This window comes from Microchirus variegatus (assembly GCF_963457635.1).
Source record: "Microchirus variegatus genome assembly, chromosome: 1".
Taxonomy (NCBI): domain Eukaryota; kingdom Metazoa; phylum Chordata; class Actinopteri; order Pleuronectiformes; family Soleidae; genus Microchirus; species Microchirus variegatus.
The window spans coordinates 15,798,027-15,942,205 of record NC_139802.1 but is presented as its reverse complement, the minus strand read 5'-3'; the positions used below and the strand labels follow the sequence as shown (position 1 = coordinate 15,942,205).

The 144,179-nt window shown below is 40.5% G+C and overlaps 4 protein-coding genes across 4 annotated transcripts; 2 read left to right on the top strand and 2 right to left on the bottom strand.

The window, feature by feature from the left end:
• Positions 1–85,942: 85,942 nt before the first annotated feature.
• On the bottom strand, positions 85,943–87,382 carry kcns2 (potassium voltage-gated channel modifier subfamily S member 2; the record flags this gene model as incomplete). Its single annotated transcript, XM_083897470.1, has 1 exon — positions 85,943–87,382. One exon carries the CDS (start codon positions 87,380–87,382, stop codon positions 85,943–85,945), a length of 1,440 nt encoding a protein of 479 aa, XP_083753596.1.
• Positions 87,383–97,452: 10,070 nt separating this feature from the next.
• nipal2 (NIPA like domain containing 2) lies at positions 97,453–129,446 on the top strand. Its single transcript, XM_083900541.1, has 11 exons — positions 97,453–97,636; positions 110,209–110,277; positions 111,241–111,409; positions 121,514–121,573; positions 122,815–122,936; positions 126,776–126,872; positions 127,136–127,271; positions 127,477–127,565; positions 128,109–128,172; positions 128,275–128,372; positions 129,061–129,446. The coding sequence occupies exons 1-11, from the start codon at positions 97,568–97,570 to the stop codon at positions 129,165–129,167; spliced, it is 1,080 nt and encodes a 359-aa protein (XP_083756667.1). The 5' UTR covers positions 97,453–97,567; the 3' UTR covers positions 129,168–129,446.
• Positions 129,447–130,458: 1,012 nt separating this feature from the next.
• On the bottom strand, positions 130,459–139,953 carry pop1 (POP1 homolog, ribonuclease P/MRP subunit; the record flags this gene model as incomplete). The annotated part of the gene is given in 16 exon segments (XM_083910681.1): positions 130,459–131,246; positions 132,358–132,594; positions 134,267–134,421; positions 134,957–135,187; positions 135,190–135,195; positions 135,255–135,376; positions 136,129–136,248; positions 136,354–136,462; positions 136,540–136,633; positions 136,919–137,196; positions 137,306–137,484; positions 137,659–137,746; positions 137,839–138,096; positions 138,216–138,391; positions 138,620–138,760; positions 139,839–139,953. Coding segments are annotated over 16 exon segments (3,009 nt in total). The 3' UTR covers positions 130,459–130,546.
• Positions 139,954–140,537: 584 nt separating this feature from the next.
• LOC310931708 (2-iminobutanoate/2-iminopropanoate deaminase-like) lies at positions 140,538–143,905 on the top strand. Its single transcript, XM_083894939.1, has 6 exons — positions 140,538–140,673; positions 141,578–141,683; positions 141,882–141,936; positions 142,030–142,098; positions 143,409–143,464; positions 143,545–143,905. The coding sequence occupies exons 1-6, from the start codon at positions 140,609–140,611 to the stop codon at positions 143,602–143,604; spliced, it is 411 nt and encodes a 136-aa protein (XP_083751065.1). The 5' UTR covers positions 140,538–140,608; the 3' UTR covers positions 143,605–143,905.
• The last annotated feature ends 274 nt before the right edge of the window (positions 143,906–144,179 follow it).

Here is a 144,179-nt window from a genome sequence, read left to right as displayed (position 1 = left end):
CTGACGGGACTCTCTCTGCTCTCTGTGGCTGCGGCTCACACAGAAAGCAAGTCTGCAGCGCCGCCTATTGGAGCTTCAGGGCATAACTACAGCAGTTGTCCTCGAGGCGGGCGTTTGCGTCCCTGACAGAACATGAAGATTACAGCATGTTCTCTGCAGAGCTTTGGGGATTTAATGCTATACAATATAAAAATAATAATAACTAAGACTAATAAAATGTAACAGTTTAAATGTAATGTATTGACTATTACAATTAATGTACGTGTGTTTTCATATATCTCAGCTCACGATGTGAGAGATTATACCCAAAGCTGCTTGTCACTGAAGTTTATTCTCACTGGGAGCCCGTGGAGCCTAATTTTAAATTTTCTCGCTGCTGCAGTCTTTTTTTTTTCTTCTTCTTCTCTTTTCTCTCTGCACACAACATGCTTGTGGTTTTCGTCGGGTTTCATATCACCCAGTCCTCCGTTTTCACTGTCAAAACACTCAACAATTGCAGGCAGATTAGAAGACTTAAAAAAAAAAAAAAAAGAGTCGGAGATGATGGGCCTTTCTCACCATAATATGCCCTTCACTCTGAATATTTCTAACAGTGTAAACTGCGTTTATTTCTGGTCCCATGCAGTAATTTAAGCAACCCGCAATTTTTGTTTTATTTTAAATGTTCTGTAAAGTTAATCCGATCATCAATGTTTCAATTTAGGCTGAAACGTCAGTGCTAAATTTAGTCATACTGTCCAAATCCATTATAATCTGAACACAGAATAATTTCTGCTTTTCACTGGGAATTATATTATATATACATATTGGTCATTTTGCATGGCTCTGGTTTTTACTTGATTTTGCGCATTACAGAATTCTTCATAGAGTCACGTCAGGGCCGTGCAGTTCTAGTGCCTTGCCCTTTGGCCCCCGCTGTGAGTCCCCCCTGAAGCCGCCATCATTCTCTATGATAATCTAACTCCCACGGAGTATCAGTGTTGCAGCTCAGTGCAGCTGCCAAGCCTGTAATGGCCGACACTCCTCTTCCAATAACACCAGAGTGACATAGAAGACTCTTGTGTGCGAGAATCACATTATTAATAAAGAACTCAACAGCTCGTATGGGTTTGTGCTAAAGACTCTGACGCCCTCATGTATTCTATTTAATCATTATAATTTGACTTTTTTTTTTTTTGTGTGTTCAACATGCAAATAAATATCCCAGATTATTACCACTCACTCATTTACATCTACAGTCCCAGTGCAGGTTGATGGAAAACAACAAAATACTTAAGTACAAAAACACTGAAAGGTAAAAAAAAAATGTTTGTTATAAAAACTAAAAATATATATGTGTGACACATTCATAACCTCTTAAAGGAGAATTTTAAATAAATAAACCTACACTTACACTGACAGCAGCAGTGTCAAACAGGTCCTCTGCAGCTGATTTATAGGGATATTGCACATTAATGAACACCAACATGTAAATATGCCAGATTATAACCACAGGCTAATTTACATCTACAGTCCTAGTACAGCAAGACAGCAATAACATGATCGATAAATGAAGAGACGCAGCACAAAAGGCGTATAAAAGAGTATAAAATCTGTGACATAAGGCAAACCAGATAATAGGAAACATAAGATTCAAGGATTTGAACGGTCAAAATGAAAAGTGACTGGTGCTAATGTGCTTACTACATTACACATATAGTATATAGTGTTCCGGCAGCTTTTAAACTGATCTTGCCGCTCTGATATTATAATACAATAATATTACTTTAAAAAGAAATACATAAATCTTACTTGTTACACCTGCTGTACTCACATGAGGGGGTCCTTGTGTGGAGCAGTCAGTTCAGTTTGTTCTGTTGTGTTTTTGTGCCGTGTCTCTGTGCATGATGTCAGACAGGATGTCAGGTCCATACTGTAAGAGAAGAGACGGGGGTTTGGGGGTGTTTGAATAAACTTGTGTGACATGTGCGTACCTATACCTGCTGTGGTTTTAAAGCCCCCACATACCCACCCACAATCTCTCTCATCCTGTCCCCGGCAGCATGCAGCAACTCTCAGGATGGGTTTACTTTATTCAAAGACCCTCTAGTCATATTTTCCTCAACATCACACTCTTTTTTACCCGAAACTGTGCACTTTCAGTAAAAGTAGGGTGTGTGTGTGTGTGTGTGTCACTGACTTCAAAGGCTGTTTGTGTCTGGGAGTGAAACAGAATTCTGCAAAGTGTCATTGTACTTTTTTTTTTTTTTACCTTCAATTAGATGTATATTATGCTAAAAAACAACAACAGCATAGTATAGATGATCAAATACTTATCTTAGGCCTGTTCTATTACAACACCAATATTTTTATTGATTAATTCTTTGTGTTCATGGATTCATCTGGGGGCCTTTTATATCTATATTTTCAAACATTTATGAAACAGTTTTATACAGGAAAACAATACTTTTGAAATGAAAGCACTGTTACTGAGAGTTACTGGTGGAGACATGAGGCCCATTTTTTGTCTAAATCCAGTTAAAGTAGACTATTGTAACGCATGAGTTAAAAAAAAAAAAAAAAACAAGGAAGGAAATATTAAAATAAGTGACTCATAAAATGAAAATCTCCCTCATTGTCTTTGCCTGCTGTGATGAACTAGATGTCGTTTTTTGCAGAACCGTCCTCTCCAGGACAGTCAGTGCAGCACACACTGCTGCAGCTTCACTGTACAACACTGCCCCCTGTTGTTCTAAAATCAAACTGATACTGCTGCTGCAACGTACTGTGTGACGCATGATCATGAGCTGCTTTTATGAAGTGATGAATGTATTATTGATGAGTTCAAACACAAGATGAGAGGTCAGTTAACTGTTATTGATGAAAACATCAGTTTCCATGAATACTGTGAGCGTATATGGTCTGATATTTATGAGCTCTATATGAGATAAAATTTAATTCTCGTTTACTCGTTAATGAGAGGGCACAGTTTTATGAATATGAATAAATCTCACTCCTAACATTGAACATGATTGTATCTAATGTGAGTGTGTGATGATGCATATACAGTGTATATAGAGTATCCAGTGCATCTCTCTGCTCTCCTGCATGATCTCTTCTCCATCTGCTGCCACTTTCTTCACTGGTCTCCTGCCATGTGTTTAACAGTGCTCAGCACCTTTGCGTGACCACATGCCTCCACTCCCTGCGACGTCATCCACGTTGCCAGAGAGACACAAACGAGAAGCAAAACCCTCCACGACCATCTCGTGCTCCTTCAACCAATAAAACCCACCAGTTAATGCTGCTCAAGCCCGGCACCAAATCCCATTTGTCAGCAAATAACTTCCTCTCAGTTGTCTGTGCTGGCCAGGCACTTCTCTAGAGCTCCCTGCCATTAGCATGACATCTTCAGTTATTTGTTGTCTGGCGTGATGGCGAGCAGGAGAGCCGGGGAGAAGAGACGGAGCGAAAACAGGGATCTGTGTATGATCATAAGTGTGGCTCAAAAAATGCCTGATCAGACATCTGATCCTCATTAAATCAGCAGCTTGTTTAACTGACAGTCAGCCTCAGGATCAACACCACGTCACTGTTTATGTACATATGCACATCTGTGTAGTTAATATAGCTTTTAATTACCTTGCTTCACATGAGGTTTCTTGAGGTTGTAATTCTATTCGATTACATGATAGGGTTATATGTAGGTAGAAGAAAGAAGCCAAATTGTTTTCTATGCCTGTGAGGTACATGAAATGAAATGGAGAGTAGTCGGGTGAAACAATGGAAGGGCAAGAGGAGTATGGTAGAACAGGTGTTTCTGAAATCGCTAACAATAACCGACGCATTTATATGCATAATTTGTCACTTTACCATCACTGCCACTGGTCAAGGTAGGATGGGTGATCATTTTCTGGAGCAATTTTTTTACTGCATTGCTTAAAATCCTCTTCACAACCCGACCAATGAATTAATGCATTGTCAGAGAAATAAAAACATGTCTGTAAAAACACCATCCAATCACATTGAACGTACATACACTTACATATAGCCTGTACAAGGATATTCAAAATCTTTTTTTAATATATTTCTTCATATTCTTGTATGTTTACAGTCTTAAGAGTGACTAACTAACTCTAACCCTGATACTTAAATCTTGTCAACATATTGTGCAAGGTTTCTGACTATTTCCACTGGCATTTCTGTAATTCCCTAATATGATTTTGAATTGATAATCCAAGCTATTCCTAAGACATCTGTGTGTGATAAAAATGAATCACAACATTCATTTTTGCATGTACGAGGAACAAAATAAATAAAAAAGAGAATCCAGGGGCCTGATAGCTGCGTGTCCTCCTGACCCAGTTTGCTGTAAAAGATCTACAGTATATTATTAATATTTTAGACGAAACATGGACAAACGGAGATAAGGACGGTGAGAAACATACAGCACAAAGACACAGACGAGAGCATTTGTGGCCCACCATTTGTGCTAAATGTAACATTTTCCAACCATGTCCACTAACAGCTGTGTCTGAATCATTACATTCCCAGATTCTACTTTTTTTTTATACGTTGTCTCAGTGCATTGGAGCTCACTTTGTTGGAGCTCAAGGTACGACTGAGCTGCTCACTTCCTGTGGCAGACCGGGCTCCCGCCGGCGAGTTGACGGACAGCACAACTCTCCAACACCTGTTTCCTGGCCACGCTTGAGTGTTGTTAATAGGCTGATGAGAGACATTAAAAAAGTTACTACAGCACACTGGAAGGATAAAGCAACGGAGCGTAGAGAGTCTCATCCCGTTTGTCAGAAGTGATGTTTTTAAAAGGTCCTGGTGACTGCTGCATCTGTCCTGGAGCTGGGGGCGAGAATGGAAGGATGGAAAGAAGGAGTGGAGAGAGTGAACAGTGCTTGGACGGATGGATTGAAAGATAAATAAAAGGACAACTTTTAAATTGGAGGCTCTCAACAGGGCAAGGAGTTAAAAAACCCTTTAAAATGTCATCGCTATTGAATCATATCAGTGGTAAAAACATGCCAATGTGTAAAAAATGAAGGTTTTCATGAGGGAGGACAGAATGACTGTCCTTGTTTTATACCTAGTGGTCATGTGATCAGAATGGCAGTCACATGGTCACTGCAGACAGTCCACTTATAATGATGATCATGTCGGCTGGAATAAAAAAAAATATATAAAAACACAACTATACAAATTCCTAAGTCAATATCTATAGACGTCAGAGCATCTATATATGAAATTTAAAAAAATAAAAAACAATCTTTTTTTTTTAACCCTCCTCAAATTTACTACCCTCAGGACACCTTTGTGGCAATGTACACGTATAAAAACTGCTATTAAATCATCATACATCAATATTTGTTATGGCTTTTCTTTTTATAAATCACATTAACTTCAGTCCTGATCAAAATGATCAAAAAATTGATCAATATCAGAATTTTAAGTTTAATTATTTGAATTATTCATCATTTATTACAAAAAAAAAATATATATTTACATTAAAACATTTTTGGTACTAAATGATGAATAATTCAAATTAGAATTTGAACATTATTGAATGTTTGGTAGTTTTTGAAGCAGTTTAAGTGATTTATGAACAAAAAAAGCCAAATAAAATATTGATATATGATGATTTTAGTAGCAGATTTTTGTGTACACTTTTGCCACAAGGGTGTCCAGAGGGGGAAAACTGCATAATTAGAGTGTAAAAGACATGCAAGAGTAAAGGACATTGGATTTCAAAAGTTTTACTGAAAAGAAAAGTTCTTGCCAACAGCTGTGACACAGCCAAAACGATCAACAAGTAAAAAAAAAAGGAGATAAATGCCAGAGGAGAACATTAAGGGTTCAAAGAACCTTCAGATACTTACAGAAAAGGAGAGAAATCAAAGTTCCCCAAGACCGTTCTCCACCAATAAAAGGAGAAGTGGTACACTGGAATGAGTGGCAAACGTCAAATAAAGAAACGTTGGAAAGACGGCGAGATAGGTGGTGAAAAAGGTTGAACTGTGAGATGAGAGAGATGCTCAAATGGCTATAGGAAGTTGTTGATTCAGACAGCGAGTCATGATCGAGTGCAGCCCAGGCCTCCTTGAAAACATTTCTGTCAAATGAGGAATGAATAATGCAGTCGACCCAGTCATTTTCCCACATCAACAGCAACAACAATAATGTTCATCCTGTGTGATTTCATATAATTTCTTTATTCCCCTGCCTTTCTCTCCCTTTGTGATGTGCCAGACATATGCACATTACAAAGAGTCAGGAAATGGCTTTCTACTTCGAAAAAAAGCGAGCGCAGATCTTGATGCTATTACAAGAAGGACCTTTGGCTGTGAAGGGCCTTTGGGACAGCTACTCTGTAGACAGGCACTTGTCTTGGATTCTCATAAGAGCATTTATAGGACGCTGTAATTAAATGTGCCCACAAAGAGAAATATTTCTTCAGTGTGTTATCATTATTCTGCCAATGAGATATTACAAGCATAAGGGGCTGAGAAGGCAATTGTTTTTCACAGTGCTAAAAATATTGCTGCTGGCCGGAGTCCACCCTTGTTGCTCCTCTCGCTCTCATTTTCCTCCCACTCTTTGAACCAAAATAACATCTTTTTTTAATGGACTCTTGTGTCATTGATGGATTTGTCCTCAAATGTGGTCTGAATTAATGCTCCGGTTGCCTGCGTGGTTGCATTTAATGTGTCGAGCGATGCATGCATGCATACACACAAACACGCAAAAAGAAACAAAAAAAAAAGAGGGGGCTTTCAGACGTTATTACATGGAGCACAGACGCACTCGGGCTAACTCACGCACAGTAAGTCAACGTTAATGTGCACAGGTGCGGTCTTTAGGGGGTTGGCGTTTGCTCTCTCATCAGTCACTTGTAATCACTTTGCCTCCAGCCCAGTAAATCACAGTGTTTTACTAATGCCTTTAAAGGATGCATGTTCACAGCTTGTAGCCTGGGAAAGGTTTGACCACCACTAGGAATACATTAGAGCTTCTGCTTCCATACAGACAGGAAATATACTTTAATAAACGTCTACTTAGTCTCTGAAATTATTTGCGCTCTCAATAAGGTTTAAGCTGTTTACGAAGTATGAGTGAGAGTGGACTTATTGGTCAAAGGGGGGCAGGGGGTTCTCGGGGGCCAATGTGGATGTTGGCAGGTTGTACAGCACCACCACCAAAACTGGTCCTCGGGAGGTCCCAGTGACCTGTTTTATACCAACACTGGTGCTTTGTCATAAAACCAAAGGGAAGTCGAGTCACAACTGCACTATTCGTTTGAAGTGAATGGAAAAAAATAATAAATCCTCCCGAATAAAACCATGTGAGTTTTTGTGTGCTGCTGTGTCGGATCAGAGTGGAAATGCAAAGGGAAAACAGGCTCTCTGTCTGTACATAGATTTTAAATTGGTGCCCAGGTTCTGGTAAAATACTCCTAATGCCACTGAGGAGAGAAAACCACATTCCTCCTTCTAACTCTTTTGGATGGAAACACTCTTGTCACTGGGGTTTGAACGCTGTAATTGGACGTTAAGGGGCTCGCAGAGAGAGGTGTAATGTAGTGTTGAAACTGCTCACAAATCACATTTTTCTCACCTCTGCCGAGGTTCAAACACTGGCTCTGGCATTCCCCGCTCCGTACCAGTCCAACGGCTGGTGCAGGGAAAAAAAATCCACAGCGCTGTGCTGAACACAGGTGAAGAAAACCGTCTGTGTGGAACGTCGTTACGGTAGATTTAATATTTACTAAAGACCTTGAATTTTACATGTCACTGTAATGAAAAACGTGCCTCTGCATGTGCAGTGTGCGTCACAGTGATGTATGCTGGAAGTGTGTTCCAGGATTATGTTTTATGAAAGTTAAAGGGCCCTGGGGTCGGTCTGCGAAGCACATAATCTCAGTCAAAGTGCTGGGAGTGAATAGACCAAGACTTTATTATTAAACACCTAAGAGAGGGTCTAGAGCTGGTGGATGACCTTGCATATCCACATTAACACTCGCTGGTGGCTCTCATCACACAGCTTTGCCAATTGAGCATGAAATTAAATGCTTCTATTTATTTCTAATCATGCAGTAGGGACTGCAGGATTATGCATTGACACTATTTAAAAAGAGGAACCAATGTCTTCATTTAAATGAGCGGTTATTGACCACTTGTTGTTTGGTCCTGTTGCACATATATGTTAGTTATGGAGGTCTACTTACATACATTAACTTGTTTTTATGGTCAAAAACTTCCTAGTTGCTGTAAACGAGCCGATAGAAATCTGTCTTTTCTGACGCTCTCCTGAGCCGCGATATTTCAGACTGATCTCTCACCCCCAGAAGACAGAGTGTGTTGTAATTGGCCAGCCAGCGTAGAGCTTTCCCAACTGTCTTGTGATTGGCCAATACCCGGAAGTGACATATTCAGCACACCCGCTCTCAGAAGCGCAGCTCCCCCCCCCCCGGAACGGTGGAAGCACTGCTCCTCATTATCAAAACATTGTAATGAGATTACAATAAAACACAGCGTTCTCAGCAGTGGCTAAACTGTTTGTTTTGAACCTTCAGGGCTTCTTAAACAAGGTATTGATGCAGATACACACTAAAAAAAAGCGTTAATTGGAACTTCCGGTCTAGGTCCGCTTTAAAAGGTAGGGCTACAGATCCTGGTTTGAGCAGGCTACATTTTAAATTTCAAGACAAAGTTCCACCTCCAGAGCACAGGAATGCACAACGAACACAGACTCACGAGCACCGCGCAGCATCTGTAAGTTTCGGTACTTTTCGGTGGCGCTAACCTTTTGGACACTTGCTCATTTGACAATGCGTGATGCCGAAAAACAACAAATACTCTCAAAAGATCACAAAGACATAGTCAATCTATCCCTGTACAGTAGAAACGGAGCCACCATGGCATCTATTTGCAGCCCTTTCTGTCGCCACTGTTCAAACGCAGCACCGATGTTCACTCTCTAGTCTTGGATCGCTCTGCTCTCTAGACCAGCTTTTTTCTTGCAGAAACTTTCCCAAATACTTTCTTTCGTTTGCGACCAACACCTGTTGTTGGCACCTTTCTTCCATAAAGTTGCTGCAACTGACTACGAGGTGTACGCACATAGGGGAGGGGGGCACATAGCAGTTTGATTGATGCATGGCAATCTGATTAATTCATTTGGACTGTTCATTATGATCGGATGTTGTTTTTACAGGCGTGACCGCTCCACAGCTGACTGAATTAAGCAATACAGTTAAAAAAAAAAGCTCAAGAAAATAATCTCCCACCCTACCTTTAAAGAAGACCGTTAATAATTTTTGGTAAAAGGTTCCAGATTTTGATGGTGCGAGTGAGAACTGGCTACAAAGATGTGGTATTGATTTCACACGTGCAGTAGGACTACAAGGGCTCACGCAGGAGAGGAGGAAGGGGAATGTAGTTCTTAGGATGTTCATGGAGAGCTTGCTGGAGGCTCGAAGGGTCCGGGAGCTGGTTGTAAAGCTCTGGGAGCTGTTAAAAATGCTATAAAAAGTTCTTTAGCCACAATTATTCAGACTTTTTCGATTTGTAAATCTCTGCTAATGCTCAAGGTGGATATATTATCGGTTTAAACATAGAAATTCATTGCTGCTCACTTGGTAACAGTGCACTTGGTAATTATAAATAAGCCCATAAAGGCAACATATTTTTTATTAGATCCTGGCACACGGGATTGGGTAGAACACTGCAGTGACATGTAAAGGTCAGTTTGTAAAAGATTGTGAGATGGCTAGTGCTCAGTTTTATTGAACCGTAATACTCGTGCAGTGGAGATATTAAAATCATTCTCAAGGCTTTTAAGTTCATGTCTGATGTGTGTGCCATTTCTTGTTCACTAGTTTACTACCGAGTGGTGACTTTAAAGCTGGGGTCTGTGAAACATTTTTTATTTTATTTTTTTTTTTTTTAAATAGTATTTGTTCAAAACGCCTAGTTTTCCTTCAGTAAATAGAGTTGTCTGGTGGGGGAAAAAGCAGTGTCTGTATCCCTCACAATACTGTAATACACATGACCGATCATTTAATGCAAACCACAGGAATGATTAGTGAACATACCTGTTCGTCCCAAACTGATGTGCCTACCTGCGTGTACCCTGGAGCCTTCACAACAAGCCAACGAGACACAATAGTGATGATAGAAATGAACAAGTGAGTCACTGTAAGCGCAGCCAAAATTCCCAGTTCACAACACCCAGACAATGACTTCCAGTGTTTTGGGGCAGAGCTTTGACAAGAGGGCTGATGGAATTTGTTGCAATTTGTCAAAGCTGCTATTGCTTGTCTTCCAGATTTACAGGCCCATGCTTGTAAGAGGCTGCAGTCAATGTGAAAGCTGTAGCTCACAGTGATAAATTCAGAAATACAATACAAATTCAGTAGAGTAGAGAGTAGAGAGAGTAGTGTCTCTCAGCTCGTCCCCACTGTTGTCATTCTTTTCTTTCTACGTGATTCTATCTCATTTTCTCTAGTTTTCAGCTGCAGCAGACAGGTTCACCAGAAATCACCAGAAATGTGATTCCAATGAAATGTTTATGCACAACCTGCTTCTGCTGCCCTCGGGTTGCAAAAACCCCCCAAAACAAACAAAGCAAAACATGAATCATCTAGCGCAGGTTTGAAAAACCACACAGAGAACTTGTACGAATGGAAATAACTTGGAAAGAAACCATCTTTGTGTTGCTCATCCATGATAGACTATATGCTACAATTCCCTTTTCAGACGAACACAGCTCGTAAAATGGGCTTTTGCTGTGGAGTCAGAGTACAGCACATGTAACTTTAGCTAGCTGCAGCTGGTTTGGAACGGAGAGCTGGAAATGTTTACCGTGGTCCACATGGCTAATTTGTGTGCTTTTATTTAGCTGTTGTGTATCTGGGCCTTTTGGTTGATGGGGGTCGATGTGGTATGGACTGAGGGGATGCAGCAACAGTCAACAGATGCTGTAAAAGTGACCGCAGGGAGGAAGCAGAGACAAATGCTCTTCATTATAGCGCTGACTGCAGCTCAGTGGCCCAGTAACTAGCAGAAACCAGCTCCATGTCAATGACTCAACAGCTGGGGATCAGCTGATCTTCACTGGCTTCACTTACAGTCAAGTCCTATTCACTTCTTCTTTGCTCCAGATGAAAACGAACACACCGTAGCAGCCATGTCACACCAGCAAAAGAGAGAGTGGAATTAAATCCAACCTATCTGTTGACTAATACTTTCTTCTTCCCCTGAACACTTTGAAACATTCTGTTACTGTCCAGTCATGCCAGAGTCTTCTGACTGACAGTCCGGGTCTCTTTTAATTTAGCAGTGAACGCACAAACAGTGAAAAAAACAACAACGCCACATCTGAAGCGGTCAAATTTCATTGTCAGTCGAATCCCACATTGTCTGGACACAGTCCAGTCACACTGTTCATCTGAAAAACATAAAGAGATGGAGGAAAATGAACTAAATACAACCACATGAGGTGCATAACAGACAAGTTCAGGCCAAGTGTGGGTAACCAGAAATCCCCTCAACAGATCTTTATGATCAGATATCAAAAAATCCCATTTAAATGACATAGTAGTGGTTCTGTAACTGCAAGTTCAGACTCAACTGGCCTAGACAGTCTATATGTCAAAGAAATGACTTGTCTTCTTAGCATAGTGATATGATCAGTGTATAACTTGGAGCCTGATACGTCTGAATGCATTATATACTAACACAAATAACACGTTTTTAAACATATCCAGTCCATTAAAGGAGAAAAACTGTTTGTTTTCTCTTACTTCAGGTTTCCAGCTGCTTCCTGTTTTCATTATATTAAATTGGCTGATTATATTCTTCATTATTTCAATTATAGTTTCACTCACCCTGTAAGTGCTAGTTCATTCATATACTTTGAAAGTTAGAAAAAAAACACCTCCCTACTGACTGAATAATAGTCCGAGCAAGTGTGTCCACTGAGGTGATTTCATTCGGCCGTGAAAGCAATGTGAGCAGTGTTCCTGACCCAAGTCAGGAGTCAGACAGCAGCGTGGGGGTCACCGGGGGCCACACTGGGCCCCATCAGATGGACAGGCAGGGAACTGTAAAGCTGAAACACTGGGAGCCTGAGCTTCATGTGTTTACCTCGCTGCTTTTACAAGTGATGTCACCACGTTGTAAAAAAGACGGCCCCGTCCTTTTGTTACTATTTCAGAGGATAAACATGGACTAAGTGCATGCAGAGAGATGCAAGCAGAGGACTCTGTGGCTGGAGTGTGTGTGGGAGAAGCAGGCTCCAGTGGTGCATGGTAAGTCCAAGCATTTGAAGATGACTGTTGGGATGTTGGCCAAGCCCTTCTCACTGCTATAAATACTCAGTGATGGTGCCTTTTTTTGCACAAGGTTTTCTAACCTGAGATGGAGTGAATCACACCTTCATCACTGATCCTCTCTTCAAAAGCACTTTTGAAGCCACTAGAATTGCTATCTGGCCAGCGCTATGTTGGGATTTTGCAACTGGCAGTTCTCAGACGTGCAACCAGGCAACCTATTGGACAATAGCAGCTGTCAATGACACAGGTGTCCACTCATATCTGCTGTACTGTATTATTTATGTGCGTCTACAGTAAATGGGATTATAATTGACAGAATTGGCATCGTGTTTTATTGAGGAAGACCCGAAACTAGCAATGGAAACTCCTCAGGAGAATGTTTACTGATGTTATAAATCAATTGGGTAGAGGGCTCATTTTCCTATCGACATCCATTCAAACAAAGTTCTTTTTGCAGTTTCAGCTCTTCTTCAATATCCTGAACCTTCACAAAAATATTTAATTTTGCAGCCAGACGACGATGCCCATTTTCATGTCTATGTTTCTTCCGCTTGTTGACTTTTGTCTGTAACTGAAAGTTTTTAGTGATACTGCAGCAGCAATTCTCATAAATAAATGTTTGATAAGTTCTCTCAAAGCAGCTCTGGGTGGTGAAAGTGTAGCTCTCTGTGTAAAGGCAATGAAACAGCTTGTGTTTTATGTGAGCTCTCCTGGCTCAGAAAGCTGGGTGGTTGCTGGAGCCGTGTTAACCTACAGTACCGGGGGTCCAGCTGTAAAGTGGTGTAAGGCGAGCTCAGAAATTTCAGTCCAGTTCAAGAAAACAATGAACAAAATCTGATAATGTAGACTCTCAGGACTCTTTTCTGCAGAACTTGCCTTATTCTGCTGAGAATCACAACTTTAAAACTGTGCGTATGTTACATTTCCCGTTGCCCTCAAACCCCAACTTTCTGTTAAATCCAACAACTGATGTCACGTACACGGACAAAACAGACCACTGGAATATTAAGGCAAGCATTTATGCCTCTCTGGTCATTTTTCTGATGAGACCTCTGCTGTCCTGCTGCACTACTCCGTCTCCTGGTTCAAGTTGTATGGTTCCTTGGCTTGGACTTTTATTAGCCTTTCCCGTGCCTCAAAGAACTTGGCCCAGGCTGGTTCTCCCCGGCACTTTCCCACTAATGAAGTGCACATTCTGCTGGAGCGCTTGGCTGAGTTCAGCTTCTTGGCCACCCCTTAATGGGAATTTCCCCTTCTTCCATGCATCCCTACTTGCCTTGCTCTCTGCCATTGCCACTCTGGTGTGTGTGACTCATGTCCTGAACATCGAACCATCAGCCAGGGGACGTTTGATTCATAAACGTCCTTGCACTTGTTTGCCACTGTTGAACTGGTTGGCTGACTGTCTGTGCAACTGGCTGTCTGACTTATTGTAGGAGTAGGTGGCTTAAAATTGGTTAAAGGCTCCGTGGCTGAGACGTTGACTGACATTGAGCAGTGGACTATGAGGGGAAAAAGGACCAAATCTGTGTATATGTGGTCAACATACAACAAGTCGGTTTAAGTTAAGAAAATAGCCATCATTTGCACTGACACGTTCAAGAAGGGACTTTCAGGTACTGACACTGGGGCTGCAGACAGTCTGCCATTTCATTTTCCAAACTCAATCTCTGAATTCTGAAAATAAAACGGGCTGTGATGGATGAAATGATTTTTAAACATGACTGCTTGCTTCCACATGTTTTACAACTTCTCAAATTAAGACAGATCACCAGTGACAGCACCTGCTGCTCTATAACTGCAAACCAAATTTCACTGAACCAATTGCTTTTTTATTCCATGAGGAGCCTCTCAGAATCTGATATTTTGGAGTATCTTATTCACTGAAAAAATAAACCTTGTATGTTTTCGTTACACAGCGCCATGAGGATGAGATAGTCTAGATCCTCAAATCAACCTTGAAGAGTCTGTGCTATCTGAATTTTATGAGGAAAATCCACCGGGAGATGAAAGCTGGGAATGTAGTCTGTGAAGAGGGAGGTCATGCGAAACTGCCTGATTCTGGCCTGACTGGACATTCAACGGTGAGTTTTGATTCCACTGGGTCTTCCACTCTCTAAAAGTCAGCATAATAAAAACAGGTCTCACATGGCGAATATGGCATATGATCATCATTTCTGTGTGATGTGGTTTCACTGCTATTATATTAATCTTTGTGATACTCAAAGACGTAGAATTGGGAAAATTGCTTACATCTAAAACACTGTTAGAGCTCCTCAAGAGCTTTTATCTCGATAGAATATCTTCAGAGATGGTTAACTGCACATCCGACATCGGCAAGATATTTTCAGACTATTTTAAAACTGCCGCTCCGTGGATATTTGTTTTTCTTCAGACCATTCACTGTAAATCCTGGAGATGTTTGCTGATCCATGCTACATTAAAAGTCACTTCCATCACCTTCCTTTCTCATTCTGATGCTCAGTCAGAAGTTCAGCAGGTCATGCGCCGAGTTGAATTGGCCGACTGGATATTTGTGCTAACAAGCAGTTGAACAAGTGTATCTAATAAAGTGGCCAGTAAGTGTATTCCAGGGAAAGATGACAAGTTAGTCAGTATTTGGGCTGTGCAATTAATTCCCATCGTGGTTTAAATGTTTCCAACAACAATTTGTGGTTTGGATACTGGTGCTTCCTGAGCACATTTTACATGAACCACACTGCCATATCTTCACTGCACTTCTCGTATTCTTCTTATACCTACACAGCGACTGGCTATGGTTCTTCTGAGGAGGGTCAAAGAGCAACTCTCAACTCCCTCAGTGGAGAACTCCTTGTAGGTGATGCACTGTGCTGTACTCAATGCAGACACACGTGTGCAACATGTAGCAGCTCTATATGTGTCCACTGAGTGGCCAAGATGTTAGCGATCCTTCCAGCCCCCCATTGGCTACCCTCCAGCCTGCTGCAGTGTTCTTGAGCAAGACATTGAAACACTATCATTCCCTGGAGTGCTGCTCTGGGGTTGATGTTGACCTGTTGGCCTCCCTGTGGAGAAGGCCGCAGGTGACGAGGGACTTTTCCCCTGAAGGGCCCATAAAAAAGGCCAATTTTATTTTTAGAGGCAAAATGATAAGGAAGCACAAACAACTGATCTTCATCTGCTCTCATTTCATTTAAAGGGCACTGTATTCTCTGAAGACCTTCCAAGTGGAGCTGAAGACCAGAACTTGGAGGTCTGTCCCCTTGTTTGGAATTGAACAGCTGCAAATGAGATGGGTCTCCTGCTGCTGTTGCTGGCTGGGTGGTCTGTGGTCTAAAGAGCATAAATGGTCCATTACTTACCTGACTGCATTGTTTTACCTTTAGTCATTTTTGCTAAGCACTTGATGATTTAAAGAGACCTATAAAAACTGTAGGACCGTGACCCTGAAGAACCTGTATTGGCAGGGACTGAGATGGATTGACACTTATGAAAAGGTGGAACCAAAGGCTGGAACATGTACATTTTTAACCACAAGTTTAACATGCGTTACAGAAGTAATTCGAAAGAAACAAGAGCAGGGAGTGAGCGAAAGCTGGACTTTTCTGTATGTTTGATTTACAGCCAACGAGTCTGCAAAGTTCATCATGCTTTATGCTATCAAGGCTCTTCCAAGGGAGGAGAGTGGGACTGGATAATGGCGTGTAATGGTGATGCCTTTTACAGGGTCATCCTTGTTCGTGTCCAAACACCTCTGACCTATTTGGAGGCCTTGGTCTCACACCATCTGCAATGCAACAGATGCTGTTCTTTCTGCCGTCTTCCCTGTCCTTTGTGAGATGTTATGTCTCAGCTGCCTTTACCTGACATCCAGAAGCTGGAGCAGTGGTAGTTATTGCCTTGTGCTGTTTTTTTTTTGATACAGCTGTAGAGAAATGAACGGAGCATTGCCATTAATGCCTCCCAAGAAGTGTTTTTTACCGTCTTCTCTTTCTCTTGAATGAGAATGCAACTGAAACTTCTCATTTTTCAACCAGCACATGCGGTATTTTCAGAATGTTAGTCAAAAAAATAGCATAGAATGTTTAAATCTGAACAACAACCAAGTTTGTGCCAGTGATTTGCCTTCAGTAAATGAAGTTGTCTATGTGCAAATCTTATTTAATTGCCAGTGACAGTGTGACCCACAGCTTTTATAAGCCTGCTTATCCTTGAAGAATGCAACAAAGAGCATGAGCAATCACATCGCCATCCGGCGAGACAGCATGAGAAAAGCTGTTTCACAAAGATACAATGAATAAGCTGAAGTGATAAACAACATGACGGTGATGGAGTTTAAATGTAGTCCTTCTTCATGTGGTCTGGGTAGTTGTACTTTGAGCTTACTGTTCCCTCATATCCATATGCAATCACCAAAACACTCTCAGCATGAGTTTTTTTTTTTTTTTATTAGATCACATAAAGTAAACAGTCACAGTGAGTGTTTTTGATAAATGCAATTTGCTGCTCTGCTCCTTTCCAGGCTGCATCTTGTGTTCAGCCTGTTGTAAGTTAATTTGCCAGATCAACTGAAAAAACAGAGAAATCTAATGGAAAACACTGCCCTGGCATCAACACTGCATACCGGTGGTTGTCTTAAGAATTGGAGTCCTTTAATGTGGTGATTGCATGGCTTCAGATTGAAACTAAAAAGAATGCACTTTTCCGATGTGTGTTTTTTCCTTATTTTTATACCTATTTCCTTTCATTTGTTACTTACATGATCAGCTTTGTGTTGTTAGACAAAACCAGCACTTTTGTGATATGAACTCTTCTTCAACTGCCCTTTCCCCCCCTGTTGTTTTGTTTTTACCACACTTTGATTGTTTCTTCTCAAACCTTAGACAAGGGCGAGAGTGGTAACTCTAGTGGCTGCAGCTGGTTTCATTGCATAGTCAGACGTAATTTTTTTTTTTTTCCAGGGTATCCGTCTGTACATGTGCATGCAACTGTGTGTATGCCTTGATTGGGGAAGTGCTGCTAAGGTACCAGACCTTCCATAAATTGAGCAAACTTCCATGAAAAGAGGGAGGGGAGCTTTGGGAATCTGGGCAAAAGTAAGCTGGAAAAATCAAAGGCATGTGGCACCTGAGGGAGGTGTATTCCCAGCCATAGTTTTCATTTATGGTTTGCTACGGCTGGTTAGGAAACCGAGTTTGACTCTATTGAAGCAGTGGCGTGCTTCCTCTGTGTTCTTCCCCACTGTGCTGTGGGCACTTCAAAACATCGGCTCATTCCTACAATAAGATTTTAGGTTTTCTTCCAAAAAACTCTCCTTTATGCTCTGAACTACGTCTCACCTTTTTTGAGGAAGTTTCAATTGTTTCGTTTCAGAACACACCAGAGGGCTGTGATGGCTGCAGTTTTGGCTTCTGGTTTCCTGAAAGGCCTCCATTTCTGGCAGTGCCTTCTTCTCCAATATGGCCGTCATCTGCTGGAGAAGAAAAAAAAAAAACGCATTCAGCAGTCATTCAGCCAAACAAGAAGGAAGGCTTTCAAAGACCTCAGACTGAACTATTTTAATATCAGAAAGAAGAAGAAGGAAGTCGTGCAGACCAATTGTTCTGCTGATATTTTCTTTTCAAAAAAAAAGGAAAGAAAATACTTTCTCCGTCTAATTCAGACGGTGTTAAACCACGTCAGCCACTGTCTTTCATAATACAACCATCAAGCAGCCCTAATCGCCATAATCCCAAAGTGACAAGTTGTTACTCAAAGCTACTATGATGGAGCTGATGAAAATCCAGTGTGTCCCGTGTGATGTTAAAATGATAATATTTTCTATTCATAGTATTCATTTACACAGGCAGACATTCAGAGAGAAATACACGTGTCAGCAAACAAACAAGTGCTACACTTCATCATGTTAACCAGCACGCTTCAATCAGCATGGACACAGAGAATAGCCTCCCTTATTTTTGCTGGAGCAAGTTGAATACTTGTGGTGTGGCTCCAAATGTGGGTTATTGTTAGTCAAGAGTATGTGAGGGAATATTGGGTGTATTGATTGCTTTTTGCTGCAGGCTGTCTTGGCCCGGCCACAGAAAACTTTCACTGCACGCTGCCAGTAGGCCCATTTCTGCTACACTTATTTTTAATACAAGTATTACATGACTCCACTCTCTCAAGGTTTCACAGGGGAGGAAATAGCAGATTGAATGTAAACAAGATTAGCTTCCCTCTTGCCGGTGCGGCCAGCTGCTGCTTCCACGCTCGGCTGTAAATCTGCAGAGCGGCCCGCGCTGTGTACAGGAAAGAGAGAGATGTCAACCCTCATGCTGTCACTGTTTGGCTGGAGCTTAGGATGAGCCACAACTCTTCTTAACAACATGTACGACAGATCTGAGACCTGCCGCCAAAGATTTCCTGTTAAAACTTCAATTTTTTAAAAACACTTTTATAAACTAAAACTATTTACCAAAACATAACGTCTTTGAAGTTTGCAAACATTTGCAAAGCGCATCTATTATTTGTTGCTTCTACTGTAAATAAACCACAAATACACAATTTTGGTTTCGTCTGGTTTACACTTGATTTCTATTTGTTTATTAATAGTTTCCATCCATCCATTTTCTTCCGCTTTATCCTCCACAGGAGGGTCGCGGGGGGTGCTGCGCCAATGTCAGCTGACACAGGGCGATAGGTGGGGTACACCCTGGACAGTTTGCCAGACCATCGCAGGGCAACATATAGAGACAAACAACCATTCACTCTTACGCCTACTGTCAATTTGGAGTGTCCGATTTACCCCATATTGCATGTTTTTGGACTGTGGGAGGAAGCTGGAGAACCTGGGGGAAAACCCACGCACACATGGGGAGAACATGCAAAATCCATGCAGAAAGGCCCTTGTTACAACAAAGGCTCAAACCTGGGTCTTCTTGCTGCAAAGGCAAGAGTGCTAACCACTACAACAACCGTGTGGCCCCTGATTAATCGCTTAATTTAATTTATTTCATATCATATAATTATCATAATTATTGTAATTTTAATTATTATAATACTACTTTATTTTATTTTTCCTGGGGGAATTATACAATAAAATAAAAGTAATAATAGGGTCTCTGCTGCATTTCTCTTTGTTTGAAGAAGGGCTTGGGCCTCAAATGTCACCAAGTCAGTAATAAAGAGTTTTTTCTGAGAGCAACAACTATCATTTTTTCATTTTGCCAAACATCCAGTGTTTATTGAAATGAATGTGTGTGCCCCACTTGCTATAAAAATTCAATTTGTATTTCTTTTTTTTCAAAGATCATGTGAGCCGTTATCTGCTAGTACTTTCCCTCTTTTGGTTCTGGAGTTTACCGACACAGACCTTGGTTCCTTCTGCTCCCTCCACCATCAAAAAAAAAAAACCTAAATATAGCTGATTTGTTGCTCTTTCAGAATATATTCCACCTGCCAAAATACACAGGCCCTGCTTTCTTAACCTTGTGCAATGATCTGTGTATTTGGAGTGGCAGTGAAAGGAGAAGCCATGGCGCTCTCAACATGGCTGTGTTAAAGGCAAGGTAATGACACTGTCTGCCTGTGTTTTTGGAAGCTGTGAAACCACAGCAGGGAGCTCCCCATAACTGCTCCACTGTAACTCCATACAATTACTCACATCACAGAGATACTGATATTGATTGTTGGCTGGAATGCTCGCCCTCCGTCCAATAAGTAGTCCTTGTCCAGGGTCAGTTGCTCATGCTGCAGTCTCTCATCTCTGATGGAAGTCTCTGGTTTCGCTCAACTGAAGGAGAATTACAGCATAAATATTTTCTTTCAGAAAGTTCACATCAATAACATGGAAGTGGTATAGTCCATTGAGCTCATACCCATTTACCATCATTTTTCTTTACAACACCCCTGCATATAATCCATTTATTGTAATATGAATTATGAGGTCATCTCTACATCAAGAGGGGGTAATGGTGTATTTAAAAGGGAACCCATTACGCTTTTTCCTATTTTCTATCATATATGTAATGTTTCATTGTCAGATGTCTATATTAAATATGGCCAATGTTTAAAATAATGAGGTAAATTTATGTAAACATATTATACATAAAAGCTTAGGCATCTCACTGGTCTGCAGATTTAGTTTCACCTCCCCCTTAACTTTTTTTATTTTACTTTCACGATGAGCTGATGCCAACATTTCTTTATTCAATCATCTTCTCAAAGCACAGCAAGTTCTCGCTAAGCAGTTTACCTGAGTCGTATTACAGGCCTTTTTCAAACTCTACAATACAAATAGTTGATGTTGCAGGTTTACAATGCAGTCATTTGTCAACACTAGAATAACGTTTTACTGATAAGGTGAGTTTGTGTATATCCTGACATAATTTCCCACACATATATACATATTAATATGTAGGTAACAGGTGTAATATTTGGTGCTGCAGATATTTTTCTGGTTGGATTTGGGCTCAAATGGAAAAGTTGCAATTTCCAACAAATGATGATACCTCACATGGTTTTGTTTTCAGGAACCTGTGCACAGCTGTGTGTGAGAGAAACGGTGGTGTTGCACAGATCATCTGTAGATGCTGGCCAATCAAAAAGGAGTGGGCTTTAAAGCTCTGGTTGGTCATTTCTAGCTGAGACACTTTTAACCTGTATGGTGAAATCTTAACTCCAAAATATAAGAGTTGCCTTGTGGGGAAAAAAGAAGGTGGAGTCTACACCCCTAGCAATGATGTAATGGACATGACCGATCATTTCCATGGCACACGTCTGTCGCTAACCCTCTCACTTGCCTACAGGACGTGTGTGCACCCTTTCTATGATCTCGAAACGGTCAAAAAGGATGCAGGTCACAGAAAAAAAGGCAGAGAAACTTCAGCCTTACAGTGTCACTATAGACAACAACTTCTTGTGTTTGGGGAACTATGGCGGGATATAGAACTGGATATAAAAAGTGATATTTGCCAGTTTTGAAAAATGAAGCGCAGAAAGAAGAACGGAATTAGCATTTAGCCACCAGGGGGTGACTCCGCTGGTTGAATGGAAGTCTCTGGGAAAGATGGTGTACTTCTCATGTGATCTTCAATAGAACTTAATGTCAATTTTGTGTATTGTGTTCATATTTAGAAGCAAAAAGACACGAAAGGACATCACATGGGAGTACATCATCCAGCGAGCTGCATGGTGGTGAGGATTCTGGGAAAGACTGGTTCGGTCAGTTAAGACATGTTTGAGAAAGCTCGCTGAGCGTTAAAGAATTAAACTCTCCACTAGCAGAGGCAGAAGCGACAATAATATATACTCCTGGTACACTTCCTGGTAGGAAAATCACTTTCCTCTTCTCCACCTCAACCCTTTAACGCTGCCAACCAAACATTCAGCTCCAGCCGAGAAGACATGACCTGAAGACGGAAATATCGCAAGCGCCTTCTGAATGACTTTTTGGCACGATGAAAATGAGAATTCTTGCGGGAAGTCAAGTCCACCCATACAAGCAAGTCCACAAACAAGCAACCCGCCTCACTAAAGTAAAGTGACCATCGGGGAACGGTTCACTGGAGGAGATGGACGTGTGAGATCCTGTGCCATTTGCACATCAGACAGGACAATATGAAGAAGAGCAGCTCACCTGTCCAGTGTGTACCCCACCGTTCACCCAGTGTCAGTTGGGATTCGATCCAGTGCCACCCAGGACCCTCACGTGGAAGATAAAGTGGTAGAAGATGCAAGGATAAATGGATAGATAATATGCTATTGTCAGATTCTCCAGACCTAAGGACCAAAGCTTTAACAGAGCTGAGGTTAGAACCACCTGGAGTTAATTTAACCTATTCAGACAGATACTCACATCAGGGCCACCCCTCAGTGTGAATGCTGCAAATGTAGGATGACATAACAATAAAGAGCTGGAAATTACTTCGGTATTGTTTTCATTGTTTTCATTTCAAGGTGAGAACTTACAGTAACATATCATTATGGTTAAACAAATAAACATTAGTAAAACGTTATTAGATAAATGTTCTGGTGCCATTTTGAATACACCCAAACTCAAATGTACACTGAACACTTGTAGGCATGTTTTTGATGAGTGTCCTGTAGCAGTGAGTGGTAATCAGCCACATTTTACTGAAGAATGAAAACATTTTTCTTTTTTTCTTCTTCATTAAAAGATACTCCAGCAGCACTAGAGTAACATAGTACATGGCTATGAGCAAAAATCAGAAAACATCTCTAGCTCGGAGAACAATCAAAGCAAAATGTCTGAAAGAATCTGCTTGACATTTTAAAGAAATGACTGCATTACTTCTTTCCAGATGCAACAACTTGTTCTGAGAACTGTAATCAGCTATCGCAGTGTTTGTGCTTACAGCATGCAAGCAGACTCTGGTGGGATTCATCAATGTAAGAATGTGACTGACTTCACAAGGCTTTCAGAAACGAACACTTTAATCTTACACATACAAATAATACCATCATGGCATCTGTTGTTGATTCCTTGCCTGTCCGTCTTATTTTGTTCACATTTGGACATCTGTGTTAAGTAAACTTCATGTAGGAGTGCAAATACATTTCTTCATATTGAATTTTGCTGAATCATTGTATTGTAATATTTGATTCAGACGAATTATCACATTATAGCATAAGGAGTCCCAGCATCCTCAGTGTATCCCACTTCTGTGTGCTTGTTTCTTTCTCTCGGACTGTTGTGTTTGGTTTTGTGTCGTCTGCACCTAAGCCACTGTTTCCCAATCAGTACATTTACATGCACAGTTTAAGCAAGCTAAGGCCGTAGTCTGACTAAGAAGGGCAATCGGACAACTTGCTTAGTCTGAGTATATATGGGGAGGAGAAAACAGATTTATTGGCCGTGTACATCAGACTCAGCCTAAACTAATGTGTATTGAATCAGTTTCCTGTTGACCTTTACGTCACAGAAAAACAAACAGTGAACGGTGAGATCATGCTGTGGTTCTGTATATTTCATACCTGTTGTACATGTCAATTAGATCGAGCATGGCTCTTGTGGTTGCAGTTTATACGTCGTCTCAGTCTACTTCCAGATCAAAGACCGGGGAATACATTTTGGTGCATGCACAGAATGCCAAGTCTGTCTCCAGTCTGATTAAGCGTATACCTGCAGGAGTAATCAGAGTATGAATCACATTATCCTGGTATGTTAGTCCGACTAACACTAGCTTGATTTTAGTTAGACTAATGTGAGTACATGACATTAAGAAAACTGAATTATTGTAAATACACTGACTGATGTCTGTCAGAGGTTGAAGGGGCTTTGGCCATGCAAGCTGCATGACTTCAAAGAGGGCAGAAATGGTCCATTAGATTCACCATTTTAATCCTGTTTGGAATCTCTTTTATATATTTCAAAATGAATTCAAATCATTTGTCACAGGGCATCTTTGTGTTTTTATCTATAGTACCAGCAGCTAGAAGAAAGTTTCAACTTACGTATTCTAAAATAATGAATTTGCATTAACTGGGGGTGACCTTTGTGAGTGACGGCCGACACTGATCTGCAAGCAGTCCACCACACACCACAGCTTAAAGATCATGACTACACATACTCTGGCTCCACCACTGCAGATGGCAGTGCCCATATCCCTACTATTTTGCATCACGATGCATCACTTAACTCTGTATAAAGTAGGGATGAGCCCATACGATACTCCGTATCAGTATCAGTCCTATAATGGTCAAAATCACTGGATCAGATATCGGCCAATCCAAACATACATTGCATGCATCACTATACACAGTGAAAACGTAAATAAGATAAAATCAGAAACAACATTTTAGCTGACTCATGTTGTAGTCTGCTATTTCATCATTATGGTGAACAGTGTTACACAGTTGGATAAATGTCTTTGAAATTAATAAATTAATCACATGAAATGCCACAAGTGTCAAAATTATGGAATCAAACTGATATCGTTATCGGCAGATACTTTAGTTTGTGATATCGGTATCGGACATAAAAAAGTGGTATCCTGCTATCCCTAGTATACAGTTTGTAAATGTTGACCAAATGCACATGAACGCCCCTCGAATCATGGTTTCCAGTGGCAAATTGGGATATCATTTTGATACACAAGTTCCCTAGGGGACACAACAATTCCATTAGAAAAATAATGTACAAAATATTATACCGCTGATTTAGTCTATAAAATACTTGAGATAACAATTTTAAAAAAATGTTCACCCAGATAGCTGGTTTCAAAAATAGGAAGTAACATCTTTCTGATTTACTTTTTCATTACACCTGCCCTATTTTAGCTGGTATTGTCATATGGTCATTGTTAAGACCATTAAGAGACCTGCAAGCATGACTGTAGACTTTTCTGCTTTACCCTCGTATCACCATCATGATAATCAGGTCACATGGATTTATTTTGATTTTATGGCTGTAGAATGTAAAATGTTCAATGAGTGAATGCTTCTGCCCTCTTATCCAAGATAACTTTCACGTTCGATTTCTGGCAGTTATTCAACTGTTTAGGAATACAGTACTGAGAAGCTGATGGAATGTTGTCTATGATTGGACAGTCGTTCCACAGAAGTCCGTAATCACAAGTGTATGGGCCCAAAATTCAATTTCTCTGCTTTATCTATCCATCCATCTTCTATCGCTTTATCCTCTACATGAGGGTCACAATCTCGGCTGATGAAAGGTCGGGGTCACACCCTGGACAGATCGACACGCCATAGTTTTTTAATTTTCTAGTTCACAGTGTAGGATTTACGGCATGAGAAGTACGCATGCGAAATCCTGTCTGCGACGACAGGATGGTAACAAAATGGTTTATTCAATTTTATGTCTGCATATGTCTATAAAACAGTTATTCCAGTATTCCTAATCTGAGTAATAATTTAAATCTTTTATTTGAGTCCACAAACAGTTTTTAACCTCTGCATGCACTCGCATGGCATACATGCAGTACATACCAGTCATGACAACATGGAGAACATTTGTAAAGCCAGCGTCCCTCTCTTTATTACAGTGATATGCCATCATGTGTCACTGTAGACAGCGAGCGTGCTGGTTTTCATTCTGACCAGCTGAATTCAATGATGGGTTTCTCTTCTTCCCTCCTCTCTAATCAGTGCAGTCAGCTGATAAAGCTTTTGGTTGAAATGAAATTCCACATGACATCCCCCCATGTTTGCCTTTCCTGCGATGTAGTTACATAAACAAATGCCGTGCTGAAGAAAAATGCTCTCTCTGGGGAGAATATTGATTGCAGTTGTTATTCATTATTGGGGCATTTTCACATTTATCTACCAGTTAACTGGACTGTGGTACACTGGAGAGCACTGGACGAACAGGTGGATGCAATTGTTTTTTAATGCAGGGGTGGGGAGACTTTTTCTTCGCAGGCCGTGTCAGTTTTTATAACTTTTCATTTTTATAACTATATTTGATGGTAGTGATGACGATGATGCTACTACTTGCAGTGTTGTGTTCCAGGTTTTGGGTGTGTCCCTTTTGACCCCGGACTTTTAAAACAGAACTGCTCACAGCTGTAGGAGATGCAAACTTCAGCGAGTTCGATATTCGTCCAGTTTTTAAAACTCGAGCAGACGGAATTTGTGATACACAGATTTGAGCTCATTTTGCTCTGCAGCTCTGTGATTTCATGTTGATGCAGGGTTGTTTTTCCACATTAAGCACACACACAGTAAACGGTTGAAAACATGTCAAACGTTTTCATTTATTTTATTTTTCATATAAAAAATTCATCTTTGTGTTATTTTCATAGTATTATATTATTTGTGTTTTACGATTATTCCCCTTAAAATTGCTTTGATGCTTTTGCAAATACGTCAGTCGGGAAGGTTCTCAGTCATCTTAGTTAGTAGGTGTAGGTGACTGGACTTGCTTGAGTTAAGTTGAAGATGTTTCTCCTCTCAGTCTCAAAGGGCTTCATCAGTTCTGACTGACTGTTGGGGAAAAAGCAGGTATTTCACCTCTTGAGGCTGAAGCCTGTCGAGAGAGACATTAAGTTAAACAATGCAGATCTTTCACGCCTTTGACCCAGTTTCATGTTGTTGGTTTCACCTGAGTCACTGTGTCAAAGAGGGTCATTGGGGTCACCTGAGAGACAGAGTGTGTTATTGTGTGGAAGTTGGACTATAATGTCACTATATGACATATTATGTTTTTTTTGTCAAACTAATTGCTGGCTTGTGGTTTTTCTCTGTATTGAATGTATAAATTGTCTCGCTGACGCTGGATGCTCCCCACCCCTGCGTTAATATGTTCCTACTTTACTGAGGTTTTACATTCAAATTAAAATGTGATACATGAGCAACCTATATACAGTAACTTAAAATGAACAACACAATTAAAACCTGAGAGAAATTCTGTAAAAAATTAACTGTGAAAATGAAGACACAAGGAAAGTGTCAGTACCAAGCAGCTTCCCTCCCCTCCCTATAACTCCCTCCCTCCACAGTGTCTGACTGGGACTCATCCTCTTTGATTCCCAGGCTCAGAATGTGGGTGTCCCACTGGGAATTCAAGTAGCACATTGGGTCGGCCACTCAATACCCCCTGTTTAAATGGATACATTGCAGACTAATTGGGATAACATGGCTGGAAATGTTGACCTTGGTATTTCTAAACAAGGTTTCAATTAACTTGTAATAAGGCCAAGCAGCCAAGCCCGAGACGGATCCTACACCAGCAGGAGGAAATGCGAAACATGCCCCAGTTGATGGTTGGCTTTTCTTAACTTTGATTAATCACTCGGAGAGTAAGCAAGTGGGACTGGTAAAATAATTAGAGGGGAAAACACCCTGTTCTTTCCGCAGTAGCATTTAGAACAACTGGAGGATATTTCTCAATGAGTTCCGCTCCCCCCCAATCCAAATAAAGCACATTTTTGTGCTTGCATAAAAAATTAAAACAAATTTAATGAAAATCAATACCTCCATTCTTCCCAAACATGGAGATTTGTTGGACAGCCCAATGAACAAGTCTTACGTTTCTCATTTCTCGTATTTGCATAATGAAATTATGTTCATTTGAAGTGGGTGGTTCAAGAATTTGTCTTAACTATGTTTCTCCCACTGAGGATAACCTTACTCAAACCACAATTACATTTCTCTGACTATCAGAATATAGTGTTTCACCATTTCTGCGTAATACAATCAGAGGAAATACAGCTGGTGCCCTCTGTTGTCCAAGGTGCAACTGTAATCGAATGCAGCCCAAACAGAACTGCCAATAGGTTTGATCTGTTCTTAATAATGAAGTGTCCCTAACAATCTGCCATTAATTTCTTGAACAAAAGCCTCCTTAAACCACATGCTAAGCTGGCTCCGACTTACAGCACTGATACTTTGAGGAAGTTTATTATTTCACATTATATTGTGTACAGGCTCTTAGATCTCAGTGCCAGTAGGTCCAGCAGGTCTACAAACAGACTGCCAGAGTTTTAGATTTGGTACAGGAACTGTACTGAGCCACCTGATGAGAGACAGAGCGCAGTTCTGGCTAAAGATGGCTCTTTTACCCACTGCTGAATCAGCACGTCTTCGCTGTGCAACAGGTCATTTGCAGCCACAGGACATTTGCTGACCTGGGCTGAATTATCGTTAATTCAAAAGGCACCAGCGGTGCAGATATCTGTGGGCTGCTCGGGTGACAGGAAGAGAAAAGGGCGACAGAATGAGGAGATGAACTCTGCAGATTAAATTGAAATTCAATGAAAGTAAACCACAAATACTCCTTCCCTTTTAAGTTGCATTGTCGGGTTGACAGTTTTGTGTGTTTGGCTTCCTCTTCTTCTCCTTCTCTGCCTTCCTCCTCCTCAACTTCCTCCCTAATTCTTCTTTCCCGCTATTTCGAATGATCATGATTCCAAAGAATGTCTTTCTGCAAGTGTTTAACACACTGGCCTTTGAAGCACGGTCCAAGTGGCTGTTTGTCGGTGCTTTATTGTTCTAAATGCTAGCTGTATTAAATCACCTCCCCGTCCCTGGCCTGTGTGCTTCATCCTCTCCAAAACTCAACCTACATTCTCCAGGAGGAAGTCCTGTTCTGCACTGCTGAGGCTGTCAAGGGACTTGGCATATTTACATAGCTTTTTAATGCAATTTTAATCGCACCGTGACACTTTAAATACTGATTTTTGTTGCTTTTGGAGCAGTTTTTCCTCACCATATATCATCACACAGGAGACAGGAGCTGACTGAAGGAGAGTGGGTTGCTTCTTTGTCACTTCCAATAACTGGTAACACACTTTCTTGTTCTTTTCTCCTGTTGAATCTAAGCCTGAACACATGTTGCCAAGTGGGAGATGATGGGAAAGAGCTGCAGACATGGATGTTAACTATACTTACTTACAGAGACAACATCTAACTTTACAGAAGAGTTGTATTTTTTGAGTTGCAAGAGTTAATTAGGAGTAATGATTCAGGTCCAACTCACAAAGCAAAACCACGTTAAAGGGGAAAAAACACTACGGGTCAAATTTCTCCCTCATGAATCACACATGTGTCTCTATTTAACAGTGCAATTAATTCACATTAATTGCACATTACACGAGCACAGTGGCTTGTGTTTACCTTTTATCCCCAAACATTTGCATTTGATCCTTTTTACAGACAGTCTTATTAAAGGCTGTGAAACGATGGGCCGACTGCAGAGGACATGCAGTAAACTGTGCAGAGGAAACACACCTTTCTTTTACAGCCAGGACATAAACAGTAGTTTATGACTGGAGTTTTACTGTCATATTGCATAAGCCTTCTTTCAGAAAGGAGGTTAAGCTTTGGCTGAGGTAAATGCTTTTATGAAATGTTTGGATCCTTTACTCCTACATATAAATAAATTAGATGGAGGGTAAAGTTGCTGGGAGGCACTGATTAACAAGGATTAGTCCATTCCAACTCCCTCATTTGATTTTTCCCCCCTAATTTTTCAGCAGATAAAGTGCACTCCCACTTAACAGGACTCTAGACCTTTATTCTGTACAAACTGTCACTGGTTATGAGAGGGGAGAGAAGAATTTAAGAGCTGATTTTAAATGTTATCGCGCAACATTTTTGTCCGTTATGGTTGGAAAACAAGAGAGCTACCATGTACTATCTTAAAGACTAAGCTTTTTCCTCCAACTGCCAGCGCTCCAGGGAAAGATGAGCTGCTCTTATCAGCTCCCTCTGTGTGCAGCCTTCACCTCTGCCTCATTCAGACTGTATCTGCCTTTTGTCAAATAGCTACCCTAATTTTATGGCTTTACCACCCTTTGTGTGTGTCTCCTCACCTGTGATAGCGTTCAAAGGTGCATCCACCCAATGATAACAGTTTACAGTAGTTAATTGGTGATTAAACGAGTAGATGTCCTTGTAAAACGTCGCTACCTGTGTTGTGGCGTTTTAAAAAAAAACTTTTTAAAGGTGTGAAGAATTTCATGGGGTTTTAAAGTGAACATTTGTTTGTTTTAAAGGCATTTATAGGCTTGTTGGCAGTGATAGAAAAACCTGTAAAAAGAGTTGCCTTGCTATACGTCGCGCGAATTCAGAGTGCACAGCATCGACAAATGTGGAGAAATGTCTTAATTTAAAAGCTCACATGAACATTTTCATTTTTTTATTCAACTTTGATGAAAAGCTTGAAATCACTCCACTTGTCCATCAAGGGGAGTGGATTGTTAGCTTAGCATATGGAGTAAAAACGGATGAAACAACTACTTTGACTCCGTCGACCAGTAAAAAAGAAAGCTCTAAAACTCACTTGTTAGGATGTTATAGCTCATTTGTCGTTTTATGGGCAAATACATGCTGAGATTACAGAAAGTTACTGCTCCAAACCAAGTTTGGCATCGGATTCCCAGTAAACAGCAACCTAATTAGTGTTTTTATTTAACACTTTGGCAATTAAATTAGTTAATTATGAAGTGTTTGCTGTGTTGGGAGAGGTGGTGTTCCTGTAGGGTTGAGACATGCTTGTTGTTTTCAATGTGTCCCTGTCTGTGGTTCCTGTCAGCGAATCAGCCAAAATGTCAAACTATCCCTTTAAAACTCTCCGTTGTGAATTGTAACTTTTTGGACTCAGCTTTGGGGGAATCTTTCAATCTTTACCATGTTCTTCCATGTGGTCAAGTATGACATATTCGTTTCCTCATCCACACCAGGTGGGTGTCCCTCATGTTGTCACTTTCAGAGTCAGATTTTACACTGGGAGCGTGTCTGCCAGTGTGAGATTTGCTGCCACCCCAGCCTCAGCCAGAGCTCTCAAGTCTAAACCCATGTAATTACATTTTAAGCAGCATTGGCTGGTTGAAATACCTCGAGTAATTAGCTTTGTTTTTTCCACTCTTCTTATAATCTTCTCCTTTTGTGTGAGGGTTTGGACCATGGGCTGGAGAGGGAAAAAGAACAAGTCAGTGGGTAATATGGAATGAATTAAAAACAATCTGACGTAGCTGTATGTAAGAATAGAGTGACCCCCAAACCCTGCAGACAGACACACACGCACACACACACACACACACCAACCACCTGAATGTGTTTTGTTGGTTGTTTCCTTTGATTAAGAGTGTTATGGGAGTGCTGTTTAAATATAAAAGCTGTCCAGACAGTTTTATTGTGTTTATTTGTGGTACCACCTGTGTTTCCATACAGAAGAATGAGCTTGTAGACGTGATGGGGAACATGAGGTGTAAAGGAAGTACAGTCCGTGCTGTGCTGCTAGTTTGACTGGCGAGCCAACAGCGTACAAAGTGCATCTTAATATGTTCTGCTTCAAAGACACTGGTCAATCCTCACTTAGACATAACTTTTCGTTTGTCAGGAATCCCCTAAGGTGCAGTTGTCGCCACACTCGGAGAGAGACAACCCTGCCACCACCCCACCCCTGCCTTTACAGCTTCTTGCCTCTTCTTCAGTCCTCATCTCTCCCTTCTCTGTCAAATATTTATAACTGATGGAAGATAAGATTATTTCAGTGTCGGACCTCTCAGTGCCAGCTGCTGCAGACCTTTGCTCATAATAAAGCCTAAGAAGCTTTCCAGGCAGGGGGAAGATTGTTTTATTTGGAGCTCATCCTAGACCTGATAGGAGGGTTAGGTGCAGAAAAGCAGGACACCACTTACTTTCTTGGCTCGGCGCATCTCCACACACTCTTATCTTGAAATGTTGAAATGTTTCATACTCAAGGTTTTTGTTTTGAGCACAGACAGGGGCAGTGGCAGTGGGCTTTGACCCTGAGTTGATGATGTTTTCAGGGTGAAAGACACAAAGTTTTCTTTTCTTTACGTCATGAGGAAGCGCTGTCAGCACTCGCCCCGGTTGGCAGCTCAGGGATCTTGCACATTGCAAGCCACAAACGTGTTTTACTTTTTTTCCCTCACTGCTAGATATTTAGAAAAAAAACGTTCAGTACACGTGATGATTGGTAGAGACTACAGGCTGAACACAGTATATTAAAGAGCATTCAGAGAGAGGCATGACTCATAACTCAACTCAAATGCCTTACATTTCTCTCTGTTTGTGGTAGGTTATTTACTGTGACTGTAAACATCGTTAAACAGGCCAACATTTGTCTATTTCGAAGCTCCACGGAACAGGAAATGTTATTATGGGTTTGGACAGATATCTGTGTTTTATAAATGTACATTTGTCGGAATGAATCCGTGTCAGAGTCTCTTTATGTGAGGCATAAATCAGCATGATGAAATGCCAGGGCTAATCCAGCTGAACACACTACAACCTGTCATAGCTGGACTGAGAGTGGACTCCTAGCCAGTCAGCTCATGAGTGGAAAATTAATCTTGTTAATAAAATAGAACGCCATCTGGGCTTTACAGTCAAAATTGTTACAATATGTGAAAAAGTCAACCCCCCCGAAAAAAGTTTTATTAACCTCCTGCAACTTCAGAATTTCTGTGGCTGCACGAACAGTTTGGAAGCACATACTGAGGCAGATGCACAGACAAGTAAACGACAGAGGTATTTTATCATGATGATTTTCAGCTGTGAGCAAATGCAATAAAACTCAGAAAACTTGTGCGTCTTCACTGCGCACAACATGAAGTTTCTTCTAATCACGTCCTTTAATTTAATCACACATCCTCTTTAGATGTCCTCATCCAGAGTTCATTCAGATAATAACTGTGTGCATCTGTACGGTCTGTCTCACTGATCATCATCAACGCAAAACTTTTTAAAGACTGAGCTCATTTTTGTTTTAAGCAACAACAGAAGAAGTCTTCTGAAAGACTTGGTCCCATGTTCTCAGTATTACCTGCTTCATGTTGCTCAGCCTCTCACGTCCACATGTTTGTGGTGCCCTCTAATGGTGAATACTCTGAAAACAAATAAACAGAGTTGTTGGGTGTTATCTGGGCTACTGCCCTTTTTATTTATTGGAGTGACTTTGAACCACCTTTTCACTTTGGCTTCCTGATTAAATGCCTCTTGTGCTGCCTATATCTTCAAAATGAAATCTTTATCTGTTTCCCCTTCAGTCTATTGCTTTATCAGTGTCATTTGATTAGCCTCAATGAATGGAGGACTGTAACAGTCTGTGAAGGTCCCAAAAACTTCACTGCTGCTCAAAGAGACTTCAACTTTGTCCCTGATTTAGTAGATAGTGCAATTAAAGTATATAACTTAACTGAACGGATATTTCCTATATTTAGTTAGACATTTGTTGGAGTAAATCTTGTAGTTTTGAAGGAAACTGATGAGCAATTTGAAATCAAATCTACAAAATATATGAGGATAAGGAGACTATAGCAGAGAAAATGTGTTTTTTTTGTTTGCTTATTTTAATCGTAAAAGGGCCAGAAAATGTCCTGCGAGTAAGTGCTTTTGCCAATTTTTCCAAAAACAAAACACTGTAGTTTGAAAATTTGAACAGTTTACAACAAACAATGTTTAATTTTTGTCTCAATGTCCGAACAAAAAAAAAAAGGAAAAAGGGGGAAACTATGTACAGGCTTCTTTTCCCCACAAACATTGCTTATTTGTCAGCTTCCTGCAAGTGAAATTACCACATAAGAACTTTGACTTTCAACTTCTCAGCTTTCAGATTTTTTCCGATAGCACAAACCATCGCGTAATTACAGCAATACAAAGTGCACTTGCGTGAATGTGCTGCCTGTGATACGCTCGGCTTTAAAGGGTTAAGAACTTTGATTTTATATCAGTGTGCCTTTTCAAAAGGTATTGCATTACATATAAATCCACAGAACGCGCCATTTACACAGAAAACAATCTTTCAGTTATTGTACTATGTCAATAAGGATGTAACGTATGTTCTTCCTTCCCACTAGAGAATTGCCCAGTGTGTGTACTTTTATGTTGATGGAGTTTATAACATCCAAACAGCTTCTCTTTCAGACTGGAGCCAGCCGTTTACGTCCACTGTCTGCGGTCTGTTGACACTACCTAAACTTCTCCACTCTCACCAGGCGTTTGAGTCTGAGAGAAGAAGAGAGTGTTTATGTGCTTGTGTGTTTGTATGGCTTACACCTGCTTGCCCATATGCATGTGTACACAAGATATGCATTTCTGTTTTCCCACTACGTCTATGTGCTACAGCGATGGACATTATGTGCATTTTTTACTCAGACTACTGAACGACGACCCCATCAGCTTATGGTGTGATGGCTGTCATTATGACCTCTCAAAGAGCAACGGCAGAGCAGGGCAGCAGATCCTCCGTGCAAGCAGATGCCTGCGATAAGATAATGATAAGGCCGGTATCTGGCCTCCACATCAACGTGTTGACCATGGCACATTATAGTCACCATCTAGTATGTGTCCTCTGTGACCAATGGTCCAATGCTGATGACAGAACAGCTAACAGATCAATTAGAGCAATGAGGCCTGCAGACAAAGTGAGTGAGGGACAAAGAGGGTTCAAATATAAAGTGCACCTGTTAAACTATGCTGTGATGTAGCTGGAGCTGTATAGTATTGATTGTGATATGATAAGGACAGGTTGTTGTGTCAATAAACATTCACTCCTTAATCCTTTGCATGATAATGACGGTTGCACACAAAGAGGGCATTTCCTTTTTTTTTTTTGCTGATCATGTCCACACCCAGGATTCACCTACTATTCCAATCAAAGTCAATCTTTTATATAAACTCTGGTTCCAAATTGACTTGTATGCCACTTGGTTTATCTTTTGGCTCTATGTAAATATGCACTGCTTCTTTGTCTCATGTGCTCTTCTTATCCTGCTCTGATTTCTGCCTGTGTCATCAGTGACACTCACTGTGACTGCCCAGTACAAAGGTGAAGTTTATTGGTGCCATTCTCCATCATCTGGAAGCCACAGACTGCTGCATAATGAAGGTATAACATCTGATTTTTAATCAATCCATGGCCGTGATACATGGCTACCAAGCTTGTTTGGAAATCCCTTATCTGTTATCTTTTACGATAAGGGGGAAACGTCCTGTGGGGCTCAAAGGGTATAGAGCACAGATTCAAAAATGCAACTGTAATAAAAGGCAGATTACTTTTTATATAACTTTAATTAATTTGTCATATACGACACCTTTGTTTCTGTTATGATCTATTTTTGGTATTTGTTCAACGTCAATTGAGTCAAGACTATACAACGTCATGTGGAACATTCTGTCCCTAGTCTATAAACACAGTGGGGTAATTTAAAGCTAGGGTAGGTAACACCTTTTTTTTGGGTGTTAATGAACAACAATTCCTTGATAATCTTTCAGCATCAGAAATTAATGATCTGAAAAAGAACTAGACTTCTGCTCTTTCTCTAGACTCTGTTTCCAGCATTCGGGGGGAAACCGGCCTGCGACCAAAAACATTTCAGAGAACAAGGGCGCTGCCAGTTTCTAATTAGCACTAAACACACACTGAGACTCAAAGTGAAACAACTAAGGTAGATACAGTAGATGTAAATGAAAGAAAATTGTTCAGTGTGTTTATTTAAAAGGTATCACGATCTTGACTGCAAATGGAATTTTGATCGAAATTATCTCACAATCAAGGATTTAACCACACCCCCAGTGAGACATCCTGCATACGCGTCAGAGGGGGAAAACACAGTGTTGTGGTTGAAGCCATTGTAGCACGACTACATGTTACCTTCTCCTGCTAACCCAAAGCTGCTGCCATTAAAAGTAACCATGGAAACTGCTGAATATTTCCCCGTAAGAAAACCATGTGCATGTAATGTGCATGTAGCATAGCACAGGACATCTCCTGATGATTGAGAATCAATCTAAAATCCAATCAAATCAAGGATTTGGAGAATCATGACGTTACCCTACTCACAAATAAAAACATAATTGTAATGTAATTGTTAAATAAAATGGATGAGCAAACTCAATAAGCATCATCTTGATCATCACAAGTGCCTGAAACATAGTTTTTCTGAATTTTTCTAATTCTGAATAGCTTTAACAAACACAATTTAACTGTCATGAACAATAAAGGCTCTTTACACATGTGCAAATATATTGTGGTCATGACTGAATAGCCATTTATGTTGGAAATTACATCTTTTCTGATGTTATCCTGACCGGCAGCCAACAACAGCATTCATTCAGACACACATTTGGAATAATACAGTGATTCTTCATTTAGGGTGGCTCTCAGGAGGAATTCATATTGATATTTTCATGTTGCCATGACCTTTAAAAGCATTAACTTCACTTGTAATAGCATGGAGCAAGTTTTTAAATCATTCAGCACCATACTGTATTATTAATAGTCACCATTTAGGTTTTTTACAGGGTGAAGGTGGAGCCCATCGTGTGCCCACTCATCTAACGGCCTTAGTTGCTGCAGAGTGTCAGTTCGCCCTGAGCCTTCGTTGAGCCTCTGTTTGTGTTCTGGCTAGACATCGTCTATAATGAGCGCTGATTAGTTAACTTGTTTAAATGCCTCGGCTATTTCAGTCTCCACTGCTCAGCCATCCATCCATCCAGACCGAGCCCCAGTGCCCCACACCCACATGGGTGACATTCTTCAGAGGTGTCTGAGCCAGAGTTACTACTGGGCCAAATGAAGGAGCCACCGAGTTCAAGTTCAACTTGTAACATACATTCACTCTAACGCCAAAATGTTAGATTTGTGCAGGAGTTACATTTTACATTTTTTTTATTTGATCGGTCTTTTGATGGACATTTGATATTACCAATTTCACCCTACATGCAATCTTCTCCGTCTCTGCCTTGTCTTCTTTTACGTTTCTCCTTGTCCTCCCACTTGCTCCCAATTCCCCCTCCATTCTAACAGTCTACAGATGTGAGGAGGTGATGCTGGGGCTTCAACAGTCCCCATGCTGTTTAACCCTCCTGAGCCACCTACACCAACTGGACCTCACCCTCAGCCTGTTTTTCTTTCCACTGAAGAGGAGAATAAATGTTAGAAGGGCAGGGAGGAGGGCCTGTCCTGGCCTCTTCAGTCCAGGCCTGTTACGCTGAGTGGTGTTTATTTGTCATTGTTCACCCCGTCTTTTCTTTCTACACATCGGAACCAAAAATGTTAGTGACAGAGTGGGTAGAGATTGGTCTCAAGTCCTGGTGATGAAAATCTATTTTTGAAATGAGTGAACTGCTGTTCACCCTTAACTTGTGAAATGGGTCATGTGCAGGCCGTCTGGGCAGAAACTGAGGTTATGACCCTCCAGCAGACTTTTTTTTAAACGGAGCTTCAGTCTACACATGCTTCCCTAAACCTTAAGGTGTCCAGTATCCACTGACAATAGCTCTCCATCTGACAAATCTAACGTGCAACAATCTGAGGTCGAGCTTGCAACGATACAAGTAGCAGAGAACCTTATCTTCTAGGTTTCACCCAGGCCTAGCTGCACTGTTTTTCTTGTCTTTTGAGCAGGGCAAGTTACTGTGTGTGTGTGTGTGCACTTTTCCTTAAGTGCTTGCCTCCGAGTGTGTTCTCAGATATACAGTGCACTGCTATAAGCGCTGTAGCCGTGGTGTTTGTGTGCAGAATAAATAGGGTTTTATCTGATTGATGGAGGTACGTGTTGGCTTGTGCAGCGAGGTGGAGGGGGCGAAGGGGTGGCGCCTCCAGTGAGGCTTTAAGCAGGCCAAAGATAAAGACTCAGAAGTGATGGGCTCTCTGTGATGCCCTTTTGTGGGAGGAAATTTAATGGAAGTGGCTACATTGGTAGCAGATGGAGCAGTTTCCTGGATCTCAGTCACGGTAGAAATACTAGACTGCCCCACACGCACACAATGACTTAAACATACATGCACCCCACCCCTTTAAATTTGTTCACTAGATCTACAGTACGATAGAGACAGGAGGATCGAAAGGTGAAAGTGTTTATTTGCTTGGGACCTCAGGAACCAAGGGTTCATATTTTTCTGCACTTTTTTCTGTCTTCTCCTTGTCTCCCTCTGTTTGCTTTACCCATGTGTGTGCGCGCATGTCATGCCTTTCTTTTTCTTGTTGGCAGTCCCTTTCCATGATTCTCACAGTTCGTTGGTGTATCCTCTGAAGACTAAAGGTGTAGGCCAACACATTTGGTCTTGTTGAAGAAAGGTTGTGTTGTAGAATAGATTTTTCTCCCTCTCTCTTTCTCTCTCTCTGTGTACTTGTGAATATATATATACATATATATATATTTGAGGACCAAAAAGGTGGTAGAAATGATAGGAAGTGAAGGCATTTTGGCTCCTCGTGATTTTAAAGGGCTTTTTCAGGACTTGGTTTTAGAGTTAAAGTTATAATCAGGTTAAGATTCTTATCAGGTTAAGGCATTTAGTTGTGATGGTTAAGGTAAGGGTAAGGGGTTAAGGATCGTATAATATCTATGAATGTCCTCGCCAAGATAGCTGTGCAAAAATTGTAGTGTGAATCTGTACAGAGGTGTGTGAGTAGGAGAGAGTTGTAATTTGTCTTCTTGAAAGTGTGCATGTGTGGGAGGATGTGTATGGTAGGTGTATGCATGGGGGTTGGCTGTGTGTGGTTCTGGTGAAGGCTGAGAGGTTGAATGTTGGCATCATCAATCACATAATATTGATGATGTATTTGGCTGACAAACCTCTGAGTCGCTGCAGTTCCTCTGCAAAAACCTGACACATCCTTCACAACAAACGGCAAACTGAGCCATGAACATCTGTCAACTTGTGACGTATTTGGCCACAAAAGAACAACTGATACCACATTGGGGTATCTATTACTCCCCCTGGGCTTCTTTCGCTCAATCTGAATTAACTCTGAGGTCTCAAGTTGAGGTCCAACACACATCTTTGAGCTCAAACTGCTGAATGCCAAGGAACAGAAAATAAAGTCAGTGTTGCTGTTAAAAAAAACACACAACCCTATTTTTAATGAAATCACATGCAAATTTGCTGATGGCAAGCACCATGGGGTTCGTGTAGGTCACGGTCGTGATAGGTACACTGCTGTTTCCCCCCACTGTAATGCCTTTGTTTAGACTACAGGAACAGCCCCGTCCACAGAATCTAGCTCCGAGTCTTTGCTGATGAGGATGATTAAGCTGAACAAATTAATTGTGGTGCTTTTGATTAAGGAAAAATAAGGGGGGAAAAACAAACAAAAGAAGAGCGAGTGGGAAAGTTTATGTAGCCTGACACTTAATGTGGTTTTTTGTTGATATTTGAAGTTCTTTTCCCTGACGAGGAATGTGAATTCCACCATGTTCAGTTCAGCAATGCAGTTTAGCCCCAGTTGATTTTGGCTAATTAAGGCAGGCTCCTGATTGTTTAGATGTAAGTCGGTGATTAGAAGGCTTTGAGAGGGTTTTTGAAATGAAAGCCAAACAATTGTGCCCCCGCTCCCTCTGTAGTTGTGCGGGGTTAAGCTCTTGAAAAGGTGCATTTCATAGATAAGTGGCAGAACTTTGCGCCCTGACATTTGAAGGACACAATTCCATATATTTGATTATTCTGTTATTTGTAATACATTCTTGTGCTCCATCTATTCTTTGCTGGTGAAAATGATGCATGATCCTGAGCTGCAGGAGCACAAAATCAACCTGATTCTGGATGATGAAATGAAATAGGTACGCTGTGTCTGACTGAAAAACACCTGCCACGTGTGTGGAAAACTTCCTTCAATGGTCAAAACATGGCCATTAGAGCTGGGTTGGTGTTGTGATATATAGCACACACTTAGGGCAATGTCTTATCACATTTTAAAGGTGGGCCTCCATTTTATTGGCTCCTGCTTTCAGGCATTTGACCTACGGCCATCAGCACTTCTCTCCCACTTGTTATCTCTCATTCTCCCTCGTTCTTCCTCACTCCCTAAACCCTCTATTCACTTCTTCTCTTTACTACCAGCCCCCTCCGCTCTCATTCCTTCTACTTGAACAGTGTTGGGAATGCCAAACCTGTAACCCTGTTGATGACCTCTGAGGAAGGACATAAATTTAGTGATGAGAGATAGTAGAAGCAACACAGGCGGGTCTGAAAAGATGGAGAATTAATTTAAAGGAGCGCCTGAGGCTCCATGAGTGGTTTTGATTCCATCCTTGTGCACCTTGTCAAAGTGGTTACAAATAATTTTTTGATCCCGTGTTAATATACTTAAATTAAATAGACTAAATTAAAATGGCCAGTGTTGTACCTTCAAAATACCTCATTATGTCATCTGCAGAACTGCTGCTCAAGTCAACTCAATAAATGAACTCACTGTTCCAAGCACATAAATGTCGACTACCCGATGTATAGTTGAGAGTGTTAATATCTTTAGACAAATTTGGAGTCTTAAAAAGCAGACGGGCTTGTACGTAACACAGTGGCTGAACTCCACACCATAGTCCAACCTTTGCAACCCCAATACATCACAACCAAGTGTGTTGCCTGTTTGCTCCCAGATAATGCTATCACAGCTGATAACTGCCCCTTATTCCCCTCCTCACTGCAACCCCCCTGGCATCCCCTGCCATGCTGGACCACTGGTTTTCAAACATCATCCAGGATTTAAGTGGGTGAAGGAAAGAGAGGTGCCCAACCCACACCAACCCCGATTCCCAACAATCCCATCCCTTAAGACCCCCATGTCTGCCTGAGGTGGCCAGACTACAACACAGAACGACCCCTAAGTTAAAACTCATCGCCACCACACCCTGGCTCAATCAGTCACTGTCTGTCAGAGAGAATCCCCAGGACACCCCCCCATGTACCCTCCCCCACTCATTCATGTTTTGATAGCTGCTGATGTCATTCCACACATTTTTTCACAAATTAGGGGGCTGAAATTATGGGGCCGCCCTGCCATGTTTGCGCCAGCCTGAAGGGAGCTTAATCTCTAATATCAAGCTTTGGCTGTTTGCCTGAATTTTATGGGATACTGTGGCCCCTGTCCGAACCCATCTGCCTACTCTGCTGGTATTAGAAGTGACAGAAAGTCGAGTTGCGCTGCAACTGTGTGGGTGTTACAAATCATTATATAGAAGAAAAGAGTTTTGGGAGGGCGAGTTAAGGGCAAGGGAGTCTCATGGATGTCATTTCTGGTCAGCTGCTTTATTTTAGGGGGAAATGGTATAATAATAGGAGGTGATCTAATTACCAGGGGTTAGTGGTAGCTGCAGTCGAGGTGGGGGTGAAAAAGAGCAAGGGTTGTGGGGTGATCTTGAAGCTTGGCATTCATCATGGAGGACAGCCCTTGGTTGCCTAGAAACCAGTGAGAAACAATTGTAAATATAGCCATCCTGCATTCTAGATCTAACTGCTGATTGCAGCCTATTTGTTTAAATGGTAAGAGGGGAGCACACAATTCAACTGTGTGGATCCAGAATACAGAGACACATGATGATACAAATTGCCAAAAACACTGGATATTAAATTTATACAGGTTATGATTAATTATTACTCCTATTCAAGAAAAAGACGTGATAGAAAAGGTTCACAGCACACTCCTCTGCAGGAAGACCAATGACTCCTTCGTCCTCTGAAAGCCTGCAATTGCGGTCATCTTCAATATTGACTTTGTCATTTTTACAGCTCCTCTAGATGGTTCTCATGAGCACCCTGCCAACAGAGCCTCATTGGAGGCAATGCAGTTAATGATTTCAGACATTTAGTCCCTGTGCCCTGCTGCAATGTCGTTGCCAGAACTGTCTGTGTGTATTGTGAGTCTGCCCATGTGTGCACGTGTGTATATTGGAAATGGCTGCCTCAGTTATTATCAGGGTAATCCTGAAATTGGAGACAGTATTAGAGCTGGGCATGTCATTTAAGGGCGGGATCCCGCCTGTGTATTGACTACCGTCGCTTCCAATTAGACAAAACATTTCCTCAAAGCTTCACAGATCGACGGGAGAAACGCACTCCTTTTTGGATGACCACCACAGTCAAGCAGGCAGTTATGGGCTAAATGAGATCTCTAGGTAATTCTAAGAATATAGCGTTGTCCTCCCTAACCTTGTGTCCCTCCTTTCTCATCCTCACCTTTGGCCCCAGCTGTTGTTTTCCCATGAATCCTTGTGTAATAGGTGTGGATATTAGCCTGATCGGCCCAGTGTCAGGTGACGGCAAGCTCAGCTTTGGGCTGTACAAGACTGCAGGCCTGTCACTGTGGCCCCTCTAGACGCTGCTGATGGAGTAATTTGTTTTTGCACATTAATTCAATTCTGTCCCCAGACCAGGGTCGGACACCTGCTTTCCATTGCGGCAGAGCAGAGGGACAAAGGCAGAGGGGATGAGGTGGGTAACTGGCTCGCCAGGCCACCTGCTGATGTTATTACAGTACAGCGGCACCCAGTAGAAAACAGACATGCACACACACCCTAGTCAACTTTGGGCAGTTAATTCATGTTCTTGTTCATGTTTTTTTTTAATTATAAAAACCTCAGATGACCTAGTGTGTTCTTATTGTACTTGTACTACATGTCAGTACAATTACAATTTGTCATTTTCATTATGCTCTGTGTGATGTGTGGCTTTTCTAAACAGGCTGTCCAGACCCACACGTGTTTGGTTAACCTTTTCATTCTTCATACGTTGATGTAACTTCGTGAAGTGGATTGATTTTAACGTTTTAAGGATTTTATTGTGCTCATTGCTCCGCCAGTTGCAGAAAATCCGTCAGTGATTTCCACTGGCGGAGGTGAGGAGAGCTCCGACTCCGACACTGCAACAGTCAGTCTATTGTTAGTACTGCTCACTCATGTGGAGTTTGATGGGCTGCGCGTATTCAGCTCTACAGTACACTGCCCCCCAGTGCTCAGCATATCCCCGTGCCAATAAAATATGTTTGAAATTAGATCCACAGTCACCTACTGTTCACTGATTCACTGACTGTTTGACAATCATCACTGCAACATAGTATTTCCCTAGAGTTACTATTGTACACACAAATGCACGCACCTGAACACACAAACACAAAAGTCAAACAGGAATTACACATTAGCATCTTTTAGATATGGATCTGCTCATCACCAGTAACCTGCAGCTAGAAATCCAATAGCCAGTTAAATGATTAAAATCTGGCGCAGGCAACCTGCCCAGCAGAGATGTGTGTGTGCGTTTGTGTGCGTGCGCGCACATGCGTGATGTGCATACCTTTGCACATGTGCTGAAGTAGATATACAGTATCTCAGTTAAATACAACAACCTATTACTGTAAGGCCCCTGTGTATGACATATCCTAAGGTGAGGCAGAGCAAAAGGTGTGAACGTACACAAGTAGTGTAAAAAGAAAGTGTTTGCATCAAATTTTTAACTTTTCACAATTCTAATGTGTGATTTAAATATTTCTCACCGTCTACATTGCATTTGAATGAATGAGGAAAAGGCACAGATGTTTTGTAACCTGTTGTCTATGTCTGCAATCAACAGGCAAGTAAACCGAGTTAAGTACAGCGCTGTACAGATTTCCCATTACAAAATACTCCACTGTGTTGAGCTATTCAATTCAGACTATAGATTAGGGGGCCCTCACCCTATAATCAGTAGCATCAGTGAATTGTGTAGTTTCACAGTCAAGGACACTGTGATTGAAATGTATTCAGCCTGTCCTTCTCCCTGTTCACTTTGAAGCTCCTAAAGTATATACCTCTTTCTTCAGAAATAAGCTAAATAGGAAACTAAAAGCTGATGTAATGTGTTGCCTTCACTGCAATCAGACCACTTACTACTGGGACAAACCCAATCAAAGCCTGCATGTCGGCCAGCCTGCCGCCCAGATGTAGCCTCCGTCTTAAGCTCCAGCTTGTTTAAGAAAGCCCCATCCTGGAAGTAGGTTTTGCAAACCAAGGGTTTCACTGGAAATGACCAATTAGGGGGTAATATGGACCTGGTTTCCTCCATGCCAGTTTGAATTGGTGTGCTGGTGCTATAACGTGATACGATCTGAGAGATACATGGATGGAAGTGGTTTGGAGTAGCATGAAATGCCCCCACCACCATAACCCCCTTTCCCCTCTCTTTCCCCTCTCCCTCTTCACCCTCCAGGAGTAAATTGGAGTACATAATTACTGCAATACCATGTGAGCCTAATTGATTACTTTTCCCCCTTGGCTGTTGGCAGTGGATTGTGTGTCTGAACAAATCTTTAGTGACCACACAGCCAGTTTAGGCTGCGCAGATCTGCCTAGGATGTAATTTCAGTAACCTTGTTCCTGTTTCAAGAACACGCTCAGTTCATTTTAGCTACAACGCAGCAGATGCAATGACTTGCCATCCAAATAAAGTTGAGGTCAAAATGTACAATATTGAATTTGTGAACCAACTAAAGTCGATTTTAAAAGGAGAGTACATTGTGACACAATAATCCCATGAAAGACTAACAAATAGTGCAGAATCATGAGTTGCATTTCTGATGAAATGAATGAATGGTTTCTGCAACACATCATATAATTAAACGCATTCAACCATCACGTCTGACTATGTTCAACTTTGTGTGCACTTACATGATGGACGGACGTATGTGTGTGTATGAAAGAGAAGATGAGGGGGTTTATCTCCTGCCACCAGTCCTCATGAATGTGTCAGGCATCTGTTCAAGCAGCAGTCTGGTCAAAGACCCAGGCCACCAGGCCCCAAGCACCTGGCTGTGAGCCTTGTGCTGAGGGAATCTGGCGGGTGGCAACGGTAATGAGGCAAATCTCCTACTTCCATTTCTCTTACACATACAGTCATGACACGCACACTGATGCATGCATGAGTTCACACAGATGTACAGAAAACACAGACACACTTTATATGAATATAATATATATAGTCTATTCATATATATACATATGCACATCAGAGGCCTGTGGAGAAGCTCTTTCAGAGGGATGAACACGTAGGAGGTGTAAGATTTTATCATTCCCCCAAGGTGTTATAATAAAAGTTTTCGATTTTTGATGGATTGCTACAGCTTCCTGTGAGAAGTACAAGATCTGAGTCTGTAGCCTCAAACAGTAACTGTTGTTACCATGACAATGACATCAGCAGCCCTGTGCTCTCATCCCCTAAGAAGAGGTGAAAATCCCATTAGCCAAGCCGTGTGCAGTCTAGCCAGTATGACATGGGCCATCCCAAACCAGAGAGGCTTTAGCCCATAACCGTTAAGCATAACTCAGCGGTTTTCAATCCGGCACTTTCCTCACAACTCAGCACAGCCTTGGCCAGATTATCTCAGCTCAACTCAGCTCAGTCCAAAACAAACACAGTCAGCTTAACTCTTTCACCTAATCAATAAATATCTTACAATTAATCCCAAGACTTTGTGTGTGTTCTAGTCCAGTCCAACTCATCTTCAAACACAGATTATCAGTCAGTTTACAATCTTCAACTTGGCACATGGAATCAAACCAATCATCCGACATCTCCCAACACTCGCCTCGACCACAAAATTATGTTTACAAGGTTCATCCCCACAACTTGACTGCCTTTTACTGCCCATCACTCTCAAATAGAACCAGACTCAAAGTAACAGTAAATAGTGCGAGCACATTCAGAGGATTTTCACACCCTGATTAAGTTTCCACTTGAAGTCAGATCCAAGCCGCCTAATGTCCTTTAAATGTTTTTTCCTAAACACAGCAGCAGTAGTAGTCCTCGCCTTGGAGCAACTTCAGACAGCTGTCAGCAGAAAGTTGTTGTTGCACGTAGTCAGGAGAATAAAAATCCCCCTGCCCATGGAGGACATTCAGATTGAGTCCTGTGGCTGCTTGGGGAGAGACCGGAGACAAATTGAGGCCCAGTGTTGATGTTGTTCTCCTCAGGTTATTAAGGAGAGTGATGCTCATGTCTGACCACTGCTGGTTAGATAAGCAAAGGATTTCTGTAAAATTATGTTAATGTGTGAGTATAACAGTGGAAAGCGAGAAGAAAGAGAAAGGCTGGGCTGACAAAATAAGAATGAGTGAAGTGCAATGCTGACGGCTTGGAAAAACCTTGTGCTAAATTAAACACGACAATGGAAAAGAGGGGAGCATGTGAATGTGCTGTGAGAGGATCTGAATAACCTTTTCACACAATGAATTTGAAGATCCCTCAATTTTGGGAAAGAGACTCATGAAACCAGATTGTAATACTCGAGCAACAACTCAGAGAAACATATAGTGCGAAGTTGAATGAAACACAGAGACATGAAATGGAGAAGCAGTTACTACTCAGATAATATGGAGTCTGGCGACTGTGGTTAAAGCTGATGACTTAAGAGAAAACTGGATGTTGAAGGAATTGACAATTCAGCACAGATATATAGAGGGACTGGCCATGTTATGAACTTGTTTTGGAACATGACAACATAGGACAGCAAAGAGTGAGCACAGACAGACATGGTTACACACAGAGTCAAGGAAAAGTCACTGCTGCGTTTCCATGGCCCATTTGACTTACGATGAAGTGATTCTAAATAGCGGCTTTATTCCTGTGAATGTCATCATCTTATTCTGCACAGACGGTTCTTATAGCAGCTCAGACAGTGAAGACACAACTGGGAGCGGTGGTCATGGTTCAACAATGTGCACATTGGTGAAGTGACCCTCTTAGTTGCCATTAAACTTTCCACCACTAGATGTAAGTGTTGCACCAGCTGTTCCCCACGTTCCCCTGTCCTTGCTTTCCCTCTGGTTCCGTATTTCAAGATGGAGTGCGGTCGTTACAATTTCAAATTGACTGTGATTGGCCTCTTTATCTGCAAGCAGCTTGTGATGAACCAGGAGTGTTGTGGTTTAAACAAAAACCCAAAGTGCCAAGTAAACAAAAATAAAGCGGGGAATGATAAAGGGAGTGGGCTAAAATTAGTGAATGATCAACAAGGAGGGCATTGAAAGAGTGCAGAAGGGAAACAGTGAGAAACAGCAAGGGTGGAAAACATTCCGTCTGTCTTCAAATCATTGTTGCTTTCCGTTTTTTTTCTTGCCTCTTGACTTGTAGCTGCTGGCACTGTGGACTGTACATTATTCCTGAAAGCTACATATGCGTTAAGACTTTCTTTTAAATGTTAAATGGAGCATTTGCTTGCACCAAGTGTAAATGACCCATTTAGGCAATCAGTGTATCCTTTCTGGGTAACAGTGAGAACATGACTGCTTCTCACACACTCTCTCATTTGAGGGGGAAAAAAAATGACTTTTCAAAAATGCCACCCGCATGTGCTGCAAGATACACTGGTACACATAATAAGACTGTATAGTTTGCTGCACAGTGACTCAATCATCTCCTTTGTTGAGGGAATAATCTAATGTTAGATGATGAGTGACAGCGTGACAAGATGTTTGTTTACATTTGAAAGACTGATGGTGTGTAAAAGTCTAAAGAAAAAAAAAGAGATTATTTATCTGCCAGAGTGCTACAGTCCCTGATAACCAAGTGTCTTCTGCAAAGCAAAGTACAATCAGAAGTGTATACATTCACCACCTACTTTATACAGTATGTGTTCACAGTTTGGTACAACAAACATCCAATCAGCCAATCACATGTCCGTGACTTAATGCATCGAGGCATGTAGACAGGTTCTAGGTATCAAACAGGCTGGTCTGAGTAAACGATATCTGCAAATCTACAAGGTCTGCTACAACAAAGAGATGATTCCAGAGGCCAGAGGAAAATGAGACGGTTTCAAAATTATAGAAAAGGCAACCATAACTAACAATAGGAACTCAAATTAACAATTATTACAACCAAGGTATGCAGAAGACAGTTTCTAAACACACAGCACTTCAAACCTTGAAGTCGATGGGCTACAGCAGCAGAAGACCACATCAGATGCCACTCCTGCCACTTTATTAGGCATCGTCTGTACCTAATAAAGTGACCAGTGAGTGTCTGTGTGACTGCTATTCATCTGTACTGACTAAAGTCAAGAAAATGATTAAACTGTAGAGAGGGATTGCCATAGGGTGATTTTCTCTTTGTGACTGTGGAACCATGAGTGTATTAAATACGTAATTATAACTTCAGACAATTTGCTTAATCTGATTCTGTTCCTGTAATTATGCATTATGAGCTCTGTGAGCGTGAGGAATAATGTGATGCCAAGTGTGACAAACATATCAGTCATCACATCCCCCCATCTGATTACTTAGGTTTGTGTCACCATGACTTAATTTCGATTGGTTTCACTGTAGACATTCCCCCGGCTCGGAGCATGGCAGAAGCTGCGCTGAGCTAAATATTGATGTCAACATGTTATATGTTCACAGAGACATAACTAACACCTAACAAGTAGGTGTCGGCAAATGTGACTGCATAAATGATAATTCTACCTTACTGCTAATGCTGTAAGAAATGTGAAGAAATATGCAAAGATTTTAACAAGTTTATGTTGCTGTAAAAAAAAAGTATCCATCGCCGAACCAACAGTGTTTTTGACCGTTTTCTGGGAATGCAGCAATAGTTGAGGATGTCAGAGAGATTGAGACACAGAATTCAATGTTGACAACATGCAGAGCTAAAAATAGCGCAGAGCCCTGGGTAGTGGAGGGACTTTCAGGGATGTTGGACTGATTACATCAAGGTGATGGACTTTCAGGCCCTCATAAGTGTCACAGGACTTGTTAAAGCCACTCAGCTTTGCACTGTGCTGATGCACACGGAAAGCCTGGGCCTCTGAATGGATTACCAGCTGGACTGTTTACAGTAATGGACTTTTCACACACAGGCATTCGAGAGAATGGAGATCCATTGGCTACTACAGACCATTTCAAATATATTCCTATGTTTTATTTTGGGTTTATCTGTGTTTATGTTGCAAAAAAAATTATTAAAAGAAAAACATAAAAGCATAAAATACAGTAAGGTCATCATGGGGTTACAGTACACCACAATACACATGCCTCCAGACGTTGCATTATATTACCAATATAGCTTGTTTGAAAATGCACCCGCAAAGAACTAACACAAAGATTATAATTAAAAAACAAACACACACAACAACAATGACCTGAATACTTTGGTGCACACCTGGATAACATCTCATGTTCTAGATCTTGTTATTTTCTAGTTTGTTATTGTTATTGAGCCCTCATGTGCCTATTCTGCTGTGGGATATACTCACCGCTTGAGTTGCTTGTGTCGGAGGAAATAATTATAGAATACAGTCGAGATGGATTTGGTGGCCTGAGCACCAATGCGTTTTTTTACTCAGCTGATCTTCAGACTCTAATGACTCCCACAATGTCAAGTGGCCACTATCGCACAACAGTAAAAAAGACCCTGAAGCCTTTTGGCATGACCCAAGAAACATGACTTGGAGATCTAGAGGACATTTCTCTGGTGAACTGCATATGTATTTGACAATATAGGATTAAACAGATACTGTATGTACATATTTCTCAACAACAACAAAAAAATCAAGCTTGTATGTTGTAGTATAATAGTGGTGATTTCTATGTAGCAGTAATGCATCATCTCTTATCTTGCATGATTTTGACAAAAATGCTAAATGGTCAAGGAGATGAATGCGTTGGATGAGTCACTTTGAAGCACGGATATAAAAGCCAAGGTCAGGCGTTAAATAATGCTGCCATGGATAAAAGAGAAAAATGGCGACTGATTTCTTGTGGAGCTGATTTACTCATCAGAATATATTCAAAGATTGTTTATACAAGGTCCTGTTATCTATAGCTACTATATAACGGCAATGCTTCTGTCTGAGCTGAAGCTGAATGTCTAAATGTTTAGGAAAAAAGGTGAACATTAATGCAAAATGAGTGATTGAAAGTAGGAAATCTATCCAAAATCTGAATACATCCATTAGGGCAGTGGCAGTTATCACAAAACTGAAACACTGCAGTGTGAACGAGACTATCACAGAATAAACAAGATACAGCGCAACCGCATACTGTATGTTACCTCAGAGTAAGAATTGAATGGCTAAAAACGACTTAAACGTGACGAGCTGACATGTTGTGTCTCTCTGTGACTCGTGTTGCACTGTGTCTGTGCTACAGAGATTGTGAGTAAAATAGCAGGTCTGTTAAAGATATACAGAGAAATTTAAATTTAGTTGAATGATGAAAATCACACTTTTGTGAAAGTTTGAATGAACAATGACGTAAATTGAACCAGAAAGTAGTGGAACATTAGCGAGTCTGAAGTGAGTTTCAAATCATTTGCATGATTAACTGTCTTAGAAAAAAGTTTAAATATTTTGAAAATATTCCAAAATTCCGAATGGACTGAATAATGTCAGAGTTGAAATTAACATTTTGAAATATGAATTAACTTTCTATGTTGAAGTATGTGGAACTAGTTAATGGACAAATACAGCTGTATGAGAAGTAGAAGAAACATGTCCACTGCAGAACAACATAGTGGGAGCAATCACACTAATAACTCATTCATGGAATCAAAGTAGGATTTTGTTTTTTGTAATCAAGTAAGTGCCTTTGATGGAAATTTAGAGAATGTCCTTTCATTTCCTAATGTCTCGCTACTCGCATTTTGATTGACCTCTTTTGGCTAAAGCCAGACAACATGACAAATGGAATTTAGGGTAGGAATGGAAGCCGTTTTTGAATTTTGATGACAACTTCACATTTCACAGTGGCATTACTTGGAGACGTGTTTACAACTATTGCATTCAACCTTTCTTGACCCGAGTTGGATGAGGACAAGCTTTACCCTTTTGCAGAGCCACACTGATGTGAAAATCCCCTGTTGAGTTTCCACTGCAGTATAAAATACCAAAACAATGGCTGAAAGATTCTGAGAAAATATGACATTCAAATTCATTTTCTTTCTTGGCAACACACTGAGATGTGGCGTGGAAAAGTAACACATTTCATCGAAATGTCAGCTTCGCGTGAAGAGAAATGGCTTTGTTTTTGACAGTCTCTGACAACCATACATCTTATGTATTCACAGGTGATGTTCCGTCTTTGTGAACAAAAGAAGACTCCCAATCACTTTAGCATCATCTGGTAAAGTCCCTTGGGAGCCTCTGTGAGGACTGTCACTTTAAGTTTCTGATGGGTCAAAATCAAGACGCCAGACAAATCAAGTCAAATAAAGAAAGGGTAGAGGAGACCTTGGAGAAGAGTCAGGAGGGATTGAGTAGAACTAGAACAGATAGCATCCTAGGTAAAGAATGGGAAATAAAGTAGGTCAGAGTGGCGGATGGATTAAGGTAGGAAAAGGTGAGTCATGACATCCCTCCTCTATTGTTGCTTCTGGTGCAGAAACCAGCACACTGCAGACCAACTTCTTTCACACAAACAAAAGAAGCAGACCTTAAAATCAGGTCAGACAGTAGGCAGCATGTAAAAGGAGAGTAAGGGACTATTATATACTATATATGTATTGATACTCAACTGTTAATTCGTTGGACTGCTGGCAATGACCCAAACAGCTCTTTGCAGAGCTGTTATGTTGTGGCTTAAAAACATCCACAGGCTGTGTTTACTGCAGAGCAGCTTGTATTTCAAGAAAGCTCTCGATTTGTTACAGATCTACAGACCAAATATTTGACCACATAAGCATTAAAGATTGGAGCCAACAGACCTGCTATCGCTTTACAAGTTTCATGGATGGTGATTAACATTTGTAAAGCCATCCTGTGAGCATGAAATGGGCCGGGCGGGTAAAGTAACTCTCCTCCACGGGCAAAACTGAGGTGAAAAAGTTTAATTGCCAAAATTCTTCAGAAATTTGTTTTTGCTGCTGTTGTTTTGGACTGAAGTGACGGATGTTCTCTGCATTGCAGGATTAAAAGTGTGCAGGGTCGGGAGAGGGAGTGAATAGAAACCTACTGCAACCAATTGGTTGTGGTTTGTCATGGATGATGAATAAGGACAATAGACTGTATATAACGAATGGATGTTGTTGTCCAGTTGCATAATAATCTCCCATTTTTATCTTTACTGTGACAGTTCTCTTAAAAATAGAAATTCAGAGACACCACTTCCAACCAGGCAACTATTGAATAGCTGTCAATCACAGTGATGTCCATTCATACATGTCATACTTTATTGTCTATTGTTCTCTACAGGGAAACATAATTTTTAAAACTGGCTTCATATTCTGTTGAAGAAACCCGAAACTAGAGATGGAGACCATTAACTCAAAAAAATTCTAATGTTATAATCAAGTTAGAATAGGCATCATTATACCACAGCCCCCCATTCAAACAGAGTTGAAATTCAAAATAAATAAATAAAATAAATTAATTCAAATTAAACACCAAAACAAAGCATGCTCTAGATTGGTGAAACATGCGTAAACATAATATGTTAAATTTATGTCAGAAAATATTATTTTCTGACATAAAACCTCCCACACCAAGTCAAACATTAATCATAATTTTTCTTAAGTAACTACATCAATATATCAGCTGCTTTAATGTGACGAGTTGTGTTTTTCATTAACCTTTCAGTGATTGTTTCTTGAATGATCGATGTACACATTTGCAGCAGTGATTTGCTGACACACATGATTTGCATTCACAGGCTATATATCATATTTCATATTAGTTTCAGCATATCAACGTAAGGTTCTGATTACATTAGAATTGTAAAGGTTACTCAATTTCATGTTTAGTCACAGATTTTCATGCAGTTCTTTGTGCTACGCATTTAAGTCTGAGGCCCAAAAACTTAAAAAAATCTTTATTCAATGTGTTAAATTGAGAATAGAATAATTACTCTGTAAATAGCTTGATACCTGGAACAATCTCATCTTTGGCTCTCGTGTCCAGATCCTTTTGTTTTGTTGTGAGTGGGCAGCGTGCAACAGGGAGTGTCTGTGTGGGTTTGGTGGGCAGCAACACTGTTGATGCTACTGTCCATAGAGGCAGACTGAAGGTATTGTTAAGCAGAACTGCCTCTCATCAGGATCTGGTTATTATTCAGTTCAGTTCAGTTTATTGACTCATGGTCCAAATGATTAAAAACAGACAGAACTTTACTTTACCTCTACAAGATTATACTGTCTGAAACTAAACCGTGCAATGTATGGAAACAATTAAGTCTAGCTTTCTTTCCTTTTTTTGCCTCAAATTATTTGAAACTCTTTGCATGCAAAACATGATACTACTGTATGTAATATTAATTGCAAGGCGTTTTAAGTCTCATCTCAATAGCATGCCTCACTGTTACTGGTCTACTAAAAAATAACTTAATAAAGATGTTAATTAATAATGTTATATCTATTAATTGTTTTTATACAAAAGAAGGTGAGAGGGAGAAGCCAAAAGAAGGAAAATTATAGCTCTTTTTTTCTTTATACAATAACGTGTATTCTTTCCTGCAATGAGTTTTACTCTTGTGTTCTGTAGCACCTGTGTCTCATTTATCAGTTTGTCCACAGAGTATTTATATCCTTGTGATATTGATCACCCTGTGCCTCTGTTCTATTTGTCCCTGCATCTTACCTATTCAGACCAACACCATCTGTTTCCACTTCTGGATTGTTTTCTTTGTTGTTGTTGTTGTTTTTTTGCCTGGTGTTTTGGAACCTTGGAACTTATACTTGTCAGGACCAGTAAATCTGTGTGTATGTGTGTGCGTGTGTGTGTGTGTGTGCGCATCCATGCTAGCAAGATAAAGAGAGAAAAGAAAGTGTCTGTGAAAGAAATAAAGCCTTTCACTGATTAGTGGTACACAAAGCTTCAGCAGAACATTCATTGAACTGATATTTGGAATACAACAAAGTTTGTACTGTAGATCTGCATGCATGGAATCAAACATTGGTCGAATTTGGAGAATATGTAATTAAAATAGTACAGGTATTATTAAAATCCAAAGAAATCAATGTTTTTTTTTTATTACACATAAGTGTCTGCTTCATCTGATTGTCAGTGGCGTCAACATTGTGGTAGTTTTGAAACCGTTTTGAGGCATATTTGAAAATGTATTATTTGGAGTCACTTCTCTTGATTTTATATTGATATATAGTTTTATATAGTTGAGTTATGACAGTAACAAACAAGCAATCATTTGTGAGCCCCTAGTAGACCCAGCCACTGCTTTGGGGACTGAATGTCATTTCGGTTGGCTTGAAAGGTGCTTATGAACATTCATTACAGATTGTGTATTTAAGATGTTTTACTTCCCGTCAAGCAAATAGAAAATCTAATTTCACTTTAAGTCTCATTTCCACCCAGCTTATAACCAAAAATAGTTACTGCACAAACGAGCTTCATCTGCTTGATCTGAACCATCAGCTTGGTAGAAACATTACCTGATGTTATATTCTTTGACATAAACCTCAATGACAATTACTGATGCGGTGATATACTCCTACATGTTTCCCAATTAAGAGAGAAAGAGAGAAAGCAATCCATGTCATGAATTATACAGATGTATTAGAATGTTTTGTTTGTTGATTACAATCAGGACTCTAATTAAACATGAAAGCTAAATGATAATGATATCACTTTCAACACATTAATCTGTTCTGTTATAGTGGAGAGGCTGAGGTACAGTAGAGATGCATTCAGGTGTATCCCAGTCTGCGTGTATGTTACTGTGTGCGTATGCAGTATGTGGGTGTGTGTTTATTTCTATATTATACATAAGGGGGTCAAGTATCACAAGAAGCTCTAGGATCGAGTCTCAGGTTTGTCCTAAATTCCCCTTTTGGTGCTGCAGACCTCAAACATAAGTTTGTTAACTAGTAGCATAGCAGTCAAGACCAAGCCCAAAGCAGGGCGAGACCGACTAAAAACCAGTCCTTCCTCAACTGTTCGGTACGTGCCAAAATCATTACACTACCAAACTAAGCACTTGGCAAACACACAGTAAACAGTTTTCATTTTCAATATCAGAGCCAGTAACAGAAGACTCCCATGTGTCACCTGCCAAAATGCATTGTGGGTCCATTGCTTTACTTTGCTCACAAAACTTACTTCAAAAGTTGAGATGTTCAATTTTCCAAGCGTGAGCCACATCTAATCAAACCGTGTTATGAAAATACACAAACACTTAAACTATGCATAAACAAGGATAACTATGAAGTGATATTTGCGTAAATATGATTTTACCTTGAAACGGTTCTTCAATGTTGAGTTAGTTGCTTCCTTCTCAGTCAGCATGACAGCCGTCCACGGGGAGGCTCAAGCCACAACTGGTATTTACAATATAGACACCTGTAGGGCAACATGTTAAAAGTCTGATTTTAGTCGACAATAATTTAGCTTTCTTAATGTCATGTAAATACATGAGTCCGACTAACATCAAGCTAGTCGTAGTCAGACTAACAAACCTGGTAGTCAGATTACTCTTGCCTGTATACATTTAGTCAGAATGGAGTTAGACTTCCTGCCCATGCACCAAAATGTCCTCCCCGATCTTTGACAAGGAAGTGGGAGATGATGTATAAACTGCAGCACTGCTGCCATAAAAAAAAAACAATGTGATGCCATTGGCAACAGTGAAAGCTGTGACGTAAAGGTCAACAGGAAACTGATTCAATACGTACTGGCTTATAGAGAGATACAGTGCCACCTACGGAGGTAAAGTCAGACGTACGTGGGCACATGTATACTTAACTAGGGATGCACCGATTGCCATTTTTGAGGCCGATTCTGATTTCCGATTTTTCAAGAAGTTTGACCTGCCGATACCGATTTTAGCCGATTCCGATTTCAATTTTTTAAACCACTTTTCAGCATACAGAAAGATATATATTTTTGCATCTTTTCTCTTTAATAGAACATTTTAACATAGAAATGCAATCAGTTCACATCCAATATCCAACTAAAAATACAAAAACGAATCACTATAAAATAGAAGTATATATAAAAATACAAAAAAAATTGTCATGATACATTTGAACATGCTACCATGGAACATAATAACTTAAAGTGTGACTTTTTGAACTGATTACCACTATAAAATAGAACTAAATAATGCTGTGGAATATTCACACACATCTTAAAAGTGCAGTGTTATGGAACCATGTTGTTCACATCCAATATCCAACTAAAAATACAAAAACGAATCACTACCTGTATGTGTACTTTATTTAAGTTTAAACATATTTCACAACATAGTACCTACACACAAATAAGTAAATGACCTCACTCCCTCTCTCTCTCTCTCTCTCTCTCTCTGTGTGTGCGTGTCTCTCTCTCTCTCCCGCCCCGTGCCAACAATGCCGCTCTCTCTCTGCGCACACAGGTTTAAATGACAAACAAACAAATGCTGATCAAAAGTTTTGTGCAAGTGATTTAAGATCCTGACTCTTGTCCCAAATATGACAGGCTTCATTCAGTGATTGAAACAAATATATAAACATTAATGAAACGTTTACATTCAGAGCGCTCACTCGCAAAGCAGACAACAGCGGCGCAGCACCGCCACAGCGCTGCGGGTGCGCGGATGTTGTGTAATCAAATACACCGGTATGGCCGTATATTAAGAAATTCATATCATAATGGAATAAAAACGGTATTCAGTGTGAACCAGTATACCGCCCAGCCCTACACTCTACTACATGTGCGTGTAGCCGCGTGCACATGTGTTGCTGATGCTGCGCGATGCGGGGGCATTTTGATCGGCTTATTAAAATCGGAATATTCTGACTGATCGGCCGGTCACCGATTTCGGCCGATCACGTGAAAATCGGCCGATTCCGATCACTGGCCGATTAATCGGTGCATCCCTATACTCAACAAGTTGTCCGTCTTAGTCGTACTACAACCTTAGCTCGATTAAACTGTGCATGTAAACATACAGAGTAACTGAGAGTCACTGAGAGCAAGTGTTAGATGGTCTTGTATTAGGTGTGTTGTTGTAAGAAGCTGCTCCATTCCTCGGCAGATAAGGAGTAGCAGTGTGTATGAATATTTTTCGTCCATTTGGATGGACATCTCAGAGTGTGGACAAGTACGAGCAAGCAGATAATTGGTTTCTTTTATAAGAATGTTACTATAATCTCCTCTCGTCTATTCAGCATCTAACCTTTCTCAGTCTCCTCCAGTGAGTTAAGAGGACCAGCACCCAGGGCTCTCACCCTGGATCTTGTCATTATCCTTGGCTTGTTTTCAAGCACTCTGGTCCTTCAGCTGATGTAGTGATCCGACACCTCTCAAAAGCTAATTACCGGCTCTATCATCTCATCTTCAAATATGAGGAAGAGCAAAACAATAAGGACAAGACGAGGATGGGAAGAGGGGTAGACAGAGAACAGGGGTCACCTGTCAGTAGAGGGGAAATAAGTGAAAAGATGACTGAGAAGTGAGGGAGGATGAGGGGATGGGTGGAGCCACGCTGACATTCAAACAGAGGAATGCTGTGAAAAGAACATGACAAGGATTCACAGCCACAAAAGACAATTTATAAGACAGCTGACAATCAATGCCGACATTCACTTGTGTGCCACCCACCAATCTATCTGCATGGGTGTTTCGAGATCCTGTGGCTTTATTGTACCTTTCTAAAAAGACACTGTGCTCATACACACTTTTCATAGATAAATTTATGACAGAACTTGACAGCTTTTCATGCCAAACTAATAATCACGGAGCTTTGACGTGGAAATAAATAAAAAAAAGGAGCCAGTTCACAGAAGGATAAGGCTGGTAGATTTGTAGAACTTTATCTCTGCCAGCTGAAACAAGTGAATATTTTTAAGTTCATGAACTTGAAAAGGCACTCGACATACATACTAAAGGGAGGCCGATTGATACTAACCAGCTGAAAGGGGGCGTATCACTGCCGAGATTAACAGAGACAAACACACTTAAATAAGTGTGTTTAAATCAGTGTGCTGCAAGTGTTTGTATACTGAGACAGTGTACCTTATATTGGCTGCTTTGATGTTTTATAAAGTATTAATGTATACTGTATATTGTTGAACATCAGGCCTGTGATACCAACTGTACACTCAGCTGCGTATTCCTGTAGTTCACTCATTGAGCAGCTACTCTCAGTGCTCACCTGAGAGTACTACACTGTGCTTAACACTGTGGTCTTCCTCATTTAGTGGAACACACACGACATTAAAGCTACTTTTAAAAATGTTTTCGAGAAGTGTGAGACCAGGTTGTGGGTGACCTACAGTTCTCTCTCGGGTATTATAAAACAGCTGTGTGGGTGGACAGGCCAGGCCAGGCTGCCTGAGCTCTGTCACAGAGCGGCCTTATGGTATTTCAGGGATTTCATTTGGAAAAATCCTCCTCTACAAACCCCAAGCCCTCTGGTGTCTCCAGCCTTATTTGGCAAGTTTTCAAATACAGACAGTCTGCAGTGACCTGAGGGAAACTTTAATATCTGATGAAATTTGAGGAAATTGTGAGGCTATGGTTAAATATTAATTACACATTGTGAATTTGAGACAACAACTTGACACCGTCATAGAGCAGTACTTCCATTAGCTTGCCATTTTCCTTTATGTCTTACAAAACAATTGCTGCGAGTGGAATAGCCATCAGCTAATGATAAGGTAGACACATGTCAAAAGCAGGGAGCTATGATGGAGATAACAGGCTAACAGATGGTCTGGTTGTAAGGTAGGTAAATAGAAAGTCAAAACTCACCCAGAGGTGCAATGTAACAACATGGAACTGAACAGAAGCATGCAGTATGGATGAAAATGACCAACAGGACCAGGAACAGAGAGCCTAAATAAAAGAGAGGCAGGGATAATTAGTTGGCAAGGCAGACAATCTTATGAGAGGGCAACGAGGCGGAAGACAGGAAGCACTGCTGAAAAACCAATTAAGACAGAGTAGAGGAAAAAAGGTGCCAAGAAAACTCTTAAACATCTGAATAACCTTGGTCTTTGGGGACATGGTAAGGTGTTTGAATATTTAAAAATTATATTTTGAAATACTTTTTTCTTACGTGTAATTATTGATAGAAATGGAAGTGTATTACAGAAACTGTTGCATCAGATTCGAAACAAGATCAAATTCCAGTCAAAACTTTTTGCTCTGAATATTTTTAAAGTTTGGTGAGCAGTCAAAAACACGAGCAGAGTGATACACTAGGACATAAACATGAAGGATTGTTGGTATAGATCATATATTAAATTAAACATTGCACAGTATCCATGGACACACCACTCTCTGTGTTCAGTGATTTCCAAAGTTCAGGATATTCCAGCATTAATTTATTAAATAATAAAAGTCACCATTAGCAATATAATTATATTAACATACTTGTCTTTCAAATATGTAAATTCACTATGAACATGCACTTGCCATCTAATGGTGATTAGGTCCCTTGAATCAAGGAAGTTAAAAAAGTGGAAATGGAAAGGACGGGCACTTATTTAAACTTGAACCTAATTGTTAAAATGCAATGTCCTGTTTTGTCGTCAACCCCATATTATTCCGTTTTAATGATTTCAAATGGTAAATGGAGCAAAGAAACCAGAAATTACTCAAAAGCAGTAAAAATTTATTAATAGATCAATCATCAATTATCAATGCAGCCCTAAAAGTCTCATAATAATCACAATCAATCCATTCTTTTTAGCCTATATATTAAAACAGGTGTAGTTATACTGTACAGAGAACACCACAGCTCACATTACTCTAAATATAACTGGTCACATTCTCACATTCAGCTTAATGAGTCGTCTTGTCCGGCATCATCCTGCATTCCCCTGAATTTTAAAACGTTGCTTTCATGTGCTGTAAATCTGCCATCCTTCATTTGAGTATTGAATCATTCTAATTTGAAAGTTAATCACCCATGAGTTCACTAAAGGGATATGAATGAGCCAGAGAAGTGTGATTCAAATCATTTTGGATATGGTCTGAATGCTTGTGAAACATGGAAAATCTGTTATTTTCTACCCGTCTCACTCTGTCCTCTAATTCTCTGTCCACTCTATTTCATGTTTTTCAAAGCATACAGCGGACTAACAGAGGATGATGGATGTGATATATTTGTATATATGAACAATTAAATCGAGAAAAACAAATCCCTGACTGTGGAAGAGTGGGACGCTGTTTCCTAGGGAACCTGTCAGATTGTAATAACTTCCCTTTTTAAATTGCGCGACGCTTCAATGTGTATTATGCATGCAACCACAGCTAATGTACCTTCTGTGTCTTAAGAATAAAGACATGCCTGTCTAATGTAATATCTGATATGTAACTCCTCTGGGGACAGTCGGGAAACAATGCATCATCATCTGCCAGCGGAAGATAGCTGGAAATTGTTTCAGGTATTGATTTGATTATCTTTAGTGTTCTAGTGTTGATGACAAAACCGTGTCTTCATGTATAACCACATTGTCTCTCCCACATGTTTTTTTTGTAATGCTATATTGATTACACTTTTCCTGCTAAAATTCCCATTATTATTATTATTAGTATAGGATGGTGATTCCATACACGTCAGCTCAAGCCCCTCCTTCCTGTGCAGTTCAATTGTGGAATAACTGATGAACTAGCTGTTCAAATTGTGACACAGTCGGGTGGAAGCATGTCAGCCACAACATGGTTTTTTGTTTGCCTGGATTTTCCTTTTGTGGTCACTGCATTGTTTTCCCTGCAGATAATCCACACGTGCATTCATAATAAAATACTCTTAAGGTTTATATTTAGATCTTTGCTATGCATGCATGCTGGCACACTGATAATCAGTAACAGAGAGCACTCATTAATGTAATAACCCCACCTCTGCTGTTCCTGCTATAAAACAAATTGTGAAAATTGCCAATGATTTAATGTTCGTTTCTAAATCCATTTTTTTAGTCTCTTAAAATCAATCAGTTTAGTAAGTAAGTAATTGGAACTATACTGTCACAATAGTGGCAGAGGAACAGCAACAGAGAGAGAAGTAGAGCTGGAGTCTGTCAGGAGAACTCTGCCAAAGTCAGATAAGACATTTGTGTCTAATCTCACTGCTGTGAACGCAGCAGCCAGTCTGTCTGTCTGTCTGTCTGTCTGCCTGCATGCCAGAGAGTCAAAGCACACAGAGCAGAGAGTTGATGTGCTGCTGTTTTATTAAAATCTTATCACAGCAGATGTGATTACTGTGTAAAGACACGTAAGTCGAACAGGACTGGAGAATCCTCTCAACGCCCACTTGTGTGTAACATGTGTTAATGCAATTTATCTAATCAGACAGTCACCTGGCAGCAACTCTGTGCATATAGGCACATAGGCATTGTAAAGAAGTCCTGCTGATGTTCAAATCAAACATCAGAATAAGGAAGCAAGATGACTTCGAGCATGGCATGTAATTTGCTGCTTTTTTGTTGACAGGCTGGTCTGACCATTTCAGGAACTGCTCAACTACGGGGATTTTCATACACAGCCATCTCGGAGTTTAAAGAGAAAGGTCAATAAAAAAAGAAATTCAGAAACGTTTTGGGACGTTAAAAAAAGCAGATAGAGGATCACATAGGACACTTTATCAGGTACAGGACATATGAGGTGGGTCAATATGGGATGTGCCCACAGGTAAGACTTTTAAATATCTGTCCACCTGAGCAAAAGCCTCATGATGTTTCCTTTTTAAACTCTAGTTCATGATTCAAGAGATAAAATGGGGCCGGGCACAGACAGATGTTAGCAGCATATCGTTCCCACCGTCCTCATCAAGATGCTCTTCTCCACATTTTTTAAGTTTAATCATCAGACTTATCCCTTACTTGAATAATGACATTGCCGTTTTCATTTCACTAATGTCCACAAGAACCGGCAACACTTTAAAAGACCTTATGTTCTTCATGCACAAAAATAGCCCTTTCGTTCTCATGTTCTTGTTATTTGCATGTTTCTCTTACCCTCAGGGAAACGGGTTTACCTATCCGACATTATTAAATCTTCAATTATATGGTTGGGTTGCTGGCGGCTGATAGCCTTGGAAGGTCTATTGTTTTGATGAAAAATGCAATCAAGATACTGTCTCTCACTCGCTGCAGTTGTGAGAGACAGATGGACAAACTGAGATAAGAGTGGTGGCAGATTAATTCCCTCTTTGGCCCCACTGTTGGTTCATCACACCCAAACACACAAGTCTTTTACATGGTGTTTTTGTATACAACGCTATACTGTTACTGTAGCAGCCGATTGTCAAACAGATAAAAGTATCAAATCAAACTTCAAATTATACTAATCAAAGGGCCACTGTTGCACCATGGGTTGTGGTGTACGCGGATGGGAAAAACATAATGTCCAAACAGATGTCCAGTTTCAACAAAAAGCGTGGTTTATTTAACCAAACAGCGAGCAAACAAAGAACAAAGAAAATTCCTGTGCCTCTCCCGCTCCGGTAAAAAACCATTTGCCCACCCAGGTGCATGCTGGTCCCTTACCGACAGCCTACCTATATAACTTCAGGTGCCCCCCTACCGTGCCCAAATGAAACAAAACACAAATAATAAACAAGAAACACCTAAAGTAAACAAATAATAAACTAGAATACTAATAGAAATCTAATCATAATGAAATCAAGCAAATTGACTGAGAATAACCAAAAACTAAATACTCACTAAACAAAATAATAAACTAAACAGCACTAAGTACTACAACTAAATAAATAGCTCCAACACTCCGGCCCCTAATTGTGCACTAAATCACAATTACTTTAATTTATCAAAGGAGCTATTCCCTCCACCCAATCTATGACTAGACAGTTCATGCATTAGCTTCAGTTCACTTTCTTCTTTATGATGTACCTGAAACAACAAAAGAGAGAGAGAGAGAAAAAGAGAGAGGGAGAGAGAGAGAAAGTCCATGGTGTCACATTCCTGCTTCCAACAGCAGGCAGAGCTTCGTCACAGGCCTCTCCAGAATGCTGGTCCTGGTCCGAAGGCGCACAGAGCGTACCAGGCCCTTTGCATCTGCTCTCACATCCAAGATTCTCCCCATCAGCCAAGATCCTCTTGGGGCTGCAGTGTCTGCAATGAGGACGATGTCTCCAGGAACGAGATTTCTCCTTGGTCTTGTCCATTTCTGTCTCTCTTGCATCATTGGTAAGTATTCAGCAATCCATCTCTTCCAAAACAGTTCTGCCATGTATTGTATTTGCTTCCACCTTTTCCTGATGTACAAATCATTGCGATCAAACAGTCCTGGTGGCATGATTGGCTTGCCCTTTAACATCAGAATGTGGTTAGGTGTGAGTGCCTCCAGGTCGTCCGGGTCATCAGAGACTTTAGTGATGGGTCTGTCATTCAATATGGCCTCAGCCTCACAAAAAACAGTTTGGAGCCCTTCATCATCGAGAATTTGCTGTTTGAGAACTGAAGTCAGAACACTTTTCACAGAGCGAATCAGGCGCTCCCAAACACCACCATGATGGGAAGCTGCTGGTGTGTTAAAGCTCCATTTTATGCCATCCTGGACCAACGCTCTCTGAATTTTGCCATGATTTAAACCAGCCAGACTTTCCTTCAGCTCCCGGTTAGCTCCAACAAAGTTTGTGCCGTTATCAGACCTGATGGTGGAGATTGGGCCTCGTCTACAGATGAACCTCCGGACAGCATTTATACAGGAATCTGTATCCAACATATGTGCCACCTCCAAATGCACAGCACGGCTAGTCAGACAGGTGAAAAGCACTCCATACCTTTTAAGAAGACTTCTGCCTCTTTTAACCTCAATGGGCCCGAAATAGTCAACTCCAACATCTGTGAAAGGGGCTCTATCAGGCACCACTCTTTCCTCAGGCAAGTCCGCCATCTTCTGTTCAATGAGTTTCCCTCTGTTGCGTCTGCAAACAACACAGTCAGATATAACTTTCCTTGCAGCAGAGTTTGCATTGATGATCCAGTACCTCTGCCGCAGCCTGGACAGCATGTGATTTCTTCCTACATGTCCCAGTTGATGATGAATATGACGCAGAATCAGTACGGATACATGCAAATCTTTGGACAAAATGACTGGATGTTTGGACTCTGTTGGTAATGCTGATTTATCCAGCCGACCACCTACTCTGAGGATTCCATTATCCATCACCGGATCCAGTCTGTACAGAGGACTCCCTTTTGCAACATTTTTACAACCATTCTTCAATGAGGAAATTTCAGCTTTAAATTTGTGTTCTTGTACATACTGAATGACTGACTGTTCTGCTTTTTCCAGATCTTCAGGAGTCAAGATTTGTCCTTTGAGTGTGGCTTTAAAGCTCTGAATTTTCCTTTTCACTTCCTGCTCTTTTGGCTCCAGCTTGTCCTGGCTGAGATATTTAGAGGCACACAGCTCCTTTCTCTTCTGTCCCAATAACACAAGAGTTCTCTTGACCTTCAGCAACCAGGCAACAGACCTTTTTAGTCTCGTCCAGGATGAAAAGTAACAGAGCAGGCGATCTGTGGCACTTTCAGAATCCACAACAACAGAATTTACAGTCAACTCCCTTTTGACCTCTGGGTCATCTGCAGGAATAACATGAAGATCAGCATCCAATTTAGGCCAAACCTCCTTTGGCTCACAGAGAAACTTTGGCCCATTTATCCATCTCCTGCCTGTCAGGAAATTATCTGCCGTCATTCCTCTTGATGCATCATCTGCTGGATTCTCCTTAGAACAAACATATCTCCACTGATCAGTATCTGATGCTCCTCTGATAAAGGAGACTCTGTTTGCCACGAAAGTTTGAAATCGTCTGGGTTCATTACAGATGTATTTAAGAACAGTTGTGCTGTCGGTCCAGAAAACTGACTTTTCCAGCTTAAGTTGCAACTCCTTCTGAAGCATCTTGTCAACTCGAACTGCAAGAACTGCTGCTGTGAGTTCCAGTCGAGGAATTGTTGTCTGCTTAAGTGGAGCAACTCTGGCCTTTCCCAACAGAAATGAAACCTGAACGCTGTCATCCTTTTCCAGTCTCAAATAGGACACTGTTCCATATCCAACTTGGCTGGCGTCAGAGAAGTGGTGAAGCTGTGCAGTGGCAGGGTCTCCAAAGTCTCTGGGTTTCATACAGCGATCCACATTGAATTCAGCCACCTTCTGAAGATCCTCCAACCACTCAAACCACTTCTTGGAGAGAGAATGGGGAATAGCTTCATCCCACCCCAAGCTTCTCCTACAAAGCTCCTGTAACAACAGCTTGGCTGGAATGGTGAATGGGGACAAAAAACCTAAGGGGTCATAAAGTGAGCTGACCACTGACAAAATACCTCTTCTTGTCTGTGGCTGTTCTTGCACTGAGGTTCTAAACTTGAATTTGTCAGTTTCAATGCACCACTGTAGCCCCAAAGCTCGCTCCATCGGAAGCTGGTCCACATCCAAATCCAGCTCCATCACTTCCTTTGCTCTGCAGTCTTCAGCAATTGACAGCAGCACTGTTCGGCTGTTGCTGATCCATTTGGAAAGATTAAATCCTCCTTTGTGACAAAGCGCAGTCACATCCTTGACCACTTGCACTGCCACCTCCTCTGAGGCCACTGATTTCAAGCAATCATCGACATAAAAATTACACTTTACTGTATTGACCACTTCATGGGGGAAATGTTCGGCATTGTCATCTGCTGTTCTCCTCAATGCATAATTTGCACAGCTTGGTGACGACACAGCTCCAAACAAATGAACTTTCATGCGATGTTCCACTGGAGCCTGTGAAACGTCTCCCCCAGGCCACCAGAGAAAGCGGAGAAAGTTGATGTGCTTTTCAGAAACATGAACTTGGTGATACATTGCTTGGATGTCGGCCATTACTGCAACGGGCTCTTGTCTAAATCGAACAAGGACTCCAACTAGAGAGTTGGTAAAGTCAGGGCCCTGTAAAAGCTGACAGTTCAGTGACGTCCCTTTGTATGCTGCTCCACAGTCAAAAACAACTCGCAGCTTGCCTTTTCTGGGATGATAAACCCCGTGATGAGGGATATACCATACATTTCCATCACTCTGTTTAAGTTGATCAGAAGGCACCACTTCAGCATATCCTTGAGCCACCATGTTGTTTAAAAATGTGATGTACTCTCCTTTAAATTGACCATTCTTGGCAAACTTTCTTTTCAGGCTCTGGAGGCGCTGTTCTGCAACATGACGATTATTTGGCATGAGAGGGTTTTCCTGCCTGAAGGGTAAGTCAATGCAGTAATGGCTTCCAATTAACTTTGTGGTGTTATTCATAACATTCATAAACTTGACATCCTCTCTGGACATTTCAATCTGTTCATCTGATGACCTCTCATTAAAATCATGGTTAAACTGTTTAACCAGCATTTCTTGAAGATGTTCAACAGAGATCCGGTTGGATGTTACAGCAGAGCAGTCACTTTTATTCTTGTTGCTCCCACCACGAAGTGGACCATTAATGACCCAACCGACCCTGGTTCTGACAGCATAAGGTCCTTCATCCTGGCTGTTTATGAGCTCCCAAGGCTCCATCACTTTTGGTGCATCAGTTCCAATGAGCAGATCAACACCTTCCTCAATGTCATGAAGTTGAACAGCCTTGAGATACGACCACTGATCAACGTCCTCTTGTCGTGGAATATTGAGTGATGAGACAGGCATGTTCTTTTGTGTTAAAACATCAGGTAACTCAATAAAGTCATTCATATTCAGACCAGACACTTCCAGACCTGACAACACATGAGCATTTACTATCTTCTTTTGACCCATTGTTCTTAACAGAATACTTGTCCTTTTACCTCTCACATTCAATTTTCTTGCCAAGTTCTCCGTACAAAATGTTCCTGAGCTCCCAGGATCCAAGAAAGCATACGTCTGCACAGTTTTGTTGCTCCTCTGACTCTTGACTTTGACTGCAACAATAGAAAAAATGGAGGCATCTTCATGACCGGCCCCAATATGGCCACAGGTCTGAAACACTGCAGGTGAAACATTTGAAGAGCTCACAGACTGTTGATCAGAGGGTGTGGCTTTATCCTGACGCTCTATATGAAGGACACTTGGGTGCTTTTGGTGACACACGTTGCAATCCAAACGACTCCTGCAGTATTTGCTAGTGTGGCCTTTTTTCAGGCAACCAAAACAGATTCCTTTTTCTTTAATGAAATTAATCTTGTCCCTGTGTACTGTCATCTTGAACTGTGAGCATTGGTCCATTGAATGATTAACTTGTGAACAGAACAGGCAGTTGAGAGTGGAGGACTTGATCTTGTTTCCTGTATGTTGAGTTATGACTCCATCCTTTACTGTAGTGACGTTAGTAGCAAAGCTGCTTCCCTTTTTCCTTTGTTTGAAGTGACTAACAGTGGAAGCTTTGGAGTTGGTGAGCTGTGGGTCTTGAATGTTGCCAAAAACTGGATCTGAAGCAATTTTGACTTGTCTTTCAATAAAACCAACAAGATCAGCGAACATTGCTCTGTTACCTCTTCGTTCTTGCAGATCACAAGCAACATTTCTCCATCTTTCCCTTAACTTGTAAGGAAGTTTCACAATGATGCTCCTCATGTTAGATGGTAAGTCCAGCTCTTTCATGTTCATCAGTTGCTCTGTTAAGTTTGAACATCCACGTAGAAACAAAGAGAATGATTGCAACCCTTTAATGTCCTCACTTTTTACAGGTGTCCAGGTAAGTATTTTTTCCATGTATGCAGCTGCAATTTTGTGTTCATTTCCAAAGTGCTCCGCAAGAAGACTCTTGGCTCGGTGGTATCCCTGCTCTGAAGGCAAGTGCTGACAACTGTGCACCAGGTCTTTTGGCTGCCCCCTGGTGTACTGTTCAAGAAAGTGCAAACAGTCACTCCAATTGTCTGTTTTCTCCTCCACTCCATTTTCAAAAGCTCTGATGAAAGACCTGTATTGGAGTGGGTCTCCATCAAAAACAGGGATATTCCTAGATGGGAGGTTAGAGCACAGATTTTGTTGGACAAGCAACGCAGCAATGTCATTTTGTCTTTGCATAATGTTCACAATGTCATTTTGATGGTTGTCAGTCAGAGCAGTTTGATGGTGAGCATGTCCCATTTGAGTTCCATTTACAGTTTGCATCACATGAACTGGAGCTTCAACCTTTAATGTCATTTCATCCATTTGTTTAATCTGTTTTTGTTTAGGCTTAACCACTGGTGGTTGGAGTTCAGGAGCAGACAAACCAAGAGCATGATCTTTTTTATTCATTTTATCAGGCACAAAGATGTTGGCATGGGGATTTAATTCACTCGCACCATGAGAGTTGTTCCTTTCAAAATAAGAGTTCATGCCGTTTGAATGTTTTGAGCCACACTGTGAACGGATTTCCAAGACTTGAAGCTTTGCCTTTGTTGCTGCCAGTTCCGTTTCAAGCTCAAGTTGTTCCTTTTCTCTCCTCAGTTTTTCCTGTTGCGCTTCTATTTGATGTTTCCTTTTTTGCGCAGCGATGCGCTCCACAAGCGCTGCCTTATCGGCCTCAGCTTTGATGCGTGCAGATGATATTGATGAACTCCGTGATAGTCGGGAGTGTGATCTTAGCGAACTTGATTTTATACTTGCAACATTGGAGGCACTATCTTCAGGATGTATTCCATCAGCAACACATTGATTGTCAGGATCGTCTTTATTTGTTTCAACATATGGATGACCCGCATCAAAGAGCCAGCCTTTTACGTTGTCAGTGAAATCACAAAACATTGTCATTTTTTCCAAGAAGTATTTGCTTTGCCTTTCAACTTCATCTTTGGGCAAAGGTAGACTCATAAAAGATGTATGGGATTCATTTGCGTCTTGGTAACATTGCATGAACACAGCAAGCTCATTCTTTACTGAATCAACGTTTTGTATTGATGCCATCAACGCACTCATATGTTCCATGCATCTTTTAGCTTGTTTGCATTTTGCACTCCTTTTTTCCTGATACCTTATCACACTGTATTCCATTCCTTTAGAAGACATTTTAACAACTCTTTTTGATGACGGCTCTTCAGCCTCCGTTGCAGCAACATCAGACATTTTTCCGTTTCTTTTAATTGCTTTCTTTCCTTTTTTATTACACCAATGACAGTCCACAAACGCACATAAGAGCAAGTTGCAAACACACGATGCTTATTGACCAACAGATCCTCTTCATCAAACAAACACACACTGCGGCCGGCTTTTTATGAATGAATGAATGCGCCGTGGCCGTGCGTAAAAGTAGACATGTAGCGATTCAACCATGCACTCATTGAACTCCATGTATTGTGAGATACTGTGTCAAACTCCACTCGTTTGGCCGTTTTCCATTACAGCTTTTTACAGTTATATCACATACCGGTTTCTTTGAGAAGGTTGAACGTCTTGTCGATCTGGGCCAGAAGCAGCATGCGCGCCGTGGCTGAGTCCAAAAGGTGATTAAACAATCTCTGCTTTCCATTCGTCCATAATGCGCACAATGCAACAAGTCCAGTGTTGAAGCTTATTTCCTTTGAGTCCAAGGGCAGGTTTTTTACTTATGTAGCAGCCGATTGTCAAACAGATAAAAGTATCAAATCAAACTTCAAATTATACTAATCAAAGGGCCACTGTTGCACCATGGGTTGTGGTGTACGCGGATGGGAAAAACATAATGTCCAAACAGATGTCCAGTTTCAACAAAAAGCGTGGTTTATTTAACCAAACAGCGAGCAAACAAAGAACAAAGAAAATTCCTGTGCCTCTCCCGCTCCGGTAAAAAACCATTTGCCCACCCAGGTGCATGCTGGTCCCTTACCGACAGCCTACCTATATAACTTCAGGTGCCCCCCTACCGTGCCCAAATGAAACAAAACACAAATAATAAACAAGAAACACCTAAAGTAAACAAATAATAAACTAGAATACTAATAGAAATCTAATCATAATGAAATCAAGCAAATTGACTGAGAATAACCAAAAACTAAATACTCACTAAACAAAATAATAAACTAAACAGCACTAAGTACTACAACTAAATAAATAGCTCCAACAGTTACTACAAGTATGGACACCTATTGCACACATTTAAACCTACAAATCTGCTGTAGTGCAGCTGATTTTTTCGAAAAATCTTGTAAAAGAAAATGTCGGATGAGTCTCTTTATGATTTTCTATCCAAAGTGGTATTGAAAGTATTTATCTCTCTCTCAGTGTCTTGTTTCAGTCTACACAGCAACAGCTCACATTGACCCATTGTCCTGGAAAACGTTTGCCAGCACTTACATCCTCAAGTTTGTATTAATTCTTTTATTCCCATGTTGCGCTTTGCAGTATGGATTACAATGAAGAACATAAAGTACTATGAGTTACTACTGCAGCAGTAGCTTTCAGTCTGAAAGCAGATTATCAGTGTGTGTTAATCTTGAAGTGTGGTTCTTCAAAGACCCAAACATTTAAATTACTATTTGAGGGGACAGGACACTATAAGAGCACTGCTTGTCAGATGGTTAAACATTTTCAGATGTTTCACATGCTCGTTCTTTTTTAAATTGCCACAGATTTACACCCTGGATAGGACACCAGTCCTTCGCAGGGTCAACACACAGACACACAACCATTCACTCTCACATTCACACATACAGTTCGTACAGAGTATCCAGTTAACCTCTGCATGTTTTAGACAGTGGGAGGAAACTGGAAAACCCAGACAAAAGCCTCTCAGGTGGACAAGGGCATGAACCCAGGTCTTTTTGCTGCAAGGCTAGAGTGCCAGCCACCAACACACTGTGTGCCCCAACACGTTCTGTCCTTCTTAAACATGTCAAACCTTCTCCTGTGAAAAAGGTCTATTGCACTCTCCAAATCTATAGTTTGAGTAATATAGTATCTATAGTAAGAAATATCTAAGCTGACTTGTGACTGTCGATACTGTACACTGATCTCTAGTAGACACACACACAGTATGTACTGTAACTACAGTATGCTTTTACAACAACAGAAACTCATGTGGTGCTCTCCGAGATGGAGCCAGTGTTTTCGTCAAGCCTTGTTTTCCGTCATCTACCCAAATGTATTTTCATCCTATTTGACGTCAGCTTTTAATGCTAATCATGTTTGCTTTCTGCCTGTCAGAGCTGATTAAGAACTTTGTGAGCAGCACCTTTCTTCCACTCACACAAATGATTGTGAACAAAGCACAACTCTTGATGGTAAATCATGAAACACTTTGTTGACTTGGCTGTTTTTTTGGCAGCCCATAGTGCACTGGGTCATTGGAGATGACAATAAATTGAAGACTCAAAGCCAGTAAGAGAGGTTGGAAGTAAATGGAAATATTTGACTATTTGAAATGCTTTGTGTATTCTGTAACAATAAACAGTCATGTCTGCCTTTTTAATGAGAAGAAAATCAGCTATGCAAAAGGAAAACATTCAGTTGCGTTATCAATGTCAGTTTATTGGCCCTAACAATGATTCTGGTATAGTATGTACTGCACTATGTACTATGTTATGGCGCTTTTCCACTACACAGTTCCAGCATGTCTCGGGACGGCTTGACTCCTTTTTCAACGAGTGAGAGCACCTGGTACTTTTTTAGTATCTGCTCTGGCAAAGTTCCAAGCCAGCTGAGCCGATACTAAAACATGACGTGGACAGAGTGCCGGCTACTGATTAGTCAGAGAGTGTCGTCACAGGAAGAGTCATGAGCACGACGTCCAACACATGAATCAAACTGAACAATGATGGCCTGTAGATTAGTTAAAATCCTTAAAAATCCTGATAGCATGCATTTATCTCCAGTAGTCAGTAGTAATGCTTTTAATTAACTGATCCTAATGATTCAGTACACCGAAAAATAACTGCTTTACTAGTCACTAGTTTGTGTCATGGCAGTTTCATGCAGCCGTGCTACGTTGGGGAGGTACTATAGTAATAGAAAACAATGCCACGAAGTACCAAAACAAAAGTTGTTGACATAGCAAATGACTTGTCCCTACTATTGTATTCCCAGTTTAAACAATGTTTTAGAAGAGAATAGCAAATCGATAAACTATGTAATTTAAGTGCCCGTTATTGAACACCATGCTGTTCAGTTATTGCTGTTGTAGTGCTGTGAATTTAATTTAATTGTATTGTAAATACGTAAATATTTATTTATTTATTTATATTTATTATTATTTATATATTAAAATATATTTATGTAGAAAGGACAATTGAGTTAATAAATAAGACAATTATCCACATTGTGAAAAATAAAAATCTTGAAAATCAAACGAATGAGAAGAAAATATCACAATCACAAAAATAATGCTACCAAGACTGATGCATCACAGCACGTCTGAGATAAAGGGTCACTGCGTGTTATGTAAGACAAACTAAAATGTTAATACAAATGGAAATTAGACCATAACACCTGGGGCAATAAGTCAGTGATGTGGTGACTTCCTGTACGGTTTGCAAACTGTGAATGGCTGATGAGGGAGACGGCTGAAACCACCAATCAATCAACACAAGGCCTTTCTATGGATATTAGAGCAGCCCAATAAAGTCAGACGTCTGTCGAGCTGCAGACAGCGTATCAATAGTCAAGGCAGAGAGAAGCCAGCCTGTGCCATTTTAGGTCGATAATGCTTTAGATCTGCATGGACTCCCTGTGATCAACCGCTCCACATTTCTGCCTTAATGAGCCTCTGTGTGTTAGTGTGTATGTGTGTGTGTAATAGACAGTGGCAGTGAGGGTCTGTCTGTGTGAGGGTGACTTTGAGTGCATGTGCTGTATGGACACACATACAATGTGTCTGCATCTTACAATTCTGCTAATTGTAAAGTCTTGGACACATTCTACATCCCTAAGAGACAAGTTAATTATCTAAACAAAATATAATCTAGGTCTTATAGTTCAAACCCAGAGTGCAGGATTTAGAGGCAATCTATCAAAACAAGTAGAATACAATAGTTATATTTATGATTTTCACTGATTTATAATGACCTGAAAATGTATTACCGGACGGGGGTTGTCGTCCCCCTTAAACTATAAATCTAAAATATCCATCTGGTTTGAAAAGTGAAGCCGAGGAAGTAGAGCAGAAGTAGCAGTTGGCCACCAGGGGACATCTATTAGCAAAATATGAGCTTCCTTCTCAGTTGATTTATAACATCGGTAAACATTTTCCTGATGAGTCAAAATCTCAATTGCTAGTTTCAGGTCTTCTTCAATAGAACATGATGTCAATTCTGTAAATTAAGTTCAAGTTTAGAGGGAAATTGACAATAAAACAGGACATATACGAGCAGACACTATGTGATTGACAGCTAGTACCACCCAGTAGGTGAATGGTTGCAGGTGTCATTGCAAACTTTTAGTTTCAAAAACCAACATGGTGGCAGTCAAATCACAAATCCTGTCAAAAGTCTTCCATGTTTAACAATAGTCCAGAGTGGAACAATCAGTGTCTTTCCCCAAAAGGGCACTGACATTACCCATATACATTTGATTTGGGAGCATGAGACTACAAATATTCATTGGTTTGCAATGTTCAACTTCACCACTAGATGCCACTACATCCTATTCACATACCTTTCTTATGCTAGATGATGAAATGTGTAACATATACAAGATATGTCTAAGAGTCAAAAGTCAAGGGTAAAGTGTAACCAAGCACGAGTCATGAAAACTTTAGCCAACCCCATTCTCCAGCTTTAGTGGTGTGGAACGCCCATGATGGAAATTTATTTTGTCAGTCTCACTGGTACAGCTATCATTCATGCCAAGCTTTCATGGTGTGGCCCTCTTACTCTGGCCAACTCTGCATCTATTCTTAGCTTTTTCTCTGGAACATCTGAAGAGAAAGAGGGGTAGCTTATAATTGTTTGTAATGATTATAGAGCGGATACAGTCTCAGTCTTGCATTATAAGAATCCAATTATTCCCTGAGCCCTCCAGCTGAAAATTAGCATCGACATTGTGACATTTTTTTAGAGGATTGATTTTATTTATTCATCGATTTCTTTTCAGCCAGACTTCCTTCACTTTCAACAACCACCTGCCATACATGACCTCAGAGCTGCTTTCTAAATCTGTTTTTTACTTTTTGAACATCTAACTATAGCAAATCACACAGCCAGTTACCTGTTTATTCATGAATTGGAGACAACTGGGACCACAACAGGAATAACTATGGTGATCCTCACTAAAGCTCACCACTAATGCTCCCTCAACCAACCAACCAACCGAAAACAAACATGTTTGGTAGCAACTAGGAAGCAAACGCCTTTACAACAATAGCAAACCACAATAACTTATTTATGCTTCCTGGCCTCTGATTCCCCTGTAAAATACAATGAAGGTGTTCAGAGGAAGGAGGATATGCATCACAATATTTAGGGGTGGGGAAAATTCACATAGATGAAAGTTTCTATTTTTGAAAAACCACACAAAACACAGTTTGTGTTATTTGAGTGCAGTTTATTTTTGTAACTTCTAGGAGAAAAAGGCAGCTAGTCTAAGCTTTTATTTATACAAGTTATTTTTTTTGTACAGTAAGTAAGGTTTTATTTGTTTTGAGTGAATAAATGTTAACTTTTGTCTTAAATTTGCCTTTGTGTGATCACAATATCTTATACAAACGGTATTATTTTGATGCCATAATGTGCCTCAACACACTATGCATTGTATTTTTGAATCGAGAATCGTTTCAATGATTTAATCAGAATCGAATCAAATCGTGAGCCACCCTAAGATTCACATCCCTAATGATATTAATTCCTTAAGCGTTCCTGTTTATTACAATAATAAACCATTCTACATTAAATGCTCATCTGCCTGGATATCTGATTAAATGTCCATGGTCTAGTTCAGCGTTCACATGTAAACAATTTAAAATAGACCCAAAATAAACAAAAATAATGACAAATCAAGCTCCACAGATTTAAGGCTGTGCTATAGACTAATTAGAAATTATATTAATGTAAACACAGTACTTTATTACACTAACCATAAATCACATGAACTAATTTCTCATGAAACCAAACACATGCCTAGTGTCAAAGGCTCTCGTCTTTAACATGTAGTTTTAACCAATGTGCCCAAGCACGCTATCATGTAGTTATTTAATTACTTGCGCAAGTCGCGGTTACTCGCGCTAATAAATAGTTAACATTCGCGGACGTATAAGAGGTGTTTTCCGCTGGATACTGACCTGTAAATCACGGTGACGGTGTTGAAGGACGACAAGCACCACGATGTTGGCGACTGAAACTTCTCTGAATACGGGGGCGACAACCCACATAGTAAGGGGAACAGGTGGAAGACCCACCCACTAAAGACCTCAGGTGCAACAACACCACAGTTCATCAGTTCCACTCTCCCCTTCACTTCCCAAGTACATTACACAAAATAAAAATACCTGACATTTTTCAGTGTGCCACAAGTGCAACAGCAAGAGCACCAGGTTCATTAATGTTCTTTTATCAACTTTATGAATGGGACGAGACACAAAGTAGCTAGTTAGCCACCACTTCCAATTAATACTTTTATTATCACAGCTGAAGTCCACCATTACCACAGCAACATTACGTCATTTCAGAGAGATACAACTTCTTGTGCTTTAGGAATGACAGAACAGTCTGTTACACCTGTGTTTTTCAATTCTCACCCTTTGAAAAAATCCTGTCCTAGGTTAACTCGTATGAGGCCCCTCGCTTGTTCATTTCCTCTTCCTTACTTTATCCGACATCAGTTTCCTGTGCTTCTTTTTCGCCGGATCTGTCGGTAATGAACGTGGAAATTAATGCTTTCACTGCGCTGATCTTATAGCCCGTACCTGGTTGGGAGTTTTGTGTGTGTGCCACACACAACTTCATCTTGCATGGTTGGGATTTACACAATGATTCCAAAGCTGTTCCATGTCCAGATTTCAATCCTTTCAACAATCATGGGTGCCTTCTGATTTTAGGCTGATTTGAACAGATTATCTGACCAAATGATCCTGTAGTGTGAGGGGTTAACGGGCGCGAACGTTTAATGTCATCTGATGCATCAAGGCTACTTGTATTGGTAGTGATAATAATTATTATTTATTAAAAACTACAAGCTTTTGCTCTAATAGTGCTGATAAATGAATTTAAATGCTATGCAGTAAAAGCTGCCAGGTTTTCTGACAAATATTCCAGCACTAAAATATTTAAAAAGTCTGCCAAACTTTTCAGTTCTGATCTCATTTATTTGTGTAATTACTTTCCAGGCAATATATCAGTTAATTTGACAGTGATGATGAGGAATTAGGTTTAAAGAAGGAATTGTTGTAACTAATTGTGACTTGTATTATTCTGATTAGTTTTGCCAGTAGTTCTTTGTTGTAATCCCCTGCTACTCTGTCACCATTAGGAGGTGACATTATTAACCTGGCAGATTTTTCATTCACCTAGTCTTGTTTCCCTGTGATTAGAGTACAACAGCAGTGCACACGCTTCTGCTTTAGAGGAAACATACATCATATTTGAATTTCACTGGTAATTTCACAGCTTGGAAATAAATAACGACATTGAATTTAAAGTTGCAAATCAAACATAAGAATTAGATTAAGATTAAAGCAGTTGCTCCGTGCCAGAAGTGACAGAATTCATTTATATTATTTTTCCTTCTTTTTTTTTAACCTGTGTTTAATCTGCACTTAAACTCCTTGGTCAAATGTCTTCACAATGCATGTAGGATTTTATCAAATGCCAGTTCTGGATCCTGAGGTAAGTAAACCCTGTGCATGCACTCACTGGTGGGAAAGTCTTGTTTGAGTCACGGTTATTATAGTTAATGAAAACTGATGAAATAACCTAAAACAAACATTTTTTTGCACTTCAGGGTTAATTTCTTGTAGACTGCTATATTTGATTCAGGGATTTAAAATGGCACCTTTTGTTGGGTTTTATGAAGCAATACTTATTATGACCTTTTTGCATCTTGCGCTTGGCAAATACTCAATATTACAAAAAAAACGAATAAAAACTACACTAAAACGAAGAGTTCCAAAAAAGGAAATACTAATAAAAACGAGCGAACCCGCTCTATCATTTTGAAAACAAATGAAAAATCCCAAACTGTTATAACCGTGGTTTGAGTGTCCTGCTTTAAGGGGAAATAATAAAAGTGTAATTTCTGCCATATACAGTATATATGGCAATATATATATATATTGTATATAATGCATAAGTCTATGTGTACTGATACACTCCAAAATGTAACACGTCTGACATGATAGAGTCGAGGTAACCTCTACCTCACATACCTTCACTGTTAACTGCACTTTACTAAAACTCACTATTCTGGGTCTGCGTAGATGCAGCAGAGTGCATCACCACTGTTTTTCTCCACCACCACAAATGTGAGCTCAAAGAGAGACAGAGAGGTCCAGAAATAATTATAGTCATCCTTTGTCTGATCCTCCCCCCCACCCCCCACCTATTTTGATAGAATGTCCACCATTGTTGTTGGAACATTTATTCAAAAACAAATATTTTGCAAAATGTGGAAAGATCAGAGCATGTCTCCATAGAGACTCCCACGCCTGAAATTGCTTTTTGTCCTCGCTGCCTTACCTTGGAGTAAATGACCACAGAAATAGATATGACATTAGAGTCAATAAAGTCGATAATTAGTTTTGTGGCAATGCCTGGTTTTAAAAACAGTGGACACACTTTCTTTGGAAAGTAGTGATAATGTGGGGCTAAGACAAACCCACAGAAGACATTATGATTGGTGTTTGATGGATAATTTTTATAGATAATTTTTAACACTATCATTAGTGTGATTTATTTAATTTGTAAGAGGGGTTTTTTGTGAGGAAAAACAATAAAAGGAAACAATTGCAATAGTTATGAGCAGAAGAAATTAGCAAAAATAATTGTAAATTGAAATTTTCATGTATAATGGACAGACAGGGAGGAGGCTACACTCTTAGAAATAAAAGTGCTAAGTAGAACCATATACGGTTCTTCGGTTTGTCCTCATAGGAGAACCCTTTTTGGCTCCAGGTAGAACCTTTTTATAAAGGTTCCACCTGGGACCCTTTTAGAGGGTTCCACCAAGAATCCTTTTAAAATCCTTTATTCAGGAAAGGGGTTTTATAGGGTTCTCTGCCTAAATGGTTCTTACTGGAACCATTACTGTTACCAAGAACCCTTGAAAAACCCTCTCCCGAAGAAAGGGTTTTTTCAGGAGCATATGGTTCCAGGTAGAACCTCAGCCCTTGTAGAATGACCCATTTGGAACCCTTATTTCTAAGTGTAGTGCCAATCCCAGCTGACATAGGACGATAGGCGGGGTACACCCCGGACAGTTCACTAGTCCATCACTTTATATTGTATGTGGCCTTTAACATCAGTTTTTGGTGTAATAATGCCCCAAACATTGAATTTTACTTGTAATTTCTGCAAGACAGCAGTAATTTATACAGCACTTTTGTAGATCCATATACAGTACAGTGGGAATATAAAAATGAATAAATATGAGGGGGTGTCTGCTTTTTTTTCCACTTGAGCCATGTCTCCTGAAATGACTGTGGACGTCACAGTCTTATCGACTTATTGTCCTTCCCTCTTCTCCATGAGGTCTGAGAGGGGAGATGTGTCCCTGGTGGACTCCACATCATACCAGCAGTGACAGAATGTCATTTACTCCACACCCACACAGACTCACAGACAACAACACAACGCACAGGAAAAAGACATGAATTCCTTTGGAATCAAAGAGAATCTGATTCCTGGCTGACTGGTAGTTTAAAGCCCTTTACTGGTGTCCACAACACATGTTTTCTGAGGTAATGTCTAACATCCATCACCCTCCTCACATCTGTGAAAGGCTTAATTAATGGTGACCTTATAAGCGAGTGAGTGAGAGTCCTGTGCGTATACATGTCGAGTGGTGAGGGCTGTCCATGAAAGAGTAATGAGCTCCTCCAAATGATTCATTCATCTAGTAGATACAGGGTGAAAACAGCCTCTTACACATGGAATATTAGTGTGACATTTCAACAAAAGGCAGTCATCACTGTCTGCTCCAGAGTTCTCTCCCGTGGTTCCATATACGTAGGTGAGATCCTTAGGGTTCCCCTTGAGGGTGGGTTACTTTAAGGACCTGTTGTTGTGTATGTACTCTACAGAGTGTCTGGTACATGGGTACACACATATACCACATGTGTCTGGCAACTAGGTTTTTAGAGGAGACGCACCTCACTGAGAAGCAGAAATTGTGAATTCAGATGTGTGCACACAGAGCAGAGCTGTTGTCTGTGGGGCACAATGGAGTCTAGGTGTGTTTGCTCAAGTGAACTTGACGTTTCCCTCGCTAATAGATTGAAAGTGTCTGGGATGAGCAAATTCCTCTGCTTCTTTGCCTCCATTGCTACTTTCTCTTCCTCTCCAGTGGCTCTATGTGATGTGACAGAACTTGGAAGTTGGGGTTTTGAACTTAGATGTTCTCACTTGCCAATGAAATTGTTCTCCAGCTACATTTTCATCTCACGGTCCTTTCATACCTCGCTTGTTGTCCTGAAATTGGGGGCGTTTCTCCCCTTATCGTACTCTGGTCGGGCGCAAATCAGCGATCAGTTGCAATTGCTCCACACTTCAGTTCAGCTCCATTTACCCACAAGACCAACAGTGCAAATTTCAGGGAGCAAAGCAATGCTTTGATGGCATAAGCATTTCGTCCACACCTGCGCTGCTACACACAAACGCTCCTTCACTCAGGTCTGATAGTATTACTTGACAGAGTCTGTTTTCAAGGACACAGCATACAAATAAAGTCAGTTCATCATGAGCAAACAGAGGCAGAATAATAATATCAACAACAGCCAGAATTACCAACAGCTTGATATATTGACATATTACACACCGATGTAGCATATGCTTATACTTAATCTTTACGAAGAGCCACAATAAAATAGAATAAAAGCACCATAAACCACAGCAGTAGATAGAGTATTTGTCTCACAGGAGGCTGTAATGACATCCATCTGTGTACTTCAGCTATTCTCTCAGATTCACAGCAATATTTTCACCACAGGGATAACAAGAGAACAAAGGGCTGCATCTTCTATCGGCCTCTCTTTCATCATGTCCATTCGATGTCCCCAGTGATTGACTTCTATGACTGGAATGCAGAAAGGCTTTTTCATCTTTAAAAACCATCATCATAATAAATTTCTCACTCTTTTTTTTGTATCGATGGCTTTTGTTCTTTCTGTCCTTCACGCACTTTCCCTAATATTATGTAAAAAAAAAAGATAGCGTTGTGTGTTTTACTTCTGTTCTTTGTCTCTGTTTTCTCTCAAAGAAACACAACATCCTTTCATGTGAAAATGACCTGCACATGACACTGTTCATTATAACTACACAGAAAGAAGTGAACACAAGTCTACGGGCTTGGGTAGGCCCTGCCTTTCACTGGAATGTTCATATTTTCATTTAATGAAGTGTACTGTTGTGGACTGTGTATTTGTTTCACTCCTGCACTCAAAAAAACCCAAAATGCAACTTGAGCTGTTCATCAAAAGGTAACAATGTCACTCACCAGAGGTGACGAACACCACCTTTACACACAAACCACCTCCACCAGAGGCTAACCTGAGATTATCCATGACAAAATAAAACACAGGGACTTCTCGCAGAGCACAGAGAGCCAGGCCGAAGCTCAGTTTGTTTCCATAATCAGATTCATTCCTGCAGTATGGTCTCCCTGGAGCAGCTGCAGCATTTTGCACAGTATAATTCCAACACCAGGTGGATTTCAGAGACAAATTAAACACACCATACAAGGTACAGTGCCGCAATTATATCAAATTAGGCAATTATCACCCTTACCCACTGCTACGGGGAGTTGAATGTAGTCCTAGGTATTTAGTGAGGTGATGATCAATGGAGTAAAATGGAGTAAAAGGAAGATAGGGAGGAAAAGTGAGTGACTCTGTGGAACAGAAAAAGACTCATTATGCTATTATATTCAAGTCACGCCGCACAATGTTATCATCACAGCCACTGCTCGTTACACTTTCTCACATGTTGTTGCGAGAACGGCACAAATCCCACGTCTTGCCAGCCGCTGCTTTTTTTATACTTTCATAAAGCATCTGTGCTCTCTTCTATTCTCTGCTTCATCTTAACGTGTACTGTAATAACTTCATTATTACCTCAGTGAGTCATGTAGAAAACTTTCATCACACTCATGATCAGGACCATGAGCTGTTTGGTTGAAGCCAACTCAATAGACCTTAACTCATATTTCTTTTTATTATTGCTGCTACTGCTGCAAAAAAAAGAGAAAATGACGATATATTTTTTTCCATTAGACACTTTGAAATCTCAGGGTTTTTGTCCACGTCATCCCACCAGGCTCAGGTGCTTTTCCTTTCTCAGACACAATCTTTTTCAAGCTTCACCAATCAAACTGTCTGAACTGCTGTCCTTGGCACATCCCAGAGAGAAAATGATTCAGGAGGGATGTAATAACACACACAAACACACAAACACACACACACATGCTCAAGCATGCACAAACTGCATTTACTAACACATACATAGCTCACACACAGAGAGAGAGCCAAACAAAGAAACGATCTGTGTGCACCTGCCGAGCCATTTCTCCTCTCACTCATAAGTTAGGAAAAGTCTGATTGCATCTCTCCTCTTGACCTGACCTACCACTGGCAATCTGAGCGTAATAATGGATCCAGTCTGAGCCTGTGTCTGCCTCGCTGTATCACCTGTGGGAGCACGAGTGTTCAATTTTCCTTCATTTAAAATCATTCTACATTATCTGCAGGGGAATATATATTCTTGATACACAGCAGGTTTCTGCTCCAATAACTAATTCCCCCCTCTCTCTCTCTCACACACACACACACACACACACACACACACACACACACACACACACACACACACACACACTGAGGGATTATATTCCAGTCCATAGAGGCTGATGTGTAAAATTGAGAGATGTATGATATGAAATGGTTTCAGAGTGAGTTTGTCTGGTTCCTGTGGAAGTGTGGTTATACTATAAATCCCCTAAGCAGTTAAAAGCATTCAGGCTTTTTTAGGCTGAGGGAATAAAAAAAATAGATATCATTTCCTTCCTTAGGCAGAATTGTCAATCTACCGTCAACAAAACATGTTGTGCATGCAGTTTCTCTTGTGTAGCTGAATATCTCTCACCTCATGCTGTCCTAAATGAATAAACGAAGCTCTCCAAAGATGAGGTAAGTGTTAACAAAGCCTCCTGGAATGTAAAGGTTATCAACATTTCCAGTCCAGCTCCTCTGCTTCTACATTTCAACAGATAGAGAGTCCTTTAAACACAGGCTGGGATGATTCAAGTGTTTTGCTGCGACTGCCACTGCTGTAGCATCCAAACAAAGCTGCCAAAGTACATTCATGCTCGGCTGTGTAGAACAACAGTGCATTTCCAGCCTTCAGAGCCACTTAAATCAAAACTACATCCAGAGTTTCATTATGAATCATGGAAATTATTTTCATAAAAGCAATTTTGGCAAATAGTAGCTAGAATTCACAAAGTGTTTGTCTGTGGTTTTGAATCCAAAAAGACATCCGTGGATGAGTGGATGAGACTTTTGAAGTCGGCACGCGTCGATTTTAGCCGAGTTTAACCCACAGGTGACGAAGCTCCACTCATCAGGCGACCTGAGACAATTGTTCCATCTCATTGTGTTGATTCTCTGACTCTCTTTTAGTCTTTTTATTATTATTTTAGTTTTGTTTGCAGAGTATGAAGTCATGGCAATAATTCAACCACAGAGATCTGTAAGCAGATTAGATGTGTAGCAGCCAACAACTGCTCTTTCTTTCTTTCAATCTCTGAACTGCGCTGTGATTGATGAAACTCTGTTACTTGATGCTACTTGTTAAATTGCATTTACATACTCTTTGTATTTTCTATTTTTATTTCTACATCATCTCATTTGTGGCTTGTTTTAAATCCTGTTTTTCTTTTATAGTACAAAATTATGTTTGCCATGCTTATCATTCACCTTAGAAGAGGATTCTGCAATTTTGCTACACCTGTGCAATAACGGCTTTCTATCTTTTTCAATTCTATTTTGCAATTTTTGGATGAGATATCATGTCTTAAACACATGTTTTATGTCTATTATGTTTTTATTTATTTACTTTTGTTTGTTCTTTCATTCTTTACGTTCTTATTATTATGTTTAATACTACTGTACAGCACTTTGGTCAACTGCTGTTGTTTTTTAAATGTGCTTTATAAATACAATTCAATTGGATTGGATTCTATTCTAAGTAAATAAATGAATAATCCTGCCTGTTGTACCTAGGATTTTGTGTTGCAACAGCACAGGATGTCTGTTTTTGCCATGTGACAGGGTCCATATTGAGTGTTTGCTGTGATGCTGGACGTGAAACATTGTGAACATGTTTAGTGAGCCTTAACATGGTGTTGCGATATGATTGACCAACCAGCAGACTGACACTCTTAACTCATTGCGCTGTAGAAAATCCAACCCAATCAATCAATCAATCAATCAATCAAAAGCTTTGTTAAGGCCGGCCTTGAAGTTTTCCAGAGGGATTCATGGTTTGTATAGAATGAAATGTAAAGATTTCCTCTGGCTTATCTATTCTAAGCTTAGCTACAACATCAGCTTCAATCTTTGACTTTATGTGACTATGAATTGCCTTCTGCTAAAGCTCTTTATATGTTCAATATGTACAGTATGTGAAAGCTATAACACCAAACATGATGTATTGGAATTATTATTATTACATAGCTTGGAGCCCAACTTCTCTTTTTGTTCTTTTGAAATATCGCTCGCAATCTTAGTTGTGTTAAGTCTTGAGCTTAATAAAAGATGGATTATCAGCTCAAAATACTCAACATGCTTGTCGACACAAACACACTCTGACCTCACCAGCATGTTCAACATCACCTGTGTTCTGCATGATATATGCACAACTTCCTTAGCTGATAATTAGCGACGCCATGAACTGTGTAATGAGAGATTATTTTTGGAGATGTTCATTGATCAGACACAGTGGGAAGAAGCAGAAAGTGGGGGGTGGGGGGGCGTGTGGAGAAACAAGCACACTGAGAAGATCTAATTTTCCCACGCAGTTTAAAGGGAAGGGATTGTAGCAGATGGTAATGTGCAACAACATGCAATGTCTGCTTAGTAACAGTGTTATACCGATTCAATATGGTCTGTATTAGACATGCTGTCTGCTGTGTTTGTGTACAGTACACAAAACATCACACATATGCATCGTTCTCTTCTTATTCTCCATCAGCGCTGCAGTATAAGCTGGGTTTTTTTCCCCTCTTTTGTCTTTGTGACAGGAACAAAGTCAGTGCACTTAATCAAAGGGCAGTGAAGTAATTAAAAATCAATTCATTAAACCAACCCTGATTATTAAGTATACGTCGAAACACTTAAACGTGAGCCACATTTAAAAAATAAACTCTGCCTGACAATTCAAGTTCTAGTGTAAAAAAAGAAAAAAGAAAAGAAAATGTTGTGAGTTTAATATCTGCTTGACAGTGGTGAGGAGAAAAAAACATTTTACTCTCTAATAATCTGAGCCATCTGTACTCAGCTGTGTGCCAGACAGGCTGTGGGCCTTCCTTACATCCATCACCACAGTCAGAGGGTAATGATACAAGCGAGCCGAGGGGAGGCAGAGGCCACACATCTTTGTCCTCCTCAGGATTCACACTGACCTACACACACACACACACACACACACACACACACACACACACACACACACACACACACACACACACACACACAGAAAAGAAATCACTGACTTTCAGCCACATCTTCTCATTTTATGTTTCTCCACTGCCTTATAGTAATTCTCCATCTTCTCACAAACTCTATAATTACTTTCCACTCTGCACTCAATTGAATTTTTTTTAAATGTCACCTGTTACCACTGTGAAGTCGTTCACTGGTATTTTCCCCCCCATGCTAGTTTGGTGTTTTGGATTCTCTCCCACTGGGGAAAAGGCTTTAAAGGTTTAAAGGAGTAAACAAAAGGAGAGTAATTTAATTGGCCTCAGATGTGGAGCTGATGTGCATTTGAATTACACCCCTCGTTCATTCGACTCTCATTCAACCTTGATGCGATTACACTGTGTCCTAATATTGATATGATGTTGTATGATGAGTATATTCAGTAAACTTTGGTTTTTAGAGAGAAATTGTTAGATTTTAGATTGTCAGCCCCCTCCAGGGCCACATTCTGTGTTTTTATGTTCAAACTAATTAGCCGTGACTACCCTTATGTACAATACCTCTGCATGTCATCACATTAAACGAGACAATGAATCAAAATTGTTCTTTAACTGATGAATCACATACTGTGACAAAGCTGTTTACTGCTGGGGGGATAAAGCAGCAGGGAGAGGGTTTGCACTGACTTCACTCAGCCCCAGTTGAAAAAAAAAAAAGTATTATCCAGACAACTTGAGACTTGATGGAAAAGGGAGACCTTTGCAGGGTGTCACTGCCATTTGTCTCTGCAGACAAAACCCTTGTAAAGTGGCAGATTTAAGTCGGGTATAACAGAAAGAATACAAGGACATTGTGTTTTCTCTGTAAGAATCGTAACCACTGCCCTCACATTCTGTCTGTTTGAGTTTAATCCATCAACGACGGGGGGGGGGGGGGGGGTGTACCAGTAAGTTTGATGCATCTACAGTGTTGTTGAAAACACATCTGTCGCTGTCAATTAGCTGTGAAACACACCAACAGTTTATTAGTGTGCTGTATTGAGTGATAAAAAAAAACCCACATCTGTTTTCCCTTCTGAAACGGTGATGCAGCCAGAGAATAAAATCATCTGAGGGAGAAAAAAAACATGTCACCTCTGAATGGTTGTTACCATGCCTGTCAAACTGTTTCAGATACTGTGTCAGTCAAAGGTACAAATCCCTTTCAGCCCTTCAGGCTTAAAATACATGATCTCACATGGTATGACACTGAGGCCCTTTCTCTGTTCTGCACATTCAATGATGAGGAAAGAACGTTATGTGTGGTTTTTTTTCTTGTTTAATACACTTTGCTTTTTTTTAATTTTAACTGCATGTCTGGAGTATTTTTTGTAGCAACACCACAATTACTGTACATGTTGACACTCTTTCAAAAAAACAACAAAAGCATACAGTACATCCGGAGTTACTTTCAGACAGATTTGAATACAGGTAAAGCTGGACAACAGCGTGACACCTTCTAGAATGGTAAACGACTACGGCATTCTCTGGCTTTTGATAATCTGATGCTGTCACGTTTCGTTTGGCCTATTAGTGAAGGGACAATAACAGCACACAGTGAGATATTATATATTTAGGCTGTGCTGTACATTTGCTTTTACTTTCTCTTCGTCACTGACACATGGATCAACACGTTATTGCACTGCGCTACAGAGAGGCAAACGGGTCAGACACCGCTGGATGGAAGTGAGGTTTCAGCACCGTGGACAGCTCCTCGTGCAGCCGGTGCTGAGTGGACGCAGACACCCTACCCACGTGCACGCGCGTCCTCCCGTCAAAGTGCTTCAGTGTATTGACTCATTCAGACTCTGCTCGCTGGGTGAACTCCGACTCATGTTTGACAAGCTCGCCATCAGGGATTTGACTTTATGCGCGTAATAGTTCCTCAGGTTAATGGAGGGAACCTGCTTTATGTCCTCGTCGAAATTGCAGCTTCTCATTGCGATCTCCAGCTGCTTCTGCTTCTTGTAGAAGAGGGAGAATTTATTGAAAATGAGCGTAATCGGAAGCACAACGACTAAGATCCCGGCTAAGATGCACGCTGAGGCGGTCAGCTTGCCCGCAATGGACGCCGGCACCACGTCTCCGTACCCTACGGTGGTCATGCTGACCGTGGCCCACCACCAACACGCCGGTATGGTGGAGAAATCCTCGCTGTCCTCTTTCTCCACCGTGTATGCCATCACGCTGAAAAAGGAAACGCCGACAGCCAGGTAGAGAAGGAGCAGACCCACCTCTTTGTAGCTGTTCCTGAGTGTGGCCCCCAGGGAGCGCAGCCCCGTGGAGTGACGCGCGAGCTTCAAGATGCGGAAAATCCTCATTAGCCGCAGCACCTGTGCAACGCGTCCCAGATTGGCAAGCGCCGGGCTGCTCTCCACCACCAGGTTAATCAGGAGAGTCAGATAAAATGGAAGTATGGATATCAAGTCTATAACATTTAATGGATGCTCGAAGAAGTGTATAAGATCTGGCGCCACAACGAACCGAGCAACCAGCTCCAAAGTGAACCAGCCGATGCCAAAGTGCTCCACCATCTCGAAACGGGGATCCTCCGTGGGCTGCCCCTCACTGTCCAACAGGCTGAACTCCCCCATGCTGTTCATGCACATCGTGGCGATGGAGCCGAGCACCACCAGGATGGAGAGGACGCTGATGATGCGGCTTGGCACGGAGTAGCCAGGGTTGTCCAGCATTAACCAGATGCGCCTCCGTGCGCTCCCGAGCGGCTGTTTGTCAAACTTGGTGGCGTCGTTATAGAACTCCAGCAGCTCATCGAACGATGAAGTGGTGCTCCCTTCATCACTCCGGTCTTCCCAGTCTTTTCGGTCCTGGTCCATTTTCCTACAGTGGTACGCGCTGCTGCAGCAGGAGTCGATGAAGAACTCGTTGATGCCCCAGTACTCGATCTCCTGACTGAAGGAGAAGATGCACAGCTCCGCCATGACGTGCAGCCGCCCCGTGTTGTAGAAATTCAACACGTAGGGAAAGAGTGCCGGGTTTCTGTCAAAGTAAAACTCTTTCTCCGCGTCGTCGTAGTCGTCGCACAGCTCCAGTATGGATTCTTTGGACTGACAGTGGAGGAGACGCGCAAGTCTAGTCTCAGGGAACCGGGAGAGAGTGTCGGACTGGAGACGCTTCTTGAAGCCGCCTACGTTAATGCGGATGGCGGCGTTGTCGTCCATGTGAGCCCCGCTGCCCAGTTCCCCCAACAGCTGACCAGTCATGTCTGCAGAGGGGGAGACACAGACACGCACGACACACAGAAGACGGCGAATGAAAGACCTGTCTCATGAACAGAACAGACATACAAAGGAGATCATTCTTAACTGAATCAAATTAGAGATTATAATTTCAATTATTGTCACAGACTAACTGATGCCCATTTGTTACACAATGTTTCCCCCCAAATAAAATAGTTACAGGAGAAGCAGCATTTGGCTGAACTGAAGCAAACACATGCAACTTACTTTAAAGCTCAATGAATCCTCCTAGAAGAAGACTGTGTTTCAACTTGGCTGATGCCATTATTCCAGTTTAGGGTTGCGTGGTTGGGGGCAGTTGAGTCTCATACTAAAAGGCAGAGTCATCCCCTGGAGTCCAGACAGGCGTCTCTGTCAGGTCGTTTCTTCACATCTTCAGCAGAGGAGACGTGAGCCTCGTCTGCGAGATGGCAAACATGACATTGCCTCCAGAAATAAAGAAAGCAATGAATGTTTAAAAAAAAAAAAATCTCTTCGAAGGCTCGTTGACGCGCGGTGGTTCTTACATCCTGCATCCAGCGCGGGTTTTACACGTTATTCATCCACAGGTAACAGCTATAAAGACTGATACACGCCCTGACAGTCGCTTTTGTTTGTGCGAGGGAATTCCTCTCTCTCTCTCTGTTGCTGCGCAGCAACACGTAGCTCTCTCTCTCTCTCTGCACCGCCTTCCTGAAGTGATCTCAGCAGCATCATCTCCTGCTGCCGCTGAGGGGCGAGGCGCAGCTCCTGGAGGAGAGGTCACCAAGTAACGTCCACACAGAAAGCATCAAGACAGAGGACGAGATTTCCAATGTCGTTGTATGATAATTACTTTTTTTTTTTTTTTTAGCACAATGAGCTCATTAGATCTATATTAATTAAAGTGATGTAATGTGCATTCAGTATGAACTATTCATGAGCTTGTACCGGTTATAGGTGCAGTGTGGAAGAATGAGGTTCTGACATATTGTCAAGACCGAATGTTGCCATGAACCAGCCTGAGACAGACCTTTAGCCACTTGACAGCCAGTAGAATCTAGTAAAAAATATTTCGCTCAGCTCTCCCAAAATCAGAGCAGAAACCCCAATATTACGGATGCTGTCTGCATTAAAGAAACAAAACAAAGATGAATCACCTCTAGATTTTGCACAAACATCTCAAGCTATGTCCACATTCACCTCCTCTCCAAAAACCAAAACAGAAACCCCAATATGGATGCTGTCTGTATTTAACTTTTTCTTCTTGTTAGGCATTCATTATAGAGAAAAACTAAATGGCTAAATGCCCTAAAATAGAGATGAATCACCATTAGATTTCTCCACCTCCCCAAAAACCAAAGCCAGAATCCTAATATAATGGATGATGTCTGCAGATATTTGTTTCTTACAGACGCATTTCTATATAATGAGCATCAATTGAGAGGAAAAAGCTTAATGCAGAAAGCATCCATAATATTGGGCTTTCCATTTTGATTTCTGGAGAGGTGGAAGTGGACATGACTAGAGGTGTCCCTGAGGAATTTGGTGATGATTGATCATCACTGTTTTCAGATAGAAGTCTACAGTGTTTAATGAATAATGTTCCCCACTTTCTCCCATATTAGACAGCGTTTTCTGACGAGAAATGTAAGTTTGTTAGTCTCCTGCACCAAAGTCCATAGATAAATAAGCAGAAAAATCAATTTTTTAGCTTTGCAGAGACACGGAAGCTGTAAACTGCTGCTCTGTTTGGTCAGTTTGTGTCACTAACTGGACAAAGGATTTCAAACACATTAGTTGCAATACATTTAAACCCAATGGAGGAAGCAGAGTGGACCAACAACTTCACTGTGCCATGATGAACTGATTATATTCTCTATGAGAGTGTTTTATAAAGTGACGCAACTTGTGTGACCTTGGTGATTAGACAATACTAATAAAAATTAATCCTCACTGGCAGCCATGATTTCAATACAAAACTATCAGTTTAAGATCACAACTTAATTAAAGAGACACACTATTAATAGAAACATGATTTATGATAAGAAACCTTAAAGGTGAAGTAAGTAGTTTATAGTGCCATCTAGAGGAGAGGCTGAAATTTACAACAAAGAACTGCTCCTCTGCTCACCCCCTCCCTTCCCTGAGCGATACGGTATCCGCAGCTGGTCAAATGTCGTCCTCGTTGTCTTTCTCCGTGTCAGCAGATGAGGTTCGTGAGGTGAGGGAGAGGGCGAGCTACCGCGGCCGTAGCAGACGAAGCGGAGAGAGTGGAGGCGGGACTTCCGCTACAAGTAAAGAGACGCTTGATTTGTTCTCTCGCGTTTGTCCTTACAGGCTCCGGTAGAAACATGTCGTCTCGCTGCTAACAGTGGCTATGCAACCGCGGCCCGCGACCATATTATTTTACATGACTTTTAGGAACACTACGAAAATGAAACAAAAACTATTATACAGCGACTAGACAATGCAGGAGCACATAATATGTATAAAAAAGTGGATTTTGGGTTATATAAACCCATAAATACTACACATTGTCCCTTTAAGTGCAGTGATGTAGTGTTGCATAGAGTGCAAGGGTTTACAGGAGACAAACTTCAAAAAAACTCTGTAGGGATACAGTTGTCTGTTGATCAAATACCAATTAAATAAAACAACCTTTATAAAAATGTTGATGTCCCCACACCCAACATATATATACCTTTAATCACATTTAGCACCAGAGATGCAGCATAGCTAATAAGGTCTCAAGATAATAAAGAGTCAAATGCAGTTTAAAAAACAAACAAACACACACACAGCTGCATTGAATTACATTTGCGATGTGATGCCAAGGTTATTACAATTGATTGCTGGTCAATGATCAAACACATTTACTCCTCATGCTCCTTGGCTCAATAGAATTAGCCTATGACATTCAAACTCATGCCAGTGTCTCCTCACTTTTGTTTACACATCTTCTCTGCAAAGCATGGGTGGAAATATTATGTTTGATCTACGAAAAAAAAACAAAAAAACCTGCATTCACTTTTTATCAATTCAGCGGCGACATCATTAATGGCCCCGTCTGGCAGAAGATAAAGCCATTGTTAGAGAGGCCAGCTTGCAGCGCAGCCTCACTTTTACTGATGAAGTGTTTTGTCTCATGTGTTCTGATGTGTCTAATGAAGGCCATAATGTTTGCAGGCAAAAGCTGCCTAACATAAATTCTCTCTTAGGTCTGTGTGTTGTTAGTGCACCAACACTCGGCTACTTGACAGCAAGGCAAGAAGCAGGTAAATTGTTGATTACACCCAGAAACTATGAAGTCATCAAGGCTAATGTATAGGGTTGTTGCACTGGGAAAACCATCAGTGCACTCTTGTTTGCGCAATGTGTCCTCTGAAAAGCACACATGTGGCCGATATTTCAGTTACAACACACAAGGTTTAAGTGGCCGTGATAAAGTTTACAGCACTGTCACCTCATGTAGTTGAATGGGAAGATTTAACATGAAGGCCTTAATAGCAGTTTTTGTTCCCTCAGGCTGCCGTGCTGTGATCGTTTCAATCTCGCCACTCACTGATGTCATTTACTGACTGCCCTCTTCAAGGCATGTCATTGGAAGCATTTCCACACTTGCTGTTTGGAAATATAGCCATAGGCTCGACGCAGCACTGGGACTGTTTACTCCTTTACAGGGTCACTGGAAGATTTTTTACTCCCAGGCAGCCAGCTAATTCATATATCATCATGCCTTTTTTTGCTCCCTACAATGGCAGCTAAAATGAGCACTGCATTCCCTGTACAGATTGGCTTTTTAAAAACTGCATTCATTCACGCTAAGAGGACATGGTATTTGCATGCATTTAGGGATTTAAAATCTCACCAGGTTCACCCAGTAAGGCTGTAGGCTACGAGAGATTATGACAGATTTGTAGGATTTCGAATGCTTATTGAGAGCATTGACAACACACAACCTCACCCTGCTGATAGCAATTTTGTGAAATTACTGTACACTTCAGTTAATGCCCTTCACTTATGGGACCAATATATGGCTCAGTGGGGATGTCTTGCTACAATTATAATCCTATTTGGTCTTTTACTATTCTCATCCAGCAGAGTTTTATTGAACGTCTAGGTATCAGCCTCTTCTCGTTGTGATTTGGATCATTCTGATTATTTCTTGTTATTATTTCTGTCCTGTCCTCTCACGACATAGGCAAAGTCATATAAATCCGCTACGGCAACAACTTGCTTGCACTGGCACATTTGGATGACAGTCAAATGGCAAAGCTCTTGGGATTACCACAGTCAGATTTGATTGTTTACCTGCCAGGAAACGCTCACAGGATATCAGATTCAGGTGAAAAATAATTGGTGTCTCCTCATTCTGCAAGCTCCATCAGTCACAACTGGTATCTCTGTGCACACGCACGCACACACAGGTTTTAAATTCATTGTGTGGACACTCATAGACATAATGTATTCCCTAGCCCCTTACCATCACAACTAAATGTCTACCCCTAACCTAAACCTAATTATAACAATAACCCTAAAACCAGCTCTTAACCCCCAAAAAGCCCTTTAAAGTGAGGACCAGCCAAAATGTCCTCACTCCATATGGTTTATGCGATTTTTGGTCCTCATAAAGCCACACATACAAGAACACACACACGCATGCTTGTGCTTCATTCATAGTGAGGTCCCTCATAGGTCCCTCATTTTGCTGCATTCCCCAGCCCATTACCCTAAACGGAACCTTAATCCTACAATTCCAACACACTAACACCAGATCTTAACCCCCAAAAAGCCCTTTAAAAGATGTGAGGACCAGCCAAAATGTCCTCACTCTGTATGGTTTATACAGTTTTTGGTCCTCACAAACCGACATACAAGAATACATACACACACACACACACAGAGCCCTCCTCAGATTTCATTAGCGTCAGCAAAGAGGCTCTTGATGTTTGTTCAGGATTACTGAGATTGTTTGTTCTGAAGTACTCGTGCTTAGCAGACTGTCATCTTCAGATTATTCACTTTCTGCTTTTCACGAAACTGCACAGCTTTTGATTCATTCTTCTCCCACATGGTTGAGTTTAATGCTGCTGCTGCTTTGTGGAGGAGGAAGCACTCAAAGCTTATTCCTCCACAAGTATCCTTAAAACCTGCATTCTTATTGATAGCAGACGTTGCTTTTCAATACTGTGTGTTAATGTAAACATCTGTCATGATGGGTAGAAGAAATATAATCAGGAAACAAAGTATTTTTTTCTCATGTACAGTTATTCCATTTTGGTCCTCTATATTTAATAGCCTTTCATGTATGTATTCCTGCAATATTCCACTTAATCTTATATCTGCTCTGTTCGGATTAGCCCCTGACGGAACACCCATTTCAAATTTCTCAATCTAATTCATTTGCTTCTCTTAAAGCCCGTCGGCTCATTCTGCTTAAGTGGAAGGACTAGGCCCCGCCCTAACAAGCTGGGTGGATCAGAGAATTTAAAACTGGAGGAACTACAACACTATCGTCTGGGCTCTGCTACAAAATATTTTGAGACATGGTAACCCTTTCTGGATTATTTTGAAAGCCTTCCACGTACCAGTGTGACTGGCTAAGGCTTTCACAACCCCCCTCCTTTTCTCTTATTGTATTTATTATTTATTATATTTTCCATTTCGCTATGTCTGTCCTTGTGTATTTTTTAAATTGTTACAGTCAAATTTTAAAAAACCTGAAGGATTGTGAGATGACTGTTGCAAAATACAGCTGCAAACCTTCACACACAAAAACATGTCACATTTTTTCAGAAGCCACAAGCAAAAACCTTTAAAAACTGCAGCTCATCATAGGTTTTCTACATCAAAATATTGAAGGTAACTAAATAGTTTACCTGTTGTCCAGTGGAGCAAAAATCAGTATATTAAGCAAGTAAGTTATTAAGATATCTTTTCTACTCAACTGCTGTTCATTAAACATCTAAAGACAGTCATTGGCTTTGGCATTGCTGGTTGGTTTTGTCTTCGTGGTTTTATTCTGCATTTCAAATCATCCTGTAAATTTAGATTCTGCACACTCTTGGCCAGCTTTCATTCTCATCTCATATCTTTTGATGGAGACTTTTTTGTGGAACCTCTGTATAAATCTTATCTCAAAATAATTGACAGTCTTATTGTTGCCTGCCAGCCCTGACCGTTGCACAAGAGATAAAGGAAATAAAAATGTCCTAAGGACTGAAATGATATATGGATTTGGGCTGGCTTCAACTCATGGGAAATAACTACTGCATTTGCCCATACTGTAAAATTAATATAATATCAAGTGGCATTTAATCCAATTGGAAACTGAAGCTTTGGTGCCTGGATGCTATATATTTCAGTTAAGGTTGATTTCCATAGCAACCTTTTAGGACAATATACAGGTTAAATGCAGCAGGCAGAATGAGCACTAAAGTTTTGAAGTTTAAGTCTCAGTTTTCAAATGTAATATTCCATAATCATATCATAACTCATTATCATACAACCCATTTCTCCCAGACGGAATTATGACTTTCAGTAAGTGACTATGCCAGAGACTGGGCTGATAGAGTGGATGGAGGAGAGAGAATGACAAGAGAAAAGAGACGGTAAGAAGATGGTATGATTTCACTCTTTCTCCTCTCTCGTTCAGAGCCTGAGGTACAGGCTCAAGTGAGAGCGTGTAGGAGTTTTTTTGTGTTGACTAAATCTGCAGCTCCCTATCTTTCGCTTGGCTGCCTGTCAAATTCTCTCCTTCCTTTGCTTTCTTTCCCACTCCCTTGCTATCTTTATCTGTCTCTCTTAACATTCAATATCAAGTCTTTAGAATTCATCTGTGTCTTATTCTTTACTCATATTTCCTTGCCTAAATGCTCCGAGATTCTTCCCCCTTGGAGGTGAAGGTTCAGATCCTGGTCTCTGACTTAAAGCATCACGGCGAAGTAAATCTCTGGGGGATTCTTTTCACGGTGGGGAAAGCGGCCCAGACCCATCTCAAGGACAAAATCTGTCAGTCAAAGCCATCTCCGAACATCTGTCAGCAAGGATGGATGGGCCAGCATGTCTCCTGAGAGATCCACAGAAATAGGAAAAGAAGAAAAATTTGAACACATGCAGAATAAAACATGCATTTACTCACCTCTACTTTTTACATTGCAGTAATAACACAGAATGGGTGTTGATTATGACGGCAGGGAACGTAGGCTGACTCGGGACAAAAGTGCAGACAAAAGGAGCAGCGTGAATACAAAGTGGCTGATTCCAGCTTTGATTGTCAAAAAGCATTAGTTTGGGTGGAGTAATTGAAATATAGACATATTAACAGCACATTACACCCATTTATCCATCTAACTGGGATTTGTGTGTTATTATATGATGCACACTAATGGGCTCTGATGTCAAATGATAATATGTAGCAGTAGTGATGACCTAAATATAGAGACAGCTCCCTGACAATAACGGGAACAATAAGATCTAATACTAGGTCTGCCCACACAGGAAAATAGTACAGCATTTTATACCTACTTGCTGTTTATTACTGTGCTTCAGCTTTATGTAGCTTTTACAGTCGGCTTGCTGTGTCTTTTAGATTCTCTGCACAGAGCTTTACTGTCCTTTACTGTGAGGATGAAAGGACGTTCATCAGTGAGAGACTGCTTACCTCTTCTTTTAACACGCTGAAGCGATGTTGTTTATCATCCAGAACTTCAACACACAAGGGTGCCACAGGCCACCTTCTGGAGTCTGACTGGTCATTCCTGGTGCTTCATCACATCACAGTGACAGGGTGGTAGGTGGGGAGGTGGCCTTAAGATTCAAAAACAACAGCAAAGACATGCAAAAGACAATTCCAATGTCCCTAATGTCTGAGAGATATATCATGTACATACTGCAACTGTAACTGTATACCTGTTCCAAAAAAAATAGGTTCATGTCATTAATAATCAATAATAATGTAGAGTGGAACCCACTAATGAATCAACATTGCGTTTGTAAAATATATACTTGGTCAATCAGATTCATCTGAAGACCGCTCCATACAATATGTTTGATACAATACTTGTTAAAAATGTAGATATATAAAATGAGCACCTGCAAAAGATGAATTTGTTTGTGCTGAGCAACAAAATAAACAAGCATTCACCATTCATCTATTCACACAATGAAAGCAGCATTAGTGAGATCTCATAAAAGACCATCTAACAATGTGACGTACTTCATCCCTTTGATTGGAGATGCACCCACAGCTGGGACCCATTGATTCTCAATGGTAATCAGATATCAGAGCCTCCTGATGTGGCCAGCATTGTTTATAATAGCTTGTTGTATGATGGCCCATGTTTCATCCATCTTTCTCTCAGCTGCTTGTGATGTTTCCAAAAAGCACATTTGCAAATTTTTACACATGAAACACCTGTTGTGTGTAGGCGAGAACATTCCAACAGGTGGCACATAGTGGCTTTTATAAATCAGATCAGTGTTGTCCAGCCATCTGGGAGGCTGTCACCTCGAGTCCCATCTTATCCTCAATGTGTCCAGCGTAAGGCTGAAAAATTAATCAAAATCCAGCCTACTGCAAATTTCAAATCTTATAAATATTTCTTAAAAGATGTGTGTCAAATTACCATTTTAGAGTAAATATTGTCCTGGCAGAAAACATCTCTGCTTCTCAAACTGTCCCATGCCTAATCTGGAGTACTTGCACTCCAAATCTGGAAAGCTTCTTTCATAATACTATTTTAATAATAGGATTAACTTTTATAAAGCATACACTTAGATAAGACACTTTCTATTAGATAAAACACATTTATTTCCATAAAAATTAAAGATTTATGGTTTTGAATCCAAAAAGTGTGAATCTTATGGCTGGCTACTTCATCTGACCTAAACAGGCAGCAGATGAGGCAAAGCAGGAAATTGCCTGAGGCCCAAACTGGGAAACTTCAGCCATATTTGAACATAAATTCACTATCCATTACAACCTTTTTCCTCCACAAAACACAGAAAGAGCTAAAAGACAAACAAATTACATTTAAAATAAGCTCTTACAAGTATAGAAAACAAACAAAATAAAGTGTATAAATTATACACAATGATCTACGTGGTTTAAGGTCATGCTAAACTTAGAGCACGTACAGAAAGCTAGCAAAACTCGAAAACTTGCTCTTAAAAATGATCGCGTAACTTTAACACAGCACAGACACGCATTTGCTATCACTTCTAAAACATATAAGGATCATAAAACAAGTACAACAAGACAATACCGTGATCTTGTTCGAGTCAGGAGCTGGATTTTAACCTCAGGAACACAGTTTACCTTCATCTGTGTCTACAAACGTCATTTGCAGCCAATCAAACCGGCAGGCACGAATTAACTAATTTCAAAATAAAAACGGAAATAACAGGTTTCATTAACAAATTAAAAGCTTACAGGAAGTGGTCCTATTATTTATGGAAAATTACTTTTTAAACTTTTATTTCTACTCTAAATGTCCCAAAGCGAAAGCACAGTGTATAAGATAGTGAATGGAAAAGAATATGATAATTACATGAATGAAAATAATAAATGCAGTTTGTGATGAAAAAGTTGATTTCCATTGTTCGTTGTTATTTATTTAGTCATACTAATGTCATTTATAGATACATATATATTTACAAAGTGAATGAAAAGTGTAGTTTATAACAAGAATGCGCTTCTGTTTGCCGCTGGAGCGCTGTGGACATGCCAACTGAAATTGCACCTGTTATCTCATGTCTCCTTCATGTACCCCTCGTAATGTCGCACATTATAGCAGCGACTCGGCGTAATAACAACATGGCATTTTAACCAAAGTAGGCCTAACTACATTATGCACATTATTTATTAGAATACATCATATATATGATGCAAGTCACTGTTATTTAAATCTAAATAAATCTATTTCAAGTGTCACACACAGTTTCTACTTACATCACCAGCTGAAACATATTTTTCCCGACTGCAGTGAAGGTATCACCAAACTCCTGATCCACGCACTGTGGCTCCGCAAGAAAACTTTGAAGTCTTCACTTTTGTGAGACGACAGGGACGCGGGATGCAGAGGATGGGATGAGGCGCAGAAACAGCGGACAAACAAACGATGTGAAAAGAGCGGCAACTGTGATCGAGAAGAATTATATTTTGCTTATCCGCACGGCAAGGAAAACATGGCGAATTCAACCGTTCCTCTCTGGAGCGATGCTCACCAAGCTGAGATACTGGAAAACCCTCTGCAGGTGAGTTGGTCTCAATGTGGATTGACAAGGAAGAGAAAGTAAAGTGTTGTCTTTGGCAGAACAGATGTCATTTCACAGACGGAGGCACATGTAGTCATAATGTATAAACGTGTTAATACCATGGATAGCGTTTATTTTGCATCAAAGCAGTTTAAATGCAAATTCATATGAGAAGAGGCGATACATAATTAAACATTACAATGAAAACATTTACTTAACAGCCGCAATATTAACATTTGGTAAGTTATAATAGTGTTATAGCACATTAGGATGTAGCCACAGATCGTTTTAAAAGATGTATCCATGTAACAACAATAATGTGAACATTATTTAAAAACAGAGATACAAGAAAAGAAAATGTTTCCAAATGTTTGACTGTGAACATTTTAAAGGTTCTCAATGATGCTTTACATTTTGTTGTTCAATAGAAAACAATTGTATTTCCACATTAAATGCAGTACAAAATAGTGAGAATGTGGCTTGGCCAAGTGAAAAAATACTACATAGACCACCCATTACTGAACACAAAGTATAGACACACTTGTTTCTTTCTTTCTTACGAAAGTTTTTATTTTTACTTCTCCTCCTGTTTCATTAAACTTTCAGGAAGAGAACTTCCTGAACTTGACTTTGAGCTGAGTATTACACACCAATGCCCAAGATGAGATTAAGTTAGTCTCTGAAAAAACATCTCTGAATACAAAATATAACCTCGGCGTCTGGAGCTTTTTGGGTAATGAGCACTCTGTGTGTGGATGAGGGAGCCAGGCAGCACAGAGATCTATGGTTGTTGGCACCTGTCGCAACTATTTTCTAAAATTGAATATGGCTGTATCACTGTGACATAAGGGGATTTTATTTCTCAGGAACTTTTAACTTTGAAAATTGCACCTGCTTCTACATCTGTGCAGAGTTTTATGTGTAATGATGCAGTGTGTGTGTGTGTGTGTGGGTGTGGGTGCAATTTCCTGCTTCGTGTGTGAGGGTGTTCTTGTATTTGTTGCTTCTTTCTGAACTTTAAACATAAACATTGACCTTGTCAAGACCAGTAGTCCTGAAAACCTGGTCCCATTGTGGCCGAAGCTCATTTCTGAGAAACTGGTTAAGTTTAGAGATAAGTGTGTTTTAAGTGTATTAAAAGTTAGTGAAAGTTAGTGTTTGTACAAACTGGTTATGGTTAAGGTTAGTGATAACACTTTGTCTCAGAAATTTAAGAACTACAAAAAGTCCTTCCATTGTTTGTGGCCAATTAAATTAAATTAAGCCTTTAACACCTAAGTCTCAAAATGTCCGTCTGAACTTTTTTTTTTCTTTTGCATATTTTAACCATAAAAGGGCCAGAAAAAGTGCTTTTGCCCATTTTTTTTTACACGAAGCACAGATTTTGCATGTTAAATTTGCAATTTGAACATGCACTTGCATTCAAGTGTTGAGAATGGCTTCACATTATATGAAACACGTCTGTCAAGGCTTATTAATACTGTATTTGACGTATTTGGATGTGATCCACAAAATATTAAAACACATTTATTTATTGCCTTGATCTCTAAAAAATATTGTTTTTAAAACTAGGAGCCATGTGGCCCTAGAGCCACAGGTTGCAGACCCCTGGTCGAGGCTGGGTCAGGAAGTCAATGCAGTGTCCTTAGAAAAATAGCTGTGCAATCCTGTGAGTGTGTGTGTGTGCCAGTCCTCTACCCTCCCACTATTATGCAGAGGACACATTCTCTTCATGCTCATCTTCCCCTGTCTCTCTTCTGTCATGTTTTGTCTGTGTGACATGAGGGGCACAGGGAGAGAGATAGAGATAGAGAGAGAGAGAGAAACTCAGAGAGAGACAGGGAGAGGAGGAGGAGGAATGAGAGGCGTGGGTAATGAGTAATTGCTCATGGGTGGGCTGTGAGAGAATAGATCTACTGTAAGAGTCCTGAACAGCTGGCTGATGGTTCCAGCTCCCACTCTGTCCGAAGCTACCCATCACTGCAGAGAGTGTCCCGACATCCAGGGCACAATATCCGTCTGTCTCACACTCAGCTGCCTTCCAGTTTGCTTTAGTGAGAGCTAATCCCATTAGCATCAGATAACTGGTTTTGTTGATCCATGTTAAACAGTTTATTGTGTCAGGTGAACAGTAGCTGAACAATTAGAATCTTGGCCAAACACAAAGATCTCAGTGCAGATATAGGTTTTCTTGATTCAGCAAAATAAATTGTTGTAGTCATTCGTCATATTGGCAGATCTTGGTGTGTTTTCAGATATCTGATAATACTAATACTAATATTTTTAATGCATCTCTATCACATGGCCATGAGAAGAGGGGGAGCATGGTGACACTAGACAGACACAGGGGGGGAGCTCCGTAGAGAAATAGGTGATTTGTGAGTGAGTTCCCATTAAATCCTGGGAACTAATATTATCTTCAGGCTCCAGGTTGTTTACAGCCCGCACAAGATAATTTGATCTGGCCCACAATTTATAAATCCAAAACAACCAACTCAGCTATATGCAACAATTCTCATGACGGCCAATTAATATTTCTCAGTGATGAGAGAAAATAGCAGACTAAGAGTTCCTTCAGAAGGAAAGTCACACAGTTAATTATCAGTCAAGACGGACCACCAGTTTGCAACCAATATAAATTGTTAGTCTTTTTTTGAATCATTATTTTAAACAAAACTAAACCATGTTACATTTATGGTCACATGACGGTCATGGTGCACATCTCTACCACCAATACAATACTATCAGCTCTTCCCTAAAATAAAAATATCCCTAAGAAATAAAACCAGCTGTGATCACCAAAGAGATTGCTATAAACATTTAAATGGCCCTTGACATTGCATCAGTTGCCCAACCCTGCCTTAAACAACTTTGTAGCACACACACAGTGTTTGTGCAGTCATTGTTGTTTCCAATGAGGTGAGAGAGGTAGATGGTGGAAGCCTGTAAACAGCTAAAAATAGCAGTTGAGCGGCAACAAACTTTGCCACCGCTATGCTCAGTCAATGGATCATCTTCTTTCTGAGAGCAGAAAGAGTTAAGGAAGGTTTTCCTCATCCATTTCCCAAAGAGAGTGCAGATTCTAACGTAAATCACTTTGGATATACTCAAAGTGCCATCATCAGGCCAACAGTACAGAGTATATAATAAACCAAACATTAATGGGCATGTAACCAGATTATTTGCCAATTACACTTTTTACTGTGGGACAACAATTCATTATCATATTAAGAATTGAATTGCCATTTATCACAAAAAAAAAATCCTGAATATTTACAGTATATTGAACTTTAAACTTTTTATTTTGATCATCTGTATCTTGAGGTTAATCTTAATCTTAGAGTCTCTCTCTGCCCTTCCGCTCCATTTCTGCCTGTGAGCTGACAGTCTTTATACCCATGTGTCTACTGTACCCACCAACCCTGAGCAGAAAGAAAGTGAAGGGTTTCATCCAGAGATCAGCCCATCATGGAGGGACAGATCCTCATTGTCAGTGGACACAAAGGACTCGGCTGTCTGTCTGTGGTCAGAGTCCTACAGTGAGGAGGAGGATCAGTGCTGTCAGTCTCTATGAGACCCATAAATGCTGTTCTTTTTAACTTAATATAATTCTGGTTTGAGGTCACAGTAAAAATGCACAGTAAATTTGGTAGAATATAACGTATACTATCATGTGTAGGGCTACAACAAACAACTGATGAATTGACTAATAAAGGACTAAATTAACTGTCAACTATAAGGATGCACGATAATGGAGTGTTTGCCAATATCCGATATTCTGATATATTGGGAGAGCTTTGGTCGATACCAATACTGATATATGTAAATATTCCCTGCGCCCAACTGCAGAGGTCATTTAATCTTCTCTGTTGTGAAACTAATGTTATTTTTCATACTCATGTCACAGCAAAATAAATTAAGTCATTAGTCATATCGGCAGATCTTGGTGTGTTTGCTGATATCAAATAATACACTTTTAAGCCGATAATATTGTGCCCCTAAATATTATATATAAGCATTTTTCTTTATGATAAAACAATATATATATATATATATGTATATGTATATATATATACATATATATATATATATATGTAATTAATAATAATAATAATAAGTCATGTGTCAGTCATGTCTGAGCATGGATGTTCAGAATGTAGATATTCTCACTGGAGCAGCCGTACAGCATCTAAAATCTATATTAAAAAAAACTAACAAAAAAAACTCTGACTTCATCTCTGACATTTATATCAACAGAATTTACTCATCACACAACTGCACTGACTGCAATTTAATTCAAGAGGTTTTTATAATAAACTACAGTGACCTCATTTCATGTCCAGACAGACCAGAGAAAAATCTGAAGTGAATAAAATGTGACATCGCTGATTTGGGTTTGGTGATGAATGTGCTCTTCGTTTTCTCACTGATTGATGCATGATTTTCAAACTCACTCAACTGCTGCAGATAGGATTTTTTTGACTGACTGCTGAGTGATGGATGTTCAGCATCTCTGATCTGTTTATTTCTGCACTGTTAGTTTCATGCATCAGGTGAAAGAATCCAATTACCTTCTCAGATCAGATTCTCACTGAAAGTTGCTCTTCCTGAAGACTAAAAACAAACTATTCATTCTCATTGTGAGAGAAAAATTCTCGGACGATAAGAGTGGAACTATGCACATTCAAGCTTCCCTGTTTAGACACCAAGGTGCAGAGTGCATCTTGACCTAATACTCTATCCCAAGTATCAGACCTGAGTCTGACCGATCTGAGCCGTATTCAGTAAACTCATCACTGACTCGAGAGATTCCATCACTGGTCGTCCTACCTAACAATCACAAATGTCCCCAACTCTCATCAAAGTCTGTTCTCTGGTGGCATTTTGCTCAGCTGTATCTCTCCTTTGTAGAAAATTGATTATGGGACACAATCCCTCTGGTTTTACCTTTAACAGCCTCTCTCCATTTTAACAACAATTGAAGACCTACTTTTAATTACTCACCTACTCAAAGATCAATTGTCTGTCTTGTATACTGTCTGGGTTTTCCCTTTAATTACCTAAATGTTTTTATTACTTTGTTTTTGATAAATGTATGTCTTCACCTTTTGGATTTTTATTTCCTGTGAATTATGCTATATTTAAACCTCGTATCCATCGAGAAATATTCAAGTATGACATGGGTTGAGCCATGTTAGCTCAGTAGGGTGAGTTGTCTTTCAACTGGAAGGTTGTGGTTTCAGTTCCTGGCTCTGCTAGTCTATATGCGTGTCCTTGAGCTAGACACTTAACCCCATGTTTGCAGTGTGTGAATGGTTATGAAATATGTGGCTGAAAACTGTAGTGGATAGCAGCTCATCAAGACTAGAAAAGCTCTATATAAATACAGACCATTATCAACTCTTCTTCTTCTGATTTTATTTGGTAGTAACGAGTAACAAAGAGAGTTAGATGAAATGTAGAGAAGAAAAGTGGCTAGAAACTTAAATAACAGATTATGTGAATTTTGTATTTAAGTACCGTAACAAAACTTTGTTCATGACCAGCTGCCGCCATGCAGTCAGACATCACTGTATTAAAAGCCACATTTTGACAGTAAATGTCTGAAATGACAGTTTTAAATACAATGCTAAAATTGGCATTAGCATTGGCAGTTGAGTTAATTCACACTACTCCTCCAGCAGGAGTCTTGGGTCAGACTTAAATTTCAAAGTATGAAGTGTGAATTAAGCTGAGCGGAAGGTAATTGGGCTTATAAAGTAAGGGTTGCCAGGACAGGTCGAGGACTGGGGTGCCCTTGAGCAAGGCATCTAACCACCAGTGCTCTCCCTGCACAGATAAGTGCTGCCCACTGCTCCTGCTCCTGGTTTGACTGGTGTGTAAAAAGGATGGGTTAAATGTAGAATTCACTAAAATGTGTTAGCGTCACTTCTCTGTGGAACCTTTTACTGAGGAGCTTCAGAGGTAAAATATATGGTAGTTAATGAGTCAGTATAAAGCTACAGTGTTGTTTAATGTTTGGTAAGCAAGCTGCCAAGTCAAAGACACTCCCAGTATCCTGGCCTCACCCGCTCCGACTTCTTTGTTTGCTCTTCCTGTAACAGGAAGAGTTGCTCTCTCTCACTCTCCCTCTTTTTCACTCTCACTCTCACTGTCGCTCCTTCTCCTGTTTCCTTTCTCTCTTGAGTGGGTTTATCTCACTTGGTGGGTCGAGCGTTTGACTCCTGCCGTCAGGGTGAAGAGCTGTTGTGATTGTATCTGTGCTGAAGGTGCATGCGCTCCCTCTTTGCCGAGATAACGAACAAACGAGACAAAATAAAATAAAAATAGAATTGTTTACTGCGATTAGGTTGAACGTATTTCGCTGGCAAGCGTACTCAGACTTCAATGAATCCCATTTAAGGTGCGATGAATCTGTGCTCACACTTTAAATGGCTTCATCTCCAGTGTGAAGTTGGCGGTATTAACTATCCTGAGGCTGTACAGTCACTGCTGTGTACTCTTTTTATACGCTCTCGCTCTCACACTCACACACAAACATCCACCTCTGCCCTCTTGCCCCGATTCAATATTAAGCAGTCGCTCAGTAACAGCACAGCAGCACGCAGCTTACACTCCGTCCTGTAAAGCTTGACAAGGTTATTGATCTTAGTTAAGTGGAAAGAACACAGCTGGCCTGAAGGATGACACTGTCTGTCTGATCAGCTCTTATAAGTGGTCAAGGAACGCCAAGGAGAAGAAGTGGGTTTTTAGTTGAGATTTAAAAAAAACAACAAAAAAAACAGGCAGTGTGGGAGCAAGTTTAATTTTGGCAGTTTGTTCCACAATTTAGGAGCCACCACAGCAAAGGCTCTGTCTCCACGGTGCTTTAATCTCGACCTATAGGTACCACAAGCAGAGACCTTTCTGCAAACCTTAGTGAGCGTGACGGTGAATAACGGTGTGAAAGATCACTGAGGTAAGATGCGGGCAAGACCATTCAAGGCTTTATCAGTAAAAAAGCAGAATTTTGCATGTAGCAGTGTTCTAGACTAACTGCAAGCGAGAGAGGACAGTCTGGCTAACGCAAAAGTCTCGTAGAAATGAGAGCATGAATGACCCTCTCAAAATCATTAAAGGGGACATAGTATACCCTATTTCTCCAAGTTAACCAAGTTCCCTGGTGTCCTAATGAACATGTCTGTGACATGCTTTGGTCAAAATACCATAAGGATGAAGCACCACAGCAGTTCAATCACCCTGCCAAAACAGCCCTGTTCAGAACGCTCTGTTTAGTAATATCTCTTTGGTCCACCTTAAAAAAAAAACTGTGAGCTAACAGCAGTTAGCATTTGGAAAAGTGATCATTTGCAGGCTCTAGCAGGCACATTGCCGTCATATCATGTATACAGATAAATCCTCTGAGGCTGGAAGTTTGTGTAGGACTCTGTGCTGCACTGTGTAGCCAATAATATAACTTTTCGCGGACTTCTGGTTTTCGGATACCGTTGCCCTCGCCAGCAATCTCGCGTGTTTTACGGACAAAGTGGAGCTCCACGAGACAACAATTCCAGGAATTTTAGCGCATTGTGACGTCCCAAAGATCGCGTAAGTCAACATCGCATGTTTTATCTCCTGTACTTAGACTGAGGAGGACCACAAAAACATGAGTGAGTCATCTTTTTTCATACTTTGCCGACTGACAGGGCCTCAGACTCCCAAATATAAGGATTTAAATGATTAAAAGGTTTATTTAGCATAATATGTCCCTTTTAAAAGAAAGGAAAGGCTTGCCCTTCGCTCAAGTCACAATTGAAAAAAAGCTGGATTTGACCACTGAATTTATCTGTAGAGTCATAGTGGCCCACCCACACACACACACACACACACACACACACACACACACACACACACACACACACACACACACACACACACACACACACAAGCTCTCTCTCCATCTGTGTCTGTGTAAACGGTTGAGGTTGGAATCCACCTTTGCACAAACATGCACATATGTTTTTTCATCAAAGCGACCATCTGCTGCCCATCTCCTCCTGAGTAAAGAATAAAGTAGAAGGGATGACTCACTGTGAATTAAAAGAATTGCGTCCATCTTGGCTATTAAATGAACAAACTCGTCAGAGCATGAGCGTCAGTTTGTACTTGACAACTTCCCAAGGTTATCGAAAGGTCTGGCAGATTCAAAAAGATCGTGGCCACAACAATTATCGGGATTTTGACAACAAAACAGGAAGCGCCCTGTAACTTCGCTGTACATTGACCGATGTGACACAAGAGAGACGGCGCCATAAATCATCAGCACATAACAAACCTAAGTTAAGGGCATTGCGCCCACACAATGCTGCTTGCATCTTTAAGTTCTTATTTTTTGTCAGTTTTGTATAAATGATAATTTAAGATAATTAATCCATAGGTCCCTTAATTAGGTTTGTTTGGTACATTTCTGTCCTTGGCAGCAAAGTTTACCCTAATTTAACTTTATGTACTTAATTTACATTGGGATGAATTGTAATAACTTTGGTGAAGCCTTGTTTTTCCTCTTTGCGCTGCGATGAAGTTGACATTTGGAAAGTACAAACGTTGCTGTAAAGTATAAATGTGGTTATCTTGTTCTAGATAGTTCAATCGATAGATGTTTTGTTTTGATCCCAACAGTGGAAGCTGCACGGTTTCAGGAACTTTACAACTCTTACTATCATCATTTTGTCTCATGCTCCTCTTTACTGTAGTTTTTACATCAACAGTAAAGCAGGGAGGGTCAGGGTTTTTCCCCTTTGCCCAGAGATTAGGCATTGGTTTTTGCTTAATAACTTGAAGTGGAAGCTATAATGACAGAGTCACGTCTTCATGTGTGATAGAGATTCAACTGTTATCTTCACATCTTGTCTTGTTCTGTCCACAAACCCATATTTTTCAGTTTTAATGATTTCTTTGTCAAAAGGACCAAAGAAACCAGAAAACATTCACAATTAAGAAGCTTTAAAAACAGAAAGCTTGTTTTAATTGTTAAAACAAATGAATGATTAATGATTAAAAACCGAATAATAAATTGTGAAAATAGATGACGATCTAATAAAGTTGCAGTCTTAGCGTGTGTAGAGAAGTTTGATTATTTTTGTGATTAATTAATATTTGTTAAAGCCAAAATGTGTGTCAATATATATATATTTTTTTTATTACTTATTGATTAATTATTGTCTTGACTTATCATATTCTATAGACTGAAGAGAACATCTTTGTTTCTCACAGATCTGCACAAATATCACACAGTAATCATTTTAAATATGTTTTTCAAATGAAAATGGGAATAATGATGTAAAAATGACCAATCCCGCGAATCATTATCGCAAATCATAACGCAATCGCAATTCCTGTCAAAAATAATCCCATTTAAATATTTATTCATAATCGTGTAATAGCTGACCCCTGGATTGTGTTGTTGAGTTTTGAGAAATCAATTCCCACTCCTTTAATGATGGACATGAGTGTGTTATCTCACTGTCAGCACTACCTGCGGGGTTATATTCACAGTATCCTGCTCCCTGCTTTATCTGCTAGATCTAATGGATCACTGAACCTGAGCTGAGCACACTTCACCTGACAACTCTGTTGCTCTCTCTCCTCCCACTACTGTTGCCATTTCCTTTTTTCTCTCTTTCTTTTTGCACTCTTACTATGCCATAGTGTATTCCTCTCATCCTGCAGCTCACTCCTCTCGCTTATCCTTCTGTTTTACCTTCCATCTATGTAGTCCATTTCTTTTTATCCCCACTGTCATAATTGTCTTCTGAGAAACAAACACTTGACTTTGGTTTTTTTCAGTGATTGATTTTCTTTGTTTAGGTTTTTCATCATTCATGATTCCACCCCCTCTGTGTACTCTTATTTCTTTCTAAAACATTTCCCGCCCACGACCACTGGTGTGTTTGTGATGTAAAATAAAATTTCCTCTTGGCAATATAGTGGCATATAGTGGAGAAACAGCCTGCTGCATTCTTGAAACACTCAAAGCAAATGGATCCTGTTTCTTTTTCCATTATTTCCATTCATTTATACATTCCTGCTCAGAGTTGGCTACAAAAATAGGTCCACATTATCCTTTCCTGGTATTAGAACTTTTAGACCCCATGATGCTGTGTAGGGTTTTAAAAATGTGACAATTAGTCTGAGACTAACTGAGACTGAGGAGTCTGAGTGGAAAAAAAATGCGCTGCACAGTTAAGTGCAAAATAATCTTAATTGCATTAGGACCAATTTGCAATATCCAAATTGAGAGAGTGTATCAAGTACACTGTAAAAAAAAACCCTCAAAATTTCAAGGCAACTTGAAGCAATCAATTTTTGAGTTTACAGCCCAACAAAAGATTGCAGGTTTTTTAAAAAGTTCCATCAACTAATATTATTTTGTTGGACAAACTTGTAAGTTAGAGTTGTGCCAACTCAAAATTCTCTTTTCAAACAGTTTGGCTAACTAATCTTGTTGAGATAATGCCAAAAAATGTATTTAAAAATAAAATTTATATATAAGTTGATGGAACTTTTTTAAAAACTCGTGTTGGGCTGTAAACTCAAAAATTGATTGCAGCAAGTTGCCTTGAAATTTTGAGTTTTCTTTTTTACAGTGTAGGAGCAAGACAGGATACCTGTGTGTGAAATACAGTGAGAAAGGAAGAGGGGTAAGGAAGAGAGTGCAGGCAGGGTGGAGTGATTGGAGGCGAGAGTCAGGGTATATAAGATAATTAAATGTTGAGATGGTTTGGTCACATGCAGAGGAGGGACAGTGATTATATTGGACACAAGATGTTGAAGATGGAGATGCAGGGCAGGAGGAGAAGAGGATGGACGTTGTGAAGGAGGACATGAGGACAGTTGGCGTAACAGAAGAGGACACAAAGGAGAGGACAAGATGGAGGCAGATGATCCACTGTGGCGGCCCCTAAAGGGAGAAGCCGAGAGAAGAAAGGAGATTACAGTACTCAACACTACTGGACATACTGGACTCAGGTTTTTCAATGAAGACTGGTCAAGACCACAAGTCATTTTATACACATTTTTGTGATTGGATAAAAACGCCCGTCTTCAACTGCAACCACTGACACAGATCATTTGGGGTTTCTGCTGCTCCACCTCCAGTTAGGCTCATGTAAAAACTGTGTTTGTCCCGTGACTCCAGATTCCAGAGCCTGCTTTCCGTAAAACCTCAAGGAATTTATTAGCATAACAACATTTAAAGTTAAACTCAGACAGTCACGAGACACTGCAGTGCTGTCACTTGGGTGGGAGAGGTAGTCATGTGACAGCAGGTCTTTGTTTGCTGGCTTTTTGTTTTGACTACATCACTGCTCATGTCTCTATGGCTTATGGACTGATGATGTATAAACAAACATATTTATGGTCATGATAGAGGGTGAAGCTCTCCCGGAGACTTTGGTGATCAGTTACCTTGCCGTGTAGCTTGAAGTTGTGGTTTCAGTCTTTGTAGTCATCAAACAGTTATACAATACTTTAGTTTATGATTAAATATCTGAAAAATCTAATGATATTTAGTGAGTTAGGCACTCAAACAGTGTCATATTATAGAGAAAAAGAGAATTAATTGATTTGAGTGCCATTTTATTCTATAATAAAACCAAACACTGGGAGTTTTCAGCTTTCTAAATGTGAATATTTTCTGGTTTCTTTGCTCCAGATAACAAACAAATCATTAAAACTCAATTATTTTGGTTTATGGACAAAACAAGACATTTGAGAACATCTTCATTTCTAGGTTTGGGGGAACAACGATCAACATTTTTCACCTTTTTCTGACATTTTATGGACCAAACTACTAATGGACTAATCAAGAAAATAATCAACTAATTAATTGGTTATGATAATGAGCAAGCACTTTGCTTCAGTTAAGGGGAAAGAAAAATAAGAATATCAGAATACACTTGTTGCAAATGTGTATGCATCTTGGCTGCCTCACATCCATTTTGTGCGTCAGTTGTGCACGGCCACAACTTTGTTGTTTTAAAGGACTCACACGCGATCTACGATGGACCCGTTATCACTTCTTCTGCCGCTCAGAAGCCACTCAAACTTAACCTGTTCTAGTATCAACATTTTTTTGATAACCATTATGTAAATTCATTTCTGTCGTTTGCCCCCCAGTGGAAGTACATTTTATCATGAGTTTTTTTTTCCACAATACAAACGTCTGCTAACACTGCAGGCTACACGCATACACGTCAGTCTAAAGTGTTTGAACTAACCAGCATTCATTCTGTCAGGTGTCATATATCGTGGGAGAGGCTGAGGAAGTGTTTTGTGTTGCTGCATGTGTGTTAAATGTTTGTCTTTTGCCATTTACTGCACGAGAGAGAGAGAGTTTGATACTAATATACATGTATACAATACTCAAAACCTCAGAGGTGCCTGTTTACATAAGCTACACAAAGTATTGCCTTTGAAGGGAGCACCAATGCGTGACAGCTGGAGAGAGAGCTCTACAGGGAGTGTTCTGGGGGTGTTAAGAATTGCTGTGTGACAAGTAGAGTTTGTTTACCGTTTTTTGTTTTGTTTGACAGACCTATCTCCTGGGAATCATCATCTCTATATGTGGGAACGTCCTCATCAGCATTTCACTCAACATACAGGTATGAAGTGCTGTGACCCAGCTGTACAGCAGACTCCCAACACCTGACAAGTCTCCACACTGCACTGACGGCGATCTGACTATACTATAGTCAAACAGTATAACAGGTTCAAATCCAAATCATTCAGAGAATAATATTCAATTACAATACATTAATTGTGGACTAAGAGTTTAGAGCAGGGGTGTCCAGAACTTTTTTAATGAGGGCCAGATTTGATGATGTAAAGATTCCTCAGGGCCAAATGCACTTGTTTTATAATTATTTTATTTAAATCCTCTGAGGCTGTAAGTTTGTGTAGGACTCTGTGCTGCACTGTGGAGCCAAGAATAGGACCTTTTGCGGACTTTGCGGACTTGATTCACCAAAAATATGTATTCATTTCCAAACAGAAAATGTGAACGCAGCAGTGTAGTGTAGTGTAGTACTTTAGAGCTGGACATGTTTAAGATGTTTAAGATGAATTTGCATTGTGCAGCTTCTCACCCTGTTGACATGCTTAAAGGTGCCATATGTAAGAACATGGCCAAAACGGTTACTACATTCAAATTCAAAATACCGAGGTCTTTCAGTTTTCTGAAACTTCAGTTTTCGTTTTCTGACGTAACTGGCAACCCGTGGTTGCTCGGCAGCTGAGACTCTACGGACTGCAATGATTGGTAGACGTCGGTAGGTGGCACCACATGCCAAAACGTGATTTCAACACATAAACATGATTTGCAGTCTGCAAAATATTTTTTGGCTTTTATGGCCAGCTGCTTTAGATTTATTACATAATGCACCTTTAATGGATGTCATTCCTCTTCTGAGATGAACACTAAAAAATCGGGCTACAGCCGTTGAGTATTAAGTTATTAATATTGTTGTCGTGTATGTTTGATTTTATCATGTGCTGATTTCAGTTATTATATACTTCATGTAAGTGATGCCTCTGGGCTCCTGTTTTTTCCTCTCTCTCCTTGACAGAAATATGCCCACGTCCGTCAGTCACAGCGTGGCTCCAAACCGTACTACACCTCTGTGATGTGGTGGTCTGGTGTGGTTCTCATGGGTGTTGGGGAACTAGGGAACTTTGCTGCCTATGGCTTTGCCCCAGCATCCCTCGTGGCCCCACTGGGCTGCGTGTCTGTCATAGGTAAGTGCCATCCACACACACTCTCTCACACACCATTATCCATGCATGAAGGCAGGATGAAAGCTTGTTATTCTGGTTTATGACAGGCACTGTTGCCTCTGATCCTGTCATACATGGGCCTCTTTATGCCAGGTCTTTACATATACTGAGGATTTGACAGGGTTTTTAAAATGAAAGTGTTTTATTTAGATTAAACTCATTAGGCTGCAATGGCAGAATGGGAGCTACAGAGTATAGTTATTACACATTTTTGACATTTTCTGTCAAAATCTCAGGAAATATTCATACATGATGTTTTTACTCCTGAAGATATACCCATTGTTCATTTTAAAAGGCTTTTGGTTTTAGGGTAGAGGTTTGGTTGGGGAATCTATCAGCATATATTCATTTGTCAAATCTAAGAATCATTGTGCTTTTATGAGCATAATTAGACATTTATATATACACATCTGGAGTGGGTTTTCTTTAGTGAATGTTAACTAGCAGATGGCACTATAACCTTAACATGGACCCTTTTAAACTATTATTAGCAAAACATGGTACATGAAACATCTGACACAAGGTGAGGTCTGAGAAAATCAGGCTTCACTGAGGCAATAGGTTTAGTACACATGCAACAGGGAGAGCAACAGTGTCCAAAAACACAAAGTAAAAGTCAAACACTTGGATCAAATACTGGAGAGAACGGTGGGACACTTACCAGGAAAGAGGAAATGAAGTGGTAGGGAACAAAGGGATGCAGCTATAGGAAGGGAAGGTGAGAAAATGAGACACAAGTGTGGGTCAGGAGAAAACACGAGGCTGGATTGCTACAAAGCAAAACAGAAAGTAAACTAAACAAGTTTCACAAGGACATACTACTCAGTCAGTGTGATATAATCCACCCAAGGTACAGAACATCCCACCTTAAGTCGAAAAAAAAAAAAACAAGAGAAATAAACCACATCCAACAGACGAAGTCCAAACATAAATGTCTTACCATAAAAACAAAATGCACAAAGAGTCCCACAGGAGCAGACTACGGCAGATGGCTCTGTTACGGCTTTGCCATCTTATTAAGTAAGGCTGCGCATGGAAATGGAATAATGTTGATTTACAGAAGCAACCGGATAAATAAATACAGCAGAGGCCACACAAGAAATGTGTTTTCAGATTGAGCCAAATCTGTCAATCCTGACAGACAGACAGACAATGGAACCAAAGAGGTTTTTCAGGCTGAGGAGATGAAATATCCTCTGCTAAGTTATTCACCATCTGTCGCCAGCTGAGCAGTGTTCAACACAGTTAAGACCAGACAGAGAAAGTGTCTGTGTGTGTCAGGGAACTCCCCTAAAATGTGGGCACTATGTGTTTCAAGAGCTATATCTCCTCCATTGTTCTTTCTGTGATTAAAGTTGAGACTTTCCGTTATCTTATTTTACACTGAGTGTGCTGAAGCAGGAAGCCTGGAGAATATAAAAGATAATAAACACGAGGAAAATCTCCCTAATGCTGCTGGTTTGTGGCTGAAAAATCAAGCAGTTCCTACTTGTGTTAATGTTTCACCCACTTCAATGTTTACCAGATCGACCAAAGACATACAGGAATAAGTCTTATACTTTTGACGAGGTGTGGGACTCACAGGGTACCTTACAATGCAAAACATGGTCCACAATACCAATAATATCACAATACAATGATTCTGTGATCATCAATGTACTGCAAGACAATATAGTGATACATCACAATATCTGTCTAACTGAAGATAAGAAAATGTCTACTTCAATGTACTTCAATTCACAATGTAGAGAACAAAGTGCATAAGTCTATGAATTGAACGTGGAGGGAGCGTCTCTAAACGTAGCTTTCTCCACCATTATTCCGCTGTAAACTCGCCCAAGTTTCCCTCCTCATTTGAGCAGCGCCACCGTGAGGAGACATGAAGTATTGAAGCCCGGCGACTGAAACTGGACTATTTACTTTAGATTGCCTTAAAGCTCACATAGAGTGGTCCTGTTGCACATATATGTTTGTTATGGAGGTCTACTTACATACATTAACTTGTTTTTATGGTCAAAAACCTCCTAGTTGCTGATAGAAATCTGTCTTTTCTGACGCTGTGCTCAGCCGCGATATTTCAGACATAAATCTCACCCCCAGAAGACAGAGTGTGTTGTGATTGGCCAGTACCCGGAAGTGACATAATCAGCACACCGGCTCTCAGAAGCGCAGCTCCCCCCTCTGGAACGGTGGATGCACTGCTACTCTTTATCAAAACATTGTTTTAACAATGTTTAAAAATAGCTTCGTCACAACTCCCCTGCCGCAGTCCCTTTTATGACTTTGACCCGGAGTCAGAAGACACTGTTGCTCGTAAAACACCTCCACAACGGACGTTATTCTTCTTCTGCAGTTCAATGTATGCAACCGGATGTGCCCGGACTAGTGCACGGAGCAGGAGGATCTGCTGTTCAGGAGAACTGCTGTTAACGTAACCGGACCAGGTTTTTTCAGAGATCTCGCTGAGCCCGAGATTACAATAAAACACAGCGTTCTCAGCAATGGCTGAACTGTTTGTTTCGAAACTTCAGGGCTTCGTAAACAAGGTAATGACGCAGATACACACTAAAAAACAGCGCTAATTGGAACTTCCGGTCTAGGTCCGCTTTAATTTATTAATACAAATATCAATATTTGCCCTGGACGTATCGATTATCGCGTCACACGAGGAAGGACCACTATACATCACCAAACCTATATTTTGACCCACTCCCTAGTCCTGATTTACAAGCAAAGATTAGAGATAGAGGAACATAGCCTTACCTGTGCCCCCCAGATTGGGAATAACTAATTTGTTCTAGTCACCAAATATAATCCCTCACTGAAGGGGAACTGACATTCTTAGTTCAATAACCAGCCCAAAGTTCAGTCACTAGCACACACATATTGGAGTTCAGTATTCGGCTGTTGCTGGCACACATGCTGCTTATTAGCCGACAACTCTACCTGCTGTTGATTTTAATTACCACCAAATTCTTGACACTGCAATAACGACCCTGAGCTATTTTTTTTTGTCTAACTCCACTCTTGTGTGTTTTGAATATCAATGCATCGTCTGGGTTATATTCAGAATAAGGGCAAATCAAACTTTTACAGTACCTCGTTTGAATAAGAGGACAATGAAATCTAGCATCTGCTCTGGTGAGTCTTTACTTACAGAGAAACTCTCGTGTTGAGTATTTAACAAATCTGACACCAAATCTGATCACAGCAGGTCAGTCTCGGTGCATGTAGTATTACTGCATGTTCTTCCAAGTCCTAGTTTATGCAGAGCGCTTGAACCCATGAAGATATTTCTGCTCGTTAAATTTAATAGTTGATTCAGGAGCTGCCTACTCCAGGAATATTCATTTTTTACAGCTGACAGGGTGAATTAATGCTGTCACGGGCTGAGCCGTGTTCATTAGCCAATCAAAACAAAGCCTGCCTGGTCGCTGCAGCTGGCAGCTGCTCAGTGCAAACACTTTAAACACAGGTTAAATATTGAAGAGGTTCACTTCTTACCTCCCACCACCCATCACTTGCTGTGCTCGAAGTAGTGCTGAGTCATGGATATTAATGACAGCTATTATTACAACGTTTCAGACGATTTTTCCTGTCGTGTCTCGTAAGTGGATAAATGGTTTGAATGAAGCACCGAACATTGTGGTCTTGTGTTTTCTTGTAGTTGAGCTTTTCCCTTTTTTCTATACAATAACAAGGCTTCAGCACACTGTTCTTTATTAAAGCAGTCACCTCAGAAGGAACTATGCCAGAGTGTATGAATCTGACATCGTAATGACTATATTTAAAGCCACAGGTAGTAACAATTACTGTGGACATTCTCATTTTATTATTTTTTATAAAAAAAAATAGGGACTGCTCAAGGCCCCTGTTAAATTTGGTTGAGCATAAATAATAGGTAGCTTAAGTGTGATGGAAGGAGGTGAAAAGAAGGTAAAGGTAGAGTCTGCAGCTGTGACACGGTCTGTCATCCTCACAGCTAATAAGAGGAGCTGAGGGGGCAACGTGTAGGTCGCTGTCTGCCTCTGTGACTCCACCTTTTACCTCATGCTGCCTCGCTATGCACGCACACACACGAATGTGTGCATAACTGTAGTGGCGTGTAAAAACACCCAGGTCTTAGCACACACACACACACACACTCACCTCCTGCTGTGCTGTTGTGCCTGTTTTCCAAGAGCGCTGTGAGGGCTCATTGGTTGGGGTGGGTAGACAGCAGGAGGCCTCGTGAGCGTAAACAATGAGTGGGTTGAAAAAGGAGGAAAAGCTGATGCTGAGAGCGAGAGTGGAGCACCGAAAACCCAGATATAAACAATGCATCAACATCACTCAGAGGTGTCACACCTGCAGCGCTGTACACTTAACACAGGGTGAAATGGTGTCAGCTTGAGCAGTTAAGTTTATTAGAGTGCCTGCTTAGCACTACAAACCAATATAGAACTCCCAAGAGTTCTATATTGGTTTACATTGCAAAGGTTAAATCCTCCCAAATGTTACTCCACACAATACATTAATCTCAGTGAGAGGAAATTGAACTGTGAGCTATTTTCCATCTGTAGTCTCTGGGCAGGTGAACAGACAATAAAGAGCATACGCAAACATGACGGGGCTCATTCTTTCCTACAACCTTGTGATTCATTCATTCATTCATTCATTCATCTTGGGTCCCAATCCCAGCTGAAAGGCGGAGTAAACCATGGACAGGTTGCCAGTCCATCACAGAGACACATAGAGACAAACAACCATCCACTCTCACACTCAGGGTCAGATTAGTGTGTCCAATTTACTTTATCCAAAAATCTGCATGTTTTTGGACTGTGGGAGGAAAACGGAGAAAACCCACACACACGGAGAACATGCAAATGCCATGAAAGGCCGCAAACCCTGGTCTTCTTGCTGCAAAGGCAAGAGTGCTAACCCCTACACCACCATGTGGCCCCCCCTCATGATACAGTATGAATCAAAATACACAGGCCATGATTCAAAGCATGTTGTGATACACAGCAGGGAGATGTGCCACTTGACCTCTGTTTTTTTCCATCCTGCACTTGGTGACATGAATGTCTCAAGACTACCGTCACAGCATTTGCTGCTCTAATTCAGTCTGAAATGATATACATATACACATACATATCCATAATAGAACATTGAATAAAGGCAGGGCAGTATATTTAGAAATATAAATGACAGGTATAAGCATTATTGTGCCATATTGTGGATTTGTTTTACGGGCTAAAGGAATGTCTGAGTACAAAATAGCTGTAATATAGTAAAAACTGAGGTGAGATGAAGGAGTGGAGAGGATAAAAAATATACATGAATAACAACAGGTAGAGATATTTACAGGTTGGAAGGCAGAGGTTAAGAAGGAGAGGGAGAGGATCACTGACAATGTCAGTGCATGTCATACTGCCACTCCAGCGCTCCTGTGGGAGCAATTACTATTGTCCCTGTCCACAGAGCCCATTGATCTCTATTAGGAATGACAACATTATTCCACATGCTGTGGTTTGGAGCACAGCTTCAGCTCAGCCCCATTAAAATGCCATACCACAACATGCAAAAGAGGAGGGAGATTCACACACTGTATCCCCATCACTCAGGAAAAGATGTGTTTTTTTTCACGCAGTGTGAAGTATTCTGCACCCTCTGCGTGGAATGCCCTCCAAACTGAACTTAAATTGCCCACATTTATTTCACCGGGAGCTTAAAAGACCGACAAGGGAAATCCATTGAACAGTGCGCGTGTTCTTAAATTGTCACTGCAATCATAACTCCTGCACTTTATTTGTCTATTCAGTTGCACTTTTTCTATATCAATGTTTGTTTTGTAAGTGTTATCGCCCTGTTTCTTATTAACCATGACGTGTGCTGCTGCCTTTCTTGCCCAGGTCACCCTTGTGAAAGAGATCTTGATCTCAATGGGTCTCTTATCTGATTAAATAAAGGTTAAATAAAATAAATTAAATTATTATTGTCGTAATTGCTATGATTACATTCAGGCCAAAAAAGCAGAAGAACAACATGATGCCATGGTTGTATTTGACTAAATTAGTTTTTTTTATTCTAACTACAACGTAACATGAAACTCACATTGCGTTATCGGTCTCTTGAGTCTCTATATTCTGTACTTTTGAGTTTTGTCTGGGAGATGACAACTGGACTCTCTGTCCTTTTCTATCTCTTTGTGTCTTTTTCACATGGTGAAGGAGTGTATGACACGCTTTAGCTTCAGTGAGCTTCAGTTGTCTGTACACAACTGAGAGAGAAGCCATGGGGTGTGACAGTAATGATGCTCACACACATAAACTTGTTTTTCTCTCTTAGTGAGGACACCTCATCGACCTCAACGCATTCCCCTAACCCTAACCATCACAATTAAGTGCCTAACAATAACCCTAATCTAAACCCAATTCTAGCCCTAACCCTAAAACCAGACATTAACCCTGAATAAGCCCTTTAAAAAGACGAGACAAAGACACCAAATGTCCTCACTTTCCCAAAATAATGTTAATACATGTTTTGGTCCTCACAAAGCCACCCAACACACACACAAACTTGAGGACACTTACATGTACATATACATATACATAATACGTTCCCTGGGTCTTTACCCTAACCGTACCCATCACAACTAAGTGTCTAACCCTAACCATAACCATCAAAATGTCCCCTAAAAGAAAGTCTTGTACACACACACACACACGCACGCACGCACGCACGCACACACACACACAGTTACAGAAGTGTGTACCCCAGAGGTTCCTGTCAGCACATTTTTCATTTTCATCAAGCCATGTGGATATTACTTTGTCTGGAGTTGCTATGGTTACTTGTTAGATGCAGCTGGTCCCAGAGGCAAATACAGAGTCCCAACCGTGTATGGAAACATGTTCACAGCATGAAATATTTAACCATCACTGGTATTTATCAGGATAACAACAACAATCTTCGCAAACGCGGGATTTCAGAGTAAACAGTCCCTTGTACATGTTGGATATTGCTGCAGGCATTGAGCTTGTTTGTTTGCAGTTAAGCTTTTCATGGCTTGGCTCCATTAGCTGTTAAGTGTATAACAGCTTGAGAACCTGTTTGTCATGTGACCACACCACAATAATCCCATGTGAGAGCCTCTTCACAAAATCAAATCTGTTTTCTTTTAGCAGTTTTTTCTTTTGCTCTTCAGTTTGCCTGTATGTCTCCCTGTTGAGAAATCGTAAAGATATGCAGCCAGAAAATGAAGTTACTCACTTGTAAGTGTTGAGGAAGGACCTCCATCTCGGCCGCCTCAGTGATATAAACTCTCTGTGATATGCTGCTGTTGACTGTGGCTCGTTGATGGAGAAGGTCGTCCTCCAACCTGAAGGTCAGAAGTTTGTCAAAGACAGTCTTGTATGAAGTACTTTAAAGGGATATTTGAGTAAAAGCACAAGTATCTCACCAGAAAATGACTTTGGTAGAAGTTGAAGTTACTTTTTTTTACCCAAGTGAAAGTTTAAGTATGACATTAACTGTACTTATGAATCAAAAGTAATTGTCTGATATAAAATTTACTGAAGTTTTAGGAGTAAAAGGATTGCGCCATGGTGGCTTAGTGGTAGGGAGAGTCGTCTATCAACTGGAAGGCCGTGGGTTCAATTTCTGGCTCTGCTAGTCAATGTGTCCTACACTCTTAGACATAAGGGTTCCAAAAGGGTCCTTCTACAAGGGCTGAGGTTCTACCTGGAACCATTTACTTCTGAAAAAGGGTTCTTGGTAACACTAATGGTTCCAGTAAGAACTATTTTGATCCAGAGAACCCTTTAAAACCCCTTTCCTGAATAAAGGGTTTTAAAAGGCTTCTTTGTGGAACCCTCCGAAAGAGCCAAAATGGCCCTATGAGGACAAGCTGAAGAACCTTATATGGTTCTACTTAGCACTTTTATTTCTAAGAGTGTAGAGCAAGACACTTAACCCCATGTTGAAGCTGTGATTGAAAACTATAGTGTAAAGCAGTTCATGAAGACTAGAGAAGTTCTATATAAATACAGACCATTACCAACTCTTCTTCTGATTTTATTTGGTAGTAATGAGTAACAAATACAGTTAGAGGAAAGGTAGTGGAGAAAAAGTAAAAGTTGCTAGAAATTTAACTAAAGTTGAGATACATGAATTTTGCACTTAAGAAAAAAAATCACAACACTGGTCAAAGGGATGATTGGTAGATCTCCTCTAGTCTTTCTGCCACTGTGCCCTTTGGCAAGACACTTACCCCAAGTTGCTTCTGACAGCTGTGCCAGAGACGTGATAGAAAATGTGCTTCATGTGCATGCACTGCAGTGTGAGTGAGTGACAGAATTGAGTGGTCATCAAGACTAGAGAAGCGCAATATAAATACAGACCATTTACTTTGCGTTTTTTTTTCTCTCCCCTGTCAATCTTTACCTCTTTGTTATTCTGTCTCAGGCAGCGTGTATGTGGCCATCCGTCTGTTCCGTGATACTCTCTCCATCCATCTACGAGTGCTGTCACTTTATTTGCCCCCCCCCCTTTGGTTTTGTCTCACATCCCAGTGGCACATTAAAGAAGACTAATCTGGGGCTTAGCTCGTGTGAAGCTGATTGCTTTGCAGTGCCTCGCTTTTTGACATTGATATTGATGAATGGGTTTGTGAGAGGAAAAAAAAGAGTGGAAAGAAAGGTGTGTGGAATAGCGTATTGTTGAAATGTGATGCTGGTATTATGAAATCCTAATGAGTTTCATTTATCTAAATTCACATGATCAATCCGTCATGTCAAGCACTGTGTTTGTATCAAGCCCATGTCATACACATGTGGTGTTGGTGCGTGCACACATGTGAGTGACTGAACTGCACTTGTGTAGATCCAATTAATATTACTGTGATGTTCCCACATTTCATTCCGCCTGTTGAAATCTGATTAGTCCTAATCCAATTACAGTGCACATACAGTACATTCGTCTTTAGTTCAGAACACTGATATTATAACATGGCACTGATTAAAACGACTCTTGCATCAAAATAATACATCAGTGGAGAATGAGGTTATTAAAAAAAACAGCCTAACACAAACAGGAAACGAGCAGTGTTGATAGAGATGATTGTTGTGGGCGATATTGTTTCGCAAAAGCACATCCCACATGGTTGTGAGGTTTTGTCAAAACACAAAAAAAATGGCTGATCTGAACCAAAGTGCATAGTAGAGCCATGTCATGTTTGTTATTATTGGTGGATGGAAACAATTGATGCTGCAAACCCAACAGGGACAAATAAAGTGTCTTGTTATCTATGTCACAGTCAGGGCCGGTCCTGTGCATTACGGTTCCCAAAGCGATGATTGGGATTTGACAGTTTTGATACTCCTACTACTTCCTGTCATCTTCGTCTTCTGGCGCTCTTTCCTGTGTCCCAGCGACTCTTTTTCATTGGCTGTTGTTGCAACACGTGTTTGCAGTTGGGTCAGTTATCAGTACAAACTACACCATTGTGTCCAGATTCAAACATGTTTGATTGACTTGCTACTGATGTCGAGTCTGATTTGAATCTTTACCCGTCACACCCAAACAGATTTCTGTGCCATCTCACCATGCCGACTGTCCCCAACTCGTGCCGACCGGTTCAGACTCTGCCCGACTGGATAAAATCCGTCAAAAGAATCTTGTCGTGTGTCCCCAGGTTGAGGGAGGCACACAGGTGAAACTAATAAGGCACAGGTGGAACACATCAGGGAGAGGCAGACAATCACTGTGGAGGGAGAAGAAGAGGAGGCCACTAACAAAGACATAAACAAAAAAATAAAACGAGGATACGAAAAGTGGAAAATAAGACGGAAATAAATGCAAAACAAATCTCATTATAAAAGTCCAAACAAAAACTGAAAGTTCCAATAAAAAACATCTATATCTCTGCCTCTATCAGTCATTCTGATGTTATTGTAGTAAACATGCTTTGACACTGTATGCAATGTACCTTCTTGTGTGTGTGGAGTTATATGACAGATTGCTCAGATTATAGTCTGCAGTGAAATTAACAGGAGTTGGGGTTTCTTTGTTTTCACTTTCCAGCCAGTGCGATCATATCTGTGGTTTTCCTGAAGGAGACGGTCCGAGCCTCCGACATCGTTGGTAAGCAAACTCACAATCTTTGAGGATCAAAGCTGTTTTTCTCACGTCGCCGGTTTTACTTGGGGGAAGAAACACCTCGAGTTTTTCGGCGTAAATCAAACCGACGTGACAGACGGTCTCGGGAAAACTGTGACAAATGAAACATATTTCAGTTTGGCCGAGGAGAATTCTGTCACCAGAATCTATTCACAGACCATTATATCATTCTATGAAAAGCGAGTGTTTGTCATAACAGTTTGTAAATGCTGCTGCTAAATAGCACGATTGTGATGTGGTTGCTACAGCGATGATGATGATTACAACTGCATTCATATGAGCACCACACAGCTCTGCGTGTTGCTGGTTTCCAGGATAAATCATCTGCATTTTTTTCCCCCTGCCAGTTCTCTAATTGTCTTGTAATTGCGGAGTGACAGGAGCAACCACATATTAAAAACCTTTCATTGAATATTTTATTTATAAAGTGGTGATTCAAATGAGAGGAAGCTCTATTTTTTCTGGCTCTATATTGTTTACAAACCACAGACGTAAAGTGGCAGTGAACATGGTAAACTGTGAGATTAGCAGGTTCATATCTTAATAACCATAATGCGTTATCTAGGTACAGAACATACGCTTTATGAGTCCAAAAGAAACAAGCTTGACTTCATACCTCTGTCTTTTAATTCATGCAAACTTAGCTGGATGTTTTTAAATTAAAATAATTAAATATTTAAAATGCCCAATGGCTTAAAGAGATAGAGCATTCATCTATAATTCATTTGAGACCACAGTTTTAAATCTGCTGACTCATCTTTAAAACTCTGCTTAGAACACAGAGCATTTAGGCTGCTTTTTTCCCCATTACTATGTTAAAATGTATATACAGAGGCAATAAGAATACAATATAGAGTGTATTATAGAGTGTGTTTTTTTTCTATTGTTTCAAACTACTTTGTATGTAGATTTAGAGCAAAATATAATATCTGTGTTGTTGTAGCACACATTGTATAAGGAAAGTAGACACTTTACAATCCAATTGGAAGGGGTTTTTGTACAGCAAGAATAAAAAAAGTTGCAGTGGCAGCTTAAATCACTTTGATCACCGTCTTAATGACGATTCAACCATGTATTATTTACTGTTTCTGGCAGATTAATCTTCGATCAAGGTATCATAATGTAAAGTGGACCGAAAGCAAAAGTGACGCACAACATTTGAACTACATTATCATCTCTCTCTGTGTCTTTTCTTTTCTCTGTAGGTGGAACCCTGGCAATTACAGGAACATATATCCTGGTGACCTTTGCCCCCCACACGTCCACACACATCACTGCCCATCTGGTCCAGTATTATTCCATCAGCTGGCACTTCCTGCTTTACCTTGTATGTATCCTGCACAGTAGCACTGTGTGTGTCAAAATGAGCAACATCTCTAAAAATGTCACAACGGCTCCTGCCTCACTTATTTTGGCCTATCCTTTACGCTCTGAAGCCAGAAAACACATGAAACACTACACTTAAAGGTGCCATATGTAAGAATGTGGCCAAAAACGGTTACTACATTCAAATTCAAAATACTCGAAATCAAGAACTTTTAGGTTTCGTTTTCAGACGTAACTGGCAACCCATGGTTGCTCGGCAGCTGAGACTCTACTGACTGCAATGATTGGTAGACGGCGGAAAGGTGGCGCCACATGCCAAATCATGATTTCAAAACATAAACATGTTTTGCAGTCTGCAAAATATTTTTTTTAATGCAAATATTTTGTACTGTTGTTGTTGGTGAGTTCAGTTTGTTATATGAACATTATTCCTGAGTCTCTGTGACATATTAGGAGGATTTTATGGCCAGTTGCTTTAGATTTATTACATAATGTTAAAATGTCTTAAACGTTTAAGATTATAGTACTTAATTGTCAATGCCCAATATAATAATAAAGTTAATTCCACAACTTTACCCCAAATTTCACTTGGTAGCTAGTTTTCAAAATAAATAATCCTTGTAGATTATAATTTCCTTCTCTTACTTACTTAATACAATGTCTTTAAATATGTTAAATGTATGCACAACAGGTTTTTAAAGTAGAGAAATGATAATATAGGTCTGTGGTGTTGCTTGGTGTTGATCCTCGTATGGATGAGGTCTGTCCGATCTAACACTCTCTGCTTTTTCATATTCACTGTTAAAAAAAACAAAAACACCTCATGATCCGCAAGTACATTAACCGTCACCCATGCGCTCCACAAATTCAAATACACTCCCAATTTGCCTCTGGCAGGGGTTGCATAAACACAGGTGTTACCATGGTGACGGTCTGTAACACAGTAAAGAACCAGGAGTCAAAGTGCTTTAACATATACACACACACACACACACACACACACACACACACACACACACACACACACACACACACACACACACACACACACACACACACACACCCCTACACACACACACACACGCACACACACACGCACGCACACGCACACAGGTCACATCCTGCTGCTTTTTCACTGATGCCACATCTGTCTCCAGTGAGAGCAACAGGGACACAAAGCTCTGTGGTTTCGAACTTTTCTCAGAAATGTTCTTCTCTGTGTGAGTAAACTGTGACGCCTGGGATTTGTTTTTCACGAGACTTCTAGTAGATATGGACTTGAATGCTACTGAGGATTTACTTTCTTAACCGTCGTGTGTGCAGAATCACAGCAGATTATTACAGATGCTCTTCAGCAGATTACTTAACTCAGATGAATCGAGTCTTTAAGCTTATATATAAGCTTGTTTTGTGTTTTAATTACATTTACTATTTACTTCATATTATTATTCTATTTGCGTCTGTTTTTGTTATCATAGATCCATTTTTGCATCATAAATATAGATTTTTAGTGTTTAACTACACACCATTCAATATTAAAACAAACACTTTTACTTTGAAATTCTGTTATCCATTCATGTGAGCTACTACAATATCATGATGGAATATTGTGTTATCATTTTAAAGTCATGTTATCCACCAGTTGTTTTCTCTAGACCAGGTCGTTTGACTTTGAGAGAATAGAATCACTATTAGCACCAATATCTAAACACATTTGAACATCTTAATAATCCCATTTAGTCTTTTTCCAGCAGCCAAGAGCTTGCAGCTCATCAGGTGTGCTGGTCAGAGAAATGCACAGTGTGTCCTGGGTAGATGTGGCATCATTATTCAGGCCAGAGCAGCATTTCCATCCTCCACCATATTTCACATCCTGCATTCAGTCCAATTTGCCGAACGGATGAACACACTTAGAAACAAAAGGAAAAAGCATCCATTGCGTGTTAAAAAAACAAAAAAGAAACAACAGAAAATGAAAACAGAGATGGGTGATGAGACAGATGTTTTCAAACTGAAATAGCCTTGCTGCTGCTGCTGCTGCTGCTGCCGCCTTCAGTGATTGATGGCGTGGAAAATGGATGTGCTGTTTTCCACTTGTGGCAGTGAACACTCAGTGAATACTCATCAGGCCACAGAGGAACAGCCTCAGCCAAAATATGGGATTAATTGGAGGTCACGACTATTCAAAAAGAATGTGAAATATCCATCATTCTTTTCTTGTTGTTTATTATTATCAAACTAAAGCCTTTTTTAGAGTTATTCACAGTGTGTGCAGTCTTTAAGGATACATCATTTTCTAAACCCATTTCTCAAAAGACTAATTGAATCTTGTTTGTGTTGAGCTTCATATAGAAAAACAGGGCAGACAGTGGAGGCCAGATCACTCCTATTCCCCTCAGCCTAACATTTACTCGACACTTATTTTTTATTATTAATTAAGATACACATAATGAGTATAACGCAGTGCAGAGAGAGGTAATGAAAAAGAGGAGAAAGCAAAACAGAAAGTATGAAGTGGAGTAAAGAGGAATGAGCCTTGAATGAGACCAAGTGATGTGGAATTGAGTCTGATTGTCAGATCGGGTATTTGTATATCGTCTCTGGACTGAAGCTTTGCTAAAAGTAAATGTACACATCTGATCTAACGGCTGGAAAAAAAAGGAGGGCAACTGTCACCGCAGATGTGATCGACTGATGTCAATCAACCTGTCAAACACAAGGCGCTGCCTCCCTCTTTTAAAAGGATTTTGAGGGGCAAAAAGAAGATAATAGAAAAAAGAGCAGAGAGAAGAACATGCAGCTACAACAAAGAAAACCAAACTGCTCACTAGCGGGTGAAGCACTGTTGGAGGAGACTCATACAGATCAACAAAAAAAAAAGCTGTAGCCATAGTTACAGATACTGAATTAGTTAATTGTTTCTTAAATCATCATTTATAAAGCACCAGTCGTACACTCGATACACAGTCAGTCCTGTGTTTATCCATCCATCCTCGACCACTTTATCCTCCACATGAGGGTCTGACAAGTTGCCAGTCCATCACGTATAGAGACAAACAAACATCCACTCTTCCTGTGTTTATCTTTCAAGTTAAATAGACATTCTCTCAACATTTTGCACTCGCTCTCAGCACTGGTAACAGGGTGTCCCACATTGTCCCACAAAGAAATTCGTCCATCGACATTTACCATGCGACATGAAACCGTACAATGAGCCGCTCCTGTAATGGAACGGGGGAAAAAAGGCAAGTTTGTCGCATTTTCCATCTCTGCAGAGAAGAAAAAAAAGATAGATTGAGAGATAGGTTGAAAGAAGTTAATGCAAAATGTCATAATTATATTGAAAAAAATCATTTATTAATGATTCGATTGATAAAAATAAATCCTTTTACCGACATTTTCGGGGGGTTTCTTGAATGCATCTTGTAGCTGCTCCTTGACCATCAACACGTTGTCCCTCATTATGGTTCATGTGAGTTTTTCCTTCACTGGTTACTGGTTGGTTAATAACTTTAGTGCAATGAGACTGAATTTGAAGTCACATGTCTCACTCTTGTGTGTGTTTGTGTGTAGTGTTGTGTCCTTGAGCAGATGAACAGTGTTAGTCTCACAAGGGCGAACCAGGGTCCTTCTCATAAAAGACCAAGTAATTCCATTTCTTTTTCCACCATGAAGACTTGTTTGAATTCAACAAGGCTGCTCACTGTGCCTTGTCATGGTCAGGGAAAGTGCAACTCAAGAGCATTTGAGGTTTTTATTTTCGTAAAAGAAGTGGGGTCCACATGATTGGTTTGTGTAACCCCCCCTCTTCCCCCTTCTTCTCTCCCACTCTCTCCACAGTTTATTGAGGTCATCCTCTTCTGCATCCTGCTCTACGTGTACAAGATGAAGAATGTGAAGCACATTGTCGTCGTGATGCTGCTCGTGGCCCTGCTCGGTATGAACAGAGTGAAAGCTGCCCGTCTGAGGGCAGAGGCTGTGGATTCACCCATTTTCGGCAGTCAGAGGTTGCTTTGTTGCCTGGCTACCGAAAATGGACTCATGCTCTGCTATCATTTCTGAGTGGAAAAAAATAAAAAATAAATAAAAAGTAGAGCACGATTCTCTACAACTTGCTGAGAGATAATTAACCGCCTCCACAAATCAACAGGAAGTTCTTTATTGTGCAACTGCACGTTGACGTGATGTGTGTTTGTGCAGCCTCGCTGACAGTCATCTCAGTCAAAGCTGTGTCAGGGATGATCGGGGAATCCATTAAGGGCCAACTGCAGCTCATCTACCCCATCTTCTACATCATGTTGGTCGTCATGGTTGCCTCCTGTGCCTTCCAGATCAAGTTAGTCAAGGTTTTCTGTCTGTCTCTTTGTTTAGAGTCGTTGACGCACTGTACCTGCCTTAGGCTAGATGCAACGTTGGCTTCATGAACAAAATGAAAAAAACTGAATAAAATTGTGCGAGCAGCGAGTATTTTTGATGTTGCTGCAGTGTAACCAAGGTCACTGTGTTCACTGCACTTCTTTGTCTTACTTCTTTCTCCATAGATTTCTGAATCAGGCGATGAAAATGTTTGACGCCACAGAGGTGGTCCCTATCAACTTTGTGTTTTTCACCGCGAGTGCCATTGTTGCAGGTTTGTCAGTGCATTTTTTTTGATGCTTCGTGCTTCGTGTTCATCTTTTCGTCAACAAATCCCACACTGAGAGATCCAAGGCCCAAACATGGTTGAGCTGCGATGTTGCCCTAGTGATGTTTAAAAAGAAAAACAACTTCTGCCTTATTTAAAGTTGGATGCTGATTGCTGATGTGTTATTGTCAGAACATCCAAAAGTTGGTCAGCAATGAAACAAAAATGTATTGCAGTCCTTGTGGTGATAAGAGCAGTTGAAGATTATCAACAGGTCTTTGTCAGATTTCTCCAAATGAGCAGTCACTGCGAGGACAAAACGTTGTGTACGAGATACAGAAAGAGGAAATCCTGGACATTTGCTCTTATCTCTTCTCTACATCTTTTCAGTGTATTATAAAATATCTGTGCAAAATGTGCTCAGCAGTTTCAGGGCTACACTTCACAAACGAAGCACTGGAGATAATTTACATGATCTGTTTCTCTGTGAAATGTCTTTTTGTGTTTTTCATTATTCATATTCCTTTTTTTTTTTTTTTTTTTTTGCAGGGATAGTGTTTTACCAGGAATTCGAAGGTCTGGCTTTACTCAACATTTTTATGTTTCTGTTTGGGTATGTATTCAAGGATACGCCACTTACTGCAATATATTTAACTGTTATATTTATTTTAAGATGGTGTTAACACATACATATATATATATTTATTTTTTTCAGTTGTCTCCTGTCGTTTCTTGGAGTTTTCCTGATAGCCCGAAACAGGCCAAAGATAAAGCAACAAGATCGTAATATTATCTGTTTGGACAAGATCCCGGGTAACTTTCCCATGAATTTCTAACCACTAATCTTTGCAGCAATGAACACTATATGGACAAATGTATTTGGCCACACCTTTTAAGGACTGAATTCAAGTGTTTCAATCTGGCAAATATCTCCAATGAAGGACAATCTTAACTCTTCAGCAGGCCAAGACATTTTGGACAACATTATGCTTCCAAATATGAGGCAACAGTTTAACAAACTGGTCATTTTGTAATTCAACATTTCTGTGCCCCAGCGCACAAAGAAAAGACTATAAAGTCACAGTTTGACTTTTGAGTTTGGTGTGGAAGAACCTGACTGGGCCCCACGCAGAGCTCTGACATTTGGGATGAACTGGAGCAGAGGTTCTGATCCAGGTCTTCTCGTCCAACATCAGTGTCTGACCTCATAAATGCTCGACAGAATAAATGGACACAAAAAATCTTGTGAGTAGAGTAGAATATGTTATAGCTGCCATTACAGTCATTACAGTCCCTTTTGGTGTAATGGTCAGACGTCTCAATACTTTGTCCATATAGTGTACGTTGTGGGATGACCTTTATTGATTGGTGCACTGATAATGCCAGAGAGTGTGAATATGAATCTCGCAGCACTGACCCACTGAATTAATCTGGTGTATCTAATGTTTGCAGCCCCGGTAGCTGGGTGTCTCTAATGAGCTGTGGCTGTCTGTGTTCACAGGGAGATTGCACGCAGGCAAAGTGCAGCCTGAGGCCAAGACTTCGACATACGGTTCGCTGGCAGCCAAGCTTATGTGCAGTAGAGCTGGACAAACAGATGATTCATAAAGACCCGCTCCGGTGATAGTTGGTACTGCAATTTAGGTAGACTCATGAGTGCATGTCTTTCCTCTGGGTACTTAAATGATAGCTCTATTTATAGAAATAAATGGTGGGAGGCAAGTCAAGCCAGTGTCAGCCGAGTGCCAGTATCAGTGGCCAAATTGGTGTTAAATTATTACACCAAAACTACCGAATACCTCTCAAAAAAAAAAGAGCGCTACTAGACTATTTTTGGTTTCACCTGTGTGATAGGAGTAATTCCAGCTGGGTAATCAATGATACTTGGAAAACAACCGACTCTAACTTAGACCAAAAAACACCTCAGGATTAAAGAGAAACATCAGATGCCTTATGATCAGCAGCCTTTGATTTTTAAACAACAGGCCACTGTGACCAACACCTGTAAATAAAAATATTTCAATTGTGTTAATTAACTGAGAAAATTGGTCTGTGTGCGATCATGTGTTAAGAAACAAGGGAGGTTTCTAAAATTCCAATCATTAGAGGAAATCATGGTATTAATGAAAAACGGTGCACTACTGCCCTCCGATGGTAGGGGGGGTGGAATCAAGGCTGCCCAGTCTGCCCTTCCATCTTTACCTCAAATAAACAACACACTACACTCTCAACTCCACTGCTAGCAAACTTAGGTGTTGCCAAGCAACTAACCTCTTATCTGCCACCTACACATTATGGGATGTGTGGAAAACTACTGTTGCTGCCAGTGTAACTATAAATGTTTAAGTGCAAGTGTTCAATGCACCAACTTGTAAAAGGTCAGAGATTAAATAACCAAGTGTGTGGGTTTTCCATAGGTGAAGCCAACGGTAATTACACACAAAAATACCCATTCTTTCAAGTGCAGCATTTTATTTGCTTATGTTCAAACAAAAAAACTGTTAAACTGACAGCTCTGAAATGAGACCCATTAAATGACTTAAAAAAATAGAACACCATCAAGATAAATACTTTCAGCGTCATTAAGTCTGGATATTAAAGGATGAACAAAAAAGCCATAAATTAATTCCTTCTTGAAAACAAGTCATTCTATCTGAAACCGACTGATTCCTATATGGAATCTGTCAGAGGAATTAGTGTGAAAACAAGTATCCACAAATAGCAAATTAACTGGAACAGTGATGATGTCTCTCGTTGGTAAAATATACAACTAAAATACAGAACTAAAAATAACACTTGACGCCTGGTAGCCATTCCTCAGGCATGCCATCAAGTCTGCAGCTAACACTGTGGAGAAGATGATGGCACGATACAAGAAAGCAATTACAAGGCACACGGATTCTGTTAATGAAGCATATGGCAAATTAATTGCATATAACACTCTCCATTAATGCAGAATCTAACTCTTTCTGTAAAGTACGTGTCAATCAGACCTCAATGTTGATTTTTGCAAAGCGGTAATGCAGGGAGGTTGGGTTGCGCAGCAGCACCATTCCTCTGTATTCAGGCGGCTGACTGAGGATGGTGTTGATGAGACCAGAGATGCTGATAAAGCCCAGAGCCTCCCCACAGCCAGCAGACAAAGAGAAGTCTCCCTGCGTGACCCAGCCTAGAGTCACTCTGGAGCAGTGAGAGGTGACACTCGGCAGAGGGTCCGGCCACAGCCCAAAGATGAGATCTGCGGAAGACTCAGGCGATTTGGGGTCTTTGGCAGCTGTGGTGAGGTTTGGTTCCGAGGTGGAAGGAAAGTCTGACCCTTTTGCCTCAGTCTTCTCAGGGGACACAGAGGATGCAGCAGCAGTTTTCTTAGAGCCCTTTTTCTTGTGCTTCGCTCTAGTTTTGAAGTGGTTTTTGTGCAGGGGCTCCTGGGGGCCGCTGCAGTCAGACTTGTTCTTTAGCAGTTTCAGGTCCTCTGTGAGTGGCACACACACCATGGCATGAAGCTCTGGTTTCCCCTTCGATAGCAGAGACAAACGCACCCACACCACACTCATCCTATGCTCGGCGAGAAACAATCTCCCAGCTGACGAGTCGAGAAGAGGCACTTGCCCGATGCGGCAGAATCTCTGACCTTTAGACGTTGTGGGCCTACACCACCCAGACAGCAGTTTCAGAGATTTTCTGTTCCTAGAAGGCAAATAACCATTTATAAACAATGGTTAATGTTCAGACAAAAAGTTGCATTCTCATTGGCTGTATCAGACATGGAAATTTACTGACAAACATTTGTAAAATTCCTAATACCAAGGTAGCTGACGTTTGAAAATCAATCAATTTGAGTCATTACTCAAAACTTGTGTGGTGGTTTTATGAGAGCAGATGCAACTCTTCCCATCTACTCATCTCAGTGATGCATTGCAGTCATCTGTGGCTGGATGTACTCTGGGGGATTCTCATCAGGGACATTATGATGAAAGGGAGGTAGGCCAGAGAGACGCCATATATCAAGCTTGTCAAGAACTGCTTGAGTGCCTTTTAATAAAGACGACTGGAGACCAAAGCTGCAGAAATAACGCTGCACATTTCTCTTCGTGGGACTTTTTAAAGTCAACTGTATTAATATTGTAACATGTGCGGGATGTTTACCCTCTTACTCCATCATGATAATCAGGCCACCTGGATTTATTTAGATTTTATGGCTGTAGAATTGTCAAAACAAATGTTCAATGAGTGAGTGCCTTTTTCAATGCATACTTTCACTTTCGATAGCAGTTATTGAAATGTTTAGGATTTCCGGTACTGAGGAGCTGTCTTTAAACGTGTGACACACTAATGAATCTTGTTTGTGATTGGACGGTCATTCCGCGGAAGTCCTGAGGGCTACCGTAATGACAAGTATATGGGTGTCCATCCTTTCATCTTCTACTGCTTTATCCTCCACATGAGGGTCGTGGGGGTGCTGTTCCAATCTCAGCTGAGGTAGGGTGAAAGGCGTGGTCCCACCCTGGACAGATGGCCAGTCCAATCATTTTTGAATTGTCTAGATATCACGGTATCAACAGTCTAGGAGTTACGGCGATGAGAAGTACGCATGCCAAAACCTGTCGGCAATGACAGGATGGTCACAGAAGGGTTAATTGTCTAAAGGGGTCTCACCACAAAACTGTGGTGGTCATGTGTTTTGAGTCAGTTCTGAGGAATTCACAATCATTAAAAGGAGGAGGATAAACAAAAAAACGGTACAGTTTCAGTGTAAATCACAAACAGGATTATACAAGAAGCAAAAGAAAACACTGACCTCAGTACAGTGAAGAAGCTCTGGGGTTTTGTTTCACTGATATTTGGCTGTGATGTCATTTCTTCCTCCATAACTGTGTCAGTGTGTGTTGTGGTTTCGGTCTGGCATTCGCTTTTTCTCTCCTCTCCTTCTTCCCTTGCGATGAGCTCCCATTCCTCAGCCAGCTGTTGCCACGGGCAACAGAACGGAGCCAGACAGCCATGTTTAACGTAATTGGTCCTCTTGGCGGGTGGACGCCTACAGAAGAGGTCAGAAGGTCAGAAACTTGTCAAACTGTTAGGACAACTCACCGACAATGAATCCAATACTTCAGGAGTGCTAAGCGGTCATTTGTAGGGGACCGACAGTGTGAAGCCTTTTTAACATCTCATCTGCATGCTGGCAGTTTGCATAAAAGAAATTAACTAAGGTCAGAGCTTAGGCGCACTTCCCTTTATCAAAGCATTTACTGAGAGCCTGTCGCACCACGTAGTCACACTATGTGCTTCTGATTATCTTTATCCTCTCATACAGTAACAGACCACCTACCAAACACAGCCTCAATGTACACGTACCAACCTGTTTGAGGTTCATTTTAAGTTTGCTTAAAGCCTTTTTTTTAAATAAAGTGCAGATGTAGATACACTTCTATCTTCACTTTCAAATTCAAGTACTTGAAGGTTTAGTGTGTAAGAATTGGTGACGTCATCTAATGGTGAGACTGCAGACTTTTAACAAACAGAAGACTTCTCCACTCACCCCTCCCTTTCCCATGCGCATTAGAGAGCTACGGTGGCCTTAGTGTACCAGAAAGGATGCCATTTGTCTTCATTTGCATGGTAAGATTCCACTTCAAAATGCGAAACGCATGCTCTGGCCGGTTTGTTCTGTTGCTGTTCTGGGCTGCTGTAGAAATATGACGCAGCAAGAAGACGACGGCGGCCTCCACAAAGACAGAGCCTTGCCTGAATTACATTTAATAGACTTGTTCCATTTTCTCTTCTGTCGTTTTGAATGTTTTCCCTGAAGCTTTGACTGGAGGAGTTTGAATGAACAAAAACAACGTAATTCTCCACCCTTTTGAACACTGAATGGTAAATATTTTATATTTTTGCCATCTATACGTTGTCTTGTTATTTTAGATAGGTCAAATAAATAAACTAGAACTACACATAAAAAAACATTTTATTTTAAAGCGATTATGCAGACAGAATCATTCTTAAGGGTAATGTATATAATTTCAGCCACTAAACCCCCTAAACTGGACCTTTAAGATTGTGTTTTACTATTTTCATTTATGTCAGAGCATAAAACCTCAAGACTGACAAATAGTTTGGCAGTATCAAATGTCTTTAAGCGTCACTCTGCTATGTGAGAATGCTGAAACCGATCTGAAATTCTGAAAACTTTGTGCAGTTCAACAAACCCTTATATCACATCTTTTATCAACAGCACACACAATTTCCTGGAAACCACACCACCATCACACCTGACGCAGCACATAATGAAGTGTTCTTTCAACTGTGATCCCCCACTATTTACAAAATATATGTTCCAGTGTTTATGCGAGGGGTCAACATATCAGGTGACACCCGATATACTAGGTTCACAGACTACGTATAAGAACAGAAGAACAATTTTATTCATTCTGATTAGGAAAATGTATCTTAAATATTTTATGGTTATGTGACCCTTGAATGCAATACTACACATTTATTTGTTTGTGTTTTACAGAAGCTACTGCATTACTGCCTTCTTCTCTTAACTTTTACCTCTTCTTTCTGTTCCAAATATCACCCAACTGTTACTACTTCTCATTCTCAAGGGCCTTTTCTTTACTACTACTATTAATACTAATCCATTCGCTAAACACTAATGCCACAGAACATTACTATTTTGCTTCCTCGCTCAGTTTCGGTGTTTCTCTGACCTTTTGAACTTGTCCAGGAGCTCGGCCTCCTGCTCCTCCTGAAAACGAACGCCTGCCGGACAGTCTGGGTAATCGTGGGGGAAGTGGGGGGTCCCTTTATTCTGAGAGTGTTTCAGACTCATATTCAGCCCACCAACACGGACTCCTCTGTAAACCTATCAGAGGGAGAAACAAGTAAATACTGAATTTCTGCAAATCTGAAAAAGCTTTCACCCTGCCTTTACATATCAAGTTAAGATCAACATTTCCAAACACAAACATACAAACATGTCTATTGCATCCAAGTAGAGGAACCTGAGATTTCCACTGTTTTTGGAATAATTTGGAATCTTAAATCCAAATCATTCCAACTACTGTTGTGTATTTATTAGCTTATATTTGAATATTTTAACAGGTTCCGTTTCAAAATGACACAAAACACAGTCCTTAAATGATGAGATTATGTGCTTTGATCTAAGTTTACCACAAAAAAAAATTGCTGTCAGAAACAAAACGAGTCAATAAATAAACAAATTGAATAAAATAAGATAAAATTAGTCTGTGGTACAGTCTAATTTTGCCTGTTATAAATCTATAACATGGGAATATTGAACTGAAGCTCAAATTTCTAACACATTTCAAATCACAATAGAAAATAACTGCAGTTGGATATGTTACCCAAATCATTCAGCCCTAAGTCCAGGTACTTACCAGTGGGACCCAGAAGGCCATTCCCCAGCCTTTAGGAAGCAGCAGGTCCCATCCCGCACCCCAGGAGCTCATTTCATGTCCCACCTGCTTACCAGGCTGGTGGACCAGCAGGACGGGGACTCTGCCCTGTAGTGGAGTGGGGCTCAGCCTGGAACCTGGCACCAGCACCTCGCTTCTCATACGGTTCAACTCCTGTAGCCATATACAGACATAGAGACAGTGGAATAAAAAGAAATATACTGTGTTACTGAATAATTAATGTTCAACAATTCTGTAGGTAACGAAAATGATAATCTACCTGCTCTGATATCTTGTTATCGGTAACATTGTCCCGTACAGACGGTTCCCAAAGGAAACTCTGACAACAGTTTTTGGGTACTCCACGCAGCATCAGCTCCCTCCTCTTCTCCTCATCCACCTCTGGAACAATTACACAACACAAACACATAGCACCTCCTCCTACATGGCCAGCATCTGCAAAATTTCAAGACTCTCCATATCTGATTTATAACCCAAAACTGAAGTTATCAGCAATGTCATCGCTGATAACTGAAACTAATTCAGGTAGCCTAAGGAAATAAGAACATAGGAACATGATGCAACAAAGCTGCATTAACTACACGCTTTGTGAAGTTTACGTTTGTTATTGTACAGCTAAGAATGAGGACAATTTGCAATAGTCAGTGCTTCCATATTGCAAGTTCTTAAAATGACCTGCAACAAGTTTAAATTGAACATGCAATAAGTTTACACTTCTGTCTTAACTATGAAAACCTTAACAGTGACAGGTTGACTATGAGAAATTATCAATATGATGGAGAAATCTGTGAATCAGCTGTCATCGGTCACCGAGTGCGTTTCGAGTACAGGGTCCTGCCAGGATTCGAACCTGGAACATCTGCATGGAGAGGCAGAGGCCCCCTGGAGCACAGAACCAGATGTGTACTCGCTGAAACAACCTCAGAACCAGACATAACAGACTGATTGTTTGGTAAATGGTCAGATGTCTGCTGGCATATCGTGTAGGAAAACTTTTCCTTAAGGGAAACTGAGATTAGGACAGGATAGCAGTTTATTGGTGATTAAATTATGGAAATAAAACCAACAGATTTCATTATTTTATTTGTCTGTAACTGTTATAGTGGCTGTGCCTCAGTCTGATCAGATTTTACCTTCCGTCTGCTTTACACATGGCAAAGCTTTAACCTTCTTTGATGGTAAAGTCAGCCTGGGATCATCTACAGCCAGACCCAGCACTGTGCCTGCAGGGAGCTCCCCGGTGGAATAGATGTCTGGATGAATTAAAACATTCACTTTTTATAAACATGTCTTTGCCTCATGGCATAGAAGAGAATAAGAATGCTTTCATTTACACTGTGAAATAATAAAAAGGAAACCTTTCAGGATATTAAAGATATCAGCTTGTTGTTTATGCAGATTCATCTTGCTCTCGTCTTTGCAGTGCTCAGGCCACCAAAGGGGAGATGGCTGGGATTTATCCAAAACCTTATAAAAGAAAGAAATACATACTTATTTGTTAGGAATGCACACATATCTATCATAGATGACTCTTAAACCCTTACGTTACATGCTGTAGCAGCTTCCAAAGTTTCAGCAAGAACAGTATGGGACTGTGGCCCAATGAGACGATAGCGAACCATCTCCATTGTGAGATCGCTGCAACAAATCCAAGCACAAGTACAACACAATTTAAACTGACGCAGGTTTATCTAAGCCTTTTATTTGCTCGGGCTGCTTTCAGACATGCACTAAACTCTGGAGATTGTCCACGGACTGGACTATGTGTGTGAATGCAAACAACCACAGAAGAGTCAGACTTCTGACCCTCACTTGGATTCTCTGTCATAATTCTCTTGTCATAATGTGAATGGCAAACTCCAGAGTTCATGTCTGAAAATAGTTTCAATTTCTATCTGTATCAAATCTGTAAACTCAACTGACTTTATGACTATTCCCGTTGAGCTGGATCTCCATGTGACCGGCGTACTGGGAGATCTGGTTCCGTCTCCTAGGATCTTCTTGGCAGGAGGTTCACAGTTATCCTTACAGATGCGCTTCCTCTTGGTCCTGTGACTCTGTGTGGCCTCGGGGGCCTTTTTTTCAGGTTTAAGTTCAGTTTCTGTGGTGGGAGTAACCTCTGCAGGTGTAACCACAGGCACAACTGGAGGGACTACAGCCTCACAACACTGACACACACTCTGTAACTCAGGGAGAAGATCCTGGAAGGAGCACACAGTATTTGAAGGTAAGAGTTGTGTTGATAATTGCCTGTCAATTGTCCTGTATCTGCTAAAAGTTTAACAAATTAGACATCGGAATGCCTCATACCTGTTTAATAGAGGGATGCGCCCAAATCCACAGCTGTCTGTGAGTTGATCCATGTGTACAGGGTCTCCAGATAAAGGTGACAGTGCCCAGGGCCTGCGAGGGGTACTGTCCCGCTCTGTACACCGCCGCGCTGCCCTGTCTTTGCCCTGATAGACACAGTGCTGCAGCAAATGTAGGACCTAGAAAACACATATACAGATTTTTTTTTCCAACCACTTGAAATAAACTGTCCATGTGTAGCCATAACTAAAAGTTAAAATTGCCATGTCTGTATATCAAAATAATCAAAGAGGAATAATCCATGTAAGAATTTCCACATACATATTGGTTGCCGAGTCATTAAAAATACTTACCAGCTTGCTTGCTGGTCAGTTGTGACAGAGCAGCCAGCAGCTTGTCTTCCTCTCCCTGCAGCTCTATGCAGCAGTAATAAGAAAGGTCCTGAAAGGACAGAACCAGAAGTTTCAAGATGACTTCATTACAAATCAACGAAGCAAACAAAAGAACAAGAAATTGTGAAACTGTGAGGTCACCTGCAGCAAACAATGGGTGCTCATGGCTCTGTAGCAGGGGCGATAACATTTACATGTGGGTCTGTCCCCGAGACAGTAGCCCCACTTTTTAACCATGTGGAAGCGCTTGGCGTGCCAAATGTGCGTTTCTAGCCATAAATTTTTTCTCTGACGCCGGTTGAACTCAAGCAATAGGTTTCCATGCCGGCGTCGGGCCTTGCGGCTCTTGCCCTTTGCCTGTTCCTTCTTCTTTGAGCCAGCCTGGAGGCTCTTCTCTCGCTGTGAGGGGAAAGACACAGAGCATGACAGAGGTTCAAAGAGTATGTTTGTATATGAAAAGTGGATGTTATATGTTAACGTCATTAGGATACTTAATGTAACTATGTCCTAAACTTTACCAGTCTGTTAGCGGTGTCTCTTAGTCTGCGAGGGAGGCGCTTGATGTTGTGGCTCATGGCCCTTCTCCTCATGTGTTTGGGCAGGGCTTCAAACACATGGCAGCTGGCCGTTGTCTTGTTGACAGCTTTTAACATGGCTCTCACCTCTGCCGCCCTGGCCATAGCAAAACGACCACCTGGTAAGAATGGCAGTTGGAAAGAAAAGCAACGGCACTGAATTTTGTATTCAGTTTGCGGGCAATTTCATAATTCACTGCTTCTCAGTTCAACTAAATGTAATGAATCTTAGGGGGAAAATAACGACACTGAGTGTAGCAGTAAAATAAATTACGAATCTCTACATACATCAGCTTAGTCAGCAATTATACTGATGTGACTTTGTAAAAGTAAGACAAGGTCTTTACCTGCAATATGCTTTGGTATTTCTTTGGCATAGCTTCCTCCATCTCTCTGGTGTCCACGTACCCATCCACCCCGGTGCTGAGGTTTTGCCTGCCTCTCTATAGACTGTTGAATATCAGATGGAGCACTGCCACCACTCCCACCTTCAGGAAGATCATCAATTTATCATTTCAGAACCAATGAGACTGCTAATGACAGATTACCAAACAGCCATAACAGTTGTCAAAAAACACTCAGAGGTTATGGCAATTACATTGTGGTTAAACATTGAAGAATTGGACCTTGTTAGGGGTTTCTTTCATATCATATGGCCCTGTTTTAGAGTAGCCCCTAAATCTTCACCGAGACATCACGCTAACACCAATAAGTGACATGTATGAATGTGGTTAGTAACAATCATATACCCTTTAGATTATCTTTTCTTTTTCCTCTTGATCAAATAAATTTTACATAAACTCCTTCTTGCCCAGTCTCCATAAATTCCTCTTTCCACCAAGGCTGCTCTGACGCCAGTTGGCAGCAAGTGCGTCATATCAATTTATTTATTTTTTCTTGACAGCCAAAGCGTTCAACTGGAAAAAAAATAGGTTTGATGCTAGAACAGAATGTTTACTGGTCTACAAGTAAGAAGTGCTTACATAAAAGGCTGAGGGCAGGATTATTGTGACCAACAAAAAAATTCAAATAGTTATGACAATAGACGTCACACTGAGGATAATAAATGGTCACCCAAACACTGGTGGTAGTAACAATTACACATAAACATTTATGTGAAGACATGTCAACTCAGTGTCAGCCAAGAGAAACCAGAAAATAGTCACATTTACCAAGCTGATAAATCTGAAAGCTTATTTTGATTAATGAATAGAGTATTTCAGGATCACTGTACCATCATACCATTGTTATCATGGACGAATGCGTATTGTAGTGTAGTTGTGCGTCACCCTATGTGTCCCGAATATCATCGGTACCGGTCTGACACTAGTCAAAATAACTGGATCAGATATCAGACAAATCCAAAAATCATATGGCATGCTTCAAATGTTGCACAGACTGCAAACATTTTGAGCATTGCAGCCGAGTCATGTTTGTGCTGTTTATTTCTTCTTTATTATATATTATATTTGTTAAAGTTTGGGTTCAGTGGTGACCATGCAAACACACACAGCATCACAGGAGAACTGACAGAGAGACAGAGGCAGAGAGAGAGCGACACAGTACCAGTGACCGGTGTGTCTCCTCCGTTTCGTGGGTTGTTCTCCCCTGATGGATACTGAACACTGGAGGGCTGGTTCCTCATCTTCCTCTCCTTTATCTTCACTTTGGCAGCAGACATTTTCTACACAACACAGTCAGAGGAAGTAAAGAAGGCGTGTTTGAAACACACAGCAGTTTGTGGCTGCTGCAAAAACGTCAGCTCACGCTAACCACGCTACGTTATTCCACGTAAAGTGGAATATATATATACATATACAATCGTATAGTTTGCAGTCCAGACCAACCGCGTTGTATATGCTCACCTTCATTTTCCACGGCTGTGGCTGAACGTCTCAAACTTTGTCCAAACGTGTGTCTTCTTTCACGAACTACTAGCTTCCATGTGAATTTTCAACACGCTGCGGTTTAACTTCCGGGTACATTCACATTCAATCATGGGGGTTTTAGAGTATAGGCGCAACGAAATAAACAAAAATAACATTAACTTATATCACGTTTATTCTTTCTCTAATTTTCCAATGTTTGTTCTAAAATTACACACACATAGTAAAAAAAAACATTTTAAATATATTTTTGATCTACAATTGTACTAAAAGTTTTTCATGATTGCGCGTTTACAATGATACTTACGGTAAAGCGGCTTTGCCGTTGCTGTGTCGTCATATACTCCCTCCCCTCGCCTTCACTCCCCTTCTCCTTTAACACAACTTTCTCTGTTTCACATTGTTTTTAAGGGTCTGTGTTTGTATTTCGAGTCACGATACATCGGTGAAATGGCTGCTCTCATCAGGAGAATCATCAGCACAGCGAAGGCTCCTGCCGCGATCGGTCCGTACAGGTGAGAGGAGCTGGCTGTGGCCAGGCTGCTCTGCACGGCTCCAGTCAAAATGTGACACTGGTCTAAACCTAAAATGTAGAGCCATAACTATGAATATAACTTCTCAAAGTGACTGAATTGTCTTGTTCTGTTGCGTAAACCACTGTTTAGCAGCTGCCCTCATGTGGCAGCTGCAGTGTAGTTCCTCTAAGTTCAGGGTCAAAGTGCAGCTGTTCAGTTTAAACTGCTAACTATTTACAAGACAAACTGACTGTTGTATTAAAATGAGAAAGGTGTGCTTATATTCACTATGGTTTTAAATATCTATTGGAACAGAGGTCTCAACCCCTTTTCATCATTCCACATCAAAACAATCATTCCATATCAAAACAAACACTTTTATTTTGAAATTATGTGAAATATCATCACAAGTATTATTATTTCAATATCTTTTTCTTAAAAGGTTGGACCTTTTTTCACTTGACTGCCTCCCTACTGACCAAAATAGACACTCAGTGACCCCCAGGTCATTTGAGTTTGAGACCCCCGTACCAAACCCCAGATTGGCAGCTTCTGTGCACTTGATCTGACCATTAATCAGTAAATCTAAGCAAGAGTTGGTGTAAAAAGATAACCTGTATTTATTGATGCTGCCTATGAAGAGACTAAAACTCTGCCCTGATGAAGTCAACATTTAATGGATGCTGCTGGTCCAAAACATGTGACATTTTCTTAAAGAAGACCCTCAAGTCACTTAAAGGTAGCACTGAAATCTTACAGCACACTTGAGCATCTTGACCAGCTTTCTCCAGTTTTCACGATTAACCACAAACTCTGCAACAAAGCACACCAATGACATAAAGACTTGATATCAAACCATTTAAAAACAGCCATTACTTTGTTTCTGTCTGTGTTGTCTCTACAGCCAAGCAGTGGTGGAAGACCGGACTGTGTACGTCTCAGGACAGCTGGGGATGGATCCTGTCAGTGGACAGCTGGTGAAAGGTGGCGTTCAAAATCAGACCAGACAGGTGACGCATCACAAAACCCTGTTCGGTTAGTTAGATATTTCTTGTTTGGTTATGTCTAGTGCTTCAAGAAAATCTTTCCATCCATAAAATGGTGCTATACACACACACACTTAGAAACTATCATTTAAAATGATGCATGCTGTTGTGGTTTTAGAAGAACAAAGCAGTTGTATTAAATGAGAATAAAACTTCCTCCAGGCTCTCATAAACATGGGGGAAATCCTTAAAGCTGCTGGCTGCAGTTATGAGAATGGTGAGTAAAACTTATGAGATGTTTAAGTGTTGCATTTGAACACTTATATTCTTCCTGCTTTTTGTCAATTGTATCTCATCTTTTTTGTTGCAGTTGTCAAAACCACAGTGCTCTTAGCTGACATGAACGACTTCACCAACGTCAATGACGTATACAAGCAATGTAAGTGCAGTTAATTCTTTTATAAAATGTCCTCATTGTTGTCTCTCACTGTTGTTTTACTGTCATTCATTTCTGTGATCGGCCCTCACATCATTTCAATTGTGCAGTCTTACTTTTGCCACTGGGTGTCAGTACAATCCAGCCTGACTGCAGTAGGCTGGTGTGACTCACTTGGATGTTTCACTCTTATGCAAGCAAGCAAGCAAAGTTTATCCACAAAGTGTTTCACGGCAAATAAAATAAGATTGAGAAGAAACAAGTGTACTCCTCGATTCAATTCACCGAACACATGGGCGCTACCATATCATTGTCTCTGTACGTGACTCTGACCTTTTCCAAAGTGTGAAGCGTTTAAATCTTATTTAGTTTTAGCCTTGTACAGTGTTAGCCAATGTGTGCAGAGTCACTGACAGTGAGTGACACCTGTGTTGTACTGTAGCTGTTGGTGGATTAAGCCTAAAACTAAATGTCAAACAACACGCGCAACAAGAGTTCTCTCAATTTTAAAAGGTCTGCATGGAAAATCAGAAATAATAATCTATCTAAACAATTTTCAAACTTCCCATTCATAATGTTGGACTTAATTCGACTTATAATGACCGCACAAAGCTGCTTCTTAAATCAGTAGTGTCAGTCAAATGTTTGTAAGTTCTGACAGCTGCAGAAAAAAGTTTAATTCAGGTCTTAATCCAGTCTGAGTATAGATTGATCGGGTTTAAATCTGTACTCAGTTAGGTAATGTTGAAAATAAACATTGCTTCGTATCATCTCATCATCTTCACAATAGATCTAGATCTATTTTTTGCACACTAACCACATGTTTCTTACACCGCTAATCTGGTGCTATACTGGTGACACCAGTTGTTCAAGAAGTGTTGAGAACATGTTCTCTGCACGCATTCTTGCTTGTTCCCCTGAGGTTGAAGCTGGGCGGAGCTACCGTGGATTTGCATAAAAATCATAATATCAATCAATCCACCGTGACAGGTTCAACACTACTGGTAGAGGAAAGAGGCACATACTAATCACGCCTTAGCTGAACACGCTTTCTCAATGCCACAGATCTATCTATCTACAGAGAGATTTATTCTAATGAAATAAGTGATAACACAACAACAAAGGTGTTCAGGTAAATTTATGGAAACTATTTTGTTCTTCACTAAGTAAAGTATTTTATGATTTGATTTTAGTTTCAAATTGGAGTTGGATGACACTGACATTACGCCAACGTGTTTCACCTAAAGTCAACATTCGTGTATGTGTCTGTTGTAATTTAATGTAATTAGATTTTTTTTGTGTGTTTTTTCTAGTCTTCAGCACTAACTACCCAGCCAGAGCTGCGTACCAGGTTGTTGCTCTTCCCAAAGTATGTATGTTTTAAAGAGTGTTTGCTTTGAAACCTGTTTTGGATTGAACCAGACTCAAAACTGTGTTCTCTCTTTGTAGGGGGGGCTGGTTGAGATTGAAGCAGTTGCTGTTCTGGGTCCTCTGACCAATGTTTCCTAACAAGACCGTCCATCAAAGATTGTGCCTTTTTTTGCAGACTAAACAAAAATCAATAAAACAAACTGTGAAGTAGTAATTATTTCCATTATAGAGCTGTCCTCTCTTGTTGAGCTTATGGTGAATTTCACTTACAGTAGTGAAAAACAGTGAGTCACACACACATCACAGTGTATCCTCTCTCCTAAGATGATGCGTGAATAAATACAATATTAATACATAATAAATGTTTTTTGCTTTTACTTAAATTGTGACCTGTAGATATACAATAAAACCACAAATGAATTGCAGAGGTCAGTTACATAGTTACAGAGGTCATTGTCAAACATTTTTTATTACTGTTTAAAGTTAAAGGAAACATGTTGAACTGAAACCCTGGCCTCACTGATTGCAATTAGGACTGAACGATTTTGAATTAATATCCACTTGCGAATGTTTTGACTGAAATTGGAGGGAATGGTAATTTGTACAGAATTGTACTAATTTTCATTGATATTTAAAATGATTACTCTTGTGTGTGTAGATCTGTGTGAAACTGTTTTCCTCTGTCCTTAGAATATGATTTACTATTGCAGTTC

What these genes read in the sequence shown, in the direction of transcription:
- nipal2 (XM_083900541.1), top strand. Translation starts at nt 97,568, where the DNA reads ATGGCGAATTCAACCGTTCCTCTCTGGAGCGATGCTCACCAAGCTGAG. An exon ending in GGGCTGCGTGTCTGTCATAG is followed by an intron (nt 111,410 to 121,513) that starts GTAAGTGCCATC and finishes TTCACTTTCCAG; the next exon opens with CCAGTGCGATCATATCTGTG. An exon ending in GGCACTTCCTGCTTTACCTT is followed by an intron (nt 122,937 to 126,775) that starts GTATGTATCCTG and finishes CTCTCTCCACAG; the next exon opens with TTTATTGAGGTCATCCTCTT.
- LOC310931708 (XM_083894939.1), top strand. Translation starts at nt 140,609, where the DNA reads ATGGCTGCTCTCATCAGGAGAATCATCAGCACAGCGAAGGCTCCTGCC. An exon ending in TGGCTGCAGTTATGAGAATG is followed by an intron (nt 141,937 to 142,029) that starts GTGAGTAAAACT and finishes TTTTTGTTGCAG; the next exon opens with TTGTCAAAACCACAGTGCTC. An exon ending in CAATGACGTATACAAGCAAT is followed by an intron (nt 142,099 to 143,408) that starts GTAAGTGCAGTT and finishes TGTTTTTTCTAG; the next exon opens with TCTTCAGCACTAACTACCCA.